The 118,821-nt window shown below is 42.0% G+C and overlaps 7 protein-coding genes and 1 pseudogene across 7 annotated transcripts; 6 read left to right on the forward strand and 2 right to left on the reverse strand.

Moving 5' to 3' along the window:
- The first annotated feature begins 3,795 nt into the window (after positions 1-3,795).
- On the forward strand, positions 3,796-10,470 carry LOC120051143 (tripartite motif-containing protein 16-like). The gene is made up of 6 exons (XM_038997848.1): positions 3,796-4,419; positions 4,776-4,871; positions 8,629-8,862; positions 9,059-9,215; positions 9,361-9,420; positions 9,613-10,470. The coding sequence occupies exons 1-6, from the start codon at positions 3,826-3,828 to the stop codon at positions 10,140-10,142; spliced, it is 1,671 nt and encodes a 556-aa protein (XP_038853776.1). The 5' UTR covers positions 3,796-3,825; the 3' UTR covers positions 10,143-10,470.
- Positions 10,471-11,632: 1,162 nt separating this feature from the next.
- Positions 11,633-27,232, forward strand: LOC120051145 (tripartite motif-containing protein 16-like). The gene is made up of 6 exons (XM_038997850.1): positions 11,633-12,278; positions 12,653-12,748; positions 24,764-24,997; positions 25,196-25,352; positions 25,493-25,552; positions 25,741-27,232. Exons 1-6 carry the CDS (start codon positions 11,685-11,687, stop codon positions 26,268-26,270), a joined length of 1,671 nt encoding a protein of 556 aa, XP_038853778.1. The 5' UTR covers positions 11,633-11,684; the 3' UTR covers positions 26,271-27,232.
- Positions 27,233-34,470: 7,238 nt separating this feature from the next.
- Positions 34,471-38,291, forward strand: LOC120051144 (E3 ubiquitin/ISG15 ligase TRIM25-like). The gene is made up of 4 exons (XM_038997849.1): positions 34,471-35,134; positions 35,502-35,597; positions 37,740-37,996; positions 38,177-38,291. Exons 1-3 carry the CDS (start codon positions 34,544-34,546, stop codon positions 37,989-37,991), a joined length of 939 nt encoding a protein of 312 aa, XP_038853777.1. The 5' UTR covers positions 34,471-34,543; the 3' UTR covers positions 37,992-37,996; positions 38,177-38,291.
- Positions 38,292-40,318: 2,027 nt separating this feature from the next.
- LOC120050677 lies at positions 40,319-51,918 on the forward strand (annotated as a pseudogene).
- Positions 51,919-58,393: 6,475 nt separating this feature from the next.
- Positions 58,394-63,879, forward strand: LOC120051147 (charged multivesicular body protein 5). The gene is made up of 8 exons (XM_038997852.1): positions 58,394-58,462; positions 61,062-61,166; positions 62,074-62,120; positions 62,295-62,388; positions 62,478-62,549; positions 62,713-62,821; positions 63,037-63,152; positions 63,348-63,879. The coding sequence occupies exons 1-8, from the start codon at positions 58,394-58,396 to the stop codon at positions 63,396-63,398; spliced, it is 663 nt and encodes a 220-aa protein (XP_038853780.1). The 3' UTR covers positions 63,399-63,879.
- Positions 63,785-67,751, reverse strand: LOC120051146 (FAST kinase domain-containing protein 3, mitochondrial-like). Its single transcript, XM_038997851.1, has 7 exons — positions 67,683-67,751; positions 65,318-66,810; positions 65,104-65,189; positions 64,806-64,980; positions 64,626-64,695; positions 64,408-64,522; positions 63,785-64,241 (listed from the first exon to the last, which is right to left on the reverse strand). The coding sequence occupies exons 2-7, from the start codon at positions 66,774-66,776 to the stop codon at positions 64,143-64,145; spliced, it is 2,004 nt and encodes a 667-aa protein (XP_038853779.1). The 5' UTR covers positions 66,777-66,810; positions 67,683-67,751; the 3' UTR covers positions 63,785-64,142.
- A 614-nt stretch (positions 67,752-68,365) lies between these two features.
- LOC120051148 (myosin regulatory light polypeptide 9) lies at positions 68,366-73,040 on the reverse strand. Its single transcript, XM_038997853.1, has 4 exons — positions 72,963-73,040; positions 71,502-71,705; positions 70,167-70,328; positions 68,366-69,564 (listed from the first exon to the last, which is right to left on the reverse strand). Exons 2-4 carry the CDS (start codon positions 71,683-71,685, stop codon positions 69,392-69,394), a joined length of 519 nt encoding a protein of 172 aa, XP_038853781.1. The 5' UTR covers positions 71,686-71,705; positions 72,963-73,040; the 3' UTR covers positions 68,366-69,391.
- Positions 73,041-83,968: 10,928 nt separating this feature from the next.
- Positions 83,969-114,561, forward strand: LOC120050679 (myomesin-1-like). The gene is made up of 36 exons (XM_038997254.1): positions 83,969-84,144; positions 87,250-87,381; positions 87,505-87,679; positions 88,810-88,967; positions 89,295-89,387; positions 90,687-90,775; positions 91,035-91,076; positions 92,551-92,712; positions 94,091-94,252; positions 95,824-95,965; positions 96,433-96,632; positions 96,812-96,865; positions 97,153-97,277; positions 97,508-97,691; positions 97,879-98,053; positions 98,256-98,377; positions 102,541-102,737; positions 102,872-102,998; positions 103,360-103,544; positions 103,902-104,016; positions 104,742-104,898; positions 104,990-105,096; positions 105,282-105,326; positions 105,569-105,705; positions 106,495-106,639; positions 107,073-107,132; positions 107,273-107,340; positions 107,537-107,650; positions 109,102-109,189; positions 109,276-109,314; positions 109,609-109,714; positions 110,059-110,222; positions 110,360-110,396; positions 112,702-112,724; positions 112,891-112,946; positions 113,258-114,561. Exons 1-36 carry the CDS (start codon positions 83,969-83,971, stop codon positions 113,504-113,506), a joined length of 4,410 nt encoding a protein of 1,469 aa, XP_038853182.1. The 3' UTR covers positions 113,507-114,561.
- The last annotated feature ends 4,260 nt before the right edge of the window (positions 114,562-118,821 follow it).

Consider the following 118,821-nt stretch of genomic DNA (forward strand, 5'->3'; position numbering starts at 1 on the left):
TTGAGATTCTTCAAAGTAGCCACCCTTTGCCTTGACAGCTTTTGTACACTCTTGGCATTCTCTCAACCAGCTTCATGAGGTAGTCACCTGGAATGCATTTCAATTAACAGGTGTGCCTTGTTAATTGGTGGTATTTCTTTCCTTCTTAATGCGTTTGAGCCAATCAGTTGTGTTGTGACAAGGTAGGGGTGGTATACAGAAGATAGCCCTATTTGGTAAAGACCAAGTCCACATTATGGCAAGAACAGCTCAAATAAGCAAAGAGAAACAACAGTCCATCATTACTTTAAGACATGAAGGTCAGTCAATGTGGAAAATTTCAAGAACTTTGAAAGTTTCTTCAAGTGCAGTTGCAAAAACCATCAAGCGATATGATGAAACTGGCTCTCTTGAGGACCGCCACAGTAAAGGAAGACCCTGAGTTACCTCTGCTGCAGAGGATAAGTTCATTAGTTAACTGCACCTCAGATTTCAGCCCAAATAAATGCTTCACAGAGTGCAAGTAATGCTTCACAGAGTGCAAGACTGCGTGAATCAGGCCTTCATGGTCGAATTGCTGCAAAGAAACCACTACTAAAGGACACCAATAAGAAGAAGAGACTTGCTTGGGCCAAGAAACACGAGCAATGGACATTAGTCTGGTGAAAGAAATACTTCCTAAGTTAACTTAGGAAGTATTTTATAAGACTTGGCATGACTTGGCATTTGTCCTGTTCTGAATTCATGTTCCATTTGGAAAAGAATGTGATGGGTCAGGCTACGGCCACTGAAAAAAAGTGAATGAAAGAAAAAGGTATTATCATCTCACTACAACATCTCCTTGACTGGGCCAAGCTTTTAATCATATTTCTCTCTCAATGAACTTCTCCCCTTTTACGACTACAGATTTATCATATCAAAGGTTATTTGCATGTGGACATTGAATTAACCTTTTAAATAGCTCAAAATAGCAGTTAATCTTGCACTTTTTACAATCTGCAGTATTTTTGAAAAGGTATAGGAACATGCTACATTCATAGACAGTTCTATATGCCATTCATTTTGAAAAAAGGATATATTATCATAGACCCCAGAAAAATGACAAAGAAATAGTAATGTATTTTATTATTTCTCATCATGCATTAGTGCCCTTTCGTTTACCTAGAGAACTCTAATGTAGACATCAGAAAAATAACACATTTGGCCTAGATACACAATGTACCTTTTTATGTTTCATGGTATGTTGGCTGCCCATAATATTCAAGTGGTTGATCACAATCGGGTAGATTATACAACACATTGTACACACAGAGGCCAATCAGTCATTAACTTTGCTTTCTGTTTCAATATCCAGTATACATTTATGTCTGACTAATATATAGTGAAGGTAGGAATCATGAATTTATAATGAAAGTGATTTACTAGTATTGCGCTTTGAGCCAAAACGTATGTGAATAGGCTGCTGTAATGTTTAGTCCTGGATCACAATGCATGTTACTGGAGCGCCCCCTGTTGGAGAAGATGTTACCTCTCTAAATATGCTTCTGGGGGAAAGTGTGTTGAAGTAGCAGTGGGCAGGATTCGAACCCATGGTTCAGAAGTACATGGAGTGTGCAAAACATTAGGAACACCTTTCTAATATTGAGTTGCACCCCCTTTTGCTTTCAGAACAGTTTCAATTCGTCTGGGCATGGACTCGACAAGGTGTCGAAAGCGTTCCACATACAGTTGAAGTCGGAAGTTTACATACATTTAGGTTGGAGTCATTAAAACTCGTTTTTCAACCACTACACAAATTTATTGTTAACAAACTAGTTTTGGCAAGTCGGTTAGGACATCTACTTTGTGCATGACACAAGTCATTTTTCCAACAATTGTTTACAGACAGATTATTCCAATGGGACAGAAGTTTACATACTCTAAGTTGACTGTGCCTTTATACAGCTTGGAAAATTCCTGAGAATTAGGTCATGGCTTTAGAAGCTTCTGATAGGCTAATTGACATCATTTGAGTCAATTGGAGGTGTACCTGTGGATATATTTCAAGGCCTACCTTCAAACTCAGTGCCTCTTTGCTTGACATCCTTGGAAAATCAAAAGAAATCAGCCAAGACATCAGAAAACAAATTGTAAACCTCCACAAGTCTGGTTCATCCTTGGGAGCAATTTCCAAACACCTGAAGGTACCACGTTCATCTGTATAAACAATAGTACGCAAGTATAAACACCATGGAACCACGCAGCCGTCATACCGCTCAGGAAAGAGACGCGTTCTGTCTCCTAGAGATGAACGTACTTTGGTGCAAAAAGTGCAAATCAATCCCAGAACAACAGCAAAGGACCTTGTGAAGATGCCTGAAGAAAATAAAGAAGTATCTATATCCACAGTAAAACGAGCCCTATATCGACATAACCTGAAAGGCCGCTCAGCAAGGAAGAAGCCACTGCTCCAAAACCGCCATAAAAAAGCCAGACTACGGTTTGCAACTGCACATGGGGACAAATATCGTACTTTTTGGAGAAATGTCCTCTGGTCTGATGAAACAAAAATAGAACTGTTTGGCCATAATGACCATCGTTATGTTTGGAGGAAAAAGGGGGAGGCTTGGAAGCCGAAGAACACCATCCCAACCGTGAAGCACGGGGGTGGCAGCATCATGTTGTGGGGGTGCTTTGCTGCAGGAGGGACTGGTGCACTTCACAAAATGGATGGCATCATGAGGTAGCGAAATTATGTGGATATATTGAAGCAACATCTCAAGACATCAGTCAGGAAGTTCAAGCATGGTCGCAAATGGGTCTTCCAAATTGACAATGACCCTAAGCATACTTCCAAAGTTGTGGCAAAATGGCTAAAGGACAACAAAGTCAAAGTATTGGAGTGGCCATCACAAAGCTCTGACCTCAATCGAATAGAAGATTTGTGGGCAGAACTGAAAAAGCGTGTGCGAGCAAGGAGGCCTTGAAACCTGACTCGGTTGCATCAGCTCTGTCTGGAGGAATGGGCCAAAATTCACCCAACTTATTGTGGGAAGCTTGTGGAAGGCTACCTGACACGTTTGACCCAAGTTAAACAATTTAAAGGCAATGCTACCAAATACTAATTGACTATTCATTCTCTCTACTATTATTTTGACATTTCACATTCTTAAAATAAAGTGGTGATCCTAACTGACCTAAAACAGGGGATTTTTACTAGGATTAAATGTCAGGAATTGTAAAAACAACTGAGTTTAAATGTATTTGGTTAAGGTGTATGTAAACTTCCGACTTCAACTGTAGATTCTGGTCCATGTTGAGTACAATGCTTCCCACAGTTGTCAAGTTGTGTCCTTCTTGTTGTGACCATTCTTGATACACACGGGAAACTGTTGAGCGTGGAAAAACCCAGCAGTATTGTAGTTCTTGACACACTCAAACCAGTGCGCCTGGCACATACTACCATACCCTGTTCAAAGGCGCTTAACTTTTGTCTTGCCCAATCACACTTTGAATGTCACACATACACAATCCAAGCCTTAATTGTCTCAAGGCTTTAAAATCCTTCTTTAACCTGTCTCCTCCCCTTAATTTACACTTATTAAAGTGGATTTAACAAGTGAATAAGGGATCAATAAGGGATCAAAGCTTTCACCTGGTCAGTCAATGTCATGGAAAGAGAATGAACCCTAAACTACCCTAGCATTTTATGCATTGTACTACATTGCTCTCTTCGTCCCTCTAACTAACCCCACCTCCTGGCATAACCAGGAAGTCCCTCCCCCTCCCACAAACTCTCTTCTGAGAAAACGAAACTTATCTGAGTCGCGGTGTCGTTTTTCTGTGTGAAAGTGAAAAACAGTCCAAATGGCTCAGCAGGCAGTTCTGCTGGACCAGGATCAGTTCTGTTGTTCTGTCTGTCTGGATCTACTGAAGGAGCCAGTAGCTATTCCCTGTGGACACAGTTACTGTAGGAGCTGTATTGAGGGCTGCTGGGATCAGGATGATCTGAAGGGGATCTACAGCTGTCCTCAGTGCAGACAGACCTTCACTCCAAGGCCTGCTCTGATAAAAAACACCATATTGGCTGAAGTGGTGGAGAAACTGAAGAAGACAGGACTTCAGGCTGCTCCCCTTGATCTGTGCTATGCTGGACCTGGAGATGTGGCATGTGATTTCTGCACTGGGACCAGAAAGCAGAAAGCCCTCATGTCCTGTCTGGTGTGTCTGGTGTCTTCCTGCAAGACTCACCTCCAGCCTCACTATAGTGTCCCTGGACTAAAGAAGCACAAGCTGGTCAAAGCCTCCACACAGCTACAGGAGAACATTTGCTCCCGTCATGACGAACTGCTGAAGATTTACTGTCGTACCGATCAGAATTGTATCTGTTATCTGTGTATGGTGGATGATCATAAAGGCCATGATACAGTGTCAGCTGCAGCGGAGAGGACCGAGAAACAGGTTAGACCAGAATAACTTGTTGGTGACTCTGATAAACAAATAATTGAATATACAGCAGGAGAGCTGTTTGAATATGAGAAACATATATAATTAGTTACATGAAAAACATTGTCTAAATGTATCACCATTAGCTGTAGTCAGACACCATCATTTTCTTTTGAGTCCAAAGTTCTGTTTAAACTATATGATATGAGTACTGTAAAGAAACATAATAATTCAACTAAAATCATAGATATATAATTTTGCAGTGGGACTTCTATTACAATTTAAATCCTACTCCCTATATCATAATACTATACTATTGCACTACTGGACAAATAAATCTTGATAGCTCAATGAACAGTGTTTCTCCATAGAGTCAGCTGGGGATGAGTCAGCAGAAGCTCCAGGAGAGAATCCAGGAGAGAGAGAAGGAGATGAAAGAGCTCCATCAGGCTGTGGAGTCTCTCAAGGTAAGTATTATTGACCAGGGACCAGTTAAAAAAAATACAAATAATCTGGATCATTATAATCCGGATTCTGTAGTGCTATTATTTATATTTTGAATCCATGATCAGATCTCTACCTGTTTTTTGGGCCAGTTTCCTGGACTGGTTATGGTACTACTTCTACACTGTCATAGGGAAACAGAGATGAGTAAACTAAATGAATAAAGGTACCTGGATTAAAGAGAGACATATAACAACTGACCACATACCTATTATGCGATCAATTTAATGAACCTTTGTTTTTCAGATGTTAGAAAGGTTTTAGTTAGTTACATTGAAATGTATTCACCTTTTTAAATCCATCCCGAATCCACCGTTTCCAGTGGGATTAAGATAATCCAAAAAAATTCAGCATCAAAACTATCCTAATCACTACCTTTGAGATTAGAAAAATGCAAAAACTGCTTTTAATCTTGATTAAAGGTCAGATTGGATTACCACATTCAAATATATAAGATGGCGCCAAAAAAGATGGCAGACGTTTTACGTGCCCCCAACCGATTGTGTTGTTTTATTTGTTTTTTTTGCATTGTTTGTAACTTATTTTTGTACTTATTTTGTACTCATTTTGTACATAATGTTGCCGCTACCGTCTCTTATGACCGAAAATAACTTCTGGACATCAGGACTGCGATTACTCGCCACGGACTGGCAGAATCCTTTTTTTCCTTCAACGAGTCTGACGAGGCCGACGCGAACGATATACTGCTTTCTCGGGAACAGGCCCAGATCCCTGTGATTTGCGTGAAGAGGAGGCGGAGAAAAAGTGGCCGGAGAACGGGCTGCCTTCTGAGAATTCGTGGGCGATCGAATAATCCCCCACTTCCTTCCATTCTGCTAGCAAACGTGCAATCATTGGACAATAAAATAGATGACCTATGTGGGAGATTAAACTACCAACGGGACATCCAAAACTGTAATATCTTATGCTTCACGGAGACGTGGCTGAACGACGACACTATCAACATACATCTGGCTGGTTATACGCTGCGCCGGCAGGATAGAACGGCGGCGTCTGCTAAGACAAGGAGCGGCGGACTATGTATATTTGTAAATAACAGCTGGTGCACAATATCTAAGGAAGTCTCGAGCTATTGCTCACCTGAGGTAGAGTATCTCATGATAAACTGTAGACCACACTACCTACCTAGAGAGTTTTCCTCTGTATTTTACGTAGCTGTTTACATACCACCACAGTCAGAGGCTGGCACTAAGACAGCATTGAATGAGCTGTATTCCGCCATAAGAAAACAAGAAAACGCTCACCAAGAGGCAGCGCTCCTTGTAGCCTGGGACTTTAATGCAGGAAAACGTAAATCCTTTTTTCCAAATTTCTTTCAGCATGTTAAATGTACAACCAGAGGGGAAACAAACCTGGACCACCTTTACTCCACACACAGAGATGCATCCAAAGCTCACCCTCCGTTTGGCAAATCTGACCATAATTCTATCCTTATTCCTGCCTACAGGCAAAAATTAAAGCAGGAAGCACCAATGACTAGATTATATAAAAAAGTGGTCAGATGAAGCAGATGCTAAACTACAGGACTGTTTTGCTAGCAAAGACTGGAATATGTTCCGGGATTCTTCGAATGGCATTGAGGAGTACACCACATCAGTCAGTCTTTATCAATAAGTGCATCGATGACGTCATACCCACAGTGACTGTACGTACCTACCCCAACCAGAAGCCATGGATTACAGGCAACATCCACACTGAGCTAAAGGGTAGAGCTGCCTCTTTCAATAAGCGGGGCTCTAACCCGGAAGCTTAGAAGAAATCCCACTATGCCCTCGGACGAAACATCAAACGGGCAAAGCGTCAATACAGGACTAAGATCGAATCAAGCTACACCAGCTCCGACGCTCGTCTGATGTGGCAGGGCTTGCAAACTATTACAGACTACAAAGGGAAGCACAGCCGAGAGCTGCCCAGTGACACGCGCCTACCAGACGAGCTGAATAACTTCTATGCTCGCTTCGAGGCAAGCAACACTGTAGCATGCATGAGAGCATCAGCTGTTCCGGACGACTGTGTGATCACGCTCTCCGTAGCCGATGTGAGTAAGACCTTTAAACAGGTCATCATTCACAAGACAGATTACCAGGACGTGTACTCTGAGCATGCGCTGACCAACTGGCAAGTGTCTTCACTGACATTTTCAACGTGTCCCTGACCGACTCTGTTATACAGAGGCAAACGAAACGCACACCTATTTAAGCGAGGTACTGGCTAGCGGAGTGGAACACTTGAAAAATAAAGGAGAGCCGCACACTCTAGGAGCTCAGATGCAAAAATGTAATGTCCAACATTTTGACAGACAAGCTGTCTTCATCAGGGTATAATTACAAACAGGTGACTCGTTTATGTAGTGTCAAAACACACACACAGGTGTCTGTAATCATGGCCGGGTGTAGCCTGATATCATTGGTTAATTCGCATATATTAAAATAGCATACAAAAAACAAATGGATAGCGTACGATCATAGATACAATTTGGCTACATAAGACTACAAACATTTACAATTGCAAAATCACAAGAATGGCTTCAGATCAAAGTCTACGTTGAGACCGAAGGGAGCAAGGGTCTTTAAATTAAAGAGCCATGTAGCCTCTCGTTTTAACAATAAATTATCGAGGTCACCCCCTCTCCTAGGGAGGGTGACATGTTCAATGCCAATATAACGTAGAGACGAAATCGCGTGATTTGCTTCCAAAAAGTGGGCCGCAACTGGGTAAGTCGAGTTTTTGCACCTAATGGTGCTACGATGCTCCAAGATTCATACTTTTATTTTGCGCTTAGTGTTTCCCACATAATTTTTACCACAAGGACAAGTTATAAGATGAATAACTGCCTTAGTGGAGCACGTGATAACACCTTTGATTGGGATCTGTTTCCCTGTTTGGGGGTGTTTGAAGGATCTACATTTATAAGTGCCATTGCATTGAGCACAGCCATTACACTTGTAGTTTCCATCCAGTAGGGGCGCAAATAGACGTTGTGCAGGGATATCTTGGGGTGGTAAATCAGAGTTCACCAATTGATCTCTGAGATTTTTGCCAGCAGGAATACGACCAAGGGATGGTCTGAAAACACATTACCGATACTATCATCGGATCTTAGAATGTGCCAATGTTTGTGAACGATTCCCTTAATTTGATCAGAGCACTTTGAATAGTGTGTAGTTACAAGGTACTTGAGGTAATATACACTGAGTGTACAAAACATTAGAGACATCTGCTCTTTCCTTGACATAGACTGACCAGGTGAATCCAAGTGAAAACTATAATGGGGGGGGGGGGGGCCAAGTGTCACTCAATACTAGGAAGGTGTTCTTAATGTTTTGTACAGTCACTGTATTTTTTTTAAATGTGGGCCTCTATGAAGGGTTCTACCTAGGACACTTTTATCTTCTAGGTTTTACATTTTTCTGGAGGGTTAGGTTGTGGGTAATTGTGAATCCCTGTTCTTTGCCATTAGTTCACTTACGGTTCGTTGTACCTTTGATTTTGATTGTTGTTTTATTCTACTTGTATTGTTTCTGGGTTCATGTTTCTGGGTTTCGGTGGGGTGCCTAGACTGATACCATCGGTGAAATAGCTTATTCAGATTAAAAGGGTTCTAGGTAGAACCTTATTCCTCAGCAATAAAATGTTTTGGGGGGGAAAAAATTTGACTTAAACATGGAGCCTTCTCTTCTCTCTTTTGTGTCTGAACAGCACACTGCACAGGCAGCAGTGGAGGACAGTGATAGGATCTTTACTGAGCTGATCCACTCCATTGAGAGAAAGTGCTCTGAGTTGAAGGAGCTGATCAGAGCACAGGAGAAAGCTCAAGTGAGTCAAGCTGATGGACTCCTGGAGCAACTGGAGCAGGAGATAGCTGAGCTGAGGAGGAGAAACGCTGAGCTGGAGCAGCTCTCTCACACAGAGGATCACATCCATTTCCTCCAGGTAACTAAACTTCTTTGTTACAGGTGATACAGAAATGTACTTGTGAAACTGTACATTTAGTCAATAATACTCTTTTCTCCATATCAGTATTCACGTTACCTGACATTAATAAAAAATATTTGATCACAAAAACATTGTCAATTACCCACTCTCGCTCTGTCTCTCTCCCACTCTCTTTATCTCTGTCTCTCTCCAGAGTTATCAGTCTCTCTCCAGTCCCAGTGTCTCTTCAGACTTACCCAGCATCGTTATCCATCCTCAGAACTTTGGAGATGTGAAAAAGGCTGTTTCTGATGTAAGAGAGAAACTAGAAGACTTCCTTGAAGGAGAATGGACCAAGATCTCCACCACAGGTGAGTTGAAAATAATACTAACACAATACATAGTGTAAATACGCCTAGTTTAGACAAATCAGAGGTCCTCTAGTCACCACTTTATACATGTGCAATATGGTATGCTGCTAATATTCTCTCTCTCTGTGAATGTCTGTTTCTGTAGTAAATTCAGTGGATATCTTACTGCCTCCAGAGCCGAAGATTAGAAAACACTTCTTACAATGTGAGTTTCTTCATCAAGTAACTAACAGTCTCTTTTTTCTGACATTACTCACAAACCTTGTGATATATCAATTGTAGAACCTGCTCTCATTGATCTCTTCTCTGCTGTAATCAAAGACAGGGTAGATACAGTATGTGCCTTAACTTACTGTTCTAACTCCCCTCATTGGTCTCTGCTCTGCTCTTCTCCCAGATTCCTGTCAGCTCACACTGGACCCAAACACAGCACAGAAATCCCTCTCTCTGTCTGAGGGAAACAGAAAGGTGACAGTTGTTAATTCTGTTCACGATCCAAATCCTGACCATCCAGACAGATTCACTGATTGGTGGCAGGTCCTTTGTAGAGAGGGTCTGTCTGGACGCTGTTACTGGGAGGTGGAATTTCATAGTGGGACTGTTTTTACAGCAGTCTCATATAAAGACATATGTAGAATAGGGATGGTTAATGATTCTAGATTTGGAAACAATGACAAGTCTTGGGGTTTAGAGTGCTCTAGTAAGGGTTATAATTTCAGACACAATAATGTTGAGACTAAAGTGTCAGGCCCTCAGTCCTCCAGAGTAGGAGTGTACCTGGATCACAAGGCAGGTATTCTGTCCTTCTACAGCGTGTCTGACACAATGAGCCTCCTTCACACAGTCGAAACCACGTTCACTAAACCCCTCTTTCCTGGGATATGGGTTTGGAACCAAAATAATTCTGCTGTGTTGTGTACACTATAGAGTTCCCCATATTAGAATGACGGTTAATGCTCTTTTAGTCTGGTATGTACAATTATTCTGATTGATTTAATCTTTACTTAGGTTTTAATCACATCCACATTGATGTATTCTCACTTTGATGAAGTCTAAACTAAACTACTGCTGTATTGATTTTTTTTTTTTTAAAGAAAGATTGTTAATTTCAATAAATTGTATTATTATTTACCTATTGATCCTTGAATTTTGAACTGTTTAGTTTTCTCAAATCTATTTAGGCCTATGTTGTCACGACTTCTGCCGAAGTCGGTCCCTATCCTTGTTCAGCGGTGTTCGGCGGTCGACGTCACTGACCTTCTAGCCATCACTGATCCATTTTTCATTTTCCATTGGTTTTGTCTTGTCTTCCTTCACACCTGGTTCCAATCTCATCAATTACATATTGTGTATTTAACCCTCTGTTTCCCCTCATGTCCTTGTCGGAGATTGTTTTATTGTATGTGATTGTGCTAGTATGTGTTGGTGTGCGATGGGTTTTGTACCCACTTTTGTTATTTTGTATATTTTGGTTTTTGGAGTTTTGTCAGCACTTATTAAATGACTCCGTTGGTTCTCCTGCGCCTGACTTCCCTGCCACCAACACGCACCTGTTACATATGTACTGCATATGCTCTGATGCTGCAGATTTACTACTCAATCAACCGTCCAGCAGATGGTGATATACTTTAGCAAACAATACAATGTTAAATATTTCTTGATTTACCTCTTGCCACTCAGCAAACCACCAACAATAAACAATATTTCCTTATGTTCGTCTTTGAGGGTTTATGCTATAAACTAAATGAGTAACTAAAGAAGATTATATTTAGCTGTGTCTACACTGACACTCTTGGTGAATTTTTACTCCATTTGATTTAATTCCTCAATCATTAAGTAAAGTGTAAGCAAGCTAGATTACTTCACTTTGGATTGACTCGTTTGAATGTTTGAATTTGTAAGTTAACGAGGAGGACCAACGACTGCAATTTATACAAACAACCAAACAACACACTTAGCAAGACCTGGCATTTGTCCTGTTCTGTTTCCAAACAGAATGTGATGGGTCGGGCTGTGTCCACTGCACAAAGATACTGGAAAAAAACGTAACTACATCTCATTGACTGAACCGAGCATTTAATCATATTTCTCTCTCAATAAACTTCTCCCCTTTACTACTACAAATGTATCATATCAAGGGTTATTTGCATGTGGGCATTGAATTATCCTTTCAAATTGATCAAAACAGCAGTTAATCTTTCACTTTCTACAATCTGCAGTATTTTTGAAAAGGTATAGGAACATGCTGCAGAAGTATATGTCACAAAGCAGCTAAGACTTGTAAACCAGCCTAGGCAACAGGATATTCATTTTTGCATCGGACTACATTCCTCTATCTCCCTCCCTCTAACTAACCCCAACTCTTGGCAGAACCAGGAAGTCCCTCCCACAAACTCTCTTCTGGGAAAACAAAACTTATCTGAATCTCGTTGTCGTTTGTCTGTGTGAAAGTGAACAACAACCGTCCAAATGGCTCAGCAAGGAATTCTGCTGGACCAGGACCAGTTCTGTTGTTCTGTCTGTCTGGATCTACTGAAGGAGCCAGTCACTATTCCCTGTGGACACAGTTACTGTAGGAGCTGTATTGAGGGCTGCTGGGATCAGGATGATCTGAAGGGGATCTACAGCTGTCCTCAGTGCAGACAGACCTTCACTCCAAGGCCTGCTCTGATAAAAAACACCATATTGGCTGAAGTGGTGGAGAAACTGAAGAAGACAGGACTTCAGGCTGATCCCCCTGATCTGTGCTATGCTGGACCTGGAGACGTGGCATGTGATTTCTGCACTGGGACCAGAAAGCAGAAAGCCCTCATGTCCTGTCTGGTGTGTCTGGTGTCTTCCTGCAAGACTCACCTCCAGCCTCACTATAGTGTCCCTGCACTAAAGAAGCACAAGCTGGTCAAAGCCTCCACACAGCTACAGGAGAACATCTGCTCCCGTCATGACGAACTGCTGAAGATTTACTGTCGTACCGATCAGAATTGTATCTGTTATCTGTGTATGGTGGATGATCATAAAGGCCATGATACAGTGTCAGCTGCAGCGGAGAGGACAGAGAAACAGGTTAGACCAGAATAACTTGTTGGTGACTCTGATAAACAAATAATTAAATATACAGTAGGAAAGCTGTTTGAAATTTTACATATATATATATATATATATATAAACATATACAATTACTTTCATGAAAAATAATCTCTAAATATATCATTATTTGCTGTAGTCATACACCCTCATTTTCTTTAGAGTCCAAAGTTTAGATTAAGCTATATGATATGAGTACTGTAAACAAACATAATAATTCAACTAAAAACATAGATATATAATTTTGCTCAGGGACTTCTATTACAATATAATTCCTACTAAATTAAATACTATACTATTGCACTACTGGACAAATAAATCTTGATAGCTCAATGAACAGTGTTTCTCCATAGAGTCAGCTGGGGATGAGTCAGCAGAAGCTCCAACAGAGAATCCAGGAGAGAGAGAAGGAGCTGAAGGAGCTCCAACAGGCTGTGGAGTCTCTCAAGGTAAGTGTTATTGACCAGGGACCAGTTTAAATAAAAAAGTAATCTGGATCATTATAATCCGGATTCTGTAGTGCTATTATTTATTTTTTGAATCCGTGATCAGATCTCTCTACCTGTTTTTTGGGCCATTGTACTACTTCTACACTGTCATAGGGAAACAGAGATGAGTAAACTACATGAATAAAGGTACCTAGATTAAAGAGAGACATTTAACAACATTTTGTACATAATGTTGCCGCTACCGTCTATTATGCGATCAATATAATGAACCTTTGTTTTTCAGATGTGAGAAAGTTTTTTTTTTTTTTTTTTTTTTTTTTTTTTTGTATTGGGGGGTGGATCAGCTTAATATTGCGGAAAGAATGTTGCTTCCAATGTAATTGTCTGCATCATTTCCAATCCCCCATATTTTTTGGGGTAAATATATATATCCATTCACGTATGCATACATATACACATATATACATACACATACCTACATAGACATACATACTTTTTTAAAGAGTATACCTTTATTATTATTCCCCGCAACCCTACCACCGATCCCCCAATTGGAGTAAACTGATAAACATTTCTGTTTTTACCTTCAATTTATACATCTTATACACATTTTACAGACACAGTCTACTTTATAATAGTTCTCTCTTGTTTGTTCTTAGTCCTTCCTCTATTTCTGTTGTCCATCCAGTTTGATTTCCACTTGTAACTGTGCTATTTCACAATAGCTCCGCACCTATACACATTTCACAGATCCCGTATGCCCTACATTGTTTATCTTGTTATTAGTCCCACCCTTCAGCTCCACTCAACCTTTCCCATCTATCTTCCAACATCATCCATTTCGGATTTTTATTTGCCATATATTTTTCAACTGTGCTGTGATGCTTCACAAAAGATTTGAATCTTCCTATTCTCATAGCTTCCACGGATTGTAAATTAAAAATAAACATTTTTGCTAAAATAATTATTATATTATTGATTGATTGACTATGGCTTTTCAAATCCCCCAGTATTGCTATCTGTAGCGTTAGTTCTACGCAAATGTTGCAATTCTTCAACCATTCCTGGACCTGTGACCAAAAACGAGCTACATGCGGACAATACCAAAATAAATGGTCTAATGACTCTGCCTCCTCACAGCAGAATCTACAGAGCTGGGAAGATTGTATCCCCCATATATATAACATTCTATTAGTTGCAAGAATTTTGTACAATAATTTAAATTGAAAAATTCGAAGTTTTGAATCCGGCGTTGTTTTGCGTATCAATTCATACACCATGTGCCATGGAATGGGTACATCGAAAATCTCTTCCCAACTATTTTGCAATTTATATGGCACAGCTGTAAGTTTTTTGATCCTTAAATGAAATTGGTATATGTTTTTATTTATCACACTTTTCTTTAACCATTTATGTTCTTTAATATAAGGCCGACATACAAGTTCCTTACTTTTATCCCCTTCCACCTGCCTCTTCCATTTTTGTGGTAATGCTGCAATTAATTGGTTGTAATTTTGGGTAGAGCAGACATTTCCATATGTCTGTGTTAGCTGCATGTGTGACATTACTCCACCAGTCCTATTTATGATATCATTCACAAAAATTATACCTTTTTTAAACATTTCTTCGATAAATACAGTTTTTTTTATCAATTACTATATTTGAATTTAACCACAAGATTTGTTGTACTATTTGTTCCGTCCTTTCAGGTGGATTAAACTGAAATTGCAACCAACTTTCTAAGGCTTGCTTAAAAAATAAAGATATTTTGGAGATTATTTCCTTTTCAAGCAACCGAAAGTGAGCAGGTGTAATCTGAATAAAGGGAAAAAGGCCCTTCTTGAACATAGGATGAGACATTCGTACCAATCTACTAGAGAACCAGTTTGGATTTAAGTATAACTTTTGTATGACTGATGCCTTTAGTGAGAGGTCTAATGCTTTTAAATTTAATAATTTCTGCCCTCCAAATTCATATTCGTTATATAAATAGGCCCTTTTAATTTTATCTGGCTTGCCGTTCCAAATAAAATTGAATATTTTTTGTTCATATAATTTAAAAAGCAGGTCACTAGGTGTAGGCAAAACCATAAGCAAATAGGTAAACTGTGATATGATTAAAGAGTTAATCAGGGTGATTTTCCCACAAATAGACAGGTATTTTCCTTTCCATGGTAGCAAGATCTTATCTATTTTTGCTAACTTTCTATAAAAATTTATTGGAGTGAGATCATTTCTTTCTTTTGGGATTTGTATACCGAGTATGTCCACATCACCGTCAGACCATTTAATTGGTAAACTACATGGCAATGTAAAATGTGTATTTTTTAGTGATCCAATACGTAATATGGTACATTTATCATAATTTGGTTTTAATCCAGAGAGGATAGCAAATGTATCTAGATCCTCTAAGAGGCCGTGGAGAGATTCTAGTTGTGGTTTTAAAAGAAAACATGAATCATCAGCGTACAATGACACCTTAGTTTTTAGGCCCTGGATTTCTAATCCCTTAATATTAATGTTTGATCTAATTTTAACAGCTAACATTTCGATGGCAATAATAAATAGATATGCCGATAGTGGACAACCTTGTTTTACTCCTCTAGATAGTTTAAAACTTTCTGAGATGTAGCCATTATTTACTATTTTACACCTAGGGTTACTATACATAATTTTTACCCATTTTATAAGAGATTCCCCAAAATTGAAATATTCTAGGCATTTATATATAAACTCCAGTCGTACTTTATCAAAAGCCTTTTCAAAATCAGCTATGAAAACCAGGCCTGGTGTCACCGATATTTCATAGTGTTCTATTGTTTCCAGTACTTGCCTTATATTATCTCCAATGTATCGTCCATGTAAAAAACCTGTCTGATTAGGATGAATAATATCTGACAAAACTTTTTTTATTCTATGCGCCAAGCATTTTGCTAGGATTTTTGCATCACAACACTGAAGTGTAAGAGGTCTCCAATTTTTTAAATGGACTGGATCTTTATATATACCACTTGGGTCCTGTTTCAGTAATAATGATATCACACCTTCTTGTTGCGTGTCTGATAATCTATCATTTATATAGGAGTGGTTAAAACAAGCTAATAATGGTCCTTTGAGTATATCAAAAAAATGTTTGTATACTTCCACTGGTATGCCATCCAGTCCTGGAGTTTTCCCATCCTTAAAGGCCCCAATTGCATCAAGTAGTTCCTCCTCTGTAATTAGGCCTTCACATGAGTCTTTCTGTACAGATGTTAATTTTACATTATTATTAGGGAAAAAATCCATACAATTAGTTTCAGTTAGTGGAGATGGAGGAGCCTGAAACGAAAATATATTCTTAAAGTACTTTACTTCCTCTTTCAAAATATCATTTGGTGAATCATGCGTGACTCCATCATTTGTAACAAGTTTTAATACGTTTTTTTTGGTAGCATTTCTATATTGAAGATTGAAAAAGAATTTGGTGCATTTTTCCCCATATTCCATCCAGTTCGCTTTATTTTTGTAATATATTACAGTGGATCTTTCTTGAATAAGTTCCTCCATTTCTTTTTGTTTTTCCTCTAACTTATTCTGTGCCTCTATGGTACCGTTTTTATTGTTATCTAACTGTACTGTTAGTCCTTCAATTTCCTTTGTTAATATGGACTCTTTTGATCGAAATTGCTTTTGTTTTATAGATGAGTACTGAATTGCATGGCCTCTAAAGCCACACTTAAAAGTGTCCCATACAATATGGGGATCTGCTGTACCTATGTTATGTCTAAAAAAGTCAGTTATAAATTCTTCTGTCCTAGTTCTAAACAATTTATCATCTAGTAGGCTTTGATTAAATTTCCAATATCCTCGCCCACGTGGAAATTCTGTAAGAGTAATATATATGCCAATTATGTGATGGTCCGACCGCATTCTGTCCCCTATCAAACACTTTTTAACTTTTGGTGCCAGGGAGAATGATATAAGAAAGTAGTCAAGGCGACTAGCTTGATTAAGCCTCCGCCATGTATATCTCACTAGGTCAGGGTATTTAAGTCTCCATATATCCACTAATTCCAATATATCCATGACATTCCTGATTTCCTTAAGTGCCTGAGGGTGATAGTTTGTAGTGTGATTTCCTTTCCGGTCCATAGAGGTATTTAAGACCGTATTAAAATCTCCCACTATAATAATAGAGTCTAGTGTTGCTTGTAGAGTTGATACATTCTTATATATATTGTCAAAGAAGCTTGGATCATCATTATTCGGACCGTATAGGTTAATAAGCCATATATGTTTATTGTCCAATAACATATTTAAAATAATCCATCTACCTTGAGGATCTGTTTGGACAAGTTGCACATTTGGATCAAAGTTATTATTAATTAAAACCATCACCCCTTTTGAATTTCTTTGCCCATGGGAGAAATATATTTCGCCCCCCCAGTTCTTTTTCCACAAAACTTCATCTAAAACTGTCGAATGGGTTTCCTGTAAACAGTAGATATTATAATCCTTCTCTTTTAGCCAGGTAAATACTGATCGTCTTTTCTTATTATCTGCTAAGCCATTACAATTGTAACTGGCTATACTTATTTCACCACTTACCATAATGAGACACACCTTTCAATTATTTTTATCAAAATATATGTTTGTAAACGTCCTATTAAAAAGTAACATAATGATTGAGTGTCTATATAGTTGTACCATGACATTTGCATCTCCACTAAGCAAACCTCCAATTGGTCCCCACTATTCCACCCGCCAAAAGCCCCCATCTCGAGTTGGGTTGTCATCCCAATGACCGGCAGACCACCCCCGACCCCCCGCATCGCACAGCCCCGGACCGACTGGGATCCATCCTTCGAAAAGTGCACACAGCGCCATCCACCGAACCGAAGCAGATCCATTGCCAAATGCATTTCCATCGCCCTCACCTCTATTTTTATTACATATTGCTGTGAATCATCCTCTATAGTCCCTAACATCTTTTACTTCTTCCTTCGCAACAGTTGTGGGATACACACATACACCCACACACATTCAGCCCTTACCCCACACAACCATAAGCTCACCCGCTCAACAATTGCACCATCCCAGAGCCCAACTCAAGATGGATCATGATTTACAAATGTACTTGCAGTTGCAGCTGCATGAGAAGGCCTGCAAGACCGCGCAAAAAATGAGCATAAATGTAGAGATTTATTTACCATTGTCACATCCTAAATGATGGAGGTCAAATGTACACCTTCTTCCTGAAACACCCACAATACGGTCATCCATTTTGACCATGTTCCCAAGCATCTCCATGCAGTCCGACTTGATTTCGTGCCACCAGGGCCACAATAATATACCCCCTCTCTGAATGTCCGAGTGTGACCCCCTCCCCATGGGTTACTGCAGCTAGTGTTGCCAGCACTGCCACTGCCTGAGTGGGGGCACCCCACCGGAATCCCCACCGGCTAGGTACAAGGTCGTCAAGGTTCTCATTAGCAGCTTTGAGAATTTCCTTGTTTATTATGCTCTCCCTTTAGGGGGCTTTGGCTTTGCAGGACCAACCCTGCCAAGCAGGCTCAGAATCTTGAGGGGGCAGTGCTGCTCTTGGTCCCTGACCTCATTTTGGCTGCATACAGACCGCTTACAGCATGCACATAAAACAGTTAGGGACTTCTCCTTAGTATCTGGGCCATTCATGTGGGTGTCTAGGGTATAGGGCCATGGACCGTACCATTAAAATAGGATAATAAATAATTAGATATAATTTATTTTAAAAATGTAGTTCCCCATGATAGGACAATAAATAAATAAGACGTATAATTCATTATAAAAGTATATCCATCATCTGAACAACATTGAAAGCCCTCTCATACCCGGCCCACAGCAATACACTGGCTCTGGGATATGCAACTATTTCATTACTCACTCACTCAACTTTCCAAACATAACAAATAAAAATAAACACACACCACACCATCCACACATACTGTGCCTTCTGTTTACTTAGTTTTTATCTTCACTATGTAGAAATAGTGCTTGTGTTCAATTAGTTATATATGAAGATTTATAGAAAAGCTATATTTTGTATTGTATTGTTACAATCAATAACCGGGCTTGAATTGTGTTTATTTTCCTCATCTATGAGAACTTTGTAATTTTTAAAATAACCATGGAGTAGTCTTTGTGTCTCTGAACAACTGGTTATCAATATATAGTTTATCAACGACGAGAGCTACTCGTTTCGCTTTTAATCTATTTTCTTTGAAAATTGGATACAGAACTTTGCGCCGTTCTGCAATTTCTTTCGGAAACTGATCATTCATGCCAATTTTGGTCCCAGCAAGTCTTTTACCCAGGCTTTTAACCATTATTTTATCTTTAAATGAAGCAAATTTGGCAACGATTGGGCGTTCGTACCTCTGCCCTCTCTGTCCGAGGCGGTGTACACGTTCAAGTTGGATCTTATCGATAACTTCGCGTGGAATCTGAAGCGCTGCAAAAAGGAACTCTCTAACTACAGATTCAGGAACCTCTCCTTCTTTCTCTTGGATACCTGTAAGTACCAAATTCTCTCTCATGGATCTAGTTTGTATGTCTAGTAAGCATTCCTTCAGAACGGTGTTCTCCTTTTTAATTTCATTCATTTCGGTTTCAATTTTATTGACTGTCCCTTTTAGCGCGTGTGTTTCCTTCTCCAATGTCACAGCTTTTTCATCACTCATCTCTAGGCTTGCCTTCAACTCTTTTATATCTTTACTAACTAATTCAAGTATACCCAGTTTGTCATTTATTGATTTTAACAGATCGGTTTCGACCTTTACCATTGCCGGTGGTGAGAATATTAAATCATCCGTATCGGTTGAGGAGTCACGTTTTCGTTTTTGAATCGGTTCCACTGTCTTACTCTCCGTCATGTTTGGGTGTTGCTTGTTTTCGTAATATTTGTCGATAAATGTCTCTAATCTTAGGATTTGTTTTGTGTTATTATCCAGATTGAAGGTTATCACCCACCAGATTATTTAGTGCTAATATTTTAGTCTAATTTAGCAGATATTTCGAATATTATGTTTTATCTTGAGGTGCTCTACATAACTTCGTTCAGTCCGCCATTACCTTTACGTTACCTTTACGTCCGCTGTCCTACGTCCTACCTAGCTAGTGCGCGCTGTGAGAAAGGTTTTAGTTAGTTACATTGAAATGTATTCACCTTTTTAAATCCATCCCGAATCCACCGTTTCCAGTGGGATTAAGATAATCAACATTTTCGGCTTCAAAACAATCCTAATCACTATTTTAGAGATTAGAAAAATGCAAAAACTGCTTTTAATCCGGATTAAAGGTCAGATTGGATTACCACACTCAAATATATAAGATGGTGCCGGAGAAGATGGCAGACGTTTTACGTGCCCCCAACCGATTGTGTTGGTTTTTATGTGTTTTTTGCATTGTTTGGAACTTATTTTTGTACTTATTTTGTACATAATGTTGCCGCTACCGTCTCTTATGACCGAAATGAACTTCTGGACATCAGGACTGCGATTACTCGCCACGGACTGGCAGAATCCTTTTTTTCCTTCAACGAGTCTGACGAGGCCGACGCGAACGATATACTGCTTTCTCGGGAACAGGCCCAGATCCCTGTGATTTGCGTGAAGAGGAGGCGGAGAAAAAGTGGCCGGAGAACGGGCTGCCTTCTGAGAATTCGTGGGCGATCGAATAATCCCCCACTTCCTTCCATTCTGCTAGCAAACATGCAATCATTGGACACTAAAATAGATGACCTATGTGGGAGATTAAACTACCAACGGGACATCCAAAACTGTAATATCTTATGCTTCACGGAGTCGTGGCTGAATGACGACACTATCAACATACAGCTGGCTGGTTATACGCTGCACCGGCAGGATAGAACAGCGGCGTCTGCTAAGACAAGGAGCGGCGGACTATGTATATTTGTAAATAACAGCTGGTGCACAATATCTAAGGAAGTCTCGAGCTATTGCTCACCTGAGGTAGAGTATCTCATGATAAACTGTAGACCACACTACCTACCTAGAGAGTTTTCCTCTGTATTTTACGTAGCTGTTTACATACCACCACAGTCAGAGGCTGGCACTAAGACAGCATTGAATGAGCTGTATTCCGCCATAAGAAAACAAGAAAACGCTCACCAAGAGGCAGCGCTCCTTGTAGCCTGGGACTTTAATGCAGGAAAACGTAAATCCTTTTTTCCAAATTTCTTTCAGCATGTTAAATGTACAACCAGAGGGGAAACAAACCTGGACCACCTTTACTCCACACACAGAGATGCATCCAAAGCTCACCCTCCGTTTGGCAAATCTGACCATAATTCTATCCTTATTCCTGCCTACAGGCAAAAATTAAAGCAGGAAGCACCAGTGACTAGATTCTATAAAAAAAGTGAGCAGATGCTAAACTACAGGACTGTTTTGCTAGCAAAGACTGGAATATGTTCCGGGATTCTTCGAATGGCATTGAGGAGTACACCACATCAGTCAGTCTTTATCAATAAGTGCATCGATGACGTCATACCCACAGTGACTGTACGTACCTACCCCAACCAGAAGCCATGGATTACAGGCAACATCCACACTGAGCTAAAGGGTAGAGCTGCCTCTTTCAATAAGCGGGGCTCTAACCCGGAGGTTTAGAAGAAATCCCGCTATGCCCTCGGACGAAACATCAAACAGGCAAAGCGTTAATACAGGACTAAGATTGAATCAAGCTACACCAGCTCCGACGCTCGTCGGATGTGGCAGGGCTTGCAAACTATTACAGACTACAAAGGGAAGCACAGCCGAGAGCTGTGTGACACGAGCCTACCAGACGAGCTGAATAACTTCTATGCTCGCTTCGAGGCAAGCAACACTGTAGCATGCATGAGAGCATCAGCTGTTCCGGACGACTGTGTGATCACGCTCTCCGTAGCCGATGTGAGTAAGACCTTTAAACAGGTCATCATTCACAAGACAGATTACCAGGACGTGTACTCTGAGCATGCGCTGACCAACTGGCAAGTGTCTTCACTGACATTTTCAACGACCGACTCTGTTATACAGAGGCAAACGAAACGCACACCTATTTAAGCGAGGTGCTGGCTAGCGGAGTGGAACACTTGAAAAATAAAGGAGAGCCGCACACTCTAGGAGCTCAGATGCAAAAATGTAATGTCCAACATTTTGACAGACAAGCTGTCTTCATCAGGGTATAATTACAAACAGGTGACTCGTTTATGTGAGGTGACTCGTTTATGTAGTGTCAAAACACACACACAGGTGTCTGTAATCATGGCCGGGTGTAGCCTGATATCATTGGTTAATTCGCATATATTAAAATAGCATACAAAAAACAAATGGATAGCGTACGATCATAGATAAGACTACAAACATTTACAATAGCAAAATCACAATAATCACAAGAATGGCTTCAGATCAAAGTCTACGTTGAGACCGAAGGGAGCAAGGGTCTTAAAACCTGTTATGGCGGCAAGGGAAAGTATTGAGTAGCCAGATAAAAGATGCCCATTTCAAACTGCCTCGTACTCAATTCTTGCTCGTACAATATGCATATTATTATTACTATTGGATAGAAAACACTCTCTAGTTTCTAAAACCGTTTGAATTATTTCTCTGAGTGAAACAGAACTCCTTCTGCAGCACTTTTCCTGACCAGGAAGTGGAATGTCAGAAATCGATGCTCTGTTCAACTTCTTGCCTATACATGGGCATAAGACGTAAGAGCCTACGTACATTTCATACACCTTCCCCTGGTTGGTCAAGAGGTGGTGAGAGAATTTTTTTTGTGTTTATCTTGGTCTAAGGTGGAATAAAAGCTCTTTCTTTGACGTGACCGTCCACTTCCTGTTTCTGGAGCGTGCAAAGGGGACATGGATTTGGCTTCTTTTTAGCTGTCGTTATGAACGACTAACTTCTCCGTCTTAGATTTTATTTGATACACGTGTCCATATCATCGTAAAGTATGTTTTTTCAATATAGTTTAATCAGATTATTGAAATTTTTTTGGGAGTTTTGCCGTGTTCCGTTCTCTGACTTTGTTTACGTTGGAGAGATATGTAGCACTTGGCAAGTGCCCATGCTAAATGAAGAGGGGAATTTGCCGTTCCAGTTCAAAACAACGACTGTTCTGGACAAAGAACACCTTGTCCAACATTCTGACGGAAGATCACCAAAAGTAAGAAACATTTTATGATGCTATTTCTAATATCTGTCGTGCATGTGAACTGGTCGTGGGCGCCCAAGTTTTCTGGCTATTGTGGCTACGCTAATATAGCGCTACATTTTGTTTTCGCTGTAAAATATTTCATAAATCGGAAATACTGTCTGGAATCACAAGATGCCTGTCTTTCAATTGCTGTACACTATGTATTTTTCAGAATAGTTTTATGAGGAGTAATTAGGTATTTGACGTTGGTGTCTGTAAATATTATGGCTGGTTTCGGTGCAATTTCTGATTGTAGCTGAAATGTAAACTATGATTTATACCTGAAATATGCAAATTTTTCGAACAAAACATATGCTATACAATAAATATGTTATCAGACTGTCATCTGATGAAGTTTTTTCTTGGTTAGTGGCTATTTATTTCTTTATTTGGTCGAATTTGTGATAGCTAGTGATGGAGTAAGAAACTGATGCAGTTAGAAAAGTGGTGTCTTTTGCTAACGTGGTTAGCTAATAGATTTACATATTTTGTCTTCCCTGTAAAACATTTTAAAAATCGGACATGTTGGCTTGATTCACAAGATGTGTACCTTTCATATGCTGTATTGGACTTGTTAATGTGTGAAAGTTAAATATTTAAAAAAATATATATTTTGAATTTCGCGCCCTGCACTTGAGCTGGATGTTGTCATAAGTGTACCGGTGTCGGGCTGCAGCTCAAAGAGCCAGGTAGCCTCTCGTTTTAACAATAAATTATCGAGGTCACCCCCTCTCCTAGGGAGGGTGACATGTTCAATGCCAATATAACGTAGAGACGAAATCGCGTGATTTGCTTCCAAAAAGTGGGCCGCAACTGGGTAAGTCGAGTTTTTGCACCTAATGGTGCTACGATGCTCCAAGATTCGTACTTTTATTTTGCGCTTTGTTTTACCCACATCATTTTTACCACAAGGACAAGTTATAAGATAAATAACTGCCTTAGTGGAGCACGTGATAACACCTTTGATTGGGATCTGTTTCCCTGTTTGGGGGTGTTTGAAGGATCTACATTTATAAGTGCCATTGCATTGTGCACAGCCATTACACTTGTAGTTTCCATCCAGTAGGGGCGCAAATAGACGTTGTGCAGGGATATCTTGGGGTGGTAAATCAGAGTTCACCAATTGATCTCTGAGATTTTTGCCAGCAGGAATACGACCAAGGGATGGTCTGAAAACACATTACCGATACTATCATCGGATCTTAGAATGTGCCAATGTTTGTGAACGATTCCCTTAATTTGATCAGAGCACTTTGAATAGTGTGTAGTTACAAGGTACTTGAGGTAATATACACTGAGTGTACAAAACATTAGAGACATCTGCTCTTTCCTTGACAGACTGACCAGGTGAATCCAAGTGAAAACTATAATGGGGGAGGGGGGGTCAAGTGCAACTCAATATTAGGAAGGTGTTCTTAATGTTTTGTACAGTCACTGTATTTTTTTTATGTGGGCCTCTATGAAGGGTTCTACCTAGGACACTTTTGTCTTCTAGGTTTTACATTTTGCTGGAGGGTTGGGTTGTAGGTAATTGTGAATCCCTGTTCTTTGCCATTAGTTCACTTACGGTTCGTTGTACCTTTGATTTTGATTGTTGTTTTATTCTACTTGTATTGTTTCTGGGTTCATGTTTCTGGGTTTCGGTGGGGTGCCTAGACTGATACCGTCAGGGATATAGCTTATTCAGATTTAAAGGGTTCTAGGTAGAACCTTATTCCTCGGCAATAAAAAAGTTTTGGGGAAAGAAATTCTACTTAACATGGAGCCTTCTCTTCTCTCCTTGTGTACTAACAGCACTCTGCACAGGCAGCAGTGGAGGAAAGTGATTTGATCTTTACTGAGCTGATCCACTCCATTGAGAGAAAGTGCTCTGAGTTGAAGGAGCTGATCAGAGCACAGGAGAAAGCTCAAGTGAGTCAAGCTGATGGACTCCTGGAGCAACTGGAGCAGGAGATAGCTGAGCTGAGGAGGAGAAACGCTGAGCTGGAGCAGCTCTCTCACACAGAGGATCACATCCATTTCCTCCAGGTAACTAAACTGCCTTGATACAGGTGATACAGAAATGTACTTGTGAAACTGTACATTTAGTCAATTATACTCTATTCTCCATATCAATATTCACGTTACCTGACATTAATAAAACATATTTGATCCCAAAAACATTGTCAATTATCTACTCTCGCTCTGTCTCTCTCTCACACTCTCTTTATCTCTGTCTCTCTCCAGAGTTATCAGTCTCTCTCCAGTCCCAGTGTCTCTTCAGACTTACCCAGCGTCGTTATCCATCCTCAGTACTTTGGAGGTGTGAATAAGGCTGTTTCTGATGTCAGAGAGAAACTAGAAGACGTCCTTGAAGGAGAATGGATCAAGATCTCCACCACAGGTGAGTTGAAAATAATACTAACACATAGTGTAAGAACACCTAGTTTAGACCAATCAGAGGTCCTCTAGTCACCACTTTATACAAGTGCAATATGGTATGCTGATAATATTCTCTCTCTCTGTGAATGTCTGTCTCTGTAGTAAATTCAGTGGATATCTTACTGCCTCCAGAGCCCAATACTAGAGAACAGTTCTTACAATGTGAGTTTCTTCATCAAGTAACTAACAGTCTCTTTTTTTCTGACACTACTCACAAACCTTGTGATATATCAATAGGAGATACTGCTCTCATTGATCTCTGCTCTGTTGTAATCAAAGACAGGGTAGATACAGTATGTGCCTTAACTTACTGTTCTAACTCCCCTCATTGGTCTCTGTTCTTCTCCCAGATTCCTGTCAGCTCACACTGGACCCAAACACAGCACAGAAATCCCTCTCTCTGTCTGAGGGAAACAGAAAGGTGACAGTTGTTAAAGCTGTTAACGATCCAAATCCTGACCATCCGGACAGATTCACTGGTTGGTGGCAGGTCCTTTGTAGAGAGGGTCTGTCTGGACGCTGTTACTGGGAGGTGGAGTTTCATCGTGGGACTGTTTTTATAGCAGTCTCATATAAAGACATAAGTAGAATAGGGCAGGTTAATGGCTCTAGATTTGGATACAATGACAAGTCTTGGGGTTTAGAGTGCTCTAGTAATGGTTATAGTTTCAGACACAATAATGTTGAGACTAAAGTATCAGGCCCTCAGTCCTCCAGAGTAGGAGTGTACCTGGATCACAAGGCAGGTACTCTGTCTTTCTACAGCGTCTCTGACACAATGACCCTCCTTCACACAGTCGAAACCACATTCACTAAACCCCTCTTTCCTGGGATATGTGTTTGGTACAAAAATGATTCTGCTGAGCTGTGTAAACTGTAGAGTTCCCCATATTAGAGTGATGGTTAATGCTCTTTTAGTCTGGTATGTACAATAATTGTTCTGAGTGATATCATCTTAATTGTAGTGTATGTTTCAATCTTATACGTTCACATTCATATTGATGTATTATCACTTTGATGTACATTCTGAATAACAACCGCTGTATTGATTTCTTGTTTAATAAGTTGTGTTATTATTTACCTATTGATCCTTGAATTTGAATCTGTCGAATTTCCTCAAATATATCTAGGCCTATATATTGTATATCAATCTGGTGCTAAACAATTACTACTCAATCAATTACCCAGCAGATGGTGATATGGCAAAATCAAATCAAATGATTCCACATTTTTTGATATACAGCACCTCTGCCTCTCAGTAAACCACCAAAATGAACTAGATTTTGATATTTTTGTCTTTAAGTTGTATGTTCTAAACTACATGAGTGACAATGCAATTAAAGAAGCTTATATTTAGCAGCAGTGTGTATGCGTGTGTGCGTGCCTGCGAGTGGGGTGCATGTGTGGTTTATTTCATTCATGATCATTAAGTAAAATATAAGCGAGCTAGAAGACTTCACTTTGGATTCATTCTTTGAAATCTTTTATATTAAAGTTAACCGAGGAAGACGGTTGCACTTTATACAAACAACCAAACAACATGGTCTGAGTCTTTTGTAAGACTTGGCATTTGTCCTGTTTTGTTTCCATAGCTGTTCCATTTAAGATAGAATGTGATTGGTCAGGCTATGGCCAATGCTCAACGATTCATCATATCAAAGGATATTTGCATGTGGACATTGAATTAAACTTTTAAATAGCTCAAAATAGCATCTAATCTGTACCTTCTTACAATCACAGTATTTTTGAAAAGGTATAGAAACATGTTACATTCATAGACAGTGTCACGACTTCTACCGAAGATAACCCCTCTCCCTGTTCGGGCGGCGCTCGGCCCTCGGCGTCGCCGGTTTACTAGCCGCCACCGATCCCTTTTTCCTTTTCTGGTTGTTTTGTCTGTGTTCATTTTCACACCTGGTTTCAATTGCGTTTATTTCTGTGTGTATATAGGGCACCTGTTACCTGCCTTATTTCGTGCGGGATTAAGTTTGTGTGTATTTGCGCTCGTTTATCTTTGATGTTTCTTGTTTTCGTTATTACGCACGTGTAGTTAAGTTTCCTCCGTGCGTTTGGCACGAGTTTCTGTTTTGTTTTCACATTTTTTTGGCACTTGTATGTAGTGTCGGAACTGTGGTTGTTCCTCCGTGTGTTGGCACGAGTTGAGCGTAGTTTTGGATTTTCGTCTGTGGCAATTTTGTATTGGTGGACTATATATATATAATATTATATATTAAACACGCTTCTCAGAAATCCCTGCTCTCCTGCGCCTGACTCCTACACCTCTCACCGAGACGCACCTTATCACAGACAGTTCTATTTGCCTCTCATTTTGAATAAAGACTCCAGAAAAATGACACATTTGGCCTAGGTACACAATGTACCTTTTAATGGTTATTGTATATTACCTACCCATAATATTCATACTCATAATTGTTTACAATGAATTCTGGACACAGAGGCAAATCAATCATTCACTTTACATTATGTTTCAATATCCAGTATACATTTGTCTGGCTATGTTGTAAAGGTAGGAACCATACACTTCAATGGAAGTGATTTACAAGTATGGCACATGTAGCCAAAACTTCTTACGTGAATAGGCTGCTCTAATGTTAAGTCCTGGATCACAATTCATGTTACTGGACCGCCCCCTGTCGGAGAAGATATGTTACCTCTAAATATATGGCTCTGGAGGAAAGTGTGTTGAAATAGGAGTGGGCTGAGCTGATCCACTCCTTTGAGAGAAGGTGCTCTGAGGTGAAGGAGTTGATCAGAGACCAGGAGAAGGCTCATGTGAGTCAAGCTGATGGACTCCTGGAGCAACTGGAGCAGGAGATAGCTGAGGAGGAGAAACGCTGAGCTGGAGCAGCTCTCTCACACAGAGGATCACATCCATTTCCTCCAGGTAACTAAACTGCCTTGATACAGGTGATACAGAAATTAACTTGTTATGAAACTATACATTTTGTCAATTATACTTTATTCTCCATATCAGTATTCATGTTACCTGACATTAATAAAACATATTTGATCGCAAAAAACATTGTCAATTATCTACTCTCTCTCTCTTCTTTCTCTCTCACACTCTCTCTCTCCAGAGTTATCAGTCTCTCTCAAGTCCCAGTATCTCTTCAGACTTACCCACCATCATTATCCATCCTCAGTGCTTTGGAGATGTGAATAAGGCTGTTTCTGATGTCAGAGAGAAACTAGAAGACTTCCTTAAAGGAGAATGGACAAAGATCTCCACCACAAGTGAGTTGACATTAATACTAACACAATACATGTAAAGGTATTCCTCCTCCTCTTCAACCGAAGAGGAGGAGTAGTGATTGAACCAAGGCGCAGCGGGTTGTGAATACATAATTTAATAAAGACACGACAAAACAATGAAGACAGAAAACGACCTAGACTTGAAATAAACTACAAAATAACAAAACCGAAATGTATAGACAAACCTGAACAATACGAACTTACAAATAACGCGAAGAACGCACGAACAGGTAAAAATAGACTACACAAAATGACGATGTACAAAACAAACCGAACAGTCCCGTATGGTGCGACAAACACTGACACAGGAGACAACCACCCACAACGAACACTGTGAAACAACCTACCTAAATATGACTCTCAATTAGAGGAACGCCAAACACCTGCCTCTAATTAAGAGCCATACCAGGCAACCCTTAAACCAACATAGAAACAGAAAACATAGAATGCCCACCCAAACTCACGTCCTGACCAACTAACACATACAACAAACTAACAGAAATAGGTCAGGAACGTGACATAACCCCCCCCTTAAGGTGCGAACTCCGGGCGCACCAGCACAAAGTCTAGGGGAGGGTCTGGGTGGGCATCTGACCACGGTGGTGGCTCAGGCTCAGGGCGAGGTCCCCACCCCACCATAGTCAATCCCAGCTTACATCTCCCCCTACAAATGACCACCCTCATATTACACCCACTTAATCTTTTGGGTAACATCGAGACAAGGGGCAGCACCGGGATAGAGGGATAGCTCAGGACATAGGGATAGCTCAGGATAGAGAGGTAGCTCAGGATAGAGAGGTAGCTCAGGATAGAGGGGCAACTCCGGACTGAAAGGCAGCTCCGGACAGAGAGACAGCTCTGGACTGAGGGGCAGTTCTGGACAAATAGCCGCTCTGGGCTGAGGGACAGCTCATGACTGGCTGACGGCTCTGGACGCTCATGGCTGGCTGACGGCTCTGGACGCTCATGGCTGGCTGACGGCTCTGGACGCTCATGGCTGGCTGACGGCTCTGGACGCTCATGGCTGGCTGACGGCTCTGGACGCTCATGGCTGGCTGACGGCTCTGGACGCTCATGGCTGGCTGACGGCTCTGGACGCTCATGGCTGGCTGACGGCTCTGGACGCTCATGGCTGGCTGACGGCTCTGGACGCTCATGGCTGGCTGACGGCTCTGGACGCTCATGGCTCGCTGGCGGCTCTGGCAGATCCTGTCTGGTTGGCGGCTCTGGCAGATCCTGTCTGGTTGGCGGCTCTGGCAGATCCTGTCTGGTTGGCGGCCCTGGCAGATCCTGTCTGGTTGGCGGCTCTGGCAGATCCTGTCTGACGAATGGCTCTAGCGGCTCCTGACTGACGAACGGCTCTGACGGCTCAGGACAGACGGGCGGCTCTAATGGCTCGGGGCAGACGGATGGCTCAGATGGCGCTGGGTAGACGGATGGCTCAGATGGCGCTGGGTAGACGGATGGCTCAGATGGCGCTGGGTAGACGGATGGCTCAGATGGCGCTGCGGAGACGGATGGCTCAGATGGCGCTGCGGAGACGGATGGCTCAGATGGCGCTGCGGAGACGGATGGCTCAGATGGCGCTGCGGAGACGGATGGCTCAGACTGATCCTGTCTGGCGGAAGGCTTTGGCTGCTCCTGTCTGGCGGAAGGCTCTGTAGGCTCAATACAGACGGGCAGTTCATGCGGCGCTTGGCAGACGGACAGTTCAGGCGCCGTTGGGCAGACGGCAGACTCTGGCCGGCTGAGACGCACTGTAGGCCTGGTGCGTGGTGCCGGAACTGGAGGCACCGGACTGGAGACACGCACTTCAAGCCTAGTGCGGGGAGCAGGGACAGGGCACACTGGACTCTCAAAACGTACTATATGCCTGGTGCGTGGTACCGGCACTGGTGGCACCGGGCTGAGTGCACGCACATCAGGACGAGTACGGGGAGAAGGAACAGTGTGTACAGGGCTCTGGAGACGCACAGGTGGCTTAGTGCGTGGTGCCGGAACTGGAGGCACCGGACTGGAGACACGCACCATAGAGAGAGTGCGTGGAGGAGGAACAGGGCTCTGGAAACGCACTGGAAGCCTGGTGCGTGGTGTAGGCACTGGTGGTACTGGGCTGGGGCGGGGAGGTAGCGCCGGAAATACCGGACCTTGCAGGCATATTGGCTCCCTTGAGCACTGAGCCTGCCCAACCTTACCTGGCTGAATGCTCCCCGTCGCCCGACCAGTGCGGGGAGGTGGAATAACCCGCACCGGGCTATGTAGGCGAACTGGGGACACCATGCATAAGGCTGGTGCCATGTAAGCCGGCCCAAGGAGACGTACTGGTGGCCAGATATGTAGAGCCGGCTTCATGGCGCTTGGCTCAATGCTCCATCTAGCCCTACCAGTGCGGGGAGGTGGAATAACCCGCACTGGGCTATGCACACGTACAGGAGACACCGTGCGCTCTACTGCTTAACACGGTGTCTGCCCGTACTCCTGCTCTCCACGGTTAGCCTGGGAAGTGGGCGCAGGTCTCCTACCTGCCCTTGGCCCACTACCTCTTAGCCCCCCCCCCCCAAGAAATTTTTGGGTAGTACTCACGGGCTTTTCGGGCTTCCGTGCTAGATGCGTCCCCTCATAACGCCGGTTCCCTTCTCCGGTTGCCTCTGCTCTCCTCAGTGCCTCCAGCTGTTCCCATGGGAGGCGATCCCTTCCAGCCAGGATCTCCTCCCATGTGTAGCAACCTTTACCGTCTAATACATCCTCCCAAGTCCATTCCTCCTTCTTGCGCTGTCCCTTCCTCCGATTACACCGCTGCTTGGTTCTGGTTATAAGGTGGGTGGTTCTGTAACGGTATTCCTCCTCCTCTTCAACCGAAGAGGAGGAGTAGTGATTGAACCAAGGCGCAGCGGGTTGTGAATACATAATTTAATAAAGACACGACAAAACAATGAAGACAGAAAACGACCTAGACTTGAAATAAACTACAAAATAACAAAACCGAAATGTATAGACAAACCTGAACAATACGAACTTACAAATAACACGAAGAACGCACGAACAGGTAAAAATAAACGCGAAGAACGCACGAACAGGTAAGAATAGACTACACAAAATGACGATGTACAAAACAAACCGAACCGAACAGTCCCGTATGGTGCGACTGACACAGGAGACAACCACCCACAACGAACACTGTGAAACAACCTACCTAAATATGACTCTCAATTAGAGGAACGCCAAACACCTGCCTCTAATTAAGAGCCATACCAGGCAACCCTTAAACCAACATAGAAACAGAAAACATAGAATGCCCACCCAAACTCAAGTCCTGACCAACTAACACATACAACAAACTAACAGAAATAGGTCAGGAACGTGACAATACATGGTGTAAAAACACCTAGTTTAGGCCAATCAGAGGTCCTATAGTCACCACTTTATACAAGTGCAATATGGCATGCTGATAATATTCTCTCTTTCTGGGAATCAAATCAAATTGTATTTGTCACATACACATGGTTAGCAGATGTAAATGCGAGTGTAGCGAAATACTTGTGCTTCTAGTTCCGACCATGCAGTAATATCTAACAAGTAATCTAACAATTTCACAACAACTACCTTTTACACACAAGTGTAAAGGAATGAATAAGAATATGTACATATAAATTCGTGGATGAGCGATGGCCGAACGGCATAGGCAAGATGCAGTAGATGGTATAGAGTACAGTATATACATATGAGATGAATAATGTAGGGTATGTAAACATTATATAAATTACCATTGTTTAAAGTGACTAGTGATACATTTATTACATCCAATTTTTTATTATTAAAGTGGCTAGAGATTTGAGTCAGTATGTTGGCAGCAGCCACTCAATGTTAGTGATGGCTGTTTAACAGTCTGATGGCCTTGAGATAGAAGCTGTTTTTCAGTCTCTCGGTCCCAGCTTTGATGCACCTGTACTGACCTCGCCTTCTGTATAATAGCGGGGTGAACAGGCAGTGGCTCGGGTGGTTGTTGTCCTTGATGATCTTTTTGGCCTTCCTGTGACATCGGGTGGTGTAGGTGTCCTTGAGGGCAGGTACTTTTCCCCCGGTGATGCGTTGTGAAGACCTCACTACCCTCTGGAGAGCCTTACGATTGTGGGCGGAGCAGTTGCCGTACCCGGCGGTGATACAGCCCGACAGGATGCTCTCAATTGTGCATCTGTAAAAGTTTGTGAGTGTTTTTGGTGACAAGCCCAATTTTGAGGCGCTATTGCGCCTTCTTCACCACGCTGTCTGTGTGGGTGGACCATTTCATTTTGTCCGTAATGTGTACGCCGAGGAACTTAAAACTTTCCAACTTCTCCACTACTGTCCCATCAATGTGGATAGGGGTGTGCTCCCTTTGCTGTTTCCTGAAGTCCACGATCATCTCCTTTGTTTTGTTGATGTTGAGTGTAAGTGTGAGGTTATTTTCCTGACACCACACTCCGAGGGCCCTCACCTCTTCCCTGTAGGCCGTCTCGTCATTGTTGGTAATACATTAAAAAAACTAAATACTGCATAGTTTCCTAAGAACGCAAAGCGAGGCGGACATCTCTGTCGGCGCCGGAAGTTAGATGTCTGTGTGTGTAGTGAATTCAGTGGATGTTTTACTGCCTCCAGAGCCCAAGACTAGAGAACAGTTCTTACAGTGAGTTTCTTCATCAAGTAACTAACGGTCTCTTTTTCTGACACTCCTCACAAACCTTGTGATATTTCAATAGTAGATACTGCTCTCATTGATCTCTTCTCTGTTGTAATCAAATACAGGGTAGATACAGTACAGTATGTGCCTTAACTTACTGTTCTAACCTCCCTCATTGGTCTCTGCTCTGCTCTTCTCCCAGATTCCTGTCAGCTCACACTGGACTCAAACACAGCACAGAAATCCCTCTCTCTGTCTGAGGGGAACAATATACAAACAACATAAACTTATCAAGACTTTACATACATTACATACTATTTTAAATAGAATGTGATGGGTCAGGCTGTGGCCACTGCACTAAGTTCTCTCTCAATCAAATTCTCCCTGTTACTATGACACATTCATCAGATCAAGGGTTATTAGCATGTGGACATAGAATTAACCTTTAAAATGGCTCAAAATAACAGTTAATCTTCTTGCAATCTGTGGTATCTTTTTGAAGGTATGGGAACATGTTACATTCATAGACAGTTCTATATGCCTCTCATTTTGAATAAAGACTCCAGAAAACTGACATTGAAATATTAATGGATTTCATTATTTCTCATGCTGCATTAGTACCCTTTAGTTTATCTAGTGAACTCTAATGTAAACATCAGAAAAATAACACATTTGGTCTAGGAACACAATGTACCTTTTAATGGTTCATTGTATATTGGATACCCATAATATTCATACCCATAATAGTATACAATGAATTCTGGACACAGGGGTAAATCAATTTTTCACTTTACATTATGTTTCAATATCCAGTACATTTATATCTGGATAATATGTAGTAAACAGGACTTCAGGCTTCAACCAGAAAGCCCTCATGTTTAGTCCAGGATCACAATGCATGTTACTGGAGCAACCCCTGAGAATAATTGTTACCTCTCTGAATATATGTCTCTGGAGGAAAGTGTGGTGAAATAGCAGTGGGCTGGATTCCAACCCATGCTGCAGAAGTATATGTCACAAAGCAGCTTAGACCTGTGAACCAGCCAAGGCAACAGGATATTCATTTTTGCTTCAGACTACATTCCTCTATCTCCCTCCCGCTAACTAACCCCACCTCCTGGCAGAACCAGGAAGTCCCTCCCACAAACTCTCTTCTGGGAAAACAAAACTTATCTGAATCTCGGTGTCGTTTGTCTGTGTGAAAGTGAACAACAACCGTCCAAATGGCTCAGCAAGGAATTCTGCTGGACCAGGATCAGTTCTGTTGTTCTGTCTGTCTGGATCTACTGAAGGAGCCAGTCACTATTCCCTGTGGACACAGTTACTGTAGGAGCTGTATTGAGGGCTGCTGGGATCAGGATGATCTGAAGGGGATCTACAGCTGTCCTCAGTGCAGACAGACCTTCACTCCAAGGCCTGCTCTGAGAAAAAATAACATGTTGGCTGAGGTGGTGGAGAAACTGAAGACAGGACTTCAGGCTGCTCCCCCTGATCTGTGCTATGCTGGACCTGGAGATGTGGCATGTGATTTCTGCACTGGGACCAGAAAGCAGAAAGCCCTCATGTCCTGTCTGGTGTGTCTGGTGTCTTCCTGCAAGACTCACCTCCAGCCTCACTATAGTGTCCCTGCACTAAAGAAGCACAAGCTGGTCAAAGCCTCCACACAGCTACAGGAGAACATCTGCTCCCGTCATGACGAACTGCTGAAGATTTACTGTCATACCGATCAGAATTGTATCTGTTATCTGTGTATGGTGGATGATCATAAAGGCCATGATACAGTGTCAGCTGCAGCGGAGAGGACCGAGAAACAGGTTAGACCAGAATAACTTGTTGGTGACTCTGATAAACAAGTAATTTAATATACAGCAGGAGAGCTGTTTGAATATGAGATAAACATATATAATTAGTTACATGAAAAACATTGTCTAAATGTATCACCATTAGCTGTAGTCACACACCACCATTTTCTTTTGAGTCCAAAGTTCTGTTTAAACTATATGATATGAGTACTGTAAAGAAACATAATAATTCAACTAACAACATAGATATATCATTTTGCAGTGGGACTTCTATTACAATCTAAATCCTACTCTCTATGGGCCCTAAATCATAATACTATACTATTGCACTACTGGACAAATAAATCTTGATAGCTCAATGAACAGTGTTTCTCCATAGAGTCAGCTGGGGATGAGTCAGCAGAATTTCCAGCAGAGAATCCAGGAGAGAGAGAAGGAGCTGAAGGAGCTCCAACAGAATGTGGAGTCTCTCAAGGTTAGTTTTATTGACGAAGGCCCAGTTTTTCCAAAAATTCTATCTGGATCATAATTGTTTTTTTGCAATTCATGATCAGATCTCTCTTTTGTCGGACCTGTTTTTTGGGCCAGTTTCCTGGACTGGTTATGGTACTACTTCTACACTGTCATAGGGAAACAGAGATGAGTAAACTACATGAATAAAGGTACCTAGATTAAAGAGAGACATATCACAATTGACCACGAAACTATACTGCGGTCAATTTAACATAATGAACCTTCGTTTTTCGTTTTTTAAACCACCTCCCCTTAGTTACATTGACATGTATTCGTTGCAGTGCCTTTTACCTTTCTAAATCCACCCTGAATCCACCGTTTCCCGTGGGATTAAGATCATCCTGATTATCGGCATTAAAACCATCCTAATCACTATTTTTTACATCAGAAAAATGCAAAAACTACTTTTAATCCCGATTTAAAGTTTAGATTGGATTACCAAATTTGAATCCTTATCCAGAAGATCAGAATAAAATTGTAAATGTTGAAAAACCCAATTCTAACATTTAATCCTATCCGATTTCTGAAATCCAATCAGATAACTTTTGGGGAGGACTGGAGAGGCACCATTTCACTTCCCTCCTCCAGTCAGCCAGTCAGAGAGAGAGGACACTCTCCAATCAAACTGAGAATCACTGTGGGGAACAGGCTCTCTGGGCTCCCAGTCAGAGATGAAATACACTCTTATAAAAAGGAACCATGAAGGGTTCTTCAACCTGTTTAAGTAGGACCGTTTCTGATTCTAGGCCCTTTATGATTCTAGGTAGAACCCTCTGGAAAGGGTTCTACCCAGCACCCCCACATGAAAAATACTACGGTTTACTATAGAATACTACAGTACTTACTATTTAATTATATAGAAACTGTAGTATACTGTAGAATACTATACTAAACACTAGTATCTGTCGATCATGTGTAGTACTTACTATAAAATGTTGTAATATACTGAAATACTATTGTGAATACTTCAGTATTATCTACCCCCCAAAAACACTGTAGTAAGTAAAAATAAAATTGTATTTGTCACATTCGCCAAATACAACAGGTGCAGACTTCATATTGACATTCTTACCTACGAACACTCCCAACAATACAGACTTAAAAAGTAAGAAAAATGTGCTATTAAAAAAAAGGAAATAGTAACACAATAAAATAACAATAACGAGGCTATATACAAGGAATACCGGTACCCAGTCAATGTGCAGGGGTACGAGGTACTTGAGGTAATATACACCGAGTGTACAAAACATTAAGGACGCCTGCTCTTTCCATGATATAGACTGACCAGGTGAATCCAGGTGAAAGCTATGATCCCTCATTGATGTCACTTTTGAAATCCACTTCAGTCTGTGTAGATGAAAGGGAGGAGACAGGTTAAAGAAGGATTTTTAAACCTTTAAACAATTGAGACATGGATTGTGTGTGTGTGTCTCATTCAGAAGGTGAATGGGAAAGACAAAAGATTGAAGTGCCTTTGAACGGGGTATGGTAGTAGGTGCACTGGTTTGTGTCACGAACTTGCAACGCTGCTTGGTGGTTCATGCTCAACAGTTTCCTGTGTATATCAAGAATTCTCCACCACCCAAAGGATATCCAGCCAACTGTGGGAAGCATTGGAGACAACATGGGCCACATCCCTGTGGAAGTCTTTCGACAGCTTGTAGTGTCCATGTTTCAAGGCTGTTCTGAGGGCAAGGGGGGGGGGGGGGGGGGGTCAAGTGCAACTCAATATTAAGGTGTTCTTAATGTTTTGTACAATCAGTGAATAGTATTTTTTTATGTGGGCCTCTATGAAGGTTTCTACCTAGAACCCTTTAACTTCTAGGTTTTACATTTTGCTGGAGGGTTGTGGGTAATTGTGAATCTCTGTTCTTTGCATTAGTTCACTTACGGTTGGTTGTATCTATGATTTTGATTGTTGTTTAATTCTACTTGTATTGTTTCTGGGTTTCGTTGGGGTGGCTAGACTGATACCATCAGTGAGAAAGCTTATTCAGATGAAAAGGGTTCTATGTAGAACCTTACTCCCCGGTAATACAATGGCCTGGGGAAAAAATATTCGACTTAACATGGAGCCTTCTCTTCTCTCTTTGTGTCTGAACAGCACTCTGCACAGGCAGCAGTGGAGGACAGTGATAGGATCTTTACTGAGCTGATCCACTCCATTGAGAGAAGGTGCTCTGAGGTGAAGGAGTTGATCAGAGACCAGGAGAAGGCTCAAGTGAGTCAAGCTGATGGACTCCTGGAGCAACTGGAGCAGGAGATAGCTGAGCTGAGGAGAAGAAATGCTGAGATGGAGCAGCTCTCACACACAGAGGATCACATCCATTTCCTCCAGGAAACTAAACTTCCTTGATAAAGGTGATACAGAAATAAGCTTGTTGTGACCCTATACATTTAGTCTATTATATTTCATTCTGTATATCTGTAGTCATGTTTGATGACATCTGTTATTTAAAAAAATATTAGATGACAAAAACATTTTCTCAATTATTCTCTCTCTCTCTCTCTCTCTCTCTCTCGCTCTCTCTTCCTCTCCAGAGTTATCTGTCTCTCTCCAGTCCCAGTGTCTCTTCAGACTCACCCAGCATTGATAAACATCCTCAGTTCCTTGGAGATGTGAATAAGGCTGTTTCTGATGTCAGAGAGAAACTAGAAGACTTCATTAAAGGAGAATGGATCAAGATCTCCACCATAGGTGGGTTGAAAGTAATACTGACACAATACATAAGAACACCTACTTCAGACCATGTACAACACGGTATGTTGATAATATTTTTTATCTTTGTAGTGAATTCAGTGAATGATGTCTTGCCTCCAGAGCCCAAGAACAGAGAACACTTCTTACAATGTGAGTTTCTTCATCAAGTAACTAACAGTCTCATTTTTCTGACACTACTACAAACCTTGTGATATTTCAATAGTAGATACTGCTCACATTGATCTCTGCTCTGCTGTAATCAAAGACAGGGTAGATACAGTACAATATGTGCCTTCTCTGCTCTGCTCTTCTCCCAGATTCCTGTCAGCTCACACTGGACCCAAACACAGCACAGAAATCGCTCTCTCTGTCTGAGGGAAACAGAAAGGTGACAGTTGTTGATGTTATTAACGATCCAAATCCTGACCATCCGGACAGATTCACTGATTGGTGGCAGGTCCTTTGTAGAGAGTGTCTGTCTGGACGCTGTTACTGGGAGGTGGAGTGTCATCACGGGACTGTTACAGCAGTCTCATATAAAGACATAAGTAGAATACGGATGGTTAATGATTCCAGATTCGGATACAATGACAAGTCTTGGGGTTTAGAGTGCTCTAGTAATGGTTATATTTTCAGACACAATAATGTTGGGACTAAAGTGTCAGGCCCTCAGTCCTCCAGAGTAGGAGTGTACCTGGATCACAAGGCAGGTATTCTGACCTTCTACAGTGTCTCTGACACAATGACCCTCCTTCACACAGTCGAAACCACGTTCACTAAACCCCTCTTTCCTGGGTTATGGGTTGGGTACAAAAATGATTCTGCTGTGTTGTGTAAACTGTAGAGTTCCCCATATTAGAGTGATGGTTAATGCTCTTTTAGTCTGGTATGTACAATTATTTCTGGAGTAATTGAATCTTTAATTTAGTCTAGGTTTTAATCACATTGATATTGATGTATTCTCACTTTGATAAAGTCTGAACTAAAAAACAACTGCGGTTATGATATATTGTCTTTTTATTAAAAGAAAGATTATTTGTTAATTTCAATAAGTTGTATTATTATTTGCCTATTGATCCTTGAATGTGAATCTGTTTAGTTTTCTCAAATATATCTAGGCCTATGTAATGTATATACTCTGATGCTGCAGATTTACTACTCAATCAACCGTCCAGCAGATGGTGATATACTGTAACAAACAAAACAATATTAAAGATGTCTTGATTTAACTCTTGCCACTCAGAAAACCACCAAAAATAAAATAAGTGTTTATGCTATAAACTAAATGAGTAACTAAAGAAGATTATATTTAGCTGTGTCTACACTGACACTCTTGGTGAATTTTTACTCCATTTGATTTCATTCCTCAATCATTAAGTAAAATGTGGGCAAGCTAGATGACTTCACTTTGGATTCACTCTTTTGAATGTTTGAATTTGTAAGTTAACGAGGAGGACCAACGACTGCAATTTATACAAACAACAAACTTAGCAAGACTTGGCATTTGTCCTGCTCTGTTTCCATAGCTGTACTTTTTGAAACAGAATGTGATGGGTCAGGCTATGACCAATGCACAAAGATACTGGAAAAAAACGTAACTAAATCTCATTGACTGAGCCGAGCATTTAATCATATTTCTCTCTCAATAAACTTCTCCCCTTTACTACTACAGATGTATCATATCAAGGGTTATTTGCATGTGGGCATTGAATTATCCTTTCAAATTGATCAAAACAGCAGTTAATCTTTCACTTTCTACAATCTGCAGTATTTTTGAAAAGGTATAGGAACATGCTGCAGAAGTATATGTCACAAAGCAGCTAAGACTTGTAAACCAGCCTAGGCAACAGGATATTCATTTTTGCATCGGACTACATTCCTCTATCTCCCTCCCTCTAACTAACCCCACCTTCTGGCAGAACCAGGAAGTCCCTCCCACAAACTCTCTTCTGGGAAAACAAAACTTATCTGAGTCGCGGTGTCGTTTGTCTGTGTGAAAGTGAACAACAACCGTCCAAATGGCTCAGCAAGGAATTCTGCTGGACCAGGACCAGTTCTGTTGTTCTGTCTGTCTGGATCTACTGAAGGAGCCAGTCACTATTCCTTGTGGACACAGTTACTGTAGGAGCTGTATTGAGGGCTGCTGGGATCAGGATGATCTGAAGGGGATCTACAGCTGTCCTCAGTGCAGACAGACCTTCACTCCAAGGCCTGCTCTGAGAAAAAATAACATGTTGGCTGAGGTGGTGGAGAAACTGAAGAAGACAGGACTTCAGGCTGCTCCCCTTGATCTGTGCTATGCTGGACCTGGAGATGTGGCATGTGATTTCTGCACTGGGACCAGAAAGCAGAAAGCTCTCATGTCCTGTCTGGTGTGTCTGGTGTCTTCCTGCAAGACTCACCTCCAGCCTCACTATAGTGTCCCTGCACTAAAGAAGCACAAGCTGGTCAAAGCCTCCACACAGCTACAGGAGAACATCTGCTCCCGTCATGACGAACTGCTGAAGATTTACTGTCGTACCGATCAGAATTGTATCTGTTATCTGTGTATGGTGGATGATCATAAAGGCCATGATACAGTGTCAGCTGCAGCGGAGAGGACCGAGAAACAGGTTAGACCAGAATAACTTGTTGGTGACTGGTAAACAAATAATGCAATATACAGTAGGAGAGCTGTTTGAATATGAGAAACATATCTAATTAGTTACATGATCCTCTAAATGTATCACCACTTTGCTGTAGTCACACACCCTCATTTTCTTTTGAATCCAAAATTCAGTTTAAACTATGATATGAGTACTGTAAAATACATAATAATTCAACTAAAATCATAGATATGTAACTTTGCAAAGGGACTTCTATTAAAATGTAATTACTACCCTCTATGGGCCCTATATCGTAATACTATACTATTGCACAACTGGACAAATAAATCTTGATAGCTCAATGAACAGTGTTCCTCCATAGAGTCAGCTGGGGATGAGTCAGCAGAATCTCCAGCAGAGAATCCAGGAGAGAGAGAAGGAGCTGAAGGAGCTCCAATAGGCTGTGGAGTCTCTCAAGGTAAATATTATTGACCAGGGCCCAGTTTTTCAACATGTTAATCTGGATTGGGATATATTTTTGGGTTAAATCCACTTCAGTCAGTGTAGATTAAGGGGAGGAGACAGGTTAAAGAAGGATTTTTAAACTTTGAGAGAATTGAGACATGGATTGTGCATAGACAAAAGATTTAAGTGCCTTTGAACGGGGTATGGTAGTAGGCGCCAGGCACACCGGTTTGTGTCACGAACTGCAACGCTGCTGGGTTTTTCATGCTCAACAGTTTCCTGTGTGTTTCAAGAACGGTCCACCACCCCAAAGGACATCCAGCCATATTGACACAACTGTGGGAACCATAGGAGACAACATGGGCCATATCCCTGTGGAATGCTTTCAACACCTTGTAGAGTCCATGCCCCGACGAACTGAGGCTGCTTTGAGGGCAAAAGGGGGTTACAAGTGCAACATAATATTAGGAAGGTGTTCTTAATGTTTTGTACAGTCAGTGAATAGTATTTTTTTTATGTGGGCCTCTATGAAGGGTTCTATCTAGAACCCTTATCTTCTATGTTTTACATTTTGCTGGAGGGTTGTGGGTTGTGGGTAATTGTGAATCCCTGTTCTTTGCATTAGTTCACTTATGGTTGGTTGTACCTATGATTTTGATTGTTGTTTTATTCTACTTGTTTTGTTTCTGGGTTTATGTTTCTGGGTTTTGTTGGGGTGGCTAGACTGATACCATCAGTGAGAAAGCTTATTCAGATGAAAAGGCTTCTAGGTAGAACCTTTAATCCTCAGCGAAAATGAAAAAGTTTTAGGGAGAAATAAATTCTTCTTAACATGGAGCCTTATCTTCTCTCTTTGTGTCTGAACAGCACTCTGCACAGGCAGCAGTGGAAAACAGTGATAGGATCTTTACTGAGCTGATCCATTCCATTGAGAGAAGGTGCTCTGTGGTGAAGGAGCTGATCAGAGCCCAGGAGAAGGCTCAAGTGAGTCAAGCTGATGGACTCCTGGAGCAACTGGAGCAAGAGATAGCTGAGCTGAGGAGGAGAAACGCTGAGCTGGAGCAGCTCTCTCACACAGAGGATCATATCCATTTTCTCCAGGTAACTAAACTTCCTTGTTACAGGTGATACAGAAATGTACTTGTGAAACTACATTTAGTCAATTATATTCTATTCTCCATATCAGTATTCACGTTACCTGACATTAATACAAATATTTGATCACAAAAACATTGTCAATTATCTACTCTCGCTCTGTCTCTTCTTTCTCTCTCACACTCTCTCTCTCCAGAGTTATCAGTCTCTCTCCAGTCCCAGTATCTCTTCAGACTTACCCACCATCATTATCCATCCTCATTACTTTGGAGATGTGAATAAGGCTGTTTCTGATGTCAGAGAGAAACTAGAAGACTTCCTTAAAGGAGAATGGACAAAGATCTCCACCACAAGTGAGTTGACAATAATACTAACACAATACATGGTGTAAAAACACCTAGTTTAGGCCAATCAGAGGTCCTATAGTCACCACTTTATACAAGTGCAATATGGCATGCTGATAATATTCTCTCTTTCTGGGAATCAAATCAAATTGTATTTGTCACATACACATGGTTAGCAGATGTAAATGCGAGAGTAGCAAAATGCTTGTGCTTCTAGTTCCGACCGTGCAGTAATATCTAACAAGTAATCTAACAATTTCACAACAACTACCTTTTACACACAAGTTTAAAGGAATGAATAAGAATATGTACATAAAAATACATGGATGAGCGATGGCCGAACGGCATAGGCAAGATGCAGTAGATGGTATAGAGTACAGTATATACATATGAGATGAATAATGTAGGGTATGTAAACATTATATAAATTACCATTGTTTAAAGTGACTAGTGATACATTTATTACATCCAATTTTTTATTATTAAAGTGGCTAGAGATTTGAGTCAGTATGTTGGCAGCAGCCACTCAATGTTAGTGATGGCTGTTTAACAGTCTGATGGCCTTGAGATAGAAGCTGTTTTTCAGTCTCTCGGTCCCAGCTTTGATGCACCTGTACTGACCTCGCCTTCTGTATAATAGCGGGGTGAACAGGCAGTGGCTCGGGTGGTTGTTGTCCTTGATGATCTTTTTGGCCTTCCTGTGACATCGGGTGGTGTAGGTGTCCTTGAGGGCAGGTACTTTTCCCCCGGTGATGCGTTGTGAAGACCTCACTACCTTCTGGAGAGCCTTACGATTGTGGGTGGAGCAGTTGCCGTACCAGGCGGTGATACAGCCCGACAGGATGCTCTCAATTGTGCATCTGTAAAAGTTTGTGAGTGTTTTTGGTGACAAGCCCAATTTTGAGGCGCTATTGCGCCTTCTTCACCACGCTGTCTGTGTGGGTGGACCATTTCATTTTGTCCGTAATGTGTACGCCGAGGAACTTAAAACTTTCCAACTTCTCCACTACAGTCCCATCAATGTGGATAGGGGTGTGCTCCCTTTGCTGTTTCCTGAAGTCCACGATCATCTCCTTTGTTTTGTTGATGTTGAGTGTGAGTGTGAGGTTATTTTCCTGACACCACACTCCGAGGGCCCTCACCTCTTCCCTGTAGGCCGTCTCGTCATTGTTGGTAATACATTAAAAAAACGAAATACTGCATAGTTTCCTAAGAACGCGAAGCGAGGCGGACATCTCTGTCGGCGCCGGAAGTTAGATGTCTGTGTGTATAGTGAATTCAGTGGATGTTTTACTGCCTCCAGAGCCCAAGACTAGAGAACAGTTCTTACAGTGAGTTTCTTCATCAAGTAACTAACGGTCTCTTTTTCTGACACTCCTCACAAACCTTGTGATATATCAAAAGTAGATACTACTCTCATTGATCTCTTCTCTGCTGTAATCAAAGACAGGGTAGATGCAGTACAGTATGTGCCTTAACTTACTGTTCTAACTCCTCTCATTGGTCTCTGCTCTGATTCCTGTCAGCTCACACTGGACCCAAACACAGCACAGAAATCCCTCTCTCTGTCTGAGGGGAACAATATACAAACAACATAAACTTATCAAGACTTTACATACATTACATACTATTTTAAACAGAATGTGATGGGTCAGGCTGTGGCCACTGCACTAAGTTCTCTCTCAATCAAATTCTCCCTGTTACTATGACACATTCATCAGATCAAGGGTTATTAGCATGTGGACATAGAATTAACCTTTAAAATGGCTCAAAATAACAGTTAATCTTCTTGCAATCTGTAGTATCTTTTTCAAGGTATGGGAACATGTTACATTCATAGACAGTTCTATTTGCCTCTCATTTTGAATAAAGACTCCAGAAAACTGACATTGAAATATTAATGGATTTCATTATTTCTCATCCTGCATTAGTACCCTTTAGTTTATCTAGTGAACTCTAATGTAAACATCAGAAAAATAACACATTTGGTCTAGGAACACAATGTACCTTTTAATGGTTCATTGTATATTGGATACCCATAATATTCATACCCATAATAGTATACAATGAATTCTGGACACAGAGACAAATCAATTTTTCACTTTACATTATGTTTCAATATCCAGTACATTTATTTCTGGATAATATGTAGTAAACAGGACTTCAGGCTTCAACCAGAAAGCCCTCATGTTTAGTCCAAGATCACAATGCATGTTACTGGAGCAACCCCTGAGAACAATTGTTACCTCTCTAAATATATGGCTCTGGAGGAAAGTGTGGTGAAATAGCAGTGGGCTGGATTCCAACCCATGCTGCAGAAGTATATGTCACAAAGCAGCTTAGACCTGTGAACCAGCCTAGGCAACAGGATATTCATTTTTGCTTCAGACTACATTCCTCTATCTCCCTCCCGCTAACTAACCCCACCTCCTGGCAGAACCAGGAAGTCCCTCCCACAAACTCTCTTCTGGGAAAACAAAACTTATCTGAATCTCGGTGTCGTTTGTCTGTGTGAAAGTGAACAACAACCGTCCAAATGGCTCAGCAAGGAATTCTGCTGGACCAGGATCAGTTCTGTTGTTCTGTCTGTCTGGATCTACTGAAGGAGCCAGTCACTATTCCCTGTGGACACAGTTACTGTAGGAGCTGTATTGAGGGCTGCTGGGATCAGGATGATCTGAAGGGGATCTACAGCTGTCCTCAGTGCAGACAGACCTTCACTCCAAGGCCTGCTCTGAGAAAAAATAACATGTTGGCTGAGGTGGTGGAGAAACTGAAGACAGGACTTCAGGCTGCTCCCCCTGATCTGTGCTATGCTGGACCTGGAGATGTGGCATGTGATTTCTGCACTGGGACCAGAAAGCAGAAAGCCCTCATGTCCTGTCTGGTGTGTCTGGTGTCTTCCTGCAAGACTCACCTCCAGCCTCACTATAGTGTCCCTGCACTAAAGAAGCACAAGCTGGTCAAAGCCTCCACACAGCTACAGGAGAACATCTGCTCCCGTCATGACGAACTGCTGAAGATTTACTGTCGTACCGATCAGAATTGTATCTGTTTTCTGTGTATGGTGGATGATCATAAAGGCCATGATACAGTGTCAGCTGCAGCGGAGAGGACCGAGAAACAGGTTAGACCAGAATAACTTCTTGGCGACTCTGATAAACAAGTAATTTAATATACAGCAGGAGAGCTGTTTGAATATGAGATAAACATATATAATTAGTTACATGAAAAACATTGTCTAAATGTATCTCCATTAGCTGTAGTCAGACACCCTCATTTTCTTTTGAGTCCAAAGTTCTGTTTAAACTATATGATATGAGTACTGTAAAGAAACATAATAATTCAACTAACAACATAGATATATCATTTTGCAGTGGGACTTCTATTACAATCTAAATCCTACTCTCTATGGGCCCTAAATCATAATACTATACTATTGCACTACTGGACAAATAAATCTTGATAGCTCAATGAACAGTGTTTCTCCATAGAGTCAGCTGGGGATGAGTCAGCAGAATCTCCAGCAGAGAATCCAGGAGAGAGAGAAGGAGCTGAAGGAGCTCCAACAGAATGTGGAGTCTCTCAAGGTTAGTTTTATTGACGAAGGCCCAGTTTTTCCAAAAATTCTATCTGGATCATAATTGTTTTTTTGCAATTCATGATCAGATCTCTCTTTTGTCAGACCTGTTTTTTGGGCCAGTTTCCTGGACTGGTTATGGTACTACTTCTACACTGTCATAGGGAAACAGAGATGAGTAAACTACATGAATAAAGGTACCTAGATTAAAGAGAGACATATCACAATTGACCACGAAACTATACTGCGGTCAATTTAACATAATGAACCTTCGTTTTTCGTTTTTTAAACCACCTCCCCTTAGTTACATTGACATGTATTCGTTGCAGTGCCTTTTACCTTTCTAAATCCACCCTGAATCCACCGTTTCCCGTGGGATTAAGATCATCCTGATTATCGGCATTAAAACCATCCTAATCACTATTTTTTACATCAGAAAAATGCAAAAACTACTTTTAATCCCGATTAAAGTTTAGATTGGATTACCAAATTTGAATCCTTATCCAGAAGATCAGAATAAAATTGTAAATGTTGAAAAACCCAATTCTAACATTTAATCCTATCCGATTTCTGAAATCCAATCAGATAACTTTTGGGGAGGACTGGAGACGCACCATTTCACTTCCCTCCAGTCAGCCAGTCAGAGAGAGAGGACACTCTCCAATCAAACTGAGAATCACTGTGGGGAACAGGCTCTCTGGGCTCCCAGTCAGAGATGAAATACACTCTTTTAAAAAGGAACCATGAAGGGTTCTTCAACCTGTTTAAGTAGGACCGTTTCTGATTCTAGGCCCTTTATGATTCTAGGTAGAACCCTCTGGAAAGGGTTCTACCCAGCACCCCCACATGAAAAATACTACGGTTTACAATAGAATACTACAGTACTTACTATTTAATTATATAGAAACTGTAGTATACTGTAGAATACTATACTAAACACTAGTATCTGTCGATCATGTGTAGTACTTACTATAAAATGTTGTAATATACTGAAATACTATTGTGAATACTTCAGTATTATCTACCCCCAAAAAACACTGTAGTAAGTAATAATAAAATTGTTTTTGTCACATTCGCCAAATACAACAGGTGCAGACTTCATATTGACATTCTTACCTACGAACACTTTCCCAACAATGCAGAGTTAAAAAGTAAGAAAAATGTGCTATTAAAAAAAAGGAAATAGTAACACAATAAAATAACAATAACGAGGCTATATACAAGGAATACCGGTACCCAGTCAATGTGCAGGGGTACGAGGTACTTGAGGTAATATACACCGAGTGTACAAAACATTAAGGACGCCTGCTCTTTCCATGATATAGACTGACCAGGTGAATCCAGGTGAAAGCTATGATCCCTCATTGATGTCACTTTTTAAATCCACTTCAGTCTGTGTAGATGAAAGGGATGAGACAGGTTAAAGAAGGATTTTTAAACCTTGAGACAATTGAGACATGTATTGTGTGTGTGTCTCATTCAGAAGGTGAATGGGAAAGACAAAAGATTGAAGTGCCTTTGAACGGGGTATGGTAGTAGGTGCACTGGTTTGTGTCACGAACTTGCAACGCTGCTGGGTGTTTCACGCTCAACAGTTTCCTGTGTATATCAAGAATTCTCTACCACCCACAGGATATCCAGCCAACTGTGGGAAGCATTGGAGACAACATGGGCCACATCCCTGTGGAAGTCTTTCGACAGCTTGTAGTGTCCATGTTTCAAGGCTGTTCTGAGGGCAAAGGGGGGGGTCAAGTGCAACTCAATATTAAGGCGTTCTTAATGTTTTGTACAATCAGTGAATAGTATTTTTTTATGTGGGCCTCTATGAAGGTTTCGACCTAGAACCATTTAACTTCTAGGTTTTACATTTTGCTGGAGGGTTGTGGGTAATTGTGAATCCCTGTTCTTTGCATTAGTTCACTTATGGTTGGTTGTATCTATGATTTTGATTGTTGTTTTATTCTACTTGTATTGTTTCTGGGTTTCGTTGGGGTGGCTAGACTGTGTCGTGTCTTTGGCTATGCCGGATTAAGTGATATGACATGCTATTCTATAAAATCGTTTCTCCGTAATAACTATTACCTGATTCAGCTAATCATGTAAATGTAATTAACTAGAAAGTCGGGGCACCACGAAAGAATATTTATAGAGCTGTTATCTTCCGAATAAACTCTTAAAGACCTAGTAATATTTTACATCAATAGCAGTCAATATTAATCGTCACCTTATTTCAGTCTCATCTGAAATTTGTAAATTCTTGGTTATCTTCACGAACCCTGGCTAACAAGTTGAATCAGCAATACAAAATTGGGTTTAATTATTTATTCACTAAATACCTAACTAATCACACAGAATTACATATACACAGAATGAATCATACCTTGATTACAAATTACGTCATAAAGGAAAACGTCCCTAGCGGGCGGAACAGATATGACAGCTGGTTAAACAAAAGAAAAGGGTCTGGGTTTGAGTGAAAGAGCGGGAAGGCTGAGGAACAAAGGGCGAAGCTGTGCTATCGTAAATACAATATCTTAATCATTCTAAATTACCGCCCATTTGGAAAAGGAAAATGCAATAAATATTTACTCTGAGCTGCGCTTCGGTAGGTTGGTGGTAGATGGAAGGCCGTGTTGCCAAACCGAGTCCTTTGTCCTTTGAGAATGTCTCTGGTGGTCAATTGGATAGTTGTAGTAACGTCGTTGTGTGGTAGACGGGATACTCTGTCTGTCCTAATTTACGTTTGCAGCTGCTGTTGCTAACTCGGCGGCTAGGCGGTATCACTTCTGTAGTGAATAAGAGTTTTAAGTTCATACCATTTGCAACCAAAGCTCACGCTGATGTTAGCTTCGTTCTGTAGTTATTATCTAAACCATTCTGACATCGGACCGTCGTCCTCACATCCTCGGAACAGGAGGTTAAATTTTCGTCAATGGCTTATATAGTGGAGGGAGAAGGGTGTGTCTGAAAAGTTTATAACCCATGTCTCTTCACAGGGGTGGGCCACTGGTTGAGCAGAGCCCTAAACTTATGAAAACCCAAATCTCTCATTTGGAAGCTAAAATTACATTTCATCTCTTCACCAATAATTTCATATTCAAACATTTGAATTGAACAACAATTCCATGTGAATCCGATAACTCTGATGTGTAGACTTTCCACAGTAGAGTTTATGTCATTCTATCATTGATGAGAATGTGCCAGACGACAACTGAACTGACATAATATACCTTAAGTACCACCGCATATGTTCAATTGGTCAGATTACCAGAATATAGTTAATTTCCCCCCAACTTCTGATGTTCCCAGAATCTCTATGTTAACCAATGGGTTTTCTAATGTCACATCAGTAGAGTAGGGAGAGGAAAAAGGGGGGAAGAGGTATTTATGACTGTCATAAACCTACCCTCAGGCCAACGTCATGACAACTGATACCATCAGTGAGAAAGAACCCTTTTCATCTGAATAAGCTATGTAGAACCTTACTCCTCGGTAATAAAACGGCCTGGGGAAAAAATATTCTACTTAACATGGAGCCTTCTCTTCTCTCCTTGTGTCTGAACAGCACTCTGCACAGGCAGCAGTGGAGGACAGTGATAGGATCTTTGCTGAGCTGATCCACTCCATTGAGAGAAGGTGCTCTGAGGTGAAGGAGTTGATCAGAGACCAGGAGAAGGCTCAAGTGAGTCAAGCTGATGGACTCCTGGAGCAACTGGAGCAGGAGATAGCTGAGCTGAGGAGAAGAAATGCTGAGATGGAGCAGCTCTCACACACAGAGGATCACATCCATTTCCTCCAGGTAACTAAACTTCCTTGATAAAGGTGATACAGAAATAAGCTTGTTGTGACCCTATACATTTTGTCTATTATATTTCATTCTGTATATCTGTAGTCATGTTTGATGACATCTGTTATTAAAAAAAATATTAGATGACAAAAACATTTTCTCAATTATTCTCTCTCTCTCTCTCTATCGCTCTCTCTTCCTCTCCAGAGTTATCTGTCTCTCTCCAGTCCCAGTGTCTCTTCAGACTCACCCAGCATTGATAAACGTCCTCAGTTCCTTGGAGATGTGAATAAGGCTGTTTCTGATGTCAGAGAGAAACTAGAAGACTTCATTAAAGGAGAATGGATCAAGATCTCCACCATAGGTGGGTTGAAAGTAATACTGACACAATACATAAGAACACCTACTTCAGACCATGTACAACACGGTATGTTGATAATTTTTTTAATCTTTGTAGTGAATTCAGTGAATGATGTCTTGCCTCCAGAGCCCAAGAACAGAGAACACTTCTTACAATGTGAGTTTCTTCATCAAGTAACTAACAGTCTCTTTTTTCTGACACTACTACAAACCTTGTTATATTTCAATAGTAGTTACTGCTCACATTGATCTCTGCTCTGCTGTAATCAAAGACAGGGTAGATGCAGTACAGTATGTGCCTTAACTTACTGTTCTAACTCCCCTCATTGGTCTCTGCTCTGCTCTTCTCCCAGATTCCTGTCAGCTCACACTGGACCCAAACACAGCACAGAAATCCCTCTCTCTGTCTGAGGGAAACAGAAAGGTGACAGTTGTTGATGTTATTAAAGATCCAAATCCTGACCATCCAGACAGATTCACTGTTTGGTGGCAGGTCCTTTGTAGAGAGGGTCTGTCTGGACGCTGTTACTGGGAGGTGGAGTTTCATCACGGGACTGTTACAGCAGTCTCATATAAAGACATAAGTAGAATACGGATGGTTAATGATTCCAGATTCGGATACAATGACAAGTCTTGGGGTTTAGAGTGCTCTGGTAATGGTTATAGTTTCAGACACAATAATGTTGAGACTAAAGTGTCAGGCCCTCAGTCCTCCAGAGTAGGAGTGTACCTGGATCACAAGGCAGGTATTCTGACCTTCTACAGTGTCTCTGACACAATGACCCTCCTTCACACAGTCGAAACCACGTTCACTAAACCCCTCTTTCCTGGGATATGGGTTGGGAACCAAAATAATTCTGCTGTGTTGTGTACACTATAGAGTTCCCCATATTAGAATGACGGTTCATGCTCTTTTAGTTTGGTATGTACAATTATTGTGATTGATTTAATCTTTAATTTAGTCTAGGTTTTAATCACATCCATATTGATGTATTCTCACTTTGATGAAGTCTAAACTAAAAAACAACTGCTGTATTGTCTTTTTTTTTTAAGAAAGTTTATTTGTTAATTTCAATAAATTGTATTATTATTTACCTATTGATCCTTAAATTTGAATTTGTTTAGTTTTCTAAAATGTATTTAGGCCTATGTACTGTATATACTCTGATGCTGCAGATTTACTGCTCAATCAACCGTCCAGCAGATGGTGATATACTGTAACAAACAATACAATGTTAAATATTTCTTGATTTACCTCTTGCCACTCAGCAAACCACCAACAATAAAGAGTATTTCAATATGTTTGTTTATGAGTGTTTATGCTATGAACTAAATGAGTAAATAAAGAAGATTATATTTAGCTGTGTCTACACTGACACTCTTGGTGAATTTTTACTCCATTTGATTTCATTCCTCAATCATTAAGTAAAATATAAGCAAGCTAGATTACTTCACTTTGGATTCACTCGTTTGAATGTTTGAATTTGTAAGTTAACTGAGGAGGACCAAATACTGCAATTTATACAAACAGCCAAACAACATCAACTTAGCAAGACCTGGCATTTGTCGTGTTCTGTTTCTATAGCTGTACTATTTGAAACAGAATGTGATCGGTCAGGCTATGACTAATGCGCAAACATATTGGGAAAAAACGTAACTAAATCTCATTGACTGGGCCGAGCATTTAATCATATTTCTCTCTCAATAAACGTCTCCCTTTACTACTACAGACGTATCATATCAAGGGTTATTTGCATGTGGACATTGAATTAACCTTTGAAATTGCTCAAAATAGCAGTTAATCTTTCACTTTCTACAACTTTTATTTTACTTTCTCATTTTCAATGGAGACTCCAGAAAACTGATATTCAAATAGTAATGGTTGGAGGTTGGAGTCATTAAAACGTGTTTTTCAACCACTCCACAAATTTCTTGTTAACAAACTATGGTTTTTGCAAGTCGGTTAGGACATCTACTTTGTGCATGACACAAGTAGTTTTTCAACAATTGTTTACAGACAGATTATTTCACAACTCACCGTATCACAATTCCAGTGGGTCAGAAGTTTACATACACTAAGTTGACTGTGCCTTTAAACAGCTTAGACAATTCCAGAAAATGATGTCATAGCTTTAGAAGCTTCTGATAGGCTAACTGACATAATTTGAGTCAATTGGAGGTGTACCTGTGGATGTACTTTACAGCCTACCTTCAAACTCAGTGCCTCTTTGCTTGACATCATGGGAAAATCAAAAGAAATCAGCCGAGACCTCAGAAAGAAAATTGTAGACCTCCACAAGTATGGTTCATCCTTGGGAGCAATTTCCAAAGCCTGAAGGTCCCATGTTCATCTGTACAAACAATAGCATGCAAGTATAAACACCATGGGACCATGCAGCCATCATACCGCTCAGGAAGGAGACCCGTTCTGTCTCCTAGAGATGAACGTACTTTGGTGTGAAAAGTGCAAATCAATCCCAGAACCACAACAAAGGACCTTGTGAAGATGCTGGAGGAAACAGGTACAAAAGTATCTATATCGACAGTAAAACGAGTCCTATATCTACATAACCTGAAAGGCCCTCAGCAAGGAAGAAGCCACTGCTCCAAAACCACCATAAAAAAGCCAGACTATGGTTTGCAACTGCACATGGGGACAAAGATTGTACTTTTTGGAGAAAATAGAACTGTTTGTCCATAATGACCATCGTTATGTTTGGAAGCAAAAGGGGGAGGCTTGCAAGCCGAAGAACCCCATCCCAACCGTGAAGCACGGGGGTGGCAGCATCATGTTGCTGCAGGAGGGACTGGTGCACTTCACAAAATAGATGGCATCATGAGGTAGGAAAATTTTGTGTATATATTGAGGCAACATCTCAAGACATCAGCCAGGAAGTTAAATCTTGGTTGCAAATGAGTCTTCAAAATGGACAATGACCCCAAGCATACTTCCAAAGTTGTGGCAAAATGGCTTAAGGACAACAAAGTCAAGGTATTGGAGTGGCCATCACAAAGCCCTGACCTCAATCCTATAGAAAATGTGTGGGCAGAACTGAAAAAGCATGTGCGAGCAAGGAGGCCTACAAACCTGACTCAGGAGGAATGGGCCAAAATTCACCCAACTTATTGTGGGAAGCTTGTGGAAGGCTACCTGAAATGTTTGACCAAAGTTAAACAATTTAAAGACAATGCTACCAAATATTCATTGAGTGTATGTAAACTTCTGAACCACTGGGAATGTGACCACTGGGAATGTAAAAGCTGAAATAAATAATTCTCTCTACTATTATTCTGACATCTCACATTCTTAAAATAAAGGGAATTTTTACTAGGATTGAACGTATTTGGTTAAGGTGTATGTAAACTTCCAAATTCAACTGTATACATTTTGTCAATTATACTTTATTCTCCATATCAGTATTCATCTCTTCTGACATTAATAAAAAACATTTGATCACAAAAACATTGTGTCAATTATTCTCTCTCTCTCTCTCTCTGACACATCATTCAAAACTAACAGGTCTTGTGTTTCGTTTGGGAAACACTGCTATTCCAAATATCACACTCATTTACCGATTACCTACACCCAGTGCTCACGTGTGAAAACACTTACACCTATTTTCTTCACTTAGAAATCAGACCTTGAGCACTGCAAATAGGCTTCAGGTTGGCTTTCTTGGTTTGGACAACAATGGAGGCCAATTTTGGAGAGAGAGTTAGAGGAAGAAGAGTGAGAGGGGGATGAGGACAAGGAGGAGGAAGAGGACAAGGACGAGGGGTGGGACAAGCCTATTTGTTTATATTCTACTGTATTTTGTCTGTTACTGTTCATCCCGAAATCTGGATGAAAATACAATGTTTTGAGAAAGATATACATCACATTTTTCCCCGCTTGCATTTCTGTTTATAGTGTAAATATATACTGAATATGCATACATACTGTATATATTTGTGCACATACATGTACGTGCTATGACAAACTTCCGTGGACTCCAATGCACACCGAACATGTTTTTGTACTAGTGTACTAGTGTTTTACATGTGTCACATCCGTGTGTAGTTGGCGTGTATAAGAGCTAATCATTTGATGGTTTGTGTGTAGAGTTTGATGCAAAAACACAATTTTGAGACAAGTTAAAATAGTTTTGAATGAAGTGTTTGGTTTTGCAAGAGATGTGTAATGTTTTGCGTGTTGTGTGTGTTTTGGGGTTTTGGGGTCAAAAACTGTAAAAATAAAAAATTAAATAAAAGATTCAGACAAAACACACATCCTGACAAGAGAGACACCACACCAATACATAAAGAGAGACCTAAGACAACAACATAGAATGGCAGCAACACATGACAACACAGCATGGTAGCAACATAACTTGGCAGCAGCACAACATGGTAGCAGCACAAATCATGGTACAGACATTATTGGGCACAGACAACAGCACAAAGAGCAAAAAGATAGAGACAACAATACATCACGCGAAGCAGACACAACTGTCAGTAAGATTGATTGAGTCTTTGAATGAAGAGATGGAGATAAAACTGTCCAGTTTGAGTGTTTGTTGCAGCTCGTTCCAGTCGCTAGCTGCAGCGAACTGAAAAGAGGAGCAACCCAGGGATATGTGTGCTTTGGGGACCTTGAACAGAATGTGACTGGAAGAACAGGTGTTGTATGTGGAAGATGAGGGCTGCAGTAGGTATCTCAGATAGGGGGAGTGAGGCCTAAGAGGGTTTTATAAATAAGCATCAACCAGTGGTTCTTGCGACGGGTATACAGAGATGAGCAGTTTACAGAGGAGTATAGAGTGCAGTGATGTGTCCTATAAGGAGCATTGGTGGCAAATCTGATGGTCGAATGGTAAAGAACATCTAGTCGCTCGACTGCACCCTTTTATCTATAAATTATATCTCTGTAAACCTTAGCCTACTCCCAAGTACTTGTGTGATGTGACTACCTCTAGCTCTAAACCCTCAGAGGTGGTAATCCCACCGGTGAGGAGAGGGGCATTCTTCTTACCAAACCACATTACCTTTGTTTTGGAGGTGTTCAGAACAAGGTTAAGGGTAGAGAAAGCTTGATGGACACTAAGAAAGCTTTGTTGTAGAGCGTTTAACACAAAATCCGGGGAGGGGCCAGCTGAGTATAAGACTGTATGATCTGAATATAAATGGATGAGAGAGCTTCCTACTGCCTCAGCTATGTTGTTGATGTATGGGGCCTAGGATCGAGCATTGGTGTACTCCTTTGGTGACAGGCAGTGGCTGAGACAACAGATATTCTGACTTTATACACTGCACTCTTTGAGAGAGGTAGCTGGCAAACCAGGCTAAAGACCCCTCAGAGACACCAATACTCCTTAGCCTTCCCACAAGAATGGAAGGGTCTACTGTCTACTGGCCAAGTCAATGAAACTAGCAGCACAACATTGCTTAGAATCAAGGGCAATGGTGACATCATTTAGGACCTTTAAAGTTGCAGTCACACATCCATAACCTGAGCGGAAACCAGATTGCATACCAGAGAGAATAGTATAGACCTCAAGAAAGTCAGTCAGTTGATTATCACTAAGTTTTTCCAACACTTGATAAACAGAGCAAAATAGAAATTGGTCTATACACCAGAAATTAGGATGAGCTTGATCTCCCCCTTCAAATAAAGGATACATCGTGGCTGCCTTTCAAGCAATGGGAACCTCTCAAGAGAGGAGATATAGGTTAAAAAGGTCAGAGATATGCTTGCTGATGATAGGGGCAGCAACCTTAAAGAAGAAAGGGTCTAAACCATCTGACCCAGATGTTTTTTGGGGGTCAAGTTTAAGGAGGTCCTTTGCACCTCAGACTCAGTGACCGCCTGCAGGGAGAAACTTTGTAGCAGGGCAGGGGGAAAAGAGGGAGATTATGAAATGTTGGACAGGCAAGGAGGCATGGCTGAGTCAAATAGGAATCCTGAAGTGGTGATTTAAGAGCTCTGCCATGTGCCCCTTGTCATTAACAACCACATAATCAACATTAAGGGACATGGGCAGCTATGAGAAGAAGGGTTTATTCTTCAGGTATTTAACCATTTTCCAGAACTTCTTGGGGTTAGACCCACAGAGAAAGAACTGCTCCTTAAAGTAACGAACGTTGGCCTTCCAGATAGCCTGAGTGCACTTATTTCTCATTTACCTGAACGAGAGCCAGTCAGCCTTTCGCCAAATGGAATTCTTGAGGTGGAGTAACTTTGCCAGATCACGGTCGAACCAGGGGCAGAACCTGTTTTTAATTCAAATGTTATTTATGGGCCGATGTTTGTTAACAATACCACTGAAAATATCAAAAAAGAAAGTCCGAGAGTATTCGACAGAGGGGATCAAGGTGATTCTATACCAATTTACAGAGGCCAGGTCATGAAGGAAGGCTTTCTCATTAAAGTTTTTAGCAAGCGCCAATGACAAATCAGGACAGGTCGTTTCGCTGAGCAGCTATTAGGAACACAGGCTGTAAAACAGTGATCACTAAGGTCATTACAGAAAACACCAGACTGATACCTATTAGGATTATTTGTGAGGATAACATCAAGGAGAGTAGCCTTTTCTGGGTGTTTGGAGTCAAACCTTGTAGGATTGGTAATAATCTGAGAAAGATTTAGGGAGTTCCATTGCTTTAGGACTTGGTCAGGTAATATATGCATGTCCCAGTTTATGTCACCTAACAGGACAAATTCAGATTTAGTGTAAGGGGCCAGGAGAGAGCTTAGGGCATTTAGGGTACAGGCCGGGGCTGATGGTTGATGATAACACTTAGCAACAGTCAACAAAGAGCTATTTGAAAGTTCAATGCTTAAAACCAGCAAATTAAATTGTTTGGGAACAGACTTGGTGGAGACAACCAAGCACTGACGGTGTTCCTTGGTAAAGATTGCAACTCCACCACCTTGGGAAGATCTCTCTTTCCAAAAAAGGTTATAACCAGAAAGGTTAACATCAGTGTTCAAAACACTCTTTCTTAACCACGTCTCAGTAATGACCAACACGTCTGGATTCGAGCTGTGAACCCACACTTTCAATTGATCCATTTTAGGTAATAAGCTTCTTGTGTTAAGGTGCAGAAAACCCAGGCTTTTACGAGAGCAGAAATCAGTGAAGCAGATATCAGAGCAAAAGTCAGAGTTGGGGCTAGCAACAGTAGATGGGCCAGCGTGTACATGCACATAACCAGATATCTTCAGCAGTAATTACAATCAGGGCACGGCAGAGGACAGGGAGAGCTCTGCAGTGTTGATTTATGACATTTGAATGTGCATTAGATGGCAACAAGGTCCTATTGTACAGCAATTTCATCAGGTAACGTGATGTAGCCTATACTGAATAACAACTACTGTATTGATATCTTTTCTCAATTAAAAACAACTTTTTGTTTGTTAATTTCAACATTTTTTATTGTTATTCATCTATTTATCCTTACATTTAATCTGTTAAATTTCCTAACATATATATTTAGCAGGCCTAGTCTATTTTATGCTGCACATGTACTACTCAATCAACCATCCAGCAGATGGTGATATGGAAAAAATAAATACAAAGATTGCACATTTCTTGATTGACCTCTTGCCTCTCAGTAAACCACCAAAATAATATATATTTCTATATGTTCGTCTTTAAGTGTTTATGTTATAAACGGCATGAATTGAGAATGTAACTAAATAAAATTATATTTAGCACCACATTCCTGCTTTAGGGCGGTGGAAGATTTTTGTAGAAGTAAATCATGTGACGTCAGCTCAATGTTGCTTCCGGGTTTGCCTTATTTTTTTGACGGCCAGATAGATTCTTTGTTGTTTTGAGTTATTGGTTATTTATTTCAAAATGAACCGTATTTTTGGTCGAGGAAAACCGAAGGGACCACCACCAAATCTAACGGACTGCATAGGAAGTGTAAGTATATGGAAATAACTTAATCAGAGCAGTGTCTTTGACAAACAAACAAAAGAACTTTGAATGCTGGCTAGCTAGCTGACATCTGATTGTTCAAGAAATAATGGGAGAGTTGTCCTGAATAACAGCCCATTTGATACCTATAGCTTATAGAATACTGTTTAGCTACGTAATTTTCAGCGTGGTGTTGTAAGTTAGTTTGACTAGCATTGTCGTAGTTATTAAGCTAACTTGCCTAATTATCTAGATGGCCAGTTGACAAAAGTACAGTAAGGTGATGTTGGTTTTCCACTGTAGGCTAAAACAATGATTCCCAACCAGGGGTACTTAAGACTCATGAGACCAAAGGCTTATTGGTCAAATGCACATGAGGGGGTACTTCAGGGGTTCTTCAGTGGTACTCCGGGCAGAGCCAAATTCATTTGGTGGTAGAGTCACCGAAAAAAGGTTGGGAACCACTGGCTAAAAGGTGTTTTACAGGTTTGAACAAAGCTATTTAGCTAGTGCCATTGAAGGTAAAAATAGAAGGTATGATTATTATAATAACTCATACATGTATTTTAATAACTTTCTGATACCACAAAATGTTATTACAATGACTTCAGACTCAAACAAAACAGTTGAGGTACAGCGCATTCGGAATGTATTCAGACCCCTTGACTTTTAACATTTTGTTATGTTACAGCCTTATTCTAAAATGAATTACATCGTCCCCCCTGCCTCTGAATAACATCCCCACAGCATAATACCGCCACCGCCACCATGCTTCACCGTAGGGATGGTGCCAGGTTTCCTCCAGACGTGACGCTTGGCATTCAGGCCAAAGAGTTCAATCTTGGTTTCATCAGACCAGAGAATCTTGTTTCTCTTTAGGAGCCTTTTGGCAAACTCCAGCAGGCCGTCATGTGCCTTTTACTGAGGAGTGGCTTCAGTCTGGCCAATCTACCATAAAGGCCGGTCCAGTGGAGTGCAGCAGAGATGGTTGTCCTTCTGGAAGTTTCTCCCATCTCCACCGAGGAGCTCTGTCAATGACCATCGGGTTCTTGGTCACCTCCCTGATTGCTTCTCTCCCGATTGCTCAGTTTGGCCGGGCGGCCAGCTCTAGGAAGAGTCTTGGTGGTTCCAAACTTTAATTTTAAGAATGATGCTGACCACTGTGTTCTTGAACCTTCAATGCTGCAGAAATGTTTTGGAACCCTTCCCCAGATCTGTGCCTAGACACAATCCTGTCTCAACAGACAATTCCTTCGACCTCATAGCTTGGTTTTTGCTCTGACCTGCCCTGTCAACTGTGGGACCTTTGTATAGACAGTTGTATGCCTTTCCAAATCATGTCCAATCAATTGAATTTACCACAGGTGGACTCCAATCAAGTTGTAGAAACATCTCAAGGATGATCAATGGAAACAGGATGCACCTGAGCGCAATTTTGAGTCTCATAGCAAAGGGTCTGAATATTTATGTAAATAAGATATTTCTGTTTTTATTTTTAATACATTTGCAAAAGTTAAAAAATAATAATGTTTTTACTTCGTCATTATGGGGTATTGTGTGTGTGTAGATTGCTAAGGATTTTTTTCTTCATTTAATCCATTTTAGAATAAGGCTGTAATGTAACAAAATGTGGAAAAAGTCAAGGGGTCTGAATAGTTTCCGAAGGCACTGTAAGTGCTTTTGGCAACGGGGGTATATTAACATACAATAACGTTTCTTTCAATTGTATTGCGTTGCACAAAAATAGTCAGTGGGAAGCCAGAAGTAAATACAATTCCATTTCAACTTACTGTGCATTCATTATGATGGGGTAAAATTGACAAAATATCTAAGGGATAGTATTATTAAACAGACTTTCTAAATTTGGGTCTCTGCTTACCTCATGTCAAAATAAAAGTCCTGCACAAGCCATATGTGGACAAAAAATAAATCACTTTTGGGGGACTTTTTTTTATTTTGACATGAGGTAAGCAGAGAGGAAGTGGGTCTACAACAGGTTAGTGCAGCATTTCCCAAACCCTGTTCTCGGGACCACAAGGGGTGCACGTTTTGGTTTTTGCACTAACACTAAACAGCTGATTCAAATGATCAAAGCTTGATGATTATTTGAATCAGCTGTGTAGTGCTAAGGCAAAAACCAAAATGTGCACCCCTTGGGGTCCCGAGGACAGTTTGGGAAACCCTGGGTTAGTGTTATCTGGGTTCCTTGGGCCGTCCCTACCCTAAACCCTTATCTAACCCAACAAAACCCATTTTAAAATTTCCACTTCAATGGGGGTGACGTCAGAGTTGGGACATCCCAAGGATCCTTTTTAAACTTTTTCCTACACAGACCCACGTTTGCAAAGTCTGTTTAATAATAAGATCCTTTAGATATTTTGTCTCAAATTCCCCCTGTCGTAATGACCAACAGTCCTGCCCACCGGTACAGTAAGTGGAAATGTTATTGTATTTAACTTCTGGCTTCGCACTGAGTTTTTTCGTGTAACCCAATACAATTGAAAGCAACGCTATTGTATGCAAATACACCCGCGTTGCTAAAAGCACCTATGAGTTATGAAAAGAGTCTGCCTGGCTAACTCGTTACTCGTTCTCTCTTCTTAAGGTTGACTCACGAGCGGAGTCTATTGACAAGAAGATTGCCAGACTAGATGTTGAACTGGTCAAGTACAAGGATCAGATGAAGAAGATGAGAGACGGTCCTTCAAAGGTAAGAGTGAAGGCCTGCTCTGAGTGAAGCAGACTGGGATAGTAGATATGTTTACCAGTCAGTCGCTTATTATACCAACCTGGTCTCAGCGCATTTCGTATTATTATTATTTACGTAAATCCGAGAAATGCTATTTAGTATGATGTTACATTTCGTATGACATGTATTAATTTGTGGATTTTCATCACCCATTTTGTACGATGTTACGAATTACAATTCATATTATATGTTACGAATTTGAAAAACGTATAGTATTTTACGAATTTGCAAAGCGGATTATGTAATCATACTATTTTGAGTGTTTACAATTTGTATCGTGTTAAATATTAGCCACCATCGGTAGCCACCGTCAGTTATACCCACATACATATATAACTGTAATGTCAGTTTCCTTACATTTTGCATCATTCCATTACATCGTTAGTTGACCTTTCTTTCCTCTGTCACATTCGTGTGGTTGTTCATGAGGATCGCTAGCACTAGTGGATCATATTAAGCTAACAATAATTTGGGACATGTAGACTATTTTAATCAAAATGGAACGCAGACCGTATGTAGCAGGTTAAACATGGAGCCTGGCGCACAGTTTCTGACAACGGGACAGTTGTCATCACAGTTCCACTATTAGGGGACTACTGTTCCCTATTTTACACTTTTCTCACCTGCGTAGTGCGTAGGAAATGCATACATTTCCTAAGTCTGAATCGGACCCTTGAATAAAACACAAGTTTGTCACTGTGGGGGGGATGGGCCGTCTGCATCCTCCCTCTACAGTTCCACTTGTTGTTAGGGTTTGATTGGAAGATTATAAGTGTATGTCTGTCCATCCACGTGGCCAGACATACAGTATACCAGTATTTATGCCTGATGTTGTGTAAATTGTGTTTCCTGGTTATGTTTTCATCAGAACATGGTCAAACAGAAGGCAATGAGAGTGTTGAAGCAGAAGAGAATGTGAGTCATTTATGAAAGCAGTCTGCCAATGCATGAAACACCTCCAATCAGTCAGGACCAACGTCACAGTAGCACAATGATGAACCGCATAATGAGCTGTAAACCATAGTCATACGAGTACATCATAACGTCTTAATTAATAGAGGTTATCATTTGAATTGTGATGTTTTTCAGGTATGAGGGCCAGAGAGATAACCTCACCCAGCAGTCCTTCAACATGGAACAGGCCAACTACACAATACAAAGTCTCAAAGACACAAAAACAACAGTAAGGTGGATCAGTAATGACTGTAGCACTTACAATTTACTGTAGTTGTCATAGTTCTCTGGGTAAACATGTCTGACATTGCATTATAGGTGGATGCCATGAAAATTGGAGCCAAAGAGATGAAGGCGGCATACAAGAATGTGAAGATCGATCAGATTGAGGTAAGCCGTTTGTCTTCTATTTGGCTACTCAATATATTCAAGTTATCTGATCTGGTCTGTGTTCACCCAGGTTAAGTGAATGTGGGGTTTCAGTGAGGATGGCCCATTGGGTAATGAGAATGACAGACGTTTGGGTGAAGAGCTCTTTGTGTTCCTGATGCAGGATCTCCAGGACCAACTGGAGGACATGATGGAGGACGCCAACGAGGTGCAAGAGGCGATGAGTAGAAGCTACGGGACGCCAGAGATCGATGACGATGACCTGGAAGCGGGTCAGTACTGTGAGAATGTGACACAGCCACAAGACAATACACTATTGTGTTACAACAGTTGGTTTTGCTCCAGTACAGACTAGGTCTATATTAAAACACTGCCGTATATCAATAGATGGCATTTCCCACACTACAGAGAAGTTTTGTTCACTTCAGCCCAGTGATACAACAGCAGTCAATAAAGTCCTTGCATCAATGGCTGTGTGTGTTCCCAGAGCTGGATGCCCTGGGAGATGAGCTGCTGCTAGATGATGACAGCTCCTACCTGGATGAGGCCAGCACTGCCCCCTCCATCCCAGAGGGAATACCCAGTGACAGGGCAACAAACCGGGTACACATCTCTCTCTGACCACTGTATTCACATTTACCATGTTTGGTAGTGGATCACTGGCAAACATAACTTACCAGTACAGCTGCCTTGTTCAAAGGGTTGTTTGTTTTTTAGGAAATTGCATTGAAGACACATCTATGCACTCATTTAGATGTTTCCTAATAAAATGTAATTTATTGTGCATATGTTTTTCAGGATGGAGTTCTGGTGGATGAATTTGGCCTACCACAGATCCCTGCCACATAATGGATAGACAGCAGGCAGGAACCAATGGCAATACTCCCAACTTTTTTTTTTTTAATGTATCATAGCCTTTTTACAATGTAAATCCGACTGATGCATTATTACGTGGTGGTAAACAAGACTCAACCTGCCTTATCTTTTGAAGAGAATCATTGATATCAATCTAATCAATGGTGATGCATCAGCTATGTTATTAATTCTTGATCGTATGAACAAATGTTTTTTTCTCCAAGGTGTTTCTTGGTATTTGGTTGTTCTAACTTCTACTGCAGCACTGTGTTGCCAACTACCAATAAATATAAATAATATATTTCAAATGATGCCAATGGTGGATTAGTTATAGATCAGGCATATTTCTTTGTTGTATTTTTTTTTAAACAAAGGAGGGAGACAGGACTAAATCAGTCATTTAATTATACAATAGAACACTAATAGTGTGTAGAATTACAATCGCTCAAAAGCAATAAATACATTTCTGAAAGTATTCATGTAGTTGAACGATATGCTTTCTCTTCGTGTACAAATGTTGGACAATGTAGCATTTAGACGAGGGCTCTCCAACCCTGTTCCTGGAGAACTGCTGAATCAGGTAAGTTTCTACTGGGGTTGAAGTGAAAACCTACACAGGAAGGTAGCTCTCCAGGATCAGGTTTGGAGAGCCCTGATACAGACCCTTACAAAACACAGTGCCCAAACTGTATAGTTTTATGACAACCACAGCAACAAAGGCCTTGTTTGAGCCAGTCATCACCAACTGAGCCTATAGCTGAGGGGGAAGATCTTCTTGTGAAGGTATTCAACAACCTCAGTCTTGTTCCAAAGCTTTTCAAATTCATAGTAAGGAATCTGAAAAAACAAAAGACTATTAGTAACAAATGGAGCATAGAGCAAAAACAGAAGATCCACCTGAATACAGATATGCTCTTGACAGAACACTAGCAGAGGGGCTGAAATCAGAATTTACAGCAGATGGAAAACAGAACACTCAAAGGTTGCAGAGTGAATTTCTGACCTGAACAACTTCGTATCCCAGAAGCCTCAGGTGCCGCTGCTTGATGGCCTCTTTCCCTAGCAGCTGTCTTGTGTTCACAGTGAACCTCTTGTGGCCGTCAATGCAAACTGCTATCCTGCAAGTACACGAGTGAATGGGCATGAATAACATCGCTGTAATACAACAATTTTATCACCTATGTTTATGAATTTCATGGTTTAAATGTCTATTGTTTATACCTCTTGTAGATATCATCGATTTGACTGGCAGGCAATACATATCCTTCCTCATCAAGCTTTATTTCCACATCTGAAATGACAAGAAACAGAGGCCGGATTTGTCTTTGCACCTTTCATTTTCAGTATATGGATGTCTGAAGCTCTGAATTAAAGGTGAGCTGTGTTGTGTCTGTACGTTACCTAGTGTGTAGCAGTATGGAGTGAGGACTCTGGAAGCGAAGTAGTTGCGGGCCCCTAGTAGATCCACCAGGCCAGTTTTCACATAGTTGTAGAGGTGTCCGTCAACAGGCGTCTCCAGAGACCGACCAGGAGTTAGGAAAGACTTGACACGGTACTTAGCAAGGAGCCTTGGACCCTGGGGTTAAAACAGGGTGTTAAGGGTGAATCAGAGGATAGTGTGCTTGGATGTCAACACTGCAGTTGAAGTTGCAATGCTATCATAGAATGAACATTGATTTGTACTAACTTGTTAGCCTACCTCATAGAAAGGGCATTCAAGCTTCACAGTCATGTAGAGTTGGGTCAGTTGTGCCAGAACAATCCGGTCAACCCCTGAGCCTTGCTCTGGAACACAAATTCATTTAAAATGTATTAATCAAAGGCCGTGCAATTGATTAACCAAATAAACTGTGCCGATATAAGTATGGAGAGTAGTAAAATAAGCGTGGGCTAATTTACTAAAGCTGCATTACCTTGTAGTTGCTGGAGGAAGTAGCGGTTGAAGACCTTGGACACAAAGTTGACAGGGAACCGCTCTACCAGGATGCAGGAGTGCAGCAGGTTGAGGAGTGTCCGGGGCTGGAAGTGAGAGAAGCGTGCGTGCAGGATGGCCTCCACCTTCCGGAACACCTCTCCGGCGTTGGGCGGCAGGTAGCCCAGCTTCCCGAACGGCATGATCTGCCTGGCCACTTGGCTGGTGCTGTATTCGTCTGCCCGGTACACAAAGCTCTCTGCCACCGCGTCAAACACTGGCAGCGACAGGATGTTCCGACACCCAAAATACTGCATCACCTTGGTCACTGTCTCTGGGTGAGACGTGAACGTCATCTTGGGCACGTGCCTCTCCATGGCCTCCACCAAGAAGTGGTCACTGTGGCCGAAGTGCATGAGCGCCCCGAGCACTAGATCCAGCTCCTCGTCTCTGAAGTGGGGTATGTGCCTGACCGCCTGCTTACACAGGCTAATGACCAGGGGCATGGCCTGGGTCTGGTTCAGGACCACCAAAGCACTAAGCACACTGCTGATAGCAGGGGGGTCCATACGTGAGGTGACTGACACAGTGTAGGCGTGCATAGCGTTTAGGAGGTCCTGGTAGCGGCCCTCCTCCCCTACTCCAGCCTGCAGCAGTCTGTATACTGCAGTGAGTTCTACCAGACTCCACTGACCAGGCCCCTGCCTCTGTACCTGCACCATCAGCTGCTCCAGCATCCCACAGCCCGGGCCCTCCAGGGCCAGCAGGGCCTGGCCCAGGGTGCACAGCTGGCCCACGCTCATCTGACCCCTGTCCAGCCGCTCCTGGCTCTCTGACACCAGCCGAACCACCAGCGTGCTCCAGGGGTCCACATAGAGGCGGGTGCAGGCCAGCAGGGCAGAAACCAGCCCGGCCTCCGTCAGACGCCCAGAGTCCTGCTCCAGCTGGCAGCACAGGGCCCTGAGAGTGTCCTCTTCCAACACTTTGGGGTCCTTCAGGGAGGTGCCATCCTGCTCTATGTCAGCCACGCGGTGCAGGGCTGCCGCTGCCATGGTGTCAGACATAATCTCCACCGTGCGAAGGAGTCTCAGCACCTGTCTGGAGGAAGAGCAGCTAACCAGGCGGTCATGGAAGGCCTTCTCCTCTGCATCAGTCGGCCGGTGCAGCTGACTCAGACGGAACCTGGGGACTGAGTCTTTGTGGAGGCTGACTGACCCAGTGGTGTAGAAAGGGTCCTTGGTAATGGTGGACAAACTCATCCTTCCACAGTCTGGCTGACTGAGTTTCCGACAGCCCTGCCTCTGGATACAGCGGTCCGCTGAGGTCCATAGACACGCCACACACATGGGCTCCCCTATCGGAACACTCAGGAGTCTGGTGCGACTCAGCTCGCCTGGAGGACAGAGGTGTGCCCCTGTCTGCCTGAGCAGTTGAAGCCTCTGGATCACCTTTAAAGCCATGGCTCTGTTCCAGGACTCAATAGGCAGTTCCAACCTGTATGAGCATAGGAGCAGATGGTTAACTAAGCCTACAAAGTTCTGGTAACTAAGTTGACCTAATGGGTGGTTTCAGTTGACAATAATCACCGCAATAAGATGGATAGCAAGATGATTTCCATGGAATGTCCCATTCATTTTGATGTTAGCTTGCTAATTGTGGGGCGGCAGGTAGCCTAGTGGTTAGAGCGTTGGACTCGTAACGTTAACCGAAAGGTTGCAAGATCGAATCCCAGAGCTGACAAGGTAAAAATCTGTCGTTTTCCCCCTGAACAAGGCAGTTAACCCAGGCCGTCATTGAAAATATGAATTTGTTCGTAACTGACTTAAATAAAGGTTTAAAAAAATATATACAAATATTATTAAGTAACCTTGGCTTGCTGGTGGTTATCAAACCAGCGACTGCACGCAGCATATGCTAACTACGCATACCACGACCTAGCCATACATTAAGCAAATCCATTCAAATGTCAGCATTTTGCGAACTAATGCAGTGCAACCCACCGGAGAGCACAACATGTCATTTTGCCCTTGTGTTAGCTAGCGGTCATGGCTAGAAGGTATACAGATTGTCAACTTAACGTAAAAAGTTTATACTGTTTTGCATTTTAGCAAACTATAACCCCAAACATTTTCATAACCTTACAATTATCCTAACCTGCTACGAAAAGTCAAATCTGACAAAGGCTGTATCCGTTCTAGTGAACAATTTAGCTAGCTAGCTGCAAAGCGGAAGTTTGTCATATTATGGGCAATACAATAGATAGCTAGTAAACGTGACAATGTCCTACAACGGAGGCAATGAAATTATGAATTTCTTTACTTTATTAAACTAAACAGTTCGCAAGAAGAGTACTAGGTACAGTTTACCTTTCGTGGAACAGGACGCACTGACAAAACAAAAAGTAAAATCCACCCACCGGCAAAGCGTGGTTCCGTAACGAAGGTGCTCATTCGTGATTGGCCCCGTTGTAAACCAATAGAGTGGGTAAATCTGTTTTACGAAGCCACTAGGACGCGCTGTAAACCATTTCATGTCAAATGTTACCAAACTAATACTGTACCGAGTGTGTTGGTGATATTCCAAATTATTCAGCAAATCCTCCATATCCTTGATTGACTAAAAGTATCGATGGGGATAAGTACACTGAAAAAGTTTAACTAAACTGTGCATTCAAGGTGGACCCCCCATGATGATTTGACCTACATTATCTTCAGAGGCAAAAATCAGGTTGAGGTCATACTACTCGGATTCCTCTGAATTAACGTGGTTTATTGCAGTTTTTGCATTGATATTACTGTATATATATATTTCCCCCCATTGATTTGAACAGTATCTAGGCATTTAAAACAAATCCTTTCACAGTAGCTGGTGACGTCTTTGACATGCACGGCCACACAAACTAGGTGGAATGAGTAATGTGGGGACATGACATAGCAGCCTCAGTGTTAAACAGGAAGACCGCAGAATAAGGTAACCATCAGCTAACTAGACAAATCCACATTCAGACATGTTTATTTCAACAGTCAAATCATTTAAACAGGGTCAAGAATGGAGAATACAAGTTAACTAGTTCATTTAAAAAGTTTATTTATTATAAAATGTAAAAATTCAGCTAGACCAGGCCATTAGAGTAACTTAGGCGCTTGCGTCGAGTTGCATTTTCCATAATTTTGATGTCACAGACCAGTACCATGTTTTGGATATTCACAATCACCAGCCAGCTACATTTCTAATAGATGTTCAAATCTGGCAATACTGAAATGGGAGCTTACAGGTGGGTCGTTCCACAAAAAGTGCCTTTCACGTCCCTTTGGTAGTTTGAGTCAAATTTGTGAACCAAAATTGCATTTTAAAAGCACCCTTTAATATAGACCACATGGAGAATAATAAAGCTGAGTTTTATATGAAGACTAGCTAAAGTGCCAAGAGTCAGTATTTTGACATGTCCCGCCATGCACACCAACTTTTTTTTATTTAAAAACCCACTTAACACCAAAATGTCACCATCATTGTAAAGCACCATTTATTTTGTTGCTTTGACAGTCATCTGAAGATTTTTTATTTTATTTCATGTGATTAGTGAATCATTTACACTTGTCCCTCATTTAAGGTAAACCCTGTTACGTGAACTTAACTCTCATTTTGACCATTACTCTAAATATTTTTTTCTAAAGAAACATTGAACGGGTGGGGCATAACATATCAACCCTATGACACAGATTTAAACCATTTTCATTCAATTGCCACTCCCTGTTGCACACAAGCTTCCATTCCCAAAGAAAAGGTGATTTAAGAAGAAATAGTCAGCCCTGTTACTATAGTAATGCTTATTTATCATATGGAAAACTTATGAAGATGAACAAGAGGCCTTGACAGAATTGTTCTCTTTTACCAAGTTAGACTTTTCAAAAGGCATTGAATTGGTGGAATGACCCAGGTATGGTTGATAGCAGTGGTTTCGCCTTGCTTAACATGGGTTTTATAGAGCCGAGACATGCAGCAAGATGGTCTAGCTGGGTGTAAAGGAGAAGAGGTGCCAGAGAGAAACCATAATATGACTGTCATGGCTGTGGTCTTAATCGTCCTTATCCTTGGCTCCGTGTTTTAGGATGCGCGTGAACTCCACATAGTTGAAGTTGCTCTTTTTGTCAATGGGAGCCTCCCTGAAGAGCTCGTCCACTTCCTCGTCTGTGAAGCGGTCACCCATGGTGGTCAGTAGCTCTCTGAGGTATTCCTCCTGGATGACACCTGAGGACAGAGGGTGACAGACAGGTATGCAAAATTGCCCATGGTACTTTCCCCAGGCGGGTATGCACGAGTTAGGTATTTGTTGAGTCACACCCAACCCATCAGCTGTTTCTGAAATGATCTGCGCAAACAAAGCAACCTGAACACATTTGAGCAAAGTTCACAGAAAGCATCTTTGTATTTACAATCCACTTAAGGAATATGTAGCCCGCTCAAGGGTAGTATTTTGAAAGGAAGTTAAGGGTATCGATCCTGTCAAGGAAATAAAACAAGTGTCCTGTGTGTAATTTTATAAGCATGAATTTCCCATATGGACCCATTTCATATTTATTTCAGCCTAAACCCCTAGGAGCTATGGTTTAACCCACAGGTCCAGCTGTTATTGGGACAGCCCACATTACTATCTCAGAAGCTAGTCCAGTCTATCCAGCTGAGTCAGAGATTAGGGATATCTTGAAAAGCAAACAACTCAGGAACTTTGTTCTCTAAACACTGGCATCCATTATCAGCATCTAAAAGAGCATGATCTATACAGCCACAGAGACCAACATGACATCATTCCCATTAGGCTAATTCCCTAAACTTTTCCCCAAAGACCTTACCTGTACCCTCTTCGTCGAAGCAGGCAAAAGCATTTCTGATGACGTCCTCAGGGTCCGTGCCGTTGAGCTTCTCACCAAACATGGTGAGGAACATGGTGAAGTTGATGGGCCCAGGAGCTTCAGTCATCATAGCCTCCAGGTACTCATCAGACGGGTTCTTCCCTGAGAAAGAATCACAGTGCCACATTCGAACAGACTGCAACTCCCTGTTAACAGTAACCTCGTTTTACAACACTGGCATAAATGGTTTCAAGCGTATAAAACACAATGGGAACAGGGTGTAGGGAATGTTGATGGGAAACCGCCTGCTCTTTACTAATGCATGACTGGTATTCTATTGAAACTCTAACACTAGCTGGAAAACACACCCAAACCCAATAAAGAGAGGCAACTCAGTGCTCTGCCTCAATCTGTCAAACACTTGATCAAGATAACCATTGAAGGGGGAGCTTAACAGCCTAATAAACACTCAAGATACCCGAGCACCATACTACAAATCTGGTTGGAGTTAGCGAGGTAATTTCGGTCAGCTCTGGATAACCGGTACCACGAATGTTGCTCACCTTCAGCCAGGTGTATTTCTATGGCAATGAATCCTTCACAACTAACCTGCTCCGGGGCAGGCTAACTAACAGCTAACTCCATTTCTCCTGAATCAAGTGCCTGACTCACAAGTTGAGGACCAATGACATCAGACGCCCTCCCTCTCACCAAGACTGCATCATCCTTCATTTAAGGAAGACTAATGATTGAATATTTTATAAAATGTCATAAGACATCCATCACATTTGAGTATTTGCTTTCCAAACTGTATATGTCACACGACAGCATTTTGCGAAAGGGAAACTGACAGCCGCAACCAACCATAGACTGCAGTTCCCATTCAAGTCAAGACTGGCAGCCAGTGTACTCATGAGTTTATCAGTGAAATTGCCAGGGTTAGAGGTTTCAAAACACTTCTCTGGATCATATGTTTATGGCCACAATGCAACAAGACTGCATTTCTAAAAGCCCATTTCATACCATAGCCTGCTGAATTTGAGAACTAACTTCTTTAATTTAGAGCAACAGTTTGGCGTTCAACTAGCATGCTAGAGTTAACGACAGGCGGACGAGCAATATCCAGTCGTACGGATGAGTCCTGACCTGGAATGTGAAGCAGCCTAGCTTTATAAAAGCCTGAATAGATCTAGCTTGCATCATAGTATACAACTCAGGAAATCATTCAGTGCCTCGGTTTCAAATTGAGTGAATTAAACAAAGTCCAAGAGAAAACAAACGGACTGATCTCAGGTCAGCAGAAGGGGGGTTTCAGGGACAAGCTAAGCTACCCACCCAATGAGGCTAGCATGTCGTGCAGATCCTCCTTGTCGACAAACCCATCACGGTTCTGGTCAATCATGTTGAAGGCCTCCTTGAACTCCTGGATCTGAGACTGGTCAAACATAGCGAAGACATTGCTAGTAGCACGCTGGGGGCGCTTCTTGGTGGTCTTTCCCTTTGCCCTTTTGCTCGACATTTTGGCTGTTGTGCGTTTACCTGTAAGGGTCAAAAGAGCATAATCCTGAAGTCAGCAGCCCCACATTTGTAATATCCCAAATAATTTTACCATTTCAAAGCAGATTTAGAAATAGTGTTCGGATGTCAATGAAGCTCAGTTCCTGGGACAACAACATCTTATTATACTTAAGAGGCTATGAAAAACATATTGAGAGCAGCAGTTACTGGCTCATGCAATTACCCAAAATAAGATTTGACCAGTTACCCACAGCTTTCCTTGGCTATGGGCTAATCTAATTCAGACTGGAAAATAATCCCTGGAGAGGTGTCCTCACTACACTATAAATGGAAATGTTATACTGCTGTTGAAGGCTGTTCTAGTTCCCTTAGCACAGGATAGGAAAAACTGACGTGAGAGAAATTCTGGCAAGTTAAACAACCTCATTCAGAGAGAGGGCCACTGCTTCAATAATAGGCCTCCTACCTAGCTAGTAATAGATGGAGCCAGTGGTCCACACCATTGACTAACTATTATGGCAACAGCACAGGGCAGGATAAGACCGGTTTAGTGATCTAATTTGAGGTTGTGCAATACTAGGTGACTGAATTCAGACTTAAATTCAATCTGACACGTTAGCTAACATTAACCATATAAAAGTAGCGGTATGATAAACTATCTACAAACACCAATTGAAATGCCTTACTTCGAGAAATAATCGAGTGAAAAGGCAACTTTTAGTTAGCGATACTACGTCATGAATGGACAATGGGGCCTATAAAAACAGATTAATCTAGTTGCCAGCTGTTGCTACTATCAACGCAAGCAGTATCGTAGAAATTAACATACAGCACAAATATCAATTTACCAAAATGTGGAATGGCTACGATAAAGCTGACGTTAGCGACATTGTTGAGGAGACGATAAAACAATACGAATGCCAGGATGCTCGCTAGATAATGTATTTTCTTTTGGCAAATCTCGTTACAATAGACGGGTATCTAGCGTGCGGTCTCTTGATGCAACTTAAAACAATTTCAACTTGCTAGTTAGAACAGCATTTTCTTTCTCCCCCTTTAGGAAATACTATGATCTTGGCAGTTAACAAGCCGACTGTTAGCTTATTTAGCTAGCCTGCTGACTCCGCTAGTTAAGGCTAAATCATCCAGGAAACAAACACTTCCATATGAAAACCATTGTAGCGTATACATTTCAAACTGTACAGCCAACACTTCAATAGCAGCATGGGATTAGCAAGTGAAATAACGCTTATACGAGCAAATATTAGACCTAGCTACCTGATTCCGAAAAGCTTGATTGTCAGTTAGCCCGTGCTGCCCTCTCACAACCACCGCCCTAACTTCCTTAAATGTTTCCGCACAGGAAATACAGACCAAACTAACTTCAGAAAATGGGGAGGGCTTTAGAATTTCTAAATCATTTTTATTTGATTTCAACTATTTTTTTTAACAGTATAAAAAAACAATTCTATATTTAGATATTTCGTTCATGTACGTTGCTTTGACTATACATAACTTGATGTAATACTTGTAAATCAGTTCAGTTTTACTTGGGTATACCCTCCATTGAAGTTAATGGGGTTTCCTCAAAACACTCCTTTGCTACGTAAACATTCTTGAGATATGCCCAAATACGGAGAAAATAAATGTATCTTCCTGTGCCTTATCATGAGTAAGATAACAATGCTTTGGTGACACCATTCTTATTAGACTAAAACTCCGATTTCCTCAATTTACAAAACATATAGCCTAGCAAATACAATGATCATATAACAAAAATATGTTTTATTGTCACATACACCAGATAGGGGCCTTGAAATGTGTTGTTTTACAAGGTCAGCCATAGTAGTATGGCAGCACTGGAGCAAATTAGGGTTAAGTGCCTTGCTCAAGGGCACATTGACAGATTTCTTCACCTTATAGCTCAGTAGCTTAACACATCAATATTTTGATAGTACCCTAAATGTTTTGGAATATCGGTAAATTGACATTTTCACATATGCTCCAGAAATGAAGAATAATGACTGGATGGATAATTATAGATGCTTTGGGGAGAATTTTCATGACATCCCCATTTGGGTCAGAGTGAACAGTTGGTTCCCCGTTGCCGCTTGGAGAAGGTTAATGCTGGAGATCCAAAGCAAGAAAGCTCTATGGGACCCATGATGACTCACTGGTTAAAATGGGCCACAGCAGTAACCTAATGTTGGTTCTCAGTGAACACACACTCCTCAAAGGGAACAAGAGAAGGGGTTTAACAATGTAGACAAGCCACAGGCACATTCAGCATGGAGGAAAAAGGCTTATGATGGCAGCCATGCAATGCAGCTGTGAGACCCTGGCATTTTCAACACTTGTTTATACAACATTGAATAACATTTTAGTTGAGCCCCGCCACCTTTTCATAGGCCAAAGGAAGAGTAAACATAAATAATTATCCCTATGAGTGCTATTTTAGAAATTATTAGTTTGATTGTTCAAGATATGAGCTATTAGTATAGTTTACAACTATGGCCCAATAACCATCTGCTTAATGAAAAGGAGTGCATTCTGCCTGCTCCCAAGAGAAGTGGAATTATTCTTAGTTTGTTGAACTGTAAAAAACTATTTTTAATATAGAGTCAGCAGATTGGAACCAGAGACATGTATTTATCTAAACATATACTAAACCCTGCACCTTAGAGGCTGCTGCCTATGAACATAGACATAAAACACTGGTCACTTTAATAATGGAACAGTGGTCACTTTATGGACAGTAAATGTAGTATATATGAAGAATACATAAGGTCGAGTAGTATATGTACAGAAGTAGTTATATAGGATGAGCCTTGACTAGAATACAGTATATAGATATACACACACACAAATTTTAGAACACCTACTCATTCAAGATTTTTTAAATGTTTTTTGCTAAGGTGTATGTAAACTTCTGACTTCAACTGTACATACAGTTAAAGTCGGAAGTTTACATACACCTTAGCCAAATACATTTAAACTCAGTTTTTCCCAATTCCTGACATTTAATCCTAGTAAAAATTCCCTGTCTTAGGTCAGTTAGGATCACCACTTTATTTTAAGAATGTGAAATGTCAGAATAATAGTAAAGAGAATGATTTATTTCAGCTTTTATTTCTTTCATCACATTCCCAGTGGGTCAGAAGTTTACATACACTCAATTAGTATTTTGGTAGCATTGCCTTAAAATTGTTTAACTTGGGTCAAACATTTCCGGTAGCCTTCCACAAGCTTCCCATAATAAGTTGGGTGAATTTTGGCCCATTCCTCCTGACAGAGCTGGTGTAACTGAGTCAGGTTTGTTGGCCTCCTTGCTCGCACACGCTTTTCAGTTCTGCCCACACATTTTCTATAGGATTGAGGTCAGGGCTTTGTGATGGCCACTCAAATACCTTGAATTTGTTGTTCTTAAGCCATTTTCCACAACTTTGGAAGTATGCTTGGGGTCATTGTCCATTTGGAAGACCCATTTGCGACCAAGCTTTGACTTCCTGACTGATGTCTTGAGATGTTGCTTCAATATATCCACGTAATTTTCCTTCCTCATGACAAAATGTATTTTGTGAAGTGCACCAATCCCTCCTGCAGCAAAGCACCCCCACAACATGATGCTGCCACCCCCATGCTTCACGGTTGGGATGGTGTTCTTAGGCTTGCAAGCCTCCACCTTTTTCCTCCAAACATAACGATGGTCATTATGGCCAAACAGTTCTATTTTTGTTTCATCAGACCAGAGGACATTTCTCCAAAAAGTACGATCTTTGTCCCCATGTGCAGTTGGAAACCGTAGTCTGGATTTTTTTATGGAGGTTTTGGAACAGTGGCTTCTTCCTTGCTGAGCGGCCTTTCAGGTTATGTAGATATAGGAGTAATTTTACTGTGGATATAGATACTTTTGTACCTGTTTCCTCCAGCATTTTCACAAGGTCCTTTGCTGTTGTTCTGGAATTGTTTGCATTTTTCGCTCCAACGTACGTTCATCTCTAGGAGACAGAACGTGTCTCCTTCCTGAGTGGTGTGACGGCTGCGTGGTCCCTTGGTGTTTATACTTGCGTAATATTGTTTGTACAGATGAACGTGGTACCTTCAGGCATTTGGAAATTGCTCCCAAGGATGAACCAGACTTGTGGAGGTCTACAATTTTTTTTCTGAGGACTTGGCTGATTTCTTTTGATTTTCCCATGATGTCAAGCAAAGAGGCACTGAGTTTGAAGGTAGGCCTTGAAATACATCCACAGGTACACGTCCAACTGACTCAAATGATGTCAATTAGCCTATCAGAAGCTTGTAAAGCCATGACATAATTTCCTGGAATTTTCCAAGCTGTTTAAAGGCACAGTCAACTTAGTGTATGTAAACTTCTGACCCACTGGAATTGTGATACAGTGAATTGTAAGTGAAATAATCTGTCTGTAAACAATTGTTGGAAAAATTACTTGTGTCATGCACAAAGTAGATGTCCTAAACGACTTGCCAAAACTATAGTTTGTTAACAAAAAATCTGTGGAGTGGTTGAAAAATGAGTTTTAATGACTCCAACCTTAGGGTATGAAAACTTCTGACTTCAACTGTACATACATACATATAAAGGGAAAGGGATACCTAGTCAGTTGTACAACTGAATGCGTTCAACTGAAATGTGTCTTCCATACACTGTATATACACATACATACATAACATATAAAGATAAATAATTACAGAAAAATGAAACATAAGGCATTTGAACCCAGTCTGACACAAAAATAAGATTAATGTGGGAGACAAGCCTATACACAATCTATATACACACGTACCATTTACCACATAGAAGCTAAATATTTTTTATAATTTAATTATAGGTAGCCATTTTTCTTTTATTCCAGGCTTTATCTAAATATTCTGCAAACGTAAATATACAATGGACAAAAATCTTGCTTTTATTTTAATTGCAAATTTTTTTTTATTTAACCTTTATTTATCTAGGCAAGTCAGTTAAGAACAAATTCTTATTTACAATGACGGCCTACCCCGGCCAAATCCGGACTACACTGGACCAATTGTGCACCGCCCTATGGGACTCCCAATCACACCCGGATGTGATACAACCTGGATACGAACCAGGGACTGTAGTGATGCCTCTTGCACTGACATGCAGTGCCTTAGACCGCCGCGCAACTCGGGAGTCCTTTTAGGTAGGTTATACATAATATTTCTCTCACACATGAATTCACACTTTGTCAAACAAAAAGTTCTCAATTTGGGTTTATGATTAATCTTCTCCACCTCTTTTTTTCATATTGTATCAACAGTTGTTTTTTAATAATATCTGTCTCCCTTAATTTGGTTTTAGCCTGTGGTTGTCCAATTAGAATTCCTTGCAATTAAACTAGCCAATGACCAAATAACAAGTATCCTATTTCAGAAGACATATTCCTCCCATGTCTCTGAACCATTGCTCAATAATTCCCTATTACAGGAAAAACACTATTTCCATTGATTGTTATTACTCTGTTGACTCTCGTCCTCTTGACCTCTCGTAATCTGTCTCTGCGTTGTGTATTTACCTTTGACATATTCTTACAAAGATAATATGTTCATCAATAAAAATACCCAAATATTTATAATTGCTAGTGAACTCAAGAATGTCTTCACCAAAACAAATCTGAAAAACACTTATCTTAGTACCTGGTTTTCTAAAATGCATTATCTGTGTTATTGTCTGGTTGATCATGAGTCTTTTACACCAATTGACTGCACATAATAACATATATTGTTCAGTTTCTGCCATCAAAATAATATCAGCATATAAAAGGGTACTTAGCATTTCATCATCATCATAACTTACTCCGATATTTAACTGTTTAATTTATTTTGCCAAATCATTTATAAACATATCAAACAAAGTCGGTGATTAGGGTCTCCTTGTTTTAGACCTGAGGGTCAGGGAAACCAATCTGTACGATATTCATTAACACGCACACAAGCAATTGCTACATTGTAAAGAGACTGGATTGCCTGATAAAATTTCCCATCAACCCCTGTCTTTAACAAACTATAGGATAAAAGATCCCTATTTACAAAATCAAAAGTATATATACTCCGGACTCCGACATTGCTCATCCTAATTTTTCTATATTTCTTAATTCCATTATTTAACTTTTTAGATTTGTATGTATTGTTGTGTACTGCACTGTTGGAGCTAGGAACACAATCATTTCGCTACACCCGCAATAACATCTGCTAAATATGTGTATGCGACCAATAAAATGTTATTTCATATTTGTTTTATGGGAACAGGTCACTACAACGACAGGAATGAGTAATGGAGAACAATATCTTGAGACCCTAATGTGTTCATGTTTACTCCGAGGATACAAAGGGTTTTCTACTCGAAACTGGGATGGCGAGGAGAGCTTAAATCTCAAAACCACTAAACAAACTAATAATAACACACCTGAGTCAGTTAAAACTAGTTAAACGTCTAGTTTTGATTTACATGTGGTCGAGTTGTCAACTATTGTGAATTCAACGTGAAATCAACAAATGTCACCATGTCGTTGTATTTAGGAAAAGAAAGGGTGAAAAACAGACGAAATTCCCTTGCTTTGATGACTTTTTGCAAATCCAACGTCATTATGTTGTTTTCTCCGGTTGAAATGACGTGGAAACAATGTTGATTCAAACAGTTTTTTCCCAGTAGGCATTGATTAGTGAATTTAGTGTTTTTCTGCTGGGCTAGAACAAAAGCCTGCCCTGTGCCTGTCTGACCAGAATCAAATAATACAATCATGATCTCATATTGCACTGCCCATATTGACCACTAGAGGGTACTAGTCTCATAGGGGTGGAAACTAAAACAAAGTTTGCATTCATAATCACAATCGACCAACTTCCAGTGGGAGTTTCACAGAAGACTAGCTTGAAATGATTCTGTCTCGTCACGATCCACAACACCCACTCCTATCCAGTTGTACGTTGTGGGGTTGTTGATTGTTAGCATAACCAGGGCAAACTTTGGTGTGATGCTATCTTGCCAACGGGCAAGATAACTTACTGACAAGCCTGCCAACACACCAGGAACAATGGGAGGCATGTGGTTAAAGTAGAATGGTTCCTTCCCGAAAGGCACCCTATTCCCTATATAGTGGACTGCTTAATACAGTGCCTTCGGAAAGTATTCAGACCCCTTTACTTTTTCAGCCTTATTCTATTACAGCCGTATTCTAAAATTGATTAAATAAAAACATTTTCTCAGCAATATACACACACAATACCCCATAATGACAAAGCGAAAACAGCTTTTTAGAAATGTTTGCAAATGTATTACAAATAAAAAATTAAAATACCTTATCTACATAAGTATTCAGACCCTTTGCTATGAGATTCGAAATTGAGCTCAGGTGCATCCTGTTTCCATTGATCGTCCTTGAGATGTTTCTAAAACTTGATTGGTGTCCACCTGTGGTAAATTCAATTGATTAGACATGATTTGGAAAGGCACATACCTGTCTATATAAGGCCCCACAGTTGACAGTGCATGTCAGAGCAAAAACCATGCCATGAGGTCGAAGGAATTGTCCGTAGAGCTCCGAGACAGGATTGTGTCGAGGCACAGATCTGGGGAAGGGTACCAAAAAATGTCTGCAGCTTTGAAGGTTGCCAATTTCCAAGAACACAGTGGCCTCCATCATTCTTAAATGGAAGAAGTTTGGAACCATCAAGACGCTTCCTAGAGCTGGTCGCCCAGCCAAACTGAGCAATCAGGGGAGAAGGGCCTTGGTCAGTTCACCCTGACAGAGCTCCAGAGTTCCTCTGTGGAGATGGGAGAAGCTTCCAGAAGGACAACCATCTCTGCAGCACTCCACCAATCAGGCCTTTATGGTAGAGTGGCCAGACGGAAGCCACTCCTTAGTAAAAGGCACATGACAGGCCACTTGGAGTTTGTCAAAAGGCACCTGAAGACTCTCAGACCATGAGAAACAAGATTCTCTGGTCTGATGAAACCAAGATTGAACTATTTGGCCTGAATTCCAAGCGTCATGTCTGTAGTAAACCTGGAACGTCTGTAGTAAACCTGGCACCATCCCTACGGTGAAGCATGGTGGTGGCAGCATCATGTTGTGGGGATGTTTTTCAGTGGCAGGGACTGGGAGACTAGTCAGGATCGAGGCAAAGATGAATGGAGAAAAGTACAGAGAGATCCTTGATGAAAACCTGCTCCAAAGCGCTCAGGACCTCCGACTGGGGTGAAGGTTCACCTTCCAACAGGACAACGACCCTAAGCACACAGCCAAGACAACGCAGGAGTGGCTTCGGGACAAGTCTCTGAATGTCCTTGTGTGGCCCAGCCAGAGCCCGGACTTGAACCCGATGGAACATCTCTGGAGAGGCCTGAAAATAGCTGTGCAGCAACGCTCCCCATCCAACCTGACGGAGCTTGAAATCATTGGCAGAGAAGAATGGGAGGAACTCACCAAATACAGGTGCGCCAAGCTTGTAGCGTCATTGCCAAGAAGACTCAAATCAAATCAAATTGTATGTCTCACATGCGCGAATACAACAGACCTTACAGTGAAATGCTTACTTACAAACCCTTAACCAACAATGCTTTAAGAAGTTAAGAAAAACGTGTTAAGTAAAAAATAGATAAGTGAAAAAATAAAAGTAACAAATAATTAAACAGCAGCAGTAAAATAACAATATCAATAGCGAGGCTATATACAGGGGGTACCAGTACAGAGTCAATGTGCGGGGGCACCGGTTAGTCGAGGTAATTGAGGTAATACGTACATGTAGGTAGAGTTAAAGTGACCATGCATAGATAATAAACAGAGAGTAACAGCAGCGTAAAAGAGGGGTCTGGGTAGCCCTTTGATTAGCTGTTCAGGAGTCTTATGGCTTGAGGGTAGAAGCTGTTAAGAAACCTTTTGGACCTAGACTTGGCGCTCCGGTACAACTTGCCGTGCGGTAGCAGAGAGAACAGTCTATGACTAGGGTGGCTGGAGTCTTTGACAATTTTTTGGGCCTTCCTCTGACATCGCCTGGTATAGAGGTCCTGGAAGGCGGGAAGCTTGACCCCAGTGATATACTGGGCCGTACGCACTACCCTCTGTCGTGCCTTGCGGTCGGAGTCAAAGCAGTTTCCATACCAGGCAGTGATGCATCCAGTCAGGATGCTCTCGATGGTGCAGCTGTAGAACCTTTTGAGGATCTGAGGACTCATGCCAAATGTTTTCAGTCTCCTGAGGGGGAATAGGTTTAGTCGTGCCCTCTTCACAACTGTCTTAGTGTGTTTGGACCATAATCGTTTGTTTGTGATGTGGACACCAAGGAACTTGATGTTCTCAACCTGCTCCACTGCAGCCCCGTTGATGAGAATGGGCGCGTGCTCGGTCCTCTTTTTCCTGTAGTCCACAATCATCTATTTGTCTTGATCACATTGAAGGAGAGGTTGTTGTCCTGGCACCACACTGCCAGGTCTGACCTCCTCCCTATAGGCTGTTTCATCATTGTTGGTGATCAGGCCTACCACTGTTGTGTCATCGGCAAACTTGATGATGGTGTTGGAGTTGTGCCTGGCCATGCAGTCATGAGTGAACAGGGAGTACAGGAGGGGACTGAGCACGCACCCCATGTTGAGGATCAGCGTGGCGAATGTGTTGTTACCTACCCTTACCACCTGGGGGCGGCCCGTCAGAAAGTCCAGGATCCAGTTGCAGAGGGAGGTGTTTAGTCCCAGGGTCCTTAGCTTAGTGAAGAGCTTTGAGGGCACTATGGTGTTGAACTCTGAGCTGTAGTCAATGAATAGCATTCACACATAGGTGTTCGAGGCTGTAATCGCTGCCAAAGGTGCTTCAACAAAGTACTGAGTAAAGGGTCTGAATACTTATGTAAATGCTATATTTCTGTTTTTTATTTTGAATACATCAGCAAACAATTCTAAAAACCTGTTTTTGCTTTCTCATTATGTGTGTTGATTGATGAGGGAAAAAAACGATTTAATCAGTTTTAAGGCCGTAATGTAACAACATCTGGAAAAAGCCAAGGGGTCTGAATACTTTCCGAAATGCACTGTACATTGGGCGCTATATGGAATAGGGTGCCAATTGGGATATAGACATATTAGTGGCACTGGACCATCCTTCTGATTTACTGCAGGGTGTGATGGGATGAAGTCATTAGCCCACCATGTTATCACATTCCTGGCTGAGAGGGCACCTGAACTTTCAACAGAACTGTGGAGACTTTTTCAAGAAACACATCCTTAATATGAATTATGATTATCACACTGTTAGGTAATTGGGGGCTTAGCCTTAGATTATAGTACATCTCTGGACCTTTTAGTTTAAACCCCATTGAAAAAGAGCGCAATCCCCTTTGATGTTCAGTCACGCACAGAGCTGATCCCAAAGAGATCCAATAATTCTGAATTATAGGACCTACATGGCTGATTGGGCGCTATAGGGAATAGGGTGCCAATTGGGATATAGACAGGCTATTGCCTGCACGGAGTGGAGTTCCATCCAGACTCCAATGACAAGGAAATATAATAAAATGATGGGTATGCGCTTTCTCTCTCTCGCTCTCTCTCAGACACACACACACCGCGCCATCACAAACACACACAATGCTAACCGGCATTTGTTGTGTGACACAGGCAATAATAGCATAGCTATAGTTAGTCACAGACACAGCTGAAGCTCTTATGGTGAGGAGCCAAGACAACCGTTAGTCAAGTGTAGGAATATTGAACAATGGCACAATATGAGACGGAAATTACACCATTTATTCCTCTTGAAGATAAAGTCCAAGTTATGGGATCAGGCGGTCAGCCCAGTAAGATCGATCAGAGTGGTATATAGGCCTACCTGGCAAAATAAGATTAAAATGAAGAGGAATATCACTTCATTGGCACACACGGTCCAACCAAAATGTCATGTTCATGTGTCAGGCACTAAAGTGACCTTTCCATATGTGAATATGATATATTGACAATAACCTTGATAGTCATTAATAAATGTAAGGTCTCCCGTATGAGGAAATACCTATGTTTAAATACCATACTTATAAAGTAATCAGTTAACGGGACACTGACGATGAGTAATGACCACACTCTTTAAATGGTGTCAAAAATACAGCAACACTGAGTGATGACAGGCTGCAGATGTTTTGTACAGTAGGCCTAGCATAGCCTTAAATATAGGCCAACAGGTGGAGTCATTTTGGACGTTGCAAATAAGTTGTACTCGGCAATGACCAACGTTCACATTTAACTGAACTAGGTTGGGTGTGCTGCTGTCTTCTGAGAGTTCAGATAGCTTCCCTCCGTTCTGCTCCCGTCTATATTTATCGGGCCTGCTCACCATAAAAGGACGCGTCTGCGGCTTGGCCATTCCGTCGAGTGCCAATATTATTTTTGTTGAGTAGACCGCTGCCCTGTCCTCTGCTACCGCACCTACCTGCGGATTTGCCTGGATATCAAGCGTTGTTGGCTTACACCTGGAGTTGGATCACTTTTTCCTTTGCCAGCAGCAGTTGGTAGCTTTTTTGGCCTAGGTAAGTGATCGCAAAATAAATTACCGCTCCATCATCAAAATTGGAGTTTTCTATATATTGATAATTCGTTGTTGAATATTATTGTAGGTTTCGTGTGCATGTTGATGGTGTGATTCTTTTTGCCTTGTTATCCTGTGCTTTGTCAGCCTCCGTGCACACACTGATATTTGGAATTTCAGATTCACAAGCTCTCCTCACCCTAAAATCGTACCCTATTGGATAAAACAAATGCACCTGTTGCTTTTAGAACAGGCTACAGTCATTAAGTATTTAAAAAATCTGAAAATCCTTTGATTTAAATAGAGTAAGTATAGGCCTACATCCATTAAGTTATTAGAAAAATCCTTACAGATTTGAATTCTACATCTACCCAATTCTATTTGGCTATTTATACTATCAGAAAAAGTTGATAGTACTATTGAGTTATGTGCACAGAGCATTGGAGATTACCAAAATATGACACCCAAAAATGTTATAAAAATCCCCTCTAATCCAATAGAGACAATGAAGGTCATAACCTTTCCTCTGTGATTATATAAAGTACAACAATGACACCAATTATTATCAAGACAAATTGTAAATGAAAGCCAAACATTAAACAACTAATAGCTTACAAAAATAGGGTACATTTTGGAGCAATGCTTTAACTGTATTGAACAAAACTATTCTCAAACACCAGCTAAGCCGACAGGCAGACTACAAGAGACTCGGGCTGAATTCAGGGCTTGTGCAGGATGTCGGGATCCACACCTTTCTACCAGAAACATCACCGCTACTATGACCGCGGTTACCGCAGCAAGGAGTTGGAATCGGCTGTTAGCCAGTACCAGTCGAGCAGCAGCAGCAGTTATGCCGCCCGACGCAGCAGCAGCAGAGCCAGTGCCAGTGCCGCTCTCAGTGCCAGCAGTGGGTAAGGAGGAAGACACCCAGCAGTACAGTAGCTCTGGCCCATATCCATCCCATCCATACTGGTGTCAGAAGATACCTCTGCTGTCCTCTTAACCCCCCCCCCCCCCCCCCCATCTCATACAACCTATCTTGGTGGTCCCCGCTTAGTAACCATCCTTTCTCGGCTTCGACTGATTTTTTTTTCTTCCCTCCACTTCCTGCTTCTACACCTGCCGTATTAAGGTGTTCTACCACTCCCAGTAACATTCTACAACCTTGTCTCTTTTCTCTAAAAACATTCAAAAGATATAGAATATGTCTGTGAATCCCGCATGAAATTCCAAGGAGCCCTATGCATGGATACTGTGCATCCCAGCTTTCATAGCGGTGTTTGCTGCACGCTGCCCTGTCTGCTTTTGAACTAATGCACTTTTTCTTTTAAGACTACCCTTTCCTAGTTCCCACTATAGTTCAGTTTACCAGAAATAGGACAACTCAGATTCACGTTGACTCGGTCGTCATAAAATGTTTGCTGAAGGTTGGGTAGAAGCAAGCTTTAAAGGAATGTTATATAATGCAATGGTATGGTATATTGCTTCTAGACTGAAATAGCATCCTGGCCCGTGCATACCATGTCCCAGGGAATGTGAGCTGTGGTATTTATCTCTTCTAGTTGTCTAAACCCCAGTTTCACTGGTTTCCCTATTAAGAGGTTTTATTTTGTTCAGCCAGTACAGTATTCCATTGGGGGACTTCATCTCACACTAAGCAAAGGCTTTGAGTGAGTCCATAAAGCATATGGCTTTTAAGCATACTTCTCCTAAAGCCTTCTGCTGCTTTGTGCTCTGGAGACATGGTTTGAAGTTGCCTCTGAGTTAAGGTCTGATTTCGGGTCAGTGATTGTGTCCCCCTGTGGATTTCCCAGACCTGTTGAAAACAGGGGTCATACATCTCTTTAAGGGCACGGGGGGATACCTAGTCAGTTGTACAAATGAATGCATTCAACTGAAATGTGTCTTCTGCATTTAACCCAACCCCTCTGAATCAGAGAGATGCGGGGGGTGGGGGGGGCTGCCTTATTCGACATCATCGGCACCTGGGGAGCAGTTGTTGTGGGTTAACTGCCTTGCTCAGGTGCAGAATGACAGATTTTTACCTTGTCAGCTCGGGGTTTCGATTCAGCAACTTTTCAGTTACTTGCCCAACGCTCCTACCTGCCAGGCTACCTGCCGCCCCTGGGACATTAATTGTTGTTTGAATTCTTTGTTATTTTATTGGATGATGGCGTGTTGAAATGTTGGGGGGGGGGGAGTCTTTCTCTTAGGAGCACCTGGCATCTCTGTAGTGTACATACATTACACTGGCCTTGACAGTGTACATGGGAGGTCAAAGGGTGTCTGTGTAGCTAATGGTCCCTCATTTGGGCCTTCATCATTGAACCACATGCTTTCAGGAATTTACCCAGCTTTCCCTGTGTTTATTATAGTCTGATGATGATGGTGACATACTGATGATGGTGACATACCAGCAGTTATGAACTAGAGATGTTTATGGTATTGTGCTGACATACCAATTGTTCCGTTAGGAGTACTAATTGAATGCGGATTGCCTTTCCTGCATTCACATTCTGGAATAAGAGCGCCCCTTATCGTAATCCATCTAGATGAGTGCTTTTCCAACCCTGATCCTACAATGCCAAGTGGCATTCTCAGGGGTCCTAGAGGGTTGGGGCAGGGAAACGGTGATCCTGATGGGTTTGCTGTTCTGTTTCATAGGCGTCAGTGTTCTGTCGCCTCTTCTCTCGGTTTACACTGACAGAGACTCGTCCAGGCACTGTGTGGGGTTGGATGGTTCCTCCCGTTCACCCTTCTTGCTCCTGTTGTCCTCCCACCCTCTCCTTATCAGCACTTTGACACTGTCATCCCACCCCACCAACCCCCACGAGGGCCCAGGAAGCTGTCACCCTGTTCCCAGAGCGATTCTCAGGGAGAGGGTCTAGAATCTATATTACTCCCTTGTGAACAGCCCATACTACACATTATGCTGTGAGGAACCTCTGGGGAGTACAGAGATACGATCTGAAATTGTCATGGTTTATGAGACGGGCTTCATGAGCTCTGGTGGTATTTCCTGTATAAAACGTGTTCTTATTTGTTCCGTCTCTGCTTTTGTTGGAGATCGACTGCCAGCATCCTCCTGGAGAATTACTCCAATCCTGATCCCACCCTCCATTCTCAAGGATCTGGCCTGCGTTTGTTGTACGGTTATATGTGAGGATTATCACATGTGATATGAGCCACGTGTTGGTTGTATGCACATTGCAGACACATACGTGATGTGTGGGGCTTTGTATCTTATTGGCAGGCGATTTGTTTGGCCAGTAATGCGCAGTACTGTGCACAACTTGTTGATATTGCGAGAATCAATTTGGTGCAACCTAAATAATGGTCGTGCTGAGTGTTCGGTTCGTAGAGTTTCAGGTCGGTGGGTTTTTCAGCTGCGGATCTCTTCCTATTCCTTTTTCAAGTGGGATGAGGTCGTCTGCGTGTCTCCCCCTTCACCTCCTCTCCTTTGACCACCATGTTTCATTTCACTCCATCTCGTTGGTCCATTTTGTGTGTGTGTGTGTAAAGAGTTTGAGATAGTAAAACAAGTGTCCAACACCGCACACTGGTGACGACAGACGACCGACCTTGTCTTAATTCTATCTTTCTATTTTGTCATTGCAGACATGTCATTGCGATGCATGATCGAACGACGCCTATCCCTTGTAGCTACACCAGGTTTGTTGGTGGACGATGCACTGCTGTGCACAGGGTCTTCTCTTTCCTCTTTGCACAGTTTGAGAAATGTATTAGAAATGCAGAAAAATGCACCTAAGTCACACTCGTGGTTGATAATTCATATTGAACTTAACTGCTGTGCTCAGGTTTTATTTATTTTTGTTGCACAGTTTGAGATCGTTATAAAAAATGCTGCTAAACCCACCCAAGCCACCCTCCATGTTGATGATTAATATGCCCCGTAACTTAATATGCCCTTTCTCCTCCTCATCCACCCCTCCAGATTACATTCACCTTAGTTGGATGTTATTACACTGCTGAACTGACACTATCCTGTGTCTTAGACTTAGTTCCTCATACTCTGGCCTGGAGGAGAGCAGACTGAGCCCAATGCCCAAGAGAGCCAAGCCCACCTACCTGGCTATGGACAAAGAGAACCAGATTATCGGCTATGTAGTGCCCATCTTCAGGGGCAGGTAAACGAGTCAACGACCTTTGAACCTTAGTGATTTTTTTATTTCAGCGAGTGGTTCTGACCAATGACCATGAAAATAACCCCACTGCCCACTCCCCTCCCTGGCTTTGCTCCCCCACCCTAGTCACGAATATGCCAGTGGGTTTTCGGATACGGAGGAGGCCCGGGTGAAGGAGAGTGCTGGATACATGGCCCGGAGGAATCTGTTCACCAGTGGGTTGGAGATGGAGCGGACGGAGCAGACATCTAGGAAGGTGTCCATGCGCGAATCAGCCGAGCGCATCTCCCTGAGCAAGAGGGTTAGTTCAGGATCCTGATGTCATATAGGAGAGTGTGTTCCTTTGTCACATCACATTGAGGAATACTGGATAATACTCTCCCTCCTGGCATCATAATGGGGAATATTTAATCTTCGTCTTAGAGGGTGGGATTCCATTGTGACATCACATTGGGTAATACTGGAAAATACTCTCTTTCGTGACATCAATATAGTTAGTTTGTTGACTTCTGACTGGACAATTCCTTCTCTTTGTTAGATCACAGAGTGACATTGTTTCCCTCAGTGGTGTCATAGAGAAGAGTATTTATTTACCTTTGTGACATCATAGAGAAGAACATTCACATTTGTGACATCACAGAGGGAGCACCTTAAGAAATCCATTAGCAAAGTATCACAGGAAAACTATTGCCACAAGAGCGATGTTTCAGTCCAGGGATTCATTCTTCTCTGCTTCCCCTCCCCTTGGAAGCATATTTGTGTCCCTCACTCAAATGTTTATGTCAAGGAATATCCTGCCCCAATCACTCAGGAGGATCATAAAAGCTACAGTAACCATTGAGTGGGGGGCACACACTATATTTAGACTATCACCCCTCTGCCAACACGCCAATGCCACTGGGTGAGACATTCCTCAGGAGCTCTGGTTTCTTAAGACACAGAGGGGTAGTGTTCATCGAGTGTTGTCGGATGATGTGTTAAGGGTTATTGGATCCACAAGTAGGTTTTCATACCCATAGTTATTCCGAGATCATAAATCAATGACTCATTAGGACTCCGCTGTGTACAGAGAAGTGCATGGAGTCTGCACACGTAAAGAGGTCAGAGGCCCGAATCCATAACTTGATATCAGCCAATGTAACTTTTTTTGTATTTTTACTTTTGTTACTTACACAGATATCAAGTTTGGATTCAGCTCTGACTCATTACCTCGCAAATGCCTTGTAAATGCCGTGTGTTTGGTTCAAGGATGCATCATGAATTGATGGGCAAGGGTTTTCTGCAAGGGTTCTGGAGGTATAGTGTTTTACTGTTGCACCATGGGAATGTGTTATGAGAATGTGCTGTGCCTGTTATGCCTGAGAATGTGCTAAGCCTTCGTAGAGCCTTACGAAGGCTCTATGAAGGCTTAATGAACACATTGATCCCCAGATCTATGAGAACGAGGAGCACCACAAGCGTATGAACAAGGATAGCCTGATGCACGCCCCAGAGTTTGTGATTAAGCCTCGCTCCCACACGGTGTGGGAGAAGCAGTGTGTCAGGCTGCACTGTACTGTCTCTGGGTGGCCTGACCCACGGGTTGTCTGGTGAGTACTGCACTCACACACACATGCACATACATGCACACGCACACACCTCCCTGGATACACCTTAACATGACCAAGTGATCACTAACACAATACACACCAAATCGATCCCTTATGGATAGAGCATTAGCAATTACGGCCCTCTCAATCCTATCCTCATGTCATCGCACTTAAAAACTATTAAACACACTATAAATACTTCTCTGGTGTCTGTATAGCTGGCGTTTCTATGCTGATTCAGAGCTGTACTTTTACACTCCATTGTCCTGCTTTTCATCCCCCTCTCTGCTTCCCTTGCCTTCTCTTCTCTCCTCTTTCCACAACAAGGTACAAAAACAATGTGACAATCGACCCAATGGCCCACCCAGGCAAGTATAAGCTAGAGAGCAGCTACAGCGTGCACTCACTGGAGATCAACAGGTAGGCACTACCCCAAAGCCACAGGATCTTCCACTATGTATCACCCGTCTCAGAGTAGGATTGCTGATTTAGGATCAGTTTAGCCTTTTGGATCATAACGAATAAGATTACATGGACATGCGGGCACCTGATCCTAGATCAGAACTCCTACTCTGAGTCGCTTGATACATGCATGCCCATGTCTTGTCCGTGAGGCTAATTGCTGTGTATTAACAGATACTTTCAAACAAGCCACAGTCATCTCTGGCTGTGGTAAAATGTCAGTGTGATGTCACCACCACGTCCCTTTAACACCCCTTCATGGTGTAATACAATCGCCACTCTCAGGAAAGGTCAGAAAAAGTTGTGGTGGGCCAGAGTGTGTGGGCACACTGACAACCATGGGAATGTTTGGACGGGCTCACATTGTGAACTCGAGGGACAGTGGATTGTGGTCCTTAGAAGTAGGTTTTGAAATGTGTGAAATCGAGACCCCTCTCTGACTCTCGCTCTGTCCGTCTCTCTGTCTGCCTGTCCACTAGCCTGCCTGCCTGTCTATCCGCCAGTGCCCTGACTAGCTCTGTGAGCTATAGACAGACACCAGAAAGCTGCTGGTGAAGGCTATACATGATCCGAGACATTTTGCAGCTTGTCTATCGATAACAAAGAGGACGTCTAAAGATAGCCTATTTCCCCCACCAGAGGAATTATTTGGAGATAGAGGGCCCCTGTTGTGGCTTATTTTAGGCCACTTCACAACAGACTTAACACTTAAGTGTCTCCTGAGCGGTGTCGGATGGAGAGAGATATTCTTTGTTTTCTCACAGTCGACCAAACTCAACCACACATGTAGCTTGTTGCTTCCTCTCTATAGAAAGTTGGAAAGTATATTTCCGTGATAGAATCTAAGCACACATAACATTCATACAGACGCATCTAGCAGCTGACACGTGATGGCATCATCACAGTGTCTATTTATTCCCAGAGTATTCCCGGCCTGGAGTTCTGGAGCATTTTACAGTCCCAGCTCACATAGCTGTGTGTTGATTTCCATGTCCGAGCGGGGAGGGGGGGTGGAGAGAGGGTATTAACGTACACGTGAACCAGTAGGAGACAGAAACATGTGTATCCGGGACATCGATACATCGATTCACCTCTCTCTCTCTCTCTCTCTCTCTCTCTCTCTCTCTCTCTCTCTCTCTCTCTCTCTCTCTCTCTCTCTCTCTCTCTCTCTCTCTCTCTCTCTCTCTCTCTCTCTCTCTCTCTCTCTCTCTCTCTCTCTCTCTCTCTCTCTCTCTCTCTCTCTCTCTCTCGTTTCAGATGTGATTTCGATGATACTGCACAGTATCGTGTTTCTGCCATGAACAGCAAGGGAGAGCTCTCCTCCTTTGCCTCCATCGTTGTTAAGAGTATGTTTCAATATGTCACAGTATGTTATTGCCTCTGTTAGATAATGGGTCATATTGTGCCTCTGCAATGAAATACAGTAGACAATAACCACCCATGATTACTCCATTTTGAAAATCACTGTCCTTCTAATTGCTGCTCTCGCAAGGTTTATTGTAAGTTTAAAAGAAAGAAAGTAAATTCTTTGTCCTATTTTTCTGTCAACCACAACACAGTAATAACATGTTAATAACAAGCACCTATTTGTTCATTCTACTCTAGGATTCAAAGGAGAGGTAGAGGAGGCTCTCCCCATGCCCAAACGTAAGTCAGAGGAATATAATTTCATATGTACTCATACTGTATATACTCACTACTCAATACTCATATATATTACATGTATAGTATTAACATGAAAAATAAAGCTATACTAATATATACTAAACCGTATTAACATAAACGATTTGCAGTATGCTAAGCTGGAACACTGTGGTTAGTTTTGAGGAGAGGGTTGGAGGGAGGTGGTGGGGGGACCCGGGGAAGCTATGGGTGCTAACAGCTTTTTTGTTCCCTTGACACTGGGCACAGCAAGGTCAACAGACAATGAAGGTAACAGGGTCTTTATAAAAGCTCTGCTCTGGTTTGATGGCGTTTTTGGCCTACTTAGAGTATTCACTGTCACTCAATGTGTATGCATGATCACTATTTGTGCATCTGTTTGGAAAGAGCCTGTGATCATACCTTAATAATAATCGTTGAATTACCTGGGAGAGATCCACAGATGGTTCAGCGTGACAAACATGCCTCTTTTAAAAAAATCGTAAACAACAGAATACTTGAACGTTTTGGCAAGTATGAGGTTTTTGAAATTGTATGTTATAGAGCCTTGGAAGTTAAATACTGTAAACTCGAGTGTGACATAGAGAATATATGAAGCGATATAGAGAAACGAACACTGTAGTTTACAACCTGGTGAATATTGAAATGAGAATATAGATTACTGTAATCTGAAGAGCATCTGATTCGCTACATACTAATTCAGAGGGGTTGGGTGAAATGCGGAAGGCACATTTCGATTGAATGCATTCAGTTGTGCAACTGACTAGGTATCCCCCTTTCCCTACATGGCGACAAAGCCCGAAGAGTTCTAGTTTTATCTAAACTCAATTGTCGTTGATTAGTCATATTCATAATCCCCTTTCAATTAATATTACAATCTAATTAGATGCTAAGATTGGACATATGTTGGATTGAAGTCTTTAACTTCATCTAGGGTTTAATATGTCAAATGTGCATCACTGTGCACCTTAGTTTCCCCAGTGCAGTTTGTACGCACTGTAGCGAGTATTTGGTGTTGGAACACTGTACTTAGTTATGTCAATGGTGTTTTTGTGTTGTCTTTTGGGTACATCAAGGTGTTCCTGTTCACATCCCTGTCTGTTTGCATAGTTTTACCTATGTCTGTATGGGGTTCTTTTTCATGTCACTTTCTCTTGGGAGGGAATGGATCAAATGTAACGCTACCAGATAATGTTAAGTTACATCATCAATCATTCCAAAATGTCAAAAATGTATTGTGAAAAATGCTATAAGAGATAATGACTTGCATTGGTTTTTGGACACAGATGCTAAAAAGTTAGCATTTCGAAGAACAGTTAATTGCCCTTTGTTCGTCCATCCCTTGGATTTGAATAATAATGCACACAGGTGTCCGAATTTGAGGTGTGTCACACCACACAGTGTTGCATGTTGCGACCTGAACTCTGACCCCATGTTGTTTGGTGCTCCTTCCTGTCAGATGGCCTGATCTCTGAGTATGGCATCACCTTTGATACCCACATCGTGGACGGGTTTGGCGTGTCGTTCGGACGGGAGGGCGAGACCATGAGCCTGGGCGCCACAGTCATCATCTCCCCCAACCTGGCACGCTACCAGCCTGAAGTTCAGTGGTACAGAGATGGTAGGTGAAGCCCCAGAGCTCTGGAAACAGTGTTTGAATAAGGTTACATGGACAGGCAAGATCTGATCCTAGATCAGCACACCTATTCTGAGATGCTTGATACATACGACCCCTGGGCTATGGAGAGAGACACTCCTGGAGGTTCCTTGGCTGAGACCTACCCAGTTGTCATCTGTGTGATACATTAGGCCACTGATACTGTATGTTCGTATCCATGTCTAAGACTCGCCGATAGGCAGAACACATGAGACCGAGAGCTACTTGTGATTATGTGTATGTAAGCTCTGATTAAGATATACTGTACATATGTCATGTGTTTAACATATTACAATTAGTCTGTACACCGGAAAGTTGTGTAGGTGTAGGACCAATTCAACTCTGTAAAACGGGTATTCAACCGGAGGTTCACAGCCCCGTTAGGGGTCCACAAAGGTACTGCAGGGGGTCCTCAAAAAACAAAAACAAAAATTTAAATTATTTTATGAATGTCACTAGCAGCAATAGAATAAAGGAATTTTGAATGACATACCTACATTAGAAACGTGGAGTAGATCTTCTTTCTAATGATGTCAACTTTATTTCTCCACTTCTAATATTTAGCTAATTACACTCATTAGACCCAATCACTCACTTGAGTATCAGACATAGGCTTTGAAAAAGCACCCACGAATAGGCTACCAGTGAGGCAAGTGCTGCTGGTTGCTGGTAAGCTTTCTTGACTTGGATATTCATTTTTGTCAACACGACTAACCTTTTAACCCTTTACACTTATGGGAATTGGGCTGTGTGGACAGAGCTAAATTGAAAAGATTCTTACAGAAGAAATAGGAAATGCATATGTGTGAGCACGGTAGCAATTGAAAGGGAACAGTTTGGAGATTATGGGAAAATGATTAGAAAGTTGAGGACTCGACAGTTCACCTGACACAAGACTGAATTATCATTCACCTGACGATGAGACAAAACTTGAAAACATTTGTTTTGCTGACATATGATGGCGGTCCGTGGGTCGTTGGTTTGCGGGAGGGGGTCCCTAGGCAATAAAAGGTTGAAGAGCCCTGCTGTAAAATATGCTTCCTGGTTATTCATTCATTAAGGACCAGCCTAGAATGTGTTAATATGCTTCTTTACGCCCCCCCCCCTCTCACTCTGTGTTTGTCTTTAGATCTGACTAGGTTATCCATCCATTATAACCTCATCTCTCTCTCTCTCTCACACTCTGTTTGTCTTTAGATCTGACTAGGTTATCCATCCATTATAACCTCATCTCTCTCTTTCTCTCACACTCTGTGTTTGTCTTTAGATCTGACTAGGTTATCCATCCGTTATAACCTCATCTCTCTCTTTCTCTCTCACTCTGTGTCTCTCTCTCCATCAGATGTTCTGCTGCAGCCCTCCAAGTGGTGTCACATGCACTGGAGTGGAGACAAGGCCACGCTGACCCTGACACACCTGAACAAGGAGGACGAGGGTCTCTACACCCTGCGCATAACCACCAAGTCTAAATATGAGACCTACTCTGCTTACGTCTTTGTCAGAGGTGGGGAACTTACCATGAGCAACGCTGAACAACACTGTTGTCTGTGTCACATTATCCCTCCTCCTCAGTCCACTACATGACTTGTTTACAGATTGTATTATTCACACGCACAGTGTGTGTGTGTGTGTGTTCGTGTTTGTTGGAGCGCGGACAGAATGGCCTCTTGTTTACCGCCTCTCTGTTTCCACAATGGCCCTGTCTCGTGTTCTGTGTGGCGTGTGGTCAACAGTCGATCAAGGTCAAGGTCACACAGACAACTCAGCTGACACCAGATAATAAGGACGGCCCATGTGTTTGTGTGTGTTTGTGTGTGTGTATCTGAGTTGAGCCATAGCGGCCTCTAGTTAGTCCTACTACACACGCAATGGAAATCGCCCATTATGACCTCACAGAGACAATCAACTCCTGTCACGAACTCTGGCCTGGTTTTGTATAACATGGGACAAATGTTACAGCCAACTTGTTCATCTTTTACTGTTGGTCGCCAGTACTGACCTTCTCGGTTGTTCCATGCTACTCATTCTCTTGCTAACAGAGGAGACATGTGCTCTCTACAGAGTGTGAACATGATGGAAATAGGCCTTGCTCTCTCTGTCATTGGTCAGGGTCGCATTGTAAAGGAGAGGCCAGGTACACTGTCTGTTTGCGGACACAGAGACCCCATAGCAGTCGAGAGACTGACAAGGCTATTCTCAGTGAGCTCATGAGCTCAGATATGGAATGAGATTGGCTGTCAACAGAGCTGGATACTGTATATATATCTCTTCTTCCAGGAGTGACAATAGCCTGCTGAGTGTCCTTTTAAGCCACAAAGAGCTTTCTCTCTATCTCTCCACTCTCTCTCTCTCTCTCTCTCCATTCTCTCTCTCTTCTCTCTCCACTCTCTCCATCTCTCTCTGTCTCTCTCCATTCTCTCTCTATCTCTCTCTCCACTTTCTCTTTATCTCTCTCTCTCCACTCTCTCTCTCTCTGCCTCTCTCTCTCTCTTTCTCTATCTATCTATCTCTCCATCTCTATATATATCTCTCTTACACACACACAGTAAAATGATATCAGGCAGTATTTAGTCCTACAGTTTATACAGCTACCGTACACACATGCATAGACTTACAGTCCACAGACCACATAAGATACAGCACAAAATGTTTCAGCAGCCTCTCTCACATTCACACTGAATCAGTCAGTCCATCGCTAAGTGGCTAATTCTGTTTCTCACTTTATGGGAAGTGTGTGTTCTGTCTCTTTAAGAGTCGCCTTTCACCGAGAGGCACGCTGCTGCTAATTCTGTCCCATCTGCTCCAGCCTGCTCCGGGGTTGTGTTTAACTTAAAGACCAGTAGCATGCCTGGCACTAAGCCATGGAGCCACAGAGTTCCGTCGGGAGTACAGCAATGTACAGTACGTGCACTGTATTTCAAAACAACAAGCCACAATGAAAATACTCTAACTGTGTACTATAGAGATCCTATAATACACTATGGATTCTATATGTAATTGTATGTGAGAGTGAGAGTGAGTGAGTGAGTGAGAAAACTACACATTTAACTGACAATGTGTGTGTGCCTGTATCAGATGCCGATGCGGAGGTGGAGGGAGCCCCTGGCGCCCCTCTGGATGTGAAGTGTCAGGACGCCAATAAGGATTACGTCATCGTGACCTGGAAGCAGCCGGCTGTGGACGGTGGCAGCTCCATCCTGGGCTACTTTGTGGACAGGTCAGTACCATCCCCCATCACTACATGCCAGTAGTAAATCCTAGGCTTGTCATGACACAGCTGGACAAACATGAGAACAAATCTCCCTTATGCACCCCATACTGCTATTAACTCCAGTTACATATTGTATAAGTAGAGGGCCAAGTCACATGACCTGACCTATAACCATGTGAAATTATCTTGTAATAGGCTATAACAAGGGCCCAGTTTCTCCCGACCTTACCAATAGGCCTAACTCTGTGTCTTACCAATAGGCCTAACTATGTGTCTTACCAATAGGCCTAACTCTGTCTTACCAATAGGCCTAACTCTGTGTCTTACCAAGAGGCCTAACTCTGTCTTACCAATAGGCCTAACTCTGTGTCTTACCAATAGGCCTAACTATGTGTCTTACCAATAAGGCCTTACTGAGATTGTTATTGAATGGCTGATGGCATGTATGCTGTCTCTTTGTGCCCTGTGTTCAGGTGTGAGGTTGGCACCACCCACTGGAGCCAGTGCAACGACACGCCCATCAAGTTTGCCCGTTTCCCCGTGACCGGGTTGGTGGAGGGGCGCTCCTACACATTCCGTGTGCGTGCCGTCAACAAGTCTGGCATGAGCCGGCCATCCCGTGTCTCTGAAGTGGTGGCAGCCATGGATCCTGCCGACCGCGCGCGAATGAGAGGTACGGCGGGCAAAAACTGTCTGGCCCTCCCTGTCTGTGTTCTCTCATATTGTGTTATGGTACTGCAAAATGAATATATTGTGAGTATGTACCTGTGCAATGTCTGATGGTTTTAGTTTGTGCATGTGTTTTCTTGGAACTATGCATCTGAAAGCTGCTCTTTTTCCCCTGGCCCCCAGGTACCTCTGCACCCTGGACCGGCCAGATCATTGTCACTGAGGAGGAGCCTGCAGGTAGGAAGGAAATGCTTCTGCACTCACCAGTGTTGATCAATATTTCGACGCAGCTATAGATCTGATCTTATAGGGGCCTACCGCTTACAGTACCTTGTGGTCTTTGATTGGAAGGATAACGAAAGCTCTAGTCTAGCTTGGTTGCCAGTCTGCTGGTCTGTTGCCATCTCCTAATGGAAAGGTCATGTTTTGGCTTGACAATGACAAGGCAAGAGCACAAACGGATCTGGGATCAGGCTACGAGATCAAACCCCTGACACGTTTTCTTTCACATCACTTCCTATCAGAGGGTGTGGTCCCCGGCAGACCCAAAGAGCTGGAGGTCACCGAGGCCACCAAGAACTATGTGGTTCTGAGCTGGAAACCCCCTGGAGAGAGAGGCCACGAGGGCATCATGTACTATGTGGAGAAGGTGAGATATACAGTATATACTTCATTAACATCACATACCTGATCTGTAGCGTGACTCATCTGATCAATACAACCTACATTTCATCACTGTTTCGCATCCATAACAACCACCATATCAAAGTCATTCAATAAGTTAACACTTTTTTGTTTGTTGGTATTTTATAGTCCTGGAAGTTGTTTGGTGTTAGGAGGGTTGGAGGCGTACTCTAACTTCTCAGTGTTGTGTGTTAGTGTGTGTCAGGCACAGACAGCTGGCAGAGGGTGAACACAGAGATCCCAGTGAAGTCTCCTCGCTTCGCCCTGTTTGATCTGGCGGAGGGAAAGGCCTACAGCTTCCGTGTGCGCTGCTGCAACTCCGCCGGCGTTGGCGAGCCATCAGAAGCCACCGAGGCCACCACTGTCGGGGACAAGCTGGGTGAGGGGGTCACAAGTCCCATGCCATACCACAGACTACAGCAGTTCCCAGTGTACCAACAGAAATAGATGTAGCACATGTTTACGTGTTTACTCTGAAAGACACGCACTCCTCTCCGAATCAGTCTGCTTGAGCTCTTACAAGCCTTTTATCCCCCATTTGATCTTAGTTGAATTGTTGTCCCCAGATATCCCGTCTGCCCCAGGCCGTGTGGTTCCCACCAGGAACACAGACACGTCCGTGGTTGTGTCCTGGGAGGCTTCCAGAGACGCTAAGGAGCTGGTGGGATACTACATCGAGGCCAGCATCGTGGGTAGCAACAAGTTTGAGCCATGTAACAACAAGCCTGTCAAAGGCACCAGGTACAACGGTCCTTCTAACAATCCTTCTATCAATCTTTTACAAATATATACATATACAAATGGTGACCATAAATCTAATTCAATACTATATGTAAATGATGGTGAGCTCAAGTAAGTTGACAAAAAAAAAATCCCCACAAAGACTTAGAGATTGATGGTGTGAAACGTCTTTCTCAAAGTGTTTTTGTGTACTGGGAAACAGGTTTATCTGTCACGGTCTGGTGACAGGAGAGAGCTACGTGTTCAGAGTGAAGGCACTGAACGCCGCTGGGCTCAGCGAGTGTTCTCAGGAGTCTGAGGCTATTGAGGTGAAGGCTGCTATTGGTAAGTGAGAGGAAGAGTGTCATGGCACAGTCATACTAGACAATAGGGTAGGAAGCCATTTTAGGAAGAATATGAAGAGCCATATACAAGGAACTTATTTTTTATGTTTAGATGGAGCACGATTACATGCTTAGAAAAAAAGGTGTTATCTAGAACCTAAAAGGGTTCTTCGACTGTCCCCATAGGAGAACCATTTGAAGAACCCTTTTTGGTTCCAGGTAGATCCCTTTTGGTTCCAGGTAGATCCCTTTTGGTTCCAGGTAGAACTATTTTGGGTTCCATGTAGAACCCTTTCTACAGAAGGATTCTACCTGGAACCAAAAAAGTTTATACCTGGAACTGAAAATGGTTCTCCTATGGGGACAGCCAAAGAACCCTTTAAGAACCCTTTTTTTTTAAGAGGGTATGTGTCTTAAAGGGTTATAATTTTATGGTACTAGGATCAGGAAAGCCTTTTAGCTCTATGAGTGGGTGGAATGTGATGATTGAATCTTATGCATAATATTGTTATTACTCCTTTTCTAATATGCCGATGATGAAAGAAATATCCCGTTTTCACAATGAACAGGGGTTTAGCTCATGTGTTGCACCATTGTCTTCTTTATTTGCTGTCCATTGAGACATCACGTTGCCAGCTCTGTGTACCATCAGCATTTAGACTCCTCCCACGTGTTCTTTCCCATGGTTCCACTCTGTCAGTCACCCGAACAAGCCCCACCCACCACCCCCACACCCCCTGCTGAGTCAGAACTTATCCCCACCCTCCCTGCACAACCTGAGGCGGGCCAGGGTCAGGAGTTGTAGACTTCCTCTAATTTGGGTCAGTGCGATCCAACTCAGCGGTTGTTACAAACCAGCCCACCTTGCGTTCCTCTGTCACGCCCCCCCCACCCCCCCATCACGTTGCCTGGGAACGAGATGTATCAGCCTCCACCACCCATCTGGTGTTTAAGGTACCCACCCCCTCTCCACCCCACCAACAATAACCCCTGATCTGCATTGTGCATCTGCCCATTCTTCTCACTCTCAACTGAATAGACTAGCTCTGGTCCCAGGTGTTACAGCGGCTTGCGCCTTGCTAACGCTGATCTGCACTAGCGCCCTGGACCAGAGCTAGGGAACAGGAATGCTAAACTGACAGCCCTGCTCCTTTACAGTTGTCCCATTAATGTCTGCACTGTGACTAACCAAGCTTCTAGCTATGACACATCACTCAGTCACTGGCCAGCTTTGTGCCGAGCAGCATGCTCTGTTTTCCCTTATGAAACACACTTAGTAACAATGTCAATGGATTTCTCTCTACAGTCCATTACAACTGATAATAGTTGGTAGACCTAGAGTCTAGGCCCATTAGTTGTAGTGTCTTACACGATAAAAGATAGACAATTGAATACTCACAATTGAGCCGAGGTTAGTATGAGGAAACACTTCTATGGCACATCTTTTAAAAATATATTAGGAAGAATTAACTGCATTTATGTCCATAGATCTCACTCATAACTATTTCCAATAGTTGTCTCCCATTGAGTAAATTGCTATACACCATTACATATACTTGAAAAATGTTGCCCGTATTGTGCATATAATGAAATCCACTGGTATCATTACGAAAGTATAGTGTGGCTTTTTCATGAAGGGTTGGCGCAAAGCCTGCACACACTCGCTTTCTCCCCTCACAAGATTGTGCTTTCTCTTTAACTCTGCAACTCGCTTCCACACGCAGATGTCACTTGTTGGTCATCTTGTCTTCATTTTTCAGTCAGTCAGATGAAGACATTGTACTGTATTTAATATTGTATGTGATGGTATTCGTAATGTTTTCTTTCTCTCTCTCCCTCTGTCTCTCTGTCTCTCTCGTCCTTACTCTCTGAGTGAGCTGACTGAGATTTTAGCTGTTTGTTAGTGTGAATGGTTGATCTTCTCTTTGCCTGTGTAAAATGGCTTCTTTTGCTTTTTTCTGCTAACTCCTGTAGGGGGCGGTATTCCTCATGGTGTGTTGCCGGAGTGGGAGTTACCAAGGGGTGGTAACGTGGGCGGACTAACCGAGCACACGCCACGCTGGACGGGCACGCATGAGGCCGTTCAGTACCCCCCTTACACTATGCTAAAGCTCAATGCTCAAACTGGCAGTGTGCCTGGCCCAGGGGCCGGAGCTGGGGCAGGGGCCACTAGCTCAAGCCCCTCAGGCTCTTCAGAGCCCCTGGCTACAGGAAGTAAAGGCAAGGGGGGCAAGAGAGGCAGTGTGACCTGGGCCCCTGACCTGGTCACAGAATCAGTCACAGACTCGGTCACAGAGCCGGCCAAGGCCACGGATGAGGTTAAAGGTCAGGCTAAGGTGCCTGAGGCCGGGAAAACACGTAAGTCCTCTGTAGATGTTTCAGCCAAACGGGGGACAGAGAAAGAAACAGCCCACAGCGTGGGCTGGCCCAGGACAGACCCAGACCCAGGTGAGCACTCAGTCAGGCCACGCCAACTCTTGTATCATCAGATCATCCAAAATAAAACAACTCTTCATCTTTTCCCCCCCAAGGATTTTTTTTTCACTTTTTTAAACTGAAGCTTTTTTCTTTCTACACTTTTTCCTTTTTTGAACTGTCATTTTTTTTAATCACTTTGGTAAGAAGGTAGAAAACTATTTTGAAAAAAGAAACTAACACTTTAATATTTGTATAGGGATCACACTTTGAACGTATGTGGTTCTACTCTCATATTCACAGGAAAGGCATTAAAACACAATACATATAGCCAAAGTCTTCAACTGGTAAAATCCTATTTTTATCCCAAGGTAAGTTTCTATAACAGCTTTCTCAGTTTAACTACACAGTCACGCAGCCTTTCAGGCAATCTACTGGCCACCTCTACCACATGGCTGCCTCACACACACGGGAGGGGGGGGGGGGGGTGTCCTCCCTCCACACCCTCAGTGTTCAGGCACTGTGCTAGCCACCTCAACTTAATGTAGCCGGTTTTGTATAGAAGGGATATTGCTTTGGTCAAAATTGACTTTTTGTAGCAGGTTAGGAGAATTTACGCAGCACGTTGGGAGAGTTAGGTTAAGGTGAGGAAAAAGGTTAGGGTCAGCTATTTTTGGCTCCCGAGTGGCGCAGTGGTCCAAAGCACTGCATCTCAGTGCTAGAGGTGTCACTACAGACCCTGGTTCGATTCTGGGCTGTTTCACAACCGGTCGTGATTGGGAGTCCCATACGGCGGTGCACAATTTGCCCAGCGTCATCCGGGTTAGGGTTTGGCCAGAGTAGGCCATCATTATAAATAACAATTTGTTCTTAACCGACTTGCCATTTTAAATAAAGGTTCAATTGAAATATTTCCACATCTAATGTCAATTTGACAAAAGCCGTATCCCATCTAGCTACTGTAGCCTGGCTGGCTCACACACTCTGTGCTCTTTAAGGTCCACCGTCACCTTGGTAGAGCAGTGCCCATTAACGCACAGAGGCACTGTGACACAGCTAGAGCTAGCCTATCACAGCTTGTCTCTGAAGTGGGTCAGCCAATCTCAAGCCAGAAATGAACGCCTATACCTGAGACCTTTTTGGTAGTGTACTTCCTAGTCAGATTCTACGCCATACCCCCTCCCCCAAATTAGGGAGCACGCCATGTCCATGTGACTATTTGTGTGACAGGTCAATTTATTATGAGCATGTAATATTATCTAGTTATCTGTGTGAGCTCCCTCTATAGAAGACACCACCGCAGACCAGCCACTGAAATCATATGTGTTCTCACAGCTCCAGTGGCAAAAATATTTTGTCTCATTCCAACTCTGTTCAGTCCAGGTCCCTGAAATTTGTGTCCCCATAATTTGGTCAATGTGTGATGACTCAGTGTCTGGTTGAAACAGTTTGAGGTGAAAGGTTAAGGGTAAAGGTGCAGACAGTGGTCTCTTACAGCAAGTATGGATGACAAACTGTATCCCTAAGCTGTTGTTTAACCAACAGAGAACTTTGAACTTTGTTTGTGATTAAGTTTATTAGTGCCCAATACTTGCTCTAAGAAAGCAGAAAGTTAGTAAGTCAAAGTGATGAAAGACTGAAGCTCAACTAAGAGCATTATGAAGGCTTTACGAAGCTTCCGTCTCCCATGACTTCCTCGTCTCACAGTTGACACATCATGATGCTAACTGGAGTCCTCTGCTGTCCCAGCGTCCCCTACTCCACCCTATGGCATCAGCGTTCTGGAGTGTGTGCGGGACTCTATGGTACTGGCCTGGAAGCAGCCCACCTTCATCGGAGGCGCTGACATCACCGGCTACTTCGTGGACTACCGTGAGGTCATCAATGGGGTGCCAGGGACATGGCACGAGGCCAACGTCAAGGCTGTCAGCGACCGAGCCTACAGAGTGAGTTAACCATTTTGTTTCTTTGGGATGAAGCTACCTTCTTTAACCTGAATTTGCAGGCACCTTTTGTCATATCGGGAGAAAAGGGAGAATGGTTTTTCACTGTCTGTCTGTCTGTCTGTCTGTCTGTCCAGGTGTCTGACTTGAAGGAGAACAGGAAGTACCAGTTCCAGGTGCGTGCTGCCAACATGGCAGGCGTGGGCATCCCTTCTCTGCCCAGTGGAACGTTTGTCTGTGAGGAGTGGACCATTGCTGTGCCAGGTGGGTAGTGCCACTAACATTCACTTGCAAACCTGAGCAAATATGAGAATTAGACTGTAACACATCAACATGGATACTATATCACAATACAAGTCATATACACTGTAAAGATGTGTCTGAATTATTATTATTTTTTAACTTAAATTATAACCTCCATCTCCTTTTGTGGTGATGGTGTCGAAGCTTGCATGCACAGGGACATTATCTATGTACATTGCATTGCCTATGGGTGTGTCCCAAATAGCCCTATGGGCATGGTCAAAAGTAGTGCACTACAAAGGGAATATGGTGCTATTTGTACAACAACCTTACGTCCGTTCTTGAACTCTAGACCTAATTATTTACCCCTAATTTCCCACAGGACCTCCCCATGATCTGCAGGTGACAGAGGTGCGCGCCAACACTCTGGTGTTGCTTTATAAGCCACCAGTGTACCAGGGCCGTGACCCAGTCAACGGGTTCTACATTGACATCAAAGAGGCTGATGCTGAGGAAGAGGCTTGGAGAGGAGTCAACGAGAAGGCTGTCCTCACTAACTACATGAAGGTCAGGACCCTGTCCACTCCTATCGCTCCACGGTAACAGATCTAAGATCAGCTTCCCCTCCCCAAATCCTAACCTTTACCATTAGTGGGGAAAACTGACCCAGGATCAGCCTCTAGGGGCAACTTCACCATCTCTATCCACTTAAGTCAATCATACAATTGAGCACACATTCTAATTCAGAATTCGAATGCATAGTGTCTGATTGTAAGCGGGATTTGATTGGTGGAGGTCAGAGGATGTGTCTCGTGTGTAAAGGGATTTTCAACACTACTGCTTGTGTCTCAATAGTAATATTATATAGTCATATTTGATGTATGTGACTAACGTGTATAATGTGACTCTTTCTTTCATGAGCAGATTAAGATTCTAAAGGAGGGGGAGACCTATGTGTTCCGTGTGCGTGCTCAGAATAAGGCAGGTGTGGGAAAGGCCTCTGAGCCCACAGAACCAGTCCTGGCCGAAACCAAACCAGGTAGGACGATGTTAAAGACCCCTCAACAGAGCATGAGGGAGAGGGAGGAAGGACATTGTTATTAAGCATACATACTTCACGTTTCATTTAAGTCATACCTTGAAGTCAGGCACCTCATGTGTAGAATAGTCTCAATGTGTCTCCCTGGTTAAATACAAGTTCAATTAAAAGACCTCCCCACACAGCTATTTATTTTCTTTCCTGTTGAAAAAGTATAAATACAGATAATGTACAAACACTTAAATGGATAGTCTACCCAAATTACATATTGGTTTCCTTACCCTGTAAGCAGTCTAAAACAAGGTATGAACGCAATCTACAGCTAGGTTTAATTTCCCTGGCACTGTGGTTCAAATCCCATTCATGTAATGGGACAGATACTCACATATTTTCTCGCATCACGTCCAAATCATCCGAAAATATCTCAAATATATTGTGAAGCTCACCAAAGTCACTTATTGATGATTTGAACATGATGAGTGAAAAATGCGAATATCTGTCCCATGACTTGAATGGGATTTGTGCCATGAATGTGTCAGCCACTGCCAGGGAAACTGGAAACTGCTGTCATACCTTGTACATAGACCGCTTACAAGGTCATTTTATAATTTGGGTGAACTATCCCTTTAAGGGTAAAAAAGATTCATACATTTAGTCACACTGCATCTTTTGCATGTGTTTTTGAGTCTCCAGCCGTGTTTGACTTTAGGTCTGTTCTCTCTCAGGCACTACGGAGATTGTTGTGGACGTTGATGATGAGGGAGTGATCTCCATGAACTTTGCCTGCTCCAACCTGACTCCAGACTCCAAATTTGTGTGGTCAAAGAACTACGAAGAGATCACAGACGATACTCGTATTAGTGTGGCGACCAGTGGGGAGAAGTGAGTGAGTGTGTGAGTTTGAAAGAAGATTAGGGAATCTAAAGTACTTCAGTATGTTGATTGTGCTGGTGCTTTTGTGTCTACCCCTCAGGTCCAAAGCCGCCTTCAATATGCCTGCGGAGGATGACATCGGCATTTACTCTTGTGCTGTCACCCACACCGACGGTGCTTGCTCCAGCTACACTCTCTCAGCAGAGGGTGAGTCCAACTGTGTGTCTGTGGTACTGTAGCACTGTACTAGCCTGACCACGTAATCACTTAAGCAGCTAACTTAGAAGGTTAAGAGGGTCGCAGAGCTTCATTGCTCCTGTGTAATTTCTACTTCTTAATCTCTGATAAATATTTCATTTTACCTCATAAGTCTTTTTTTTCTTTTTTGACAGAGTTGAAGAAACTGCTGGAGCTCAGCCATGACCACAAATTCCCCAGTGAGAAACTCAGGCACCCTGTTCTATGGCCTGCATCCCAAATGGCACCCTATTCCCTTAGTGTACCACTTTTGACCAGGAAAAAAGTAGTGCACTGTGTAGGGAATAGGGTGCCATTTGGGATGTGGGCCTATCTTTTCTCATTTGTTTGTTCTGTGCATGACTCTTTCCTCACTGTTCCTGCTCTCACTTTTTTACCTTCTCTCCTCTCTGTCTCTCTCTTTCTCATTTGATCTGTCTAGTTATTCCATTAAAGACAGAGCTGGCTGTGGAGCTGCAGGAGAAGGGCAGAATTCGCTTCTGGCTGCAGGCTGAGAAGATCTCCGCTAATGGCAAAATAGAATATGTGTTTAACGACAACAATCTCTCCCAGGGAGAGGTAAGTAGGCACTGAATGGAAACAAAATAACTGAACTCTCTCTTAATGTTGAGCCGCTTTGGGACTGAAAACAAAATGCACTCTTTTAGGGTTGTTAAAATTCCCAGGTTTAGGTGCCTATCGAGTGGCGCAGTGGTCTAAGGCACTAGAGATTCTGGGTTCGAGTTCAGGCTCTGTCGCAGCCGGCCGCAACCGGGCGGCCCATGGGGCGGCGCACAATTGGCCCAGCGTCGTCCAGGAGAGTTTGGCCGGCATGGATATCCTTGTCTCATCGCGCACTAGCGACTCCTGTGGCGGGCCGGGCGCAGTGCACGCTGACACGGTTGCCAGGCGTACAGTGTTTCTTCCGACACATTGGTGGTTCCGGGTGGGATGGGCATTGTGTCAAGAAGCAGTGCGGCTTGGTTGGTTTGTGTTTCGGGGTACGCATGGCTCTCGACCTTCGCCTCTCCCGAGTCCGTACGGGAGTTGCAGCGATGAGACAAGACTGTAACTACTACCAATTGGATACCACGAAATTGGGGAGAAAAAGGGGTTGAAAAAAATTAATACAATTTTAAAAATTCCCAGTTTTTCCAGAAATCATGGTTGGAGGTTTCCTGGATTTCCTGCTTATTCCAGGAATTCTCCAACTGGTATTTCTGCAGAACCTGAGAATTTGTGGAAAGTTACCTGAAATTTGCGACCCTATGCTCCCTACATATGTATAACATCTACTGTAATTTCTGTTGTTGAGATGAAGTTTCTGAGACCAGACTAAAAAGGCTTTTCCCATGACCTGCTTCCCAGAAATACAAGATGAACTTTAACAAGGACACAGGTGTGATTGAGATGATCATGGAGTCTCTGCTCCCAGAGGACGAGGGAACCTTCACCTTCCAGCTGCAGGACGGCAAAGCAACCAACCAGTCCAGCCTGGTGCTGATTGGAGATGGTAGGATAAACCCAGCCTCTCATTCTCTCCTTCCTCCTATCATCTTCCGTCACTCTCTCCTCCCGCCTGAGTGCCAGTCAGTTTACGCTATCATGCCAACTCCTTGTCAGTCTTTGTCATGGCATGACAAGGACAGCAATGGAGTAGGCAAGAGCACAAACAGATCTGGGACCAGGCTAACTCTCCTCTGTTGTAAAGAAAAAACAGCCACACTATGGCTCAGAAGTTCGATCTTAACATATTTCACTAGAGGGCAGTGAAAGCTTACCATAAACCATAAACTATTGTGCACACATTAATAACAAATGTACCTGATTTAAATAATATCCACGTCAATGTACAAGACACATCATAGTGACTATATTGCATGAAAGATGAATGTGATTGTACGTAAAAGTTTTGTTACCTTATCAGGAGTGATGTGTTTTTCCAGTGTTCAAGGGGCTGCAGAAGGAGTCTGCGTTCATGCGCAAGGAATGGCACAGAAAGCAAGGTATGGGATCTTTTTAAACGAAGAAAATATGTCATGAGTGGAGTAGTGATATGGTGAGATATTAGATTTATAGAACATTGTCAGAAATCATAGCAACATAATTGATCATTGAAATAATCCCACTGTCTTGTTTTTCGTAGGTCCTCACTTTGTGGAGTATCTGAGTTATGAAGTGACCCCAGAATGTTGTGTTATCCTGAAATGCAAGGTGAGAATGCCGAGGAACAGGGTTAGAGGGAACTCTTGGATAATGGATGTCACTATTAGGAAAATTATTCTTAGGTCAGCTCACACACCTCTCCAGATGACTTGTTACCCACCGGTGTGCAGTAAGGAAGTGGACCTGAACATCATATCTCTGTCTATCTCTATTTCTATCCATCTGTCGCTATCACCCTCTGCAGGTTGGGAACATAAAGAAAGAGACTGTTGCATTGTGGTACAAGGATGGGCGTGAGGTCAAGGGAGATGAGAAACTCACCTTCACCGAGGGAGTGCTCAAACTGGAGATTGCTCAGGTGAGAGGGATTCTGCAGTTATTTCATGCACATCATACATTAGAAATATATACAGTACCACAAGCCTCTTATGCAGCAGTATAAGACTGTACTGCACAATACCTTTCTTTAGAGGGTTATGAATATTGTTTTGCACATTACTCTAGGCTATATGAATGGCTCTTCTATACAGTACACTACATATAGGTTGCAAAATATAATATAATATTTTCAATATGCTGCACATGTATGAACATACCGTATGTATTGAATGTTTTTGTAATATGTTCTACACATCATTATACAGTCAATGTGCTGTTTGTTTGCAACTGTGTATGACTGTATCATCATTGCACATCTCTGTCTATATGTTCATATATCATATATATATGGGTTCCTCACACAACATGGATGCTATCTTCTGGCTGCAAGATGGTGGAGAAAGTTGAGCATAAGTCGGTCTGAAGGGGTTGCGACCATGTGAAAAGTTACTGTCTTAATATCGCTTTCTTAATTATATTAATCACAATTTCTCTGTCTTTTCCAGTTACAGCATCTAACCGATCCTTACTTAAATTTGTATAAAACCTCTTAAATTCTAACCCACCCATTTATTATTTCTTACTAAATTACAGCATATTTCGACACGATTCAACATTTTTCCTCTAACACACCATGTCTCAACCATTGTTCTCTGTATTAAAGGTAGACTGACGTAGATGCAGAAAGGAAACTGCATAGTGGGTCAATTTCCTTAACAACTAAGAGCTGTGAAGCGCGAGGCTCAACTTCTCTGCTGTTTTGGTGCCTGGGCTACCACACTGTAAACAGAGTGAAGCGAACCCGCGCACATGCGCAGATATTGTGTGTGACTGTGTGAGAGTGAGGCCTTGCGTCTCGCCCATCTCAATATCTGTGGTGCTGCTCGCGGCAACATCATTTCGCTGAGTCTACCCCTTTTAATGTGTTTTATCAAATCTGTTTCATGTCTTTTACAGTATATCATGTCCTTTTGTAATTCACCTGTTTTCCACCCTACATCTGTCTACCTAGTCTTGAGCCAAACACACCACTCATCTCTGTGTGTAGTCCAACATGCATGTCATCAGAAGTGGCACAGTGTGTGCACGTGTGACACGCATCGTGCCTTAGCGGTGCAGTATGTAAACATGTCACGTGTCCTATTACAGCGTGATGCTCCTCCTGCAGCTGTAGCGACAGACCTAGACAATTCCCTCGAGGACCTTATCTGGAGAATACTAAAAGTTGGGATCAGCGTGATCTTTTTGTCACCTTAAGTGATCATCTTCTTGGTTTTGCTGTTTTGAGAATGCTTTTTTGCTTTTGTGTCAAATAAATGTGTGTCCTGCAGCATCCATAGCAGGGGAGAAAAGCTTGCCTTTTCGCTTGAGAGTTGAATTTTCTTCATTTACAAAAAGGATGTGTGTCTCAAACCTAGCCTTCTCTTATAGATCTCAAAGAAGGATGCCGGTGTCTATGAGATTGTTCTGAAGGATGACAGAGGGCAGGACACATCCACGTTGAATCTGACAGAACAAGGTGACTAACCCCTCAAAGCCATACCTCATTGTGTGTGCAGTAAAGCGTCAACAAGGCCTCATCATATTTACATTTCTGTCCTCCAGGTTTCAGAGACTTGATGAATGAAGTGTTCAGTAATATTGGTAAGTACATGTGTTTCACTGCAGTGGTAAACCCATTAGCTAAAGTTGAACTTGTGTTCAAAACATCCATAAAGTCTTCCTCTGTAAAGTTGCTCTGTGTAACGTTGCACTCTGTTACGCCTCTGTCATGCTGCACTTTATAACGCCTTTGTAACGTTGCACTGTGTGACATTTCTGTAATGTTGTACTGTATAACATCTCTGTGACGTTGCACTGTGGAACATCTCTGTGACGTTGCACTGTGGAACATCTCTGTAATGTTAGACTGTGTAACATCTCTGTAACGTTCCCTAGCCAACTCCTCCACTGCACTGAAGATCCAGAGCACAGACGAGGGCATCAGGCTCTACTCCTTTGTCAGTTACTACAACGAGGCGCTCCAGGTCACCTGGCACCACAAGTGTGTAGTGTGTGTGTAGTGTGTGTGTGTGTGTGTGTGTGTGTGTGTGTGTGTGTGTGTGTGTGTGTGTGTGTGTGTGTGTGTGTGTGTGTGTGTGTGTGTGTGTGTGTGTGTGTGTGTGTGTGTGTGTGTGTGAATGTTTGTGCGCACGTGTGTGTGTGAATGTTTGTGCGCACGTGTGTGTGTGTGTGTGAATGTTTGTGCGCACGTGTGTGCGTGCCTGAATGTGCGCGTGTGTGTTCGTGTGTGTGTGTTTGCATGTACATTCAACTGTCAGGTGTGTGTCGCCTGTGAGATGCAGCCTATATGTGTGTGTGTCAGTCAGCTGTTTTTCTCTCTAATAGGGATTCAGCGATAGCCTTCACAGACCGCATTAAGAGTGGTGTGGTGGGAGAGCAGCTGTGGCTACAGATCACAGAGCCCACAGAGAAAGACAAGGGCAAATACGCCATCGAGTTCCATGATGGAAAGGGCGGTCTGAAGAGGACTGTAGAGCTGTCTGGCCAGGGTGAGACTACGGTTGAGTTCCAAATGGCACCCTATTTCCTATATAGTGCACTCATTTTGACATCTACATGGAATTAAGCGGCTCCCGTTCCTTCACCAATGCTTTGATAGGTATACTCACCTCCTCTTTTCTTGCAGCATTTGATGACGCATATGCAGAATTCCAGAGGCTCAAGTAAGTTAGCTCAAATTAGTAGATATTTATACACCCTTTTCCCCCATTGTATTAGCCAGCTCTTCTGCATGTTGTGGATGTGGCATGCCATTAAGTACCCAGCAAACCCGGAACATTCCCAGGACATTAGCTAACATTCCCATGAAGTTCTAGTTAGGGTTTGAGCTGACATTGGGATGAAAACGTCCCACAAACATCCTAAGAATGTTTTTGATCACCAAATATTTTTTATCAGGAAATATTTGAAGTGAAATATCCTTGTAATGTTCTCCTCACAGTCACTAAAATGTTGTGCATAGCATGTGTAAAAACGACCACATAATGTTCTCATTAGGTGTGTGTGATAACACAATGTAATAACACAACGTTCCAGTAATGTTCTTAAAAACATACTGCCGCAACCAAATGAGGGAGCAATAGGAGTGGTTCTGAGCAAACATTACAGGAACGATCTGCTAATGTTGATGGATATGTTAATTAGAACACCCATAACAACAAGCAGAGAATATCTCTACAATGGTCTCATAAGGCTGTTCTGTGACATGACATGGGTTCCAAAAACATTCCCTGAACATACTTCAGCAATTATGTCTGGATTCAATTGAATAGGTTCTGAAAAAAACATTACAGAAACATTCCTAAACATCCCAAATAACATTCAGGGAACATTCCCACAAGACTTTCATCAAGTTATAGTGTGATGTTATAACATGATTGTTACGATAACGTTCCCGTCACAAACGACAGCAATTATGTCTGGATTTAATACAAGTGGTTCTGAGAGAACTGGAATGTTCTGCTAATGTTAATAGGGCCATTCCACAAAAAGAGTGCCTTTTGATATTTTAAGTAGGAATTGTGCATTAGTATTGAATTTAAAAGCCTTTTATATTAAATGAAGTGCCTTTTTAATATAGACCACATGAGAAAAAATAAAAAACCCGCACACTGCTCTTGCTAGTATCACTGCTCTTCATTAAGCTTTACCTATCGGCCTCAAGGCCTTCGTCAGAGCTTTTGTGAGTGTTTACAATTTTCACCCTTATGTAGACATTGCTCCACCCACGTCTGTTCAATGCATCGAATGGGGTTGTAAAATAAGCAAGTGTTACCAAATATAACAATGTGTGTACATAAAACGCATTAAACAAGTCTGTAAAACCACAGTGAGGATAAGTACGTTTTCATAAATCATTGGGTACAGTGGAAGAAAAAAACGTCAGCCTAATCTAATCCAGGCTGTATCACAACCGGCCGTGATTGGGAGTCCCATAGGGCGGCGCACAATTGGCCCAATTAGGCCGTCATTGTAAATAAGAATGTTTTCTTAACTGACTTGCCTAGTTAAATAAAGGTTTAATAAAAAATTAAAAATAATCTGAAGTGATACGCATTAATTCATGTTCACATTTACAATTTAACATGCATGGGCATTTCATCATTAAGACCTTTGGGGAATAATGTCTGGTGGGTGAAAATCCCAAAACATTCTCTTTTGCTCAGAGTATTATTTATATCACCTCCCCTGTCTGATATCTTGACTTTCTCAATGCCATAAAATCTAAAGGTAGAAATGTCATTAAATGTCATATAGACCACATGGAAAATTCTATAAATCAGATTTTTTTATATGAATAAAGTCTTGCTGAAGTGCCAAAGGGAATGCTGGGTAAAACCTAAATAGGATATTTCAGAAACCTTTTAAAGAAAGATGTATGTGAGAATTCTTGCAACATCTATGCACATTCTCACATATGTCCCCCCCCCCCCAATTTTGTGTTTTGGGGACATATCTCTTCAATGTTCCCACAACCTAATGAAATGTTTTGCGAACTTTTAAAGAACATAAAAAATATGTTCTGTTAACATTCTTGCAACATCAGAGGAATGTTCTGTGCACCCTAATAGAAACATTGTATAATCATCAGCACAACTGGACACATGTTGTGTTACGAGAACTTTTGGGGGTAATGTTCTAACACCATTCCCACAACTAAAGGAAATGTTCTGGGAACATTCACAGAACCAGTTTTGGTTTGCTGGGTACTCTGCATCTATCCTTCCTTTCATGTGATTGCTATTTTTGGTGTTCCTCTCTGTCTGCCAAGCCACTCTCTCTGTGCATGTATGTTTATATAGCAGTCTCTGACGGGCTTTGACAGGCTTTGAGTAAGGGCATAGGGAAGTGGGCAGACAGATGAAGCCTTTACGTAGACACACTTCCTGGCTCCAGTCTAAATACATTCTCTGGATGTGTTTCTCTTATCTTTGTTCTTCCATTCTGTTCTGTCTCTTCCATTTTCAGAGCGGCCGCTATTGCAGAGAGAAGTAAGTACACACACACACACACACACACACACACACACACACACACACACACACACACACACGTTATTAGATGGGGATGAGAGGGCTGCTCTCAGTATTGTAGTGGGTACTGATATTTTCAAACGGATCTGAGGTCAGTGGTCTAATTTGGTGCTCTTTGTTCCAGATCGTGCTCGCGTGGCAGGAGGCCTGCCTGATGTCGTCACCATACAGGAGTTAAAGGTAACCATGTCTGGATGGATCTGTATCTGTCTGTCTGTATATGTACTGTATGTCCATGGTCCCATACTGGCATGGGATTCAGGTATTGCAGACTTGATCATGTATGACACTACTACTGCTGCATCTGAAATGGTATCCCTAGTATTCCCTATTTAGTGCACTACTTTTAATCAGAGCTATGGTCAAAAGTCATACACTATATAAGGAAGGGCTCTGGTCAAAAGTAGTATGCTATATAGGGAATAGGGTGCCAGTATAGGGTGCCATTTCGGACACACCTTATTATGTGTGATCTTGTCTCTCTCCATCAGGCCCTGAATCTGACCTGTAACATTTCGGGCGAACCCCTGCCTGAGGTCGTCTGGCTGAAGAACGAGAGGGAGATTGTGTCTGATGGCCACTACGTTATGAAGCTCGAGGCGGGCAAGTACGCCAGCTTCACCATCACCACGGTGAACACGACAGACTCGGGCAAGTACAGCATCCTGGTGAAGAACAAGTACGGCACAGAGAGCGCCGACTTCACCGTAAGTGTCTTCAGCCCCGACAGCAAGAAATAAGGGAGAAAGAAAGAAGGCCGGCAAGAAATAAGGGAGACCTCAATCTTTGCGTAAATATTATGTATAAAAATACATAGAAAAAGACAAAGAAAAAAGATGGAAGGGATACAGAGTCCTGAGCATTGGTTTGAGATGGTTTTTATGGTAGTCTATACAGTATTTAACTCTAGTTTGAAAAGGTGTATCGTTTTACTCTGAGCATGAAATGCCCAAAGGTTCAGAGAAAAATCTGAGAAGAACTGTTTCAGCATTTTATCTTATAGAATTACAAAAAACATAAACACAATACTTTAGGTCCAATCATCCTTTATTTTGACACTACGATGAGTATAGTTATACATTTATAAAATTCCCCCATGTATTACAATATTCTGCTATATTTTACTAATTATTGACACACTAAAAAGGCATGTAAAGACAAATGTTTGTGTTAATTCAAATGAATTTACTGCAACAGACTTAAAACTAAAAGGTTAGCCATCTAGTATTGTCTAAAAAGGACTGTGATACTGAAAACCTTGTTAGCTTACTCAAAGGTTATTACTGTATGTGCCATGTAAGAGTTTTAAAAAGTAAGGAAGTGAATAGATGCTCTATAAGCACGGAGAAAGGATTTTTTTTCTTCTGTAATGTGGAATTTGAACAGATCCTGTGTTTTTTCATTTTCATTCACAATCACTGTTTACTGAATATGATGTCACCACATATGTCACTCAGTAGTGTTATTACATCACTCCTTCTGCCGCTGTCGTGATTATGGCATCCCTTTCTCTGATTTATGACATCACTTCCCCTGTCACTTAGTAGTGATTATGACGTCACTTACTTTGTCACTACGCAGTGATTATGACATCCCTTCATCTGTCACTCAGTAATGATTAGGACATCACTTCCTCTGTCACTCAGTAATGATTATGACATCACTTCCTCTGCCACTATGTAGTGATTATGACATCACTTCCTCTGTCTCTCAGTAATGATTATGACATCACTTCCTCTTTCCCATGTCTCATGAGAAGGACTAATAAAATGGAGCATGTATTCCCTCACCACCTCCTCCTCTGTCTCACTGTGTTTTGTTCCCTCTGTACGGCACCCCACTCTTCACTCTCCATTCTCTTCCTCCACTCTTCACTTCCTGCTTCAGTCTCCTGTTCACCATTCTCTCCTGGTCACTTGTCTGATATTGTCTGATGGTCATCTTGTCTCCGAAGACCATGAAGGCATCTATCACCAAGGAGCAATGCAATCCCTCAGTCTGACCATACACAAGCACCTCTCCCCTTACGCAGGGGAGTCAAACTCAACTCCTTGACGACGCGCACACCTGCTGATTTTTTTTTGTGTTACCTTTTAATAAGTTGCTGATTTAGACCTGGGTCTGTGGCCCTTGGGGATTTGAGCTTGACAACCCTGCTGCTTTGTACCATATGCGTTGTCTCTCAATACACTTAACCAACTGCACTCTGTCCACACACACTTCCACTGAGCATCCTTCCTCCCATCACATTTCTCTGTACTGTGTGTTTGTAAGCACAAATCACCCTCAGACACCCACCATGTTTTTCTTCATTAGATGTTTTCTCATCAAGGATTCACCACTAGTAGGACATTAAATTATCTGCGTCCCAAATAGCAGCCTGTTCCCTATATAGTTCACTACTTTTAACCAGAGATCTATGGGCCCTGGACAAAAGTAGTGCAGTAAATAGGGAACAGGGTCCCATTTGGGATGCAGAAATAATCTACGGCTACATACGGTCTATGATGTGACGTAACAGTGCACCAAGCCCTCATGATAAAGGAAAGGAACATCTTATCAGCAACTCACACACACGTGAGCTTGTTATTGGTGCTGAATGGGAAAAGTCTTAGTCATATATTTAGCGTGTGTGCCAGTCTGGGACACCATTTTTAGATTCACTGACTGGAAAAGATGGACATTATACCCAGGCAATGTGATCGCAATGACATTAAAACAAACAATGGGTTAAGTCACCAGAATATAATGAGAGTAGCCTGTCACATAACTCAAACATGTGGAGAGACCAGGAATTGGGTTAGCCAGTGGTCTGAAACAAGAATATCAGGGCCTGTATTCATAGAGAGTATGAGTGCTGATTTAGAATCAGTTCCCAATCGTTCATATTCATTATAGTCTAAGATGCTAAACTGATCTGAGATGCTTTATGAAAACAGGCCCAGGTTCCAATCACCTACAGTATCTCAAGTGTTGTATTATTTTTTTGCAGTAGGCTATCCTATGTGGTAAAACATGCTGCTCTCTGTTTTCAGACACACTAAACCGCAAAGCATTAATACAAAAAAATTGTCATGCACAAGTAAACATGATCAATAGCTTATTACACCAGCAATAATACCATGTGATCCTGGAACAAAATCTGTTGTTGACATGTTTTTTGCAGCCCTCTTCTCAGAAGACGTTTTAGTGACGTTTAATTTGTTGGCCTATAAATCACATTAGGAAAGCTTTGCAGTCTGGTAAGTAATCTCAAATGCCAACAATGTCTTTGAAGTAGAGACCATTTTTTTAAAGATGGCTTGATGAAATTAAACTTTTTTATTCACAAGACTAGTTTTAAAAGTAGCTAGGGAAATTCTGTGTGCAAAGTATGTGTGTGTGCGCCTGTGTGTGCGTGCGCGTGCGTGTAAACCCTAAAACCTTTTCCATTTGCCAGTTGGTTGTAACAGAAGGCAAAGGGGACTTGGGAGTGACCTCCTATTTGACTGATGCTGATGGGAACGTGATCATTGGGTCTAAAAGCAGACCTACCACCCCAACAGAGAGGAGGAAGTCAGTCACTGGGAAGAAAATGCAAAAGAGAAAGGGTGAGGGGACAGCTGTCCACAATAATGTGTGCAAGAAAATACTTAACACAAAAAGCTTTTAATATGAACAAATACAAATATTAGGCTACACCTTTAATTAGGCCACACTTCTCAATGAAAAAAATATAAACTTACTACCAAGAATAAACGGTGTACAGAGTAATTATCTAATCTCAGAACCCAGATCTGGCATAAGTCTGTCACAAGAGACTAGGACTTATCTCACTTCAATGTGTCAGTTTATCACCTTCAGAAGGAGCGGATAGCATCATCATCTTTATCCTTTTTGAGTCAAAAGTGTAAGCACTATCACAACAAGTCATGATTGAGGTTAGGGGGAAAAATCTAGTTAGGTTGATTTCTTCACCACCAAATTAGTGAAGTTGTTTTGGATGGACTTTTTGGTGATGGGAAGGGCAGTCTTGTGATTGAGTCAGTGGTTAAACATAAGTAATGTCCTTACTCTAGAAGAAGCTTCGTGAATTTCTTCACCTGTGTGTGTTTCCTTAGATTCCGTAATCCTCCAGAAGCCACCAGAGGAAAAGGAGGGGAAGAAGAAAGAAGAAAAGAAGATGGAGGACAAAACTGATGCTTTGCCAAAAACCACAGACAAGAAAAAGGCTGCCCCTGCTGTTGCAAGCAGGGTCGGCAAGCAGGAGACCCTGCAGCAGCCCACAACTACAGCAGATGAGGCGAAGCCAGATGATGTCCCCACATCTGAGAAACCACAGATTAACAAGGGAAAAAACGATCAAGACGAGTGATGATCAGAAAGTTGGTTACATAAGTGAAATAGTTATTTTGGAGTTTGATGTGGTTTACATGTCTTGCATGACTGATGTGTGTCTTTCAGCATCACTGAAACAACACTGGAATACTTGTTTTTCTCCCAACATTGTAATTCACTCATCCTTTTCTTTAAAGGCCCAGTGCTGTCAAAATGTCCACTAATGAAACTAACACTCCAAAAATTTGATCTGTGTAATTTCCTGATAGTTTCTGTTAGAAAACACAATCTACACAGGACTTTCTAATCAGCAGCTTTGAATGAGCAGGCATTTCGGCTTTCCATTGTGACATCCACATGCGGTAAATTTAATAGAGCAGTAACAAAGAGAATTCCAAACCTCCCTGCCAATAACAGCTAGTTTTCAGTTTTCCCCTCCCCCCTCAGACCACCCCCAGGCAGTCCTAGCGAAATTCTTGCTTGAGAAATATACTGAACAAAATTATAAATGCAACATGTATAGTGTTGGTCCCATGTTTCATGAGCTGAAAAAAAGCTCCCAGTAATTGTACATATGCACAAAAATCATATTTCTATCAAATGTTGTGCACAAATGTGTTTACATCCCTGTTAGTGAGCATTTCTCCTTGGCCACAATAATCCATCCAACTGACAGGTGTGGCATATCAAGAAGCTGATTAAACAGCATGATCATTACACAGGTGCACCTTGTGCTGGGGACAATAAAAGGCCACTCTAAAATGCCACAGATCTGTCAAGTTTTGAGGGAGCAATCTGACTGCAGGAATGTCCACCAGAGCTGTTGGCAGAGAATTGAATGTTAATTTGTCTACCATAAGAAACCTCCAATGTCATTTTAGAGAATTTGGACAGCTGATGAAACTGAGGAGTATTTCTGTCTGTAATAAAGCCCTTTTGTGGGGAAAAACCTGTTCTCGTTGGCTAGGCTTGGCTCCCCAGTGGGTGGGCCTGGCTCCCAAGTGGGTGGGCCTATGCCCTCCCAGGCCCACCCATTGCTGCACCCCTGCCCAGTCATGTGAAATCCATAGATTAGGGCCTAATTAATTAATTTCAATTGAATATGAACTGTAAATCAGTAAAATTTTTGAAATTGTTTAATGTTGAGTTTATATTTTTGTTCAGTATATTTTCTTTGCTAAATGGAAATATTTTAGTTAAGTACTTAATTGTTACCCAGAAATTATTTGATATTGATATAAAAACGGCTGCATTTGGCCTTTAAGAGCAGGGAAGATTAAAATACAGAGTGAGGGATGTAAAGGCATAATTTGCATAGTCTTCAAATCTTTAACCTTTGGTGGTGTTATTGCTTGCATTTTTTTGCCTTCAAGATTGATTATAATGCAGTAATAGGCCACTTTAAGACACCTGAGATTGGGAATGACATATGTAAAACAGGAGTATATGTATTGAGGGATACACAACTGACCGACTTTTGAACAAACATTAATTTCTCATGCACAGCCCTTATATAAATCAACGTCACCAAAGGAATGATATGGGTCTATACGCAAGAGAGGAAGTGAAGGACAAACGAAACGTGAATACCTGAAGTTAACCAGAGCAGAGTAAAATCACAGCAAGGTCAAATATTAGAACATGTCACTCAGTTCACCCAATTAGCTTGGAAGCAACATCCAAATGGAACAGAGAATTAGACCACCAAATAAAATGTTCATCATTTTATTTTTGTTTA

This window comes from Salvelinus namaycush, chromosome 7, assembly GCF_016432855.1.
Source record: "Salvelinus namaycush isolate Seneca chromosome 7, SaNama_1.0, whole genome shotgun sequence".
Lineage (NCBI taxonomy): Eukaryota > Metazoa > Chordata > Actinopteri > Salmoniformes > Salmonidae > Salvelinus > Salvelinus namaycush.

What these genes read in the sequence shown, in the direction of transcription:
- LOC120050679 (XM_038997254.1), top strand. Translation starts at nt 83,969, where the DNA reads ATGTCGGGATCCACACCTTTCTACCAGAAACATCACCGCTACTATGAC. An exon ending in GTGGACCATTGCTGTGCCAG is followed by an intron (nt 102,999 to 103,359) that starts GTGGGTAGTGCC and finishes AATTTCCCACAG; the next exon opens with GACCTCCCCATGATCTGCAG. An exon ending in TCCTCACTAACTACATGAAG is followed by an intron (nt 103,545 to 103,901) that starts GTCAGGACCCTG and finishes TTTCATGAGCAG; the next exon opens with ATTAAGATTCTAAAGGAGGG.
- LOC120051143 (XM_038997848.1), top strand. Translation starts at nt 3,826, where the DNA reads ATGGCTCAGCAGGCAGTTCTGCTGGACCAGGATCAGTTCTGTTGTTCT. An exon ending in ATCACATCCATTTCCTCCAG is followed by an intron (nt 8,863 to 9,058) that starts GTAACTAAACTT and finishes GTCTCTCTCCAG; the next exon opens with AGTTATCAGTCTCTCTCCAG. An exon ending in GACCAAGATCTCCACCACAG is followed by an intron (nt 9,216 to 9,360) that starts GTGAGTTGAAAA and finishes CTGTTTCTGTAG; the next exon opens with TAAATTCAGTGGATATCTTA.
- LOC120051147 (XM_038997852.1), top strand. Translation starts at nt 58,394, where the DNA reads ATGAACCGTATTTTTGGTCGAGGAAAACCGAAGGGACCACCACCAAAT. An exon ending in TGAGAGACGGTCCTTCAAAG is followed by an intron (nt 61,167 to 62,073) that starts GTAAGAGTGAAG and finishes TGTTTTCATCAG; the next exon opens with AACATGGTCAAACAGAAGGC. An exon ending in GTGACAGGGCAACAAACCGG is followed by an intron (nt 63,153 to 63,347) that starts GTACACATCTCT and finishes TATGTTTTTCAG; the next exon opens with GATGGAGTTCTGGTGGATGA.
- LOC120051145 (XM_038997850.1), top strand. Translation starts at nt 11,685, where the DNA reads ATGGCTCAGCAAGGAATTCTGCTGGACCAGGACCAGTTCTGTTGTTCT. An exon ending in CGGAGAGGACAGAGAAACAG is followed by an intron (nt 12,279 to 12,652) that starts GTTAGACCAGAA and finishes GTTTCTCCATAG; the next exon opens with AGTCAGCTGGGGATGAGTCA. An exon ending in ATCACATCCATTTCCTCCAG is followed by an intron (nt 24,998 to 25,195) that starts GTAACTAAACTG and finishes GTCTCTCTCCAG; the next exon opens with AGTTATCAGTCTCTCTCCAG.
- LOC120051148 (XM_038997853.1), bottom strand. Translation starts at nt 71,685, where the DNA reads ATGTCGAGCAAAAGGGCAAAGGGAAAGACCACCAAGAAGCGCCCCCAG. An exon ending in CGACATGCTAGCCTCATTGG is followed by an intron (nt 70,329 to 71,501) that starts GTGGGTAGCTTA and finishes ATTCTTTCTCAG; the next exon opens with GGAAGAACCCGTCTGATGAG. An exon ending in CTTCGACGAAGAGGGTACAG is followed by an intron (nt 69,565 to 70,166) that starts GTAAGGTCTTTG and finishes CTCTGTCCTCAG; the next exon opens with GTGTCATCCAGGAGGAATAC.
- LOC120051146 (XM_038997851.1), bottom strand. Translation starts at nt 66,776, where the DNA reads ATGGCTTTAAAGGTGATCCAGAGGCTTCAACTGCTCAGGCAGACAGGG. An exon ending in ATCGATGATATCTACAAGAG is followed by an intron (nt 64,523 to 64,625) that starts GTATAAACAATA and finishes GTGTACTTGCAG; the next exon opens with GATAGCAGTTTGCATTGACG. An exon ending in TGGGATACGAAGTTGTTCAG is followed by an intron (nt 64,242 to 64,407) that starts GTCAGAAATTCA and finishes TTGTTTTTTCAG; the next exon opens with ATTCCTTACTATGAATTTGA.
- LOC120051144 (XM_038997849.1), top strand. Translation starts at nt 34,544, where the DNA reads ATGGCTCAGCAAGGAATTCTGCTGGACCAGGATCAGTTCTGTTGTTCT. An exon ending in CGGAGAGGACCGAGAAACAG is followed by an intron (nt 35,135 to 35,501) that starts GTTAGACCAGAA and finishes GTTTCTCCATAG; the next exon opens with AGTCAGCTGGGGATGAGTCA. An exon ending in AGAATGTGGAGTCTCTCAAG is followed by an intron (nt 35,598 to 37,739) that starts GTTAGTTTTATT and finishes GTGTCTGAACAG; the next exon opens with CACTCTGCACAGGCAGCAGT.